This window comes from Notolepis coatsorum, assembly GCF_963971535.1.
Source record: "Notolepis coatsorum genome assembly, chromosome: 6".
Taxonomy (NCBI): Eukaryota; Metazoa; Chordata; class Actinopteri; order Aulopiformes; family Paralepididae; genus Notolepis; species Notolepis coatsorum.
This window is the reverse complement of record NC_140170.1, coordinates 178,907,040-179,051,218: the sequence shown is the minus strand read 5'-3', so window position 1 is coordinate 179,051,218 and position 144,179 is coordinate 178,907,040. Positions and strand designations below refer to the sequence as shown.

The following is a 144,179-nucleotide window of genomic DNA, read 5'->3' as shown; positions in this document are numbered from 1 at the left end:
GACCAGCAGGGTCCTGACCATGACATAAGAGCAAAATGGCCGCCGTGTGAATATGGTCAATGGTTCTTCAGTGCAAGGGTTAATTTATGCTGTGTATGTGACAAATGACCTGACTTGACTTAACCCTGATATGCATCTAGTATACCCCTGCACACTATACTAGTACCCTAAGATATATAATGATGATATAATAATGAATATCCTTCACTTTCTGTTGTTCTTGGACAGCCATGACTTTAAAGGGTTAAGTTCAGAATTCTGGACCCTATTCTTGCCCTATTCTTGCCCTCCACACACACCTTCTACTATGAACTATGAATCACTAAAGACACTTTTAACTGCTGCTATGACCGCCTCCATGGAACGTGCAATGTAACTCACTGTGCCTTGTTGTATTGTATATATATTTTTATCTATTTTTATCTATTTTATCTTATTTTCTAGCATTCGCTTGTATTTAAATATGTTTAAGTTAAGTACTGTGTGATTTTTTTTGTGAAGGGTGGACTAGCAAAGTAAGATTTTCATTGTATGGCAAACTGTCGTTTTAACTGTGCATATGACCGTAAACAATCTTGAATCTTGAATTTCTACGGACCAATGATGTGGCCGATCGGAAGAGTCCTTTCTCAGCACAATTCATGCTGTTTTTTATTCTTCATACCTGCAGCTCCCGCTATGTTTGCCACAGAACTACTGTTAAGCAATGGAGCCATGCTTCAAGGCCTGAGATAAACACTATCTGTGTCACGGTGCATCCTAAGTTTTCAAGTATGATCCAGTGCTTTTTACCAGTTGGTTTTGTGGCTAAGGAGGAGCTGGCCGGCCGGCTATCCAGTAGCACAGCATGGATTGTGCCGAGAAAGGACTCTAGCCATTGACAACATTGTCGGTGAGTATAGTAGGAACTATGGCTAGGGGTAAAGAATTCTGAACTTACCCTTTAATACTGTACATGTCCAACAGATGGCATGAGAGAGTAAGTGGTGGTGGAGTCTCTCTGCCACTCCTCTGATGTCTGACAAATTGTTGCATTCAAACTATGACAAATACTGATTCCCAAAATGTAAATATAAATACTGATTCCCAAAAGAAAACATTTTAGAAGAGGAAAAGAAAATACGGTAACACTTTATAATAACACTCAGTTATAAGACCTGTATACGGTATTTGTAGATAATGAACTGTTCATGTAGATCATGAACAAACCATTTATATACATTCGTAAATTATTATTAAATCATTTATAACTATATTTGTATAACATTTACAAATTAGTTCTACATTATTTATAACTCATTATCAACATTGTTTGTACTTGATTTGTTCATCATTAAATAATGTTGTTTAATGTGTATAGTAACACATTTGTAGATGCTTTGAAAAATGGATATGAAAAAACGACTATACTGTACCTCCATTTATTTGTTCATGTTCAACAAATGATTTGTTAAGACATTCATAAAACATCTATAAATAATTTGCAGATGCTATTGTGTGCCCTAATCTAAAGTGAAGCCTATTCATCATTAACAAATGTCTAATAGTTAGTTTATTTGTGGACTTTTATGAATACACATGAAGCAATTACCAGACTTGTCTTTCCATGTTTAACCAATTATTTGTTAAAGGAAAACTCCAACATTTTGGGAAATTAACTTATTTAACATCTTCCCTGGAGTTAGACAAGAAGATACATACCTTTTTCGTCTCTCTGCATGCATTGGGCTTAGGGAACACCTGGACTGTTAGCCTAGCTTAGCTTCATCACTGGAAGTGGGGCAGACATTTAGCCGAGTTCAGAGATTGCGCTCGTCACCAATGCAAGAGGCTGCGGTCTCGACTCCCGGAGTCAGCATTGCCTGGGCTGCGGCTTGGGCCGATCGTCATACTAACTCGTTTGGCTGAGTTAGCGGGAGGGAAATCGAGGGTGGTAATCTGGCGTTGTGGACGCGTCTATTCGAAGCCTAACCGGTTCATGCTTCCGCGTTCGCGTTTTGCTAATCTGATTGGCCACTGCCATTTCTGGTGCGATCTGATTGGCCACTGATGTTTCTGGTCATGTGACATGTGCGCCCAATCGCGTGACGCGCCCATTTCCGCCTCGACCAGCAGCAAACTACCTAACGCCTAGTTTATCACTGGTTAAGTTTAGGCGACTCTTTCGAAGTTGGTTAAGGTTAGAGTTTGGAATCAGGGCTGGCGTTCTATCGCCCTGCTCTAAGACAAACTCTAACCTTAACCAACTTCGAAAGAGTGCCTAAGCTTAACCGGCGAAAGAACTTGCCGTCACACGATTGATGCGACCAGAAACATCAGTGGGCAATCAGAGCGCAAAACGCGAACGCGGAAGCATGAACCGGTTAGGCTTCGAATAGATGCGTTGTGAACAGCGACGTCTACAGGTCAGGTCTGGGCGCCTGCTCAGCGAAAGGCAGGAAGTGGTGAAGGCAGTGTGACCTCCCACGCGTTACGCTTCACCAATGAGAGTCCTCGCTGCCAGGTGAAAAAAGAGCCACTGGCTGTCTCCACATGTGTCGGGAGGAAGCAGGTGGTAAGCTTCAGGGTTCCCTTGTACCGACCAGTAGGAGGAACATGCGCACAACAACCAGGTTGGGTAGGGGGGGAATTGGCACGACTAAATTGGGATGGGGAGAAAAATAGACAAATCAGGCGGAGAAAAAGAGGATAAAAAAAAAAAGACATTTAGCCTAGTTCACTACAGTCAGGAAATATACTCCAAATACAATCAAAATACAACTCCAAAACGTTCCTGTAAACATGTTGTGACCTGTGTATTTACCACGTCTCCCAGTCACACATGTCACACGAGTCTCCCAGTCACACAAGTCACCCAGTCACACAAGTCTCCAAGTCACAAAAGTATCCAAGTCACCAAGTCACACGAGTCTCCCAGTCACACAAGTCTCCCAGTCACACAAGTCTCCCAGTCACACTGCCTTTTCCATTCTGTCGCGGTGACACTGGGGGAAACCCCAACTATCAAGGAGGGTGGTTGTTACCGCCATCTTCAACACGTTTCCAAGAAAAGTTTGAATGTCCATGGCATCAAAACATCTGAATGTCAAGGTCATTACTGTAAGCAGATACTTTCTTATTTTCTATTTTTTGTGGTAGCGAAGTTTTACTAAAATGGTGAAATGCCTTGTTATTAGTTATAGTTGGGTAGCCTACTCTAGTGATCTAAATATCACTTTTCAACACTACTAAAATGTACATATTGTACAAATGTACATATAGGGACACACTACGTTGTAGGATTTTTGGCACCACAACATCAACGAAACCACTGCCTGACTAAAAATAAATGTCTTTCGAGCCACATAGTAAGTGCCTCACAGACATCAGACAGCATTATTCTTCAACTTGTTTTTTTTTCCTTTTTGAAATTTGAAATCGATGACAATGTAGCCGCCGTCACCTCTGGACCATAACTTCTCTCTGCTCTCTGACAGTCAATTACAGTGACATTCTCTGACAAAGCACATCAATCAACCTGTCAGGTAAGATATATTGGGTATGCTGGAATTCGCCTCCATGTGGGCGCACGCGCACAGGGTTCAGGAGGCCACTGATAGACATTAGACCCCGGGCAGTCACACAAAATAACAACCAAGACTGCCTGCTATGTGACCTTTCATCCAGCCAACATTAATTTGATCCATTACTTGTCAGGAAGGCAAGCGATTGTATTGTCATCCATCAGAATGTGTGCCCACCTGCTCCATTTGGTGAGTGACCAAAACCTTTGGGTATGGGACAGGGCAGGACAGAATGAACTATACCGCCGACATTTATACACGTCATATCTGAACCCAGACGTTGCATTGGTATCAGTGAATAAAGCAAATGAACTCATCCAGAGGGATGTTTCCTCTTCATGTACAGTAAGTAGAGGAATCACATTTTTGTCACCTATCGCTGTATCACTCAAAACAGTTCTCAATAGACAGAGCTAAGATTAACTTAATAAAGGGGCACTTCACCAAAAAATCTATGCTGATTTATTTTGCACATAATCTCACACACGTCCAAAAACCGTTTTACACACATTTGTTTAGTTTAACAGTTATTGCGAGTAAATTAGTTTGAATATGGCCACCAATGATGTCATTGGGGATGTTGAATCGTTGTGTTATGTTAATTATAGCACCGTGAAATTATAAGGTGGCAGTCTTTATAAGACAAGGTGTTGTGAAGGGCCAGATTAAACCGAATATATATATTTATTTATATATATATATTTAATTGTATTTGTATATTCTCTAATATTCCCTGATATCCCTTGTATATTCCTTGTACAATATGCATTGAATATCCATTCTAGCCTACTGAACATCCCATAATAGTCTCCATTCTACTATTGGTCGAGACCTTGGTGCCAGGCTGCCATACCCCTCAGACCCAGTTCAAACGTACCGCTCGACATGTACGAACAAGTCCTAGTTCCGCGTAGGAATTTGGCTACCGCACCACTAATGGGACTATTTGTTCATAGTGCGTATATATACTGCGCTACTAAAGTAGGACTTTCTTTTCAGTCCAGTTTCTTACCCTCCAATAGAGTCACAGACGTAAAGCCTCCCCGCGATGCCACGTGTGGGAGTAAGGCCAAGTTCGGCCTACCATCGGTATTGAGACATCGTGTATATTAATATTTGAATAGTCATATTTGGCACTATATCGTCGAGTTGGACGTAGTCTATTAAGCTAATAATAGTCTGTTAATATATAGTGCTTCGTGCGGTGAGAATACTACCGTAGTCAGTACCCCATCGTTTCGGGCAGAGAACTGGCTGCTTACCCAGGGTGGTTGACCCCATGTGAAGCTGCACCCGAGGAGCCCCAGAGCCGACGAGCGAGTGGACCTGTATACCGGATTATTCTACCGACGACAGCCCGCCTTCCCAGGCACGGATTATGCTTTGGATACTTTGATTATTCTATGGATAAAGACCCCCGACACTACCGTGTGTTGGAACCCCCCCCCCTGGAGAGGACGCGAGGTGAGGAGACGCTCTGCAAGACGAGGTCTCTCCACATCTCTCCCCCGTGGACCGGAGAGAGCCGGCCCACAAAGAGTCCACCTGCTTTCATCTGTGGTCCAAGGATCGCCGGCGCATTGAACGGCACTACAGTGGGTTCTCCTGGGATACCCTTGGCCGGACGAGGCAGCTGGATTCTACCCCCCCCCCCCTCCTACTCCTGTCGGCTTACAAGCGACCGGATTAACCCCCTCTAGTGTATCCAGCCTATAATCATTAAAGTATCATTGCTGTTATTCCTTAACTATTCCAGGTCGTATATTTACCACCTGCGCCTTCAGAGATTGGACATTATCTATTGATATACCGACGAATACTCCTTGCCATAAAAGTGCATACTATTTCAATTCATAAATGTAATTAAGTGCTTATTCTACACACCATCGCTGTGTAGGAAATAAAGACCTGTTTCTAATTCGTACATTTGTGTTGGATCCGTTTCATCTACGTGAGAGTGTTCATGATAATATATTTATGCCGTGTACTGGGTGGCCGAATATTAAGTACAAAGGTAGTGGTAGTAAGTATCATATCTAGTAATACAGTCAGGGAATTGTACCCCTCAGTTACAATTGGTCCTTCGAGCCGGATGGTAATCAGTGTAATATTAATATAGTGTTATTAATATTGAAATGGCCTATGATGAACACTCCACGAAACGATCCTCCTAACCAACGCCCGCAGCGCGAACGACGGCTCCCTCAGTACTTAGAGGCTTACGCTGTCAGTCAACAACCTAGTCTTCTACTAACAGTAAACGCGGTAAAACTAGAAAGTAAAAGTATGTCTAACCCCAACGCCCAGACTACCCCGACCATAGAGGCCCCTACGGGCTCTAATGTAACTGACCAAGTTCACGGTGGGGACCAGTGGGAACCAGACATGACTTCACACCCCGCCAGTACTGAAGAAGTAGTCCCCGATGAGTCCCGGGAGGAATACAACGCTACCGAGAAAGAACTCGGCACGGAAGAAGACGGGGAGAGCACCGTGGAGATAGAGCTCCAAGGCTCCGCAAGGAGTACCCCGAGGGAAGGCTCCCCTATACAACCGCCTTCTCCCAGCGAGGCAGAGAGGACCCTACAACAGGCCTTCCTCATCAGCCTGAACGCCGCTGCTGAACGCGACCGACTGCAGATCCAGCAGCGGAGCGAAGAAGAGCATATACGTCTAGAAATAAGACGCATTCAGATGGAAGAGAATGTGGCCCGAGACCGAGCAGACAGCCAGCGAGCAGCTGCTGGTGCTCTACGGGACGCAGAGCGCGACAGACAGCAAGCGCAACTAATAGAACAGCTGATCAGACGGACAACACCCTCTCCCTCCGCCAGAGGCTCCAGGAACTCGTCTAGACACACCTCCAGGGCGGCATCCCCTAGCCGAGTAAACAACCCTGAACTTGACCAACAGACGAGGTCTATACCCCCCACAGACCACCTCCCCCCACCGGTCCAAGCGAGACCTAGCAACCGGGAAGGAGCAGCATATCCTGTGGAGAGGCTAAACCAGAGACTACAAGCACTGGATGACCTAACTGAAGACGAAGAGGAAGAGGAGGAGAACCACGCCCGAAGACAGCACAGTACTCTACCGGACCAGGAGGTCCGGTACAGCCCAGGCTATACTCCCGCGGAGCTGCGCTACAGACCCCCGACTCTATACACGGGTGAGCACGACGCACGACCCGCACCGAGGAACAGCACCTGGACAAGCGGGCCATGGTACACTGCCGGTACCAGCCCATACCAAGGAGCGGGAGGAGACTCGCCTAGGAGGCCTCTCCCCCAACGCTCGCCGATGTATCCACAGTCAGCGTCATACATTGGCACGCCTATGGTACCCGACTTCACCCAAGAGAACCGGGCCCAGTATACAGAACTCCGCATGTGTCTGGAGACCATGTTGGTGGATGTATTGGATGAACGCCACAAATACGCCATCCTACTGCAGCACTTAAAAGTGCCCGCGCACATAATATAGCGCTCGCCTACGCGACTTCCACCACCCCATACACAGCAGCGCTGGTAGCATTGGACCAGAGGTATGGGCGCATATGGGATTACGTGATCCAGGAGATCCGACACATCGACGCTTACCCCCAGCAATAGACAATCGAGCACTGGACGACCTGTCCATCAGAGTGCAGTCCCTGGTAGGGATGTTGGGAGCGCAAAAAGAGAAGGGGAAGTATGAACTTTACGCCAACTCAAATGTGGAAAGGATCCTGGAGAAGCTGCCGCCCGCTCGTCAGGAGCGCTTTAGGCGGCAGAGGGACCACAGAGACCCGAATGGCCCCGAACCGAACCTCCTCGATCTAGCAGACTTCCTGGCGAGAGAAGTCAGCAGCCTACGGCTAGATACATTCGGACGGAGCACCCCTGGCTCCAGAGAAGGAACCAGACGACTAAATGATGGAAGAAGATCGGTGACTGTGATGCACCAATCGGAGTCAGTACCGAGCAGCAGGAGCCACAGTACCCCCTCCAGAACGGAGAAGTGGAAGATAGTGTGCCCCTACTGTGAGAAAGAACACTGGCTAGCGCAATGTGACTCCTTCCCCAAGCTGAACGCGGAGGAAGCAGGTCAATGGATAAAGTCCAACAAGCGCTGTTTTCGCTGTGCGCGCTCACACATGGCAGCCGAATGCCGCTTAAAGAAAAGGTGCACCAAGTGCGATGGAGCCCATCTGGACATACTTCACGACAGTAACAGACGGCGCCCTTCACCTGCACCATCCAGCCGCAAAGCGAGCGTCATGTACATCGATCCCGCCAGCAGCAGTGGAGCCCGAGTACTCCTAAAAGTAGTGCGTGTGACACTAAGCTACCAGAATAAAGTCCTGGACACTTACGCCCTCGATGACGGGTCAGAGAAGACCCTGCTGCTCGCCTCCGCTGCGGCCCAGCTAGGGCTGCGGGGAAGCGAAACCCAAATGACAATTCGGACAATAAGACGAGATTTGAAGACGATAAAGGGCGAGAATGTCTCATTCTCTATCGCAGCAAGCGGCCAGCCTGAGCGACGGTACCAGATTGCAGACGCTTTCACCAGCCAAGAAATAGGACTGTCGCGGTACACATACCCCGTCGCCAAGCTGATGGAGAAATATGCACATCTGCGCAAGTTACCGATCCCGCTCATAGACAATGCTATGCCGACCCTGTTGATAGGCTCCGACCATGCAGACCTCATTGTCCCGATAGACCGGGTTCATACCGGACCCCGAGGCTGTCCTGCAGCAGTCGAGACCCGTTTGGGATGGACTCTCCAAGGCCCGCTCGCCAAATCTCTCAACCGAAGTACAGCCACTAGATGTCTCCACTCCCGAGTCACAGAGGGAGAAACCGCACTCCTGCAACACGTAGAGCGGCTATGGAGCTTGGAACAAATGCCCTTTAAGAATGGAAAGAAAGACATTCGCTCTAAAGATGACATTTACGCCATTCACCTCCTCGAGACAGGGACCAAGAGAGTCCCGGTCAACGGCGTGTTGAGATACGCCACGCCACTCCTGCGGCGAGAAGGAATGCCTACTTTCCACGCCAAGACAGACGCCATAGAACGGTACCTGCTGAACACGGAGCGGCGCTTAGCCAAGAACCCCGCCCAAGAGAGTGTATACCGCGCTGAGATTGAGAAGCTCATCACAGCGGGACACGTCACAAAGATGGACATTAAAGAGGCTGACCAGACCACTGAATCGTGGTACGTGCCCCACCACAAGGTCCATCACAACGGTAAAGACCGCATAGTATTTAACTGCAGCTACCAGATCGGATCCCAAAATCTGAATAAAGAGTTACTGCCCGGTCCCACACTCGGCCCCTCCCTACTCGGCGTTCTACTCCGCTTCCGCCAGGAAAAGGTGGCCATCAGCGGGGACATTAAAGGAATGTTCCTGCAGGTGAGATTAGTAGAGGCGGACAAGCCCCTGTTACGGTTCCTATGGAGAGAGAAGCCAGGAGATGAGCACCCAGCCATCTACCAATGGGAAGTCCTCCCCTTCGGAACGACGTGCAGCCCCTGCTGTGCGACATTTGCACTACAGAAACATGTAGCAGAGGACCCAGCAGCGGACGAAGAGGTCCGACACAGCGTAAAGAACAGCTTCTACGTAGACAACTGTCTACAAAGCCTTTCAACCCAGGAAGAAGCCGAGGCTCTCCTGATTAAACTCCGCGCCTCATTGATCAAAGGCGGCTTTGATCTCAGGCAGTGGGCCAGCAGCGATCCGCAAGTACTGCGCAGCCTCTCCTCCGAGGACAAGGCAGCCAGCAGCGAGACCTGGATGGCTACAATCCCGGGAGAAGCCCAGGAGATGACCCTGGGATTGGTGTGGCGATTCAAAACAGATTCGCTTCACTACAGACACAAGCCCCTGACTACGGAGCAGGGAAGGCCGGCGGCGGCGCCGACCACCAGACGGAGTGTGTACACAACACTCGCCCGACAATATGACCCGCTAGGATGTATTCTACCGTACACCACCAGGGCAAAAATGATTGTACGAGCATTGTGGGACAAGGACCAGGGCTGGGACGACCCCATTCCCGCACACCTTTCATCCACCTGGAGAGAGTGGGAGATGGAGCTCCACTCACTCCCAGGCGTTAATATGCGCCGAAGCTACTTCCCACCCACGGTGAGGCCAGAGACATGTAAAATGGACTTACACGTCTTCAGTGACGCCTCAGAGGTCGCATACGGATCAGTAGCCTACTTGCGGGCCCAAGACCAGGGGGGAGAGATCTACACAGCATTTGTCCTCGCCCGCTCGAGAATAGCCCCACGCAAGCAACAATCTATCCCACGTCTAGAGCTCTGCGCAGCCCTAGCCGGAGCGCACCTAGCCACGCTCATCCAACGTGAGCTCACCATACCGGTGTCTAGAACAATCCTGTGGTCAGATTCCACGACGGTACTCGCCTGGATCAAATCGGACTCATGCAAGTACAAAGTCTTCGTGGGAGTCAGAGTCACCGAGATTCAAGACTTAACCGAAGAGTTAACCGGAGAAACAGAGTGGCGCTACGTTGATACAAAACAGAACCCAGCTGACGTCATCACCCGGGGGATGCCCCTGGATGACCTCACCCGTCGCAATGTCTACAGTGACGGCCCCGCATTCCTAAGACTCCCGGAAGGACAGTGGCCCATGCCTATCCCGAGGGAAGCAAGTCCAGAGGAGGTGGAAATTAAGAAGTCTGTGTTCTGTGGATTGAGCACCGTAGCCTCCACCGACCCTAACATAAACGATTGCACGTCCATAGAGAGTGCACAACAAAGAACATTCCTGCGGTACCACCCGGAGTGCAAGTCCCCCGCTGATATGTCAGCAGCTAATTACGAGGAAGCAGAATTGCTTCTACTGCAGCGAGCCCAGAGAGACTCGTTCCCCGATGAATTGGCCTGTCTGCAGGGAGGAAAGCCCGTCCCATCCGACAGCAGATTAATTCACCTGGCCCCCGAGAGCGACGCTCACACCCTCATCAGAGTGGGTGGTCGCCTACGCAGAGCCCCCAATCTACCGGATGACATTAAATACCCGATCGTATTGAACAGCCGACACAAGGTCACAGAGCTGATTATAAAGAAATACGATGAGGATGTACATCACGCAGGAGCAGAAAGAGTCTTCGCGGAAATCAGACGTCGTTACTGGATCCTACAAGGAAGAGAGGCGGTACGACGCTTCCAACGAACATGTCTAGACTGCCGCAAGTGGCGCGCGCAGCCCAGCATACCAAGGATGGCTGACCTTCCTCCATGTCGCCTCCGAATCGGTGACAAGCCATTCCACTCAACGGGTATGGACTGCTTTGGCCCGCTGCACATAAAGAAAGGAAGAGGAACCGAGAAGCGGTGGGGTATTGTATTCAAATGCATGACCACCAGAGCGATACACATCGAGCTTCTCCCGACCATGAGCACAGACTCATTCCTTATGGCCTTCCGTAGATTCACATCACGGAAGGGAAGACCGTCTACCCTATTGTCCGATCATGGGACAAACTTCAAAGGCGGCGAAAGAGAGCTGAGAGAGAGCTTCCAAGCTATGGACCCAGAACTTAAGACCCACCTCGCTCCAGCACAGGTTGATTTCCAATTCAACCCCCCAAACGCACCCCACTTCGGTGGCACTTGGGAACGAGAAGTGCGCTCCATAAAGACAGCCCTGTACGCAGTACTTGGGGCCCAGACTGTGGCGGAAGAAGTCCTACTGACAGTCCTCACGGAGATTGAGGGAGTACTTAACTCGAAGCCCCTCGGATATGTCTCCAGTGATGTGGCGGATATCGACCCAGTTACCCCCAACACACTCCTGATGGGGCGGCTAGATCCTGCATTACCCCAGACAATGTACCGGCCTGAAGAAGCGAACGGCCGACGAATGTGGAGGTACAGCCAAGTATTAGCCGACAAGTTTTGGAACAGTTTCCTACTGCACTACCTACCGTCTCTACAGACCCGCCAGAAGTGGGTAAAGGAGAGAGACAATTTGACAGAAGGAACAGTCGTCATGATTATTGATCAATCACTGCCCAGAGCTATGTGGCCGGCCGGCCGCGTAAGCAAAGTGATCACCGGTGCCGACGGCAAGGTCCGAGCAGCTGAAGTGCTCGTCCAGGGTCGCACTTACACCCGTCCCGTGGCAAGGCTCATAGAACTGCCTCGACTCCCAGACACAATCGATGATGACCATGACCCTACAACCCTATGACTTTGTGAAGTTGACTGACCCCTACAGCAAACCCTTATGTATAAATAGACAACGCGATTAATCTGTCTCTGTTTAACTGATTAGGTCTGGGACCTATTCAGGGGGTGGCTGTTGTGAAGGGCCAGATTAAACCGAATATATATATTTATTTATATATATATATTTAATTGTATTTGTATATTCTCTAATATTCCCTGATATCCCTTTGCTGAAGTGCTCCTTTAAATAAATCCCTGACAGAAACCCACACCCAAGGAAGATTGTTTGGGTTTTTTATTGTTGTCTACACATTTTTGCATTCATGCAAAGACCACTAATTTAGAACGTTTTATCGTAATAATTTCCCCAAACTGTTGTGTGCTGCCTTTAACACAAATAAATAAATGGAGCTCAACTAAATACAATCACCAAGTGATACATTTGTATATTTTTCCATACTGAAAATATATATTTTGTGTGTTAAAAGTATATTTCTAATTCTACTCATATGTATTTAGTATATTTGATATTTATTTTTGGTTATGTGCTTTCATGTACTAATTCAAAGCACATGTTTAGTATGATAGTCAATATTAAAAAGAAACTGAGCTGTCTACCAAACACAAGTAATACTTGTAAAAGTTGTAGTTGTAGTAAAAGTGTATACTATTTTATTAGCAAAAGTAACAAAAAATACATCAAAAGTATAATTAGTACATCTTAAAGGATAACTCCACTATTTTGGGAAATTAGCTTATTTAACATCTTCCCTGGAGTTAGACAAGAAGATGCATACCTTTTTTGTCTCTGTGCGTGCATTTTAGCTTTGGGAATAGATGCTCCGTTAGCATAGCTTAGCTTCATCACTGGAAGTGAGGCAGGACAGTAGCCTTACAGTGCCTTACAGTGTATTGCAAGGTCTGACATTGACCAAACTTGATATGCATGACCTTGGTGGGCTCTAGGTCAACTCCTGAAAAGGGGGTCAATGTCAGACCTTGCAATCAAAAGTTAGGGGCGCACTGAAATTATGGCAAGGGTTATTAGCCCCCTAACTTTTGATTGCAAAGTCTGACATTGACCCCCTTTTCAGGAGTTGACCTAGAGCCCACCAAGGTCATGCATATCAAGTTTGGTCAATGTCAGACCTTGCAATACACTGTAAGGCACTGTAAGGCTACTGTCCTGCCTCACTTCCAGTGATGAAGCTAAGCTATGCTAACGGAGCATCTATTCCCAAAGCTAAAATGCACGCACAGAGACAAAAAAGGTATGCATCTTCTTGTCTAACTCCAGGGAAGATGTTAAATAAGCTAATTTCCCAAAATAGTGGAGTTATCCTTTAAGTACAACCTTTAACACACTAAGTACAACATCAGTGGTTTCAGTTTAACAAAACTTTAGATTACTTACTGAATACATAAAAAGTATACTAGTAAAGTACTTTCATAAATATTTTTTTACTTGGGCAGACTTTCTCTTTGCCCTCATTTCTAGGCCTAGGTGAGAAGAACCACCGAGAGAGAGAGCCAGTGCTGTTGTGCAGTTCCTGCTAGCCGCGGGGGGGGGGGGGGCAGTATAACAGAAGGGAGCGCTGGAATTCTGTAGTGCTCCCACTGTCCTGTGGAGGGCGCTCTAGACGTGTAGTCCGCCGGAAATATACAAGAAGAAGAAGAAGAAGAAGAAGAAGAAGAAGAAGAAGAAGAAGAAGAAGAAGAAGAAGAAGAAGAAGAAGAAGAAGAAGAAGAAGAAGAAGAAGAAGAAGAAGAATGCGCATGCGCGTGCACTGCACTCAAGAACGCGCGCTGAACTCGACTCGTCGCGGACTCGCGTGTACCACCTGGCTACCTCGCATAAGCATAACAATAATACAACTGTATACACACTGTATAAGTTAACAGTACAGTTCAACTGCAAGGATGCCACCGTCCAAGAAGAGGAAGACACTCGTTCAAAGCAAACTTAGTTTTGCTAAACCAGCAGTGGACGCCAGGAGCAGGAAGGCAAGTAACAGGCAACAGCGTTTGAACATCTTTTTATTTATTTGTAATATAGGCCTAATGTATTTTGTCCAGATTGACTAAGATAGGCTATTTGCCTGTTTTGTTTCTCTTGAAAATAATCGTGGTTCATGAGACGTGACAAATGTGTTTACAGAGTCCATCAGCAACAATGTGATTCACTGATTAATCTTGTGGTGACAAAAATGCAGATATATTCTTCTGCTGTCATAACAAGTCCAAAGAAAAATGTATTTGCCACGCGATCACATTGGAAGCATAATAATAAAATAGAAATATTATTTCAGTTTGTTTTTGTTTGTAATCTATGCATGTGGATGGAATATAGTGAATCAATGAGAGGGGTGGCCAACCCGCGCGGCTTTTTGCCCGCCAATGTGTGGCTCCTCCCTCCATTAAACAAATAATAATTATTATATATATATATAATTTTTTTTTAATGTTTCATTTGCATGTTCTTGGTATCTGGTTATAGGGACATCTATGGATCTCAGGGAATGTATTCCCAGTGTCAGAAATACTGTGTCTGTTACTAGGCTTGAGTAAATTGTAATGAACCAAAGGAGAATATCAATTAAATTATATATACATTTTTTTTTTATCTTTGACTGTGAATGACACCATGCTCAAATTGACCAGACCTGAAAAATCTAAGCAAAAGGGAAGATGATTAAACGGAAGGTTTTGTAGATACAGTACTGAATTCTGCCATCCAGACACATGCAATTTGAAATATGATTATAGAAAAGGTTGAGAAATGCTGGTATATATGGTGTGGCTCTTTGTAGTACCACATTCATTTTTGCGGCTCTTAGTCTCTGACTGGTTGGCCACCCCTAGACCATTCATGCAAAACCATGAAAGCATGCTTTGACATAGGCCTTGCTGTTCATAATAATCACATGCTGCTTAAATCTGTTGAATTAGCTAAACCAGAAACAAATCATGCAGTAATGACTAATGGGAACCAGGATATGTGTTCTAATATTTTCCCTCTGTTTGTGTTTTTTCCGCAGGGAGATGAACAAACTGCTAGGCCTGTTACACCACTGCCAGACACACAGCAGCTCCCACCACCACTGTATGATAAAAATGGTGATTTGAAGAAACGCAAACAGGCAAGTAACAGTATTGTTAGATTCACAACCTGCCATGAATACAATGCGTTACATTCCATTCCTAGGCGCAGTTAGGCATCTTCTAATATTTTCTCTCTCTTTTTTTGTTTTGTTTATTCAGCAAGGAGATGAAACTGCTATGCCTCCTAAATGTACACGCACACTGCCAGTGGATGCACAGCAGCTGCCACTATCACCACCACTGAATGACAGAAATGATGTAAGTAACAATAATGTCTTAACAAGAATAAGTATTTTACTGTGTAGTGTGGTCTATGCATGAGGTTGGAGAGAGAGGGGGGTCTTGAGTAATGGTTCAGCAGATACAGTTGGACCATTCACACAACCTGCTGTGAATAAACTGTTACATTCCATTCCTAGGGGCAGTTGGGCATCATCTAATGTTTTCTCCCTCTTTTTTTTGTTTTGTTTATTCAGCAAGGAGATGAAACTGCTATGCCTCCTACATGTACACACACACTGCCAGTGGATGCACAGCAGCTGCCCCTATCACCACCACTGAATGACAGAAATGATGTAAGTAACAATAATGTCTTGACAGAATAAGTATTTTACTGTGTAGTGGATGGTTGGATAGGATGGAATAGACACAGAAGCTCCCTGCCCCCTCCCCTCAGGTTTGGTGTGAACGATGGTCTGACTCAGGCAGAGCACCGTTCACACCAAACCTGTGAATGTGATTGCCATGAAATGGGTTGCATGCCATCCCTAGAGGCAATTAGTCTCATTGTCTTTCAAATGCTGGGAATGTGTTTTGATGTGTTTTTCTCTCATTGTTTGTTTTTTCAGCAGGGAGATGGAATTGTTGCACCCGATTCCAGTACATGTTCACCGTTTCCTGACCCTGACACTATGAAAGTAGCAGAACTGATGGCTACACGTAATTTGTTCCATTCTGTGTACTATTTAGTAGAACAGGACATGCCGTTTTCAGATCATTTTGAGCTGCTGCAATTACTAGATGACACTGGGTCTGGCACTGCATGTGTCTCCAGCTTGCATGGAAGAGATATTGCAGCAAAGATCACCAAGCATATAGGTTCAGAAATGTGCAAAAAAATCTGCAAATCAATCCAATCCATAGAAGGTAAAATTTCTATTCTGATTGATGAGTCAACTATCCTTGCAGCTAAAACTACACTGATTGTGTACCTCAAAGCTGAACATGACAAGAACCTGGACCCAGAGTTCTTATTTTTAGATCTGATTGAACTTCCCAACCAAAAAGCAGAAACAATTATGCACCATCTATTGAAATGCCTCAGTGAACATGGCTTTGATGATGCATATTTGAAGAAGCACTTAGTTGCATTTGCAAGTGATGGAGCCAATGCCATGTTGGGACACAAAGCCGGTATAGCTACAAAACTGTCTGAACTGTATCCTAACATATTGACCTGGCATTGCTTAAATCACCGGCTGGAACTTGCTGTAGGTGACACGGTCAATGATATCACAGCTATGAACCATTTCCAGATGTTTATGGATAAATTGTATACTGTGTACATTGGATCAGTACTAAACCAAGATCAACTGAAAGTGTGTTCAGCCAGCCTGGAAAAACACGTGAGGAACATTGGCCTTGTGCCAGACACAAGATGGGTATCCAGTTCTTTCCTCACAGTGTCTGCAGTGTGGGATGGTTTTGACTCACTTTGTGCTCACTTCAGCATGGCAATGACAGACGAGAGACGACAGAGCTCTGATAGGAAAACATATGCAGCTCTATTCAGGCAAATTACTTCATGTCAGTTTTTGCTAGATTTAGCACTACTGTATGACACCCTAAGTGAGTTAAGCATTCTTTCAGAAGCTCTGCAAAACCGCAACATGACACTAACCTCTGCAGACAAACGTATGAGGCGTTGCATTAAATTCATTGATGCAATGGGAGAAAAACAAGGCAACAAAGTCCTTGAAGCTGAAACTGCAGTAAAAGAAGGTCAGTTTGGCACAGTTATTCTGACAGACAGACCAAAAATGGTTTCCATCAACCGGAAACAGTTTCTCAGAAGTCTGAGTGATAATCTAACCAATCAGTTGTTCACCACTGCATCTTTTAAGGGGTCAACATTAGTTGCACAGAAAGAGTCTGAAGCACAGTATGTTCAATTGCTTGCACAACTCCAAGTCCTTGAATGTAAAAGCTGGTGTGGTAAATATTGACGATGAATTTCATAATTAATATGTGTGAATAAATTAGAGAACCATAAATGTAAAGCCAGATGTACCTTTCAATAGCAGAGTGGACTCAGTGGCTAAACAGTCTCAACTGTCAGTTGAGACAGCTGCATCAGATAACAGCTGCAACAGTTATTTCAACCCCCACTCAAGCAATGACTAAATTAGAGAACAAACGACACCTTCTCGAACTGACTATATGTAAATGCTGATCAGAGAAAGCTGGGTTGACCACAGGGCAGACCAGTTTAGACTTGTTGAAGCATGGACACTAACTCACAAACAAAGTAATCGATTAATCAACTGTTTAGTATCAAAAGGTCTCATATGATGTCTGGTATCAGTCTTAGAAAGCACTGACTGTACTTGGATGATATTAGACATCTATAGCCATACCAAAGGGTTAAAGCGATCATGTCACACCCCCCCTCGTGAGACAAGCCAGGTCCCTTCATCTCAGCAAAAGATCACACGGACGTGGGCCACCGATGGGCCCCTTCTGTCCCATCACGTCCCCACAACCCCAGGGGGGGGGGCTGCCAGCGCCCACAAGGACACCCCCCACAAGCAGACGCTGGATTGGACCAGCCATATGTATTATTGGCTAGAAATGATAGGATATAAGGCCCTACATAGGGTTATTCAGGAGCTCTCAGGCCGGAACCACCAACTAGAGGGGTCTGGGGGCTCCCCCACCGCTGAACCACCCAGAAACAACTGTGAGCTGATTGCATTTTACGTGAGTAAAATCATGGGAAACACCAAATGGTTGTTTATAGATTAGAGTAATGTTGTACAGATCCCTGATCTGTAAACCAGATTTACTCATGTATAATGTGTACAGTAAACCATGTATGTTCAAATTATGTTAACCAGGTGACTGTTTGATGTGCAGTATTGAGGTTTGAGATGCAAACCTGATTGTGATATTTCTGTACAACAGACAGCTGTTAAGGTTATCTGATCATCTTTTGTATGTAGAAGTCAACCTTCTATTCACCTTGGACTCCTGGCTCTGATCAAATAAATCAGCTGAGTTGAACTACAATTCTGGTTTGTCTGGCGTACACGTTTTATTCTTCATCTGCATTAAGCCAGATGAGGAGACCAACCATTCTATCAAGTATGAATCTTTCCTCCTCCGTCCAGATAATCAATCTCATTGTATTGTACTACAATAACCACAAATTATTGTAGGAAGTCTGTGGGATTTTACTACAGAAATGGTGCCGTGCTGCCCCACCCTTTGTGTCTCCCCCTGGAAAGGTGCGGTAGGGTCTTGTAATATGTATCATATCTGGATCTTGCTGTGTGTTGGGGACACGGGGCGAAGAGCTGGGGTGTTGCTGCGTTTGAAGTGATTAACGATGGGCTTGTTGTCTGAATGGATGAGGGAGAGGAGCAGGATGGAGGTTGGTTGTGTACGCCACTGTTTGGGGCCCGCGGTGAATATGGCGTCTGCATGCATGGGTTGGGGGTTGCGGTGTCTTAGCCTGTGTGTCCGGAGGTATGACGATCGCGCTTGTTGTGCAGTGAACATGCAAACGTAGGCTTTTTGTGTTTGTGTGTTCATTCAGACACAGGAGGCCGGTCTCGGCCCAGCGGGCCACGGGGGTTAGTTAACTAGTATGGAATGTACTTTATGAACTATACGGGGGAGTTGCACCAAGAAGGGTGGTGGCGCACAGACTATCTGGTCATGTTGTGGAAGATAGCGTCGCATGACGGCAGGTAAAAGGCTTTTCTTGCTAGGAAGCACGGTTATTCTGTTGTATACGACAGGGGCGCGTTCTGAGTATATAATTGCCCTAAAATTATTCTCAGGAAGAGGGCGCAGGTAAGACGAGGAGATTTGACTGTTCTGAAATGGAAGGGGAGCTGGGTCCAAGGTGCATTGTGTCCCTGCTTGTAGTCACAGATAGCGGGACGGGGACCGTGAGTGACGGGTCAGTATGGGCATAATTGCGTCGGGCTAAGGGTTCTGTTACTATTTCAGAACATACGAGTCAAGTATGGTGAAAGGTTGTTAGACCCTGGCATGATCAGCGCAGGGGTCTGTGCGATTGCAGGATTAAAACGTAGTAGTTAATGGAAATGTAGGGTGCCGGCGTGTTCAGGGTGCGTTATCCTTTTTAAGCTTGAGCGAAACCGGCCTGTTGATTAATTACGTTCGCTGTGATACAAAAACGATTCGGTCGAACTGACTGATAAGTACTTAATGGTTTTGTTATGATATTTTAATGACCAACGGACATATTATGTTTGAGGCGAGTCCCTGCTGTTGGTTGGGGCTAGCTGGCTAGCTCTGTGGAAAAGTCCGCGGTGAAGCTGGGGACGTTACGATGGCGTTATGAGAGAATTGATTAAACACTGTGGCGGCGATTACAAGTAAGAGGCGGTTGAGACGCAGGGTGGCAAAATTGTGGCCGTTTTGAGGGTTATTATTAATGCGGTAATGTGGTAAATGATATTAAGGGGTCGCTGCTTGGTGACGTCATAGTGTTGTGGAGAGTATGTAACGTTCGCGGTGCTATGGAGTGAGGCGGAGAAGGTAGGAGAAAGGGTTCGTGTTGAACTATGTGTGCGGCGTTGGTTGGTGTAAATGTTTTAAAAATTATTTTCTGTTAGAGTGGTTGGCTATTTTAGGCTTGTGTGAGTTGTTTATGCTTTGGATGGTACTGAGCGAATTGCGTGGATGAACGGATCTTGAAAGGAACGGCTCCCGTGAGGGCCTTGAACGTCGCATTAGAGCTGGCTAAAGCTAGTTAGCTTGCATGCCGTTGTTTTGTGGCGTTTGGGGGGCGGCATATGTTACGTTTCGAGTTTTGAGAAAGATGTTGGGGAAGGGGTAAAGAAACGTGATAAATGTCGTGACAGTTTATGAATATCGGGGCAGGTTATTATGTTGTCGTGGCAGACCTTGGTTGTCATAGCAACGTTAACAGCCGCTTCGGTTGCCACTGCGCATGCGCGGTACAACGTGGATGGGGTCTCGTGCATTCGGAATGGTTCGCTCAGGGGATAGAAACGGGTAAGAGGGGATTCTGCATTTTGTAATATGGCGGTGTTTGTATATTGTGCATTGTATTTTTGTGTAAGCAGGGGAAGCGGTAACATGTATAGGGATTGATTAGAAATATGTACAGCTCAATACACACAATTGTTGAGGGGATGCAGACCAGAGGAAGACTTTTGTCTTGTTTACATCAGGGTCCCCCAGTTTCAATTCATCAGATAGTCAGTCAGTACTGCTACAACTACATACCAGATTTGCAAATTCAGTCACCCGTGTTAAAATTGAGAGTGGCTATGGGCTGAATTTGGAAAATGGCTCTACACTAGAGTTACATGTTGCTTGCAGTAAAATCAGTTTAGGACTAACCACTATAAATGTTATGCTGAGATGAAACATGCTTACATGTAAAATGTTCTGTAGTTGATAGCGTATTTCCAGTTTTTTAATTTGTGTAACGTGTGCAATGGAAAGCTTGAGGATAATAATGTTGTGTTTTATGTAGCTTGAATTAAGATGCTTGTATAGAATGCATGGATGTTGAAATGTCAGATGTTAATACTTGATATAGCTTTGATGACACCATTGATTTAAATAGGATAATGTTTATATTAGTTGCTAAATGTTTTATAGTGAAATTTGATACAAGCCCGGTTGTGGAGCAGGATAATTTACTGATGCTTGTTATGCCTTGCACTATATAGTATTGTATATTAGTACACTGCGCAGTATTGTATATTGTATGGTAACTACGTTTGGTTTATATGCTATTTTGATGACTGTATGATGGTGTACTACGTTTAGACTCTAGGGGACAGCTGCCCCTGGGGAATGAAATGTGTGAGTGTTACCCTGTTTGGTGTTTACAGGAGGGCCCGAGGGGGGTCGTGCATACAGCGGTTGTTTACAATGGCTGTTTGTTCTTTTATGACAGGATGGAGTGAGATTAGATGCAGCAGGAGAGGGTCAGAGGTGAAGATGAAGGAGACAGTTAGGGAGGGGATTAGGCACCCCGAACCTCTAGCTGTCAACAGGCGGCAGTGGGCTCGCAAGAGTCTGGGCGCACGTTAAACACATTCTATAGTGCTGGGGAGAAACTGAAGGCCCTCGTGCGTAACGAGGTATGAAATAACATACCACTGTGGCACCGCCTAGTCGGCCCAGGAAACGTCGCACATAAATTGGTGTGGGCACTGGGTGGTACGTGGGCGACAGTCCACACCTAGGAGCAGGGCGGTGCACCGGAGGGGGCACAGCTCCTGCCGTGAACAGGCAAGGCTGGCGAAAACGGTCAATATTTCCATGCCCAGAGCAAGCGGGGTGGGGACAAGACCGTCGGTTTCTAAACTGAGTGGCTGATAGGTACTACGGACAGTCAGCTGCTTGGGGTCCTGACTTGATGACGGACTATGAGGTCGCTATCGACTGGGTCGCCAGCCGGTCAGGAGAGCGTTATGACCCCTGCTTATAGTCACAGATAGCGGGACGGGGACCGTGAGTGACTGGACAGTATGGGCATAAATGCACTTGGCTCAATGTACAGTCAGGCCACGGTAACCTTACTAGCCGATACAGGGTTAGTAGGCGAGCTGTGCTTCTGTGATCAGTGTTTTTGAAAAGAAAATGCTGGGAAGCAGAGGGATGAGGGGTGTCAATTCAGAGGAATCTGAATTGTCTCTCCTAAGATTGGAAAGGGACCCAGCCTTAAACTGCACCGGAAAGTAAAATAAGGGGACTTCTTCTGTTCATGTGAGGAGACCTTAGCCTGGAAGTGGAGGCCTGTATCCTTGGTTGGGTGAGAGGGGGTCCAGTGTAGGCGGCAATGCGGCCCTGAAAAAGCCGGTTTCCCCACACGTGGTATCTCCTGATCCTGGAGGGGAGAGGTGCATCTAAGTAGGGCAAGGAGTGCATCCGAACGGGAGGAGGGTACTCTTAACTGGAAGGAGGTTAAAAGGGTCAAAGCGTGGAGCGTGAGATACATTGGATCAGATCAATGGCAGTTAGGGAGGGGATTAGGCACCCCGAACCTCTAGCTGTCAACAGGCGGCAGTGGGCTCGCAAGAGTCTGGGCGCACGTTAAACACATTCTATAGTGCTGGGGAGAAACTGAAGGCCCTCGTGCGTAACGAGGTATGAATTAACATACCACTGTGGTACCGTCTAGTCGGCCCTGATGTCGCATGTAAGGTAAATGTTGGCACGGGGTGGTACGTGGGCGACAGTCCACACCTAGGAGCAGGGCGGTGCACCGTAGGGGGCACAGCTCCTGCCATGAACAGGCAAGGCTGGCGAAAACGGTCAATATTTCCATGCCCAGAGCAAGCGGGGTGGGGACAAGACCGTCGGTTTCTAAACTGAGTGGCTGATAGGTACTACGGACAGTCAGCTGCTTGGGGTCCTGACTTGATGACGGACTATGAGGTCGCTATCGACTGGGTCGCCAGCCGGTCAGGAGAGCGTTATGACCCCTGCTTATAGTCACAGATAGCGGGACGGGGACCGTGAGTGACTGGACAGTATGGGCATAAATGCACTTGGCTCAATGTACAGTCAGGCCACGGTAACCTTACTAGCCGATACAGGGTTAGTAGGCGAGCTGTGCTTCTGTGATCAGTGTTTTTGAAAAGAAAATGCTGGGAAGCAGAGGGATGAGGGGTGTCAATTCAGAGGAATCTGAATTGTCTCTCCTAAGATTGGAAAGGGACCCAGCCTTAAACTGCACCTGAAAGTAAAATAAGGGGACTTCTTCTGTTCATGTGAGGAGACCTTAGCCTGGAAGTGGAGGCCTGTATCCTTGGTTGGGTGAGAGGGGGTCCAGTGTAGGCGGCAATGCGGCCCTGAAAAAGCCGGTTTCCCCACACGTGGTATCTCCTGATCCTGGAGGGGAGAGGTGCATCTAAGTAGGGCAAGGAGTGCATCCGAACGGGAGGAGGGTACTCTTAACTGGAAGGAGGTTAAAAGGGTCAAAGCGTAAGTGGTCCCATTACGTTTTGCATAATGATTAACCATTTGGCGTCTCTTGAGAAATATTTGACATATTGTATAAGGAAAATTTGTTCTGTGTTTTTGTTCCCTTGCAGTTCAGGCGGAGAGGGAGGATGGACCATCACAAGTGGGGGGATCATGGGGAAAATGTGTAGGGATACATTTCATTAGATTATGACACGATGGTGTGACCCGTTCAGTCAGTTCCTGTGGGAGATTGTTGGATTATGAAGAGAGGTCGCTTGGGACTCTACCCCTCCTTCAATATAAGCCCCGAATACAAAGGCCGGAGGTTGAGACATACCTCCAGACTGACGGAGTCGTTCGTCTGTAGATCCATGGAAATACAGTCATGGGACAGAATATGACGAGGTCCAGGCCTAAAAACAGTGGCTTCAGCTGAGGCTGGCCGACATGGGGTGGAGGGGGGGGGGCGAAAACGGTCGGAGACTGTGCAACCAAAGCGTTGAACAAGGGCCTCTGTGTGATTGATTGGTGTGTTGGACGGGAAGTGACTGAACGGTAACAACTGGTATAGATTATGACACAACGCAAGAGTACTAAACTAAACACATACACATAGGTAGAGTAAAAAGTAAGGTGTAGGTTATGGCCGATATGGTGAAATTTTTTTCCCTTGCGTGATGCTCCTCCCTCCCTGTCCGTCTGTGCGCAGAGGTGGTAAGGTTTATGTCCATAGGGATGTTCATAAAAGGGGGGAGAGGTGAGAAGACCAACTGGGTTGATTATGCAAAATGTGATTGGGCTGACTTGGAAAAGGAATTAACAGGAGAGGAGAAGCAAAATGTATGAAAGAATGAAGAATAATCTCTGTGTCTCCACAGATCATGTCAACGGATACCATAATTTTAAAAAATTGTGTTTTACTTTAATGTGTAATGTTTAGATTACATTGTTTTAATTGTTTTCAACAAATAAGCCTCTGGCTGTGAGCCCAGAGGAACAAAGCCTGATGATAGTAGGTGGTAAACACTGTTTCATTAAAGGCAGAATAGTTTAATTGGGGATCTGGATGAAGGGGTCACCAGGATTCCCCGGGAGGGGGCCATAGTCAGGGGAATGTGGGGGAGAAAAGAAGAAGACAAGAAGAAACTAATTGATGATATGTACCAAAGAATAATGAAAAAGAAAAAATATGAGAAAAAAGAAATATTGAGAAATTTGAAGAAAAAAATGATTTTTATTATTATATTGTATGGTTAGTATGTATAGAAAATCAAGTCAATATACAGTATGTGACAATGAGAATTGTCAAAGTGGGGAAATGTGGTAAATATTGACGATGAATTTCATAATTAATATGTGTGAATAAATTAGAGAACCATAAATGTAAAGCCAGATGTACCTTTCAATAGCAGAGTGGACTCAGTGGCTAAACAGTCTCAACTGTCAGTTGAGACAGCTGCATCAGATAACAGCTGCAACAGTTATTTCAACCCCCACTCAAGCAATGACTAAATTAGAGAACAAACGACACCTTCTCGAACTGACTATATGTAAATGCTGATCAGAGAAAGCTGGGTTGACCACAGGGCAGACCAGTTTAGACTTGTTGAAGCATGGACACTAACTCACAAACAAAGTAATCGATTAATCAACTGTTTAGTATCAAAAGGTCTCATATGATGTCTGGTATCAGTCTTAGAAAGCACTGACTGTACTTGGATGATATTAGACATCTATAGCCATACCAAAGGGTTAAAGCGATCATGTCACACCCCCCCTCGTGAGACAAGCCAGGTCCCTTCATCTCAGCAAAAGATCACACGGACGTGGGCCACCGATGGGCCCCTTCTGTCCCATCACGTCCCCACAACCCCAGGGGGGGGGGCTGCCAGCGCCCACAAGGACACCCCCCACAAGCAGACGCTGGATTGGACCAGCCATATGTATTATTGGCTAGAAATGATAGGATATAAGGCCCTACATAGGGTTATTCAGGAGCTCTCAGGCCGGAACCACCAACTAGAGGGGTCTGGGGGCTCCCCCACCGCTGAACCACCCAGAAACAACTGTGAGCTGATTGCATTTTACGTGAGTAAAATCATGGGAAACACCAAATGGTTGTTTATAGATTAGAGTAATGTTGTACAGATCCCTGATCTGTAAACCAGATTTACTCATGTATAATGTGTACAGTAAACCATGTATGTTCAAATTATGTTAACCAGGTGACTGTTTGATGTGCAGTATTGAGGTTTGAGATGCAAACCTGATTGTGATATTTCTGTACAACAGACAGCTGTTAAGGTTATCTGATCATCTTTTGTATGTAGAAGTCAACCTTCTATTCACCTTGGACTCCTGGCTCTGATCAAATAAATCAGCTGAGTTGAACTACAATTCTGGTTTGTCTGGCGTACACGTTTTATTCTTCATCTGCATTAAGCCAGATGAGGAGACCAACCATTCTATCAAGTATGAATCTTTCCTCCTCCGTCCAGATAATCAATCTCATTGTATTGTACTACAATAACCACAAATTATTGTAGGAAGTCTGTGGGATTTTACTACACTGGCCAAAAGAAATGCCACTAGGATTTGGAGAGGTGGAAATAATGCATCTGTGCAAAAGATTCAAGCTGCCCCTTAATAGTACTATTGATGGATTCAGGGACTTCATTGAGAGAAATGGAGAAACAATACCTGATGAGCTTAGGCCTTTATTGAATTGCACAAAAGTAATTCCATCCAACACTGCAGAATGTGAAAGGGGATTCAGCGACATGAATCAAATTATCACAACCCGCACAGGGTTAATGGTTTCACTGGTAGCGTCTTTGATGTTCATTAAGATCAACGGGCCACCTCCAGAGTTCTGGGATCCAACAACATACGTGACAACTTGGCTGAGAGGCCATCGCTCAGCTGAGGACAAGAGAACGAGGATAGCAAAACCAAATCATAGGCCCAGGACCCTATGGTGGGGGCTTGCTTGACTGATTGTATGGTAACTCAGTTACTTCTAGTCTGCATCGAACATTGTACATATGTCTATACTGAACACTGGGACCTCTATTTTTACTTCTTTTTACATGCTACTTTATTTTATTTCATACTTATCTTGTCTAGCACAGTCTCTGGAGCATAACAGTAAGAAGCATTTTGTATAAAAGTATTCTGTACTTCTGTATGACAACTATTAAAGAAACTTGAAACTGTTTTGAAACCACTGTTGTGAAACAAATTACATTGAACAAATTTAAGTGATGTGTACTTTTTCCCCTTCTCAAAATAAAGAACCAAGTAAACACAAGTTGTCTGATTATTTTAAGTTTGCTTTTGTGTTTGTGTGTAAAACAATTTATTTAATTGAATTAACTTTAAAAACTAAAAGTAAATACAAACTAAATTAACAATGTAACTTACATTGTTAATTTAGTTTGTATTTACTTTTCTAGTTTAAGTTGATTCAATTAAAGAAATTGTATCAATACATTTAAAACATTGTTTGTTTTTCAACCATATCTGTTGACAATATAGGCAACATCAACGACTACCGCCCTGTAGCTCTCACCTCCATAGCCATGAAGTGCTTCGAGAAGCTAGTAAAGGGCTACATCTGCTCCTCCCTCCCCATCAACATGGACCCCCTGCAATTTGCATACCGCCCCAACAGGTCCACGGAGGACGCCATATCCCATGTGCTGCACACAGCAGCATCACACCTGGACAAGAGGCAGGGGAACTATGTGAGAATGCTATTCATCGACTACAGCTCGGCATTCAATACCATAGTCCCCTCCATACTCATAGCCAAGCTCAGGGACCTGGGCTTGGGCTATGACCTCTGCCAGTGGGTCTTGGACTTCCTGACTGGCAGACCCCAGGTGGTGAGAGCAGGCAACTGCACCTCCTCATCCATCACCCTCAACATAGGGGCCCCCCAGGGCTGTGTTCTGAGTCCCCTCCTCTACTCCCTGTACACACACGACTGTGTGGCTCAGCGGAGTAGCAATACAATCGTAAAATTTGCTGACGACACAGTGGTGGTGGGCCTGATCTCTGCCAACGACGAGAGGGCCTACCTGGAAGAGGTCAAGGTCCTGGCGGGATGGTGCCAGGAAAACAGCCTCTCCCTGAACGTCAGCAAAACAAAGGAGATGATTGTGGACTTCAGGAGGTCGGGGGTCAAGGACTACAGCCCCCTCAGCATCGACGGGGCACCGGTTGAGAGAGTCAACAGCTTTAAGTACCTCGGAGCCTACATATCCGAGGACTTGACATGGACCACACACATTAACAGTGTTGTGAAGAAGGCACGACAACGCCTCTACTTCCTTAGGCGCCTAAGGAAGTTCCAAGTCAGCCAGAAGATCCTTAAGAACTTCTACTCATGTACAATAGAGAGCATCTTGACCGGCAACATCACCTCCTGGTTTGGGAATAGCACTGCACAAGACCAAAGCAGACTACAAAGAGTGACACGTTCAGCCGAACGCACAATTGGAGGGGGGCTCCCCACCCTCCAGAACATTTACTACAAGCGTTGCAAGGGCAAGGCTAAGAGAATCATTAAAGACTCCAGTCACCCGAACAACTGCCTCTTTGAACTGCTGCGGTCAGGCAAGCGATACAGGAGTCTCAAGGCGAGCACAGAAAGACTCAGAAGAAGCTTCTATCCCCAGGCCATCAGGCTGCTAAACGAACAATGAATGAACACTACACAACAACAACCACCAAACGCACATAGCACACACATCCACACGCACACACTCACTTTAAACAAACACACTGTAGCACCCACTCCACACACTTATAGCACACACCCACTTTAAACAAACACACTGTAGCACCCACTCCCCACACTTTATATTTATGGATGAAGGATTGCACTACAACTCGTACACCTTACTGTAAATTGTACCTCATCCCATTTCTGCTTTGCACTAGATAGTACTGTACATTAGTACACTGCATAGTATTGTGTATTGTATATTATATGGTAACTCAGAACATTGTACATATGTCTATACCGAACACTGACCTCATTTTCTTCTTCTAAATTCATGCTATATTATGTTATTATGTTATTTGATACTATCTTGTCTAGCACAGTCTCTGGAGCGTAACAGTAAGAAGCATTTTGTATGAAAGTATCCTGTACTTCTGTATGACAACTATTAAAGAACTTGAACTTGAACATCCTGCTACCTTTTTCAGCTTCTCTATTTCAAGGCAAAAAAAAAAACTGTGCATGCGCGCGTGGAGCGTTTGACCTACTGTCAATTTGCCACTGCACCACTGGGTTTAAGATAGTCCAAAATGTGTGGAAGAACAACTATCTCCCAAATCCAAAAACGAGAGGGCTAAAAGTCAAACGCCTTTCATCCTAGAATAAAGTCTAAATCTGCTCCACATACAGTGATTGAGAAACAGGGTAAATATGAATTGAGAGCACCCAGCAGAGTATATGGATACTACTGTCATGGGAATATTATCATCTCATTATAGATCTGTGTTGAAATACATATTCTGTCATACATATTGGACTAGTTTAATATAGGTCAACTAGCGGAGCTCAAAGACACTCGGGGGACAGTCTGGCTGATGTTCTTAAAACAACGGATGTGCGCGTTCACTCAAGAACGCGCTGCACTGCGTGATTACGAAACCAAGCCGCATTTCTCGGAGACGCTATCTGATTGGCCGACGCCTGTTTCTACACTGGTTAAGCTTAGGCACTCTTCGAAGTTGGTTATGGTTAGAGTTTGTCTTAGAAGTTGGTTATGGTTAGAGTTTGTCTTAGAGCATGGCGATAGAACGCCAGGTAGTTTGCAGGCTGTTTGGCGTGGAAATGGGCAAAGACAGAGCTCGTCACGGATTGGGCAAACGCGTCAGTGGCCAATCAGAGAGCGTCAGTCAGTGCCAATCAGAGAGCGTCTCCGAGAAATGCGGCTGGCAGTAAGCACGCCGCTGCTGCACTCGACTCTCGGCGTCGTGTTTACCTGCCTCCCGGCGCTACCTCGCATTATCATAACAATAGCCACTCGTTAGGCCGGTGTCTACTACTGTCTTCAACTACGTCCGCACATACAATGTATAAGTTAACAGTATCTACCTGTCTTCTTCATTCATCATCACAACTGAGCAAGGATGCCGCGGCCGCCACCGTTCAAGAAGAGGGAGACGACACTCGTTCAAAGCAAACTTAGTTTTGCTAAACCAGGAGTGGACGCCAGGAGCAGGAAGGCAAGTAACACTAGCAGGCAACAGCATTTGAACAGCTTTTTTTTTTTTTTTTAATATAGGCTTTTGTCCAGATTTACTAAACTAGGTTATTTGCCTGTTTTGTTTCTCTTGAAAATAATCGTGGTTCATGATGAGACATGACAAATGCGTGTTTACAGAGTCCATCAGACATCAACACATAATCATGTTATTATTCAATGTGATTCACTGATTAATCTTGTACTGACAAATGCAGATATATTCTTCTGCTATCATAACAAGGCCAGCCAAAGAAAAATGTATTTGCCACGCGATCACATTGGAATAATAATAATCAAATAAAAAGACTAATTCAGTTTGTTTTTGTTTGTAATCTACTGTGTAGGCTATATGCATGTGGTTGGAATATAGTGAATCAATGATTTAGAGTAGACCATTCATGCAAAACCATGAAAGCATGCTTTGACATAGGCCTTGCTGTTCATAATAATCACATGCTGCTTAAATCTGTTGAATTAGCTAAACCAGAAACAAATCATGCAGTAATGACTAATGGGAACCAGGATATGTGTTCTAATATTTTCCCTCTGTTTGTGTTTTTTTCCGCAGGGAGATGAACAAACTGCTAGGCCTGTTACACCACTGCCAGACACACAGCAGCTCCCACCACCACTGTATGATAAAAATGGTGATTTGAAGAAACGCAAACAGGCAAGTAACAGTATTGTTAGATTCACAACCTGCCATGAATACAATGCGTTACATTACATTCCTAGGCGCAGTTAGGCATCTTCTAATGTTTTCTCTCTTTTTTTTTGTTTTGTTTATTCAGCAAGGAGATGAAACTGCTATGCCTCCTAAATGTACACGCACACTGCCAGTGGATGCACAGCAGCTGCCACTATCACCACCACTGAATGACAGAAATGATGTAAGTAACAATAATGTCTTAACAAGAATAAGTATTTTACTGTGTAGTGTGGTCTATGCATGAGGTTGGAGAGAGGGGGGGTCTTGAGTAATGGTTCAGCAGATACAGTTGGACCATTCACACAACCTGCTGTGAATAAACCGTTACATTCCATTCCTAGGGGCAGTTAGGCATCATCTAATGTTTTCTCCCTCTTTTTTTGTTTTGTTTATTCAGCAAGGAGATGAAACTGCTATGCCTCCTACATGTACACACACACTGCCAGTGGATGCACAGCAGCTGCCACTATCACCACCACTGAATGACAGAAATGATGTAAGTAACAATAATGTCTTGACAGAATAAGTATTTTACTGTGTAGTGGATGGTTGGATAGGATGGAATAGACACAGAAGCTCCCTGCCCCCTCCCCTCAGGTTTGGTGTGAACGATGGTCTGACTCAGGCAGAGCACCGTTCACACCAAACCTGTGAATGTGATTGCCATGAAATGGGTTGCATGCCATCCCTAGAGGCAATTAGTCTCATTGTCTTTCAAATGCTGGGAATGTGTTTTGATGTGTTTTTCTCTCTTTGTTTGTTTTTTCAGCAGGGAGATGGAATTGTTGCACCCGATTCCAGTACATGTTCACCGTTTCCTGACCCTGACACTATGAAAGTAGCAGAACTGATGGCTACACGTAATTTGTTCCATTCTGTGTACTATTTAGTAGAACAGGACATGCCGTTTTCAGATCATTTTGAGCTGCTGCAATTACTAGATGACACTGGGTCTGGCACTGCATGTGTCTCCAGCTTGCATGGAAGAGATATTGCAGCAAAGATCACCAAGCATATAGGTTCAGAAATGTGCAAAAAAATCTGCAAATCAATCCAATCCATAGAAGGTAAAATTTCTATTCTGATTGATGAGTCAACTATCCTTGCAGCTAAAACTACACTGATTGTGTACCTCAAAGCTGAACATGACAAGAACCTGGACCCAGAGTTCTTATTTTTAGATCTGATTGAACTTCCCAACCAAAAAGCAGAAACAATTATGCACCATCTATTGAAATGCCTCAGTGAACATGGCTTTGATGATGCATATTTGAAGAAGCACTTAGTTGCATTTGCAAGTGATGGAGCCAATGCCATGTTGGGACACAAAGCCGGTATAGCTACAAAACTGTCTGAACTGTATCCTAACATATTGACCTGGCATTGCTTAAATCACCGGCTGGAACTTGCTGTAGGTGACACGGTCAATGATATCACAGCTATGAACCATTTCCAGATGTTTATGGATAAATTGTATACTGTGTACATTGGATCAGTACTAAACCAAGATCAACTGAAAGTGTGTTCAGCCAGCCTGGAAAAACACGTGAGGAACATTGGCCTTGTGCCAGACACAAGATGGGTATCCAGTTCTTTCCTCACAGTGTCTGCAGTGTGGGATGGTTTTGACTCACTTTGTGCTCACTTCAGCATGGCAATGACAGACGAGAGACGACAGAGCTCTGATAGGAAAACATATGCAGCTCTATTCAGGCAAATTACTTCATGTCAGTTTTTGCTAGATTTAGCACTACTGTATGACACCCTAAGTGAGGTAAGCATTCTTTCAGAAGCTCTGCAAAACCGCAACATGACACTAACCTCTGCAGACAAACGTATGAGGCGTTGCATTAAATTCATTGATGCAATGGGAGAAAAACAAGGCAACAAAGTCCTTGAAGCTGAAACTGCAGTAAAAGAAGGTCAGTTTGGCACAGTTATTCTGACAGACAGACCAAAAATGGTTTCCATCAACCGGAAACAGTTTCTCAGAAGTCTGAGTGATAATCTAACCAATCAGTTGTTCACCACTGCATCTTTTAAGGGGTCAACATTAGTTGCACAGAAAGAGTCTGAAGCACAGTATGTTCAATTGCTTGCACAACTCCAAGTCCTTGAATGTAAAAGCTGGCCAAAAGAAATGCCACTAGGATTTGGAGAGGTGGAAATAAGGCATCTGTGCAAAAGATTCAAGCTGCCCCTTAATAGTACTATTGATGGATTCAGGGACTTCATTGAGAGAAATGGAGAAACGATACCTGATGAGCTTAGGCCTTTATTGAATTGCACAAAAGTAATTCCATCCAACACTGCAGAATGTGAAAGGGGATTCAGCGACATGAATCAAATTATCACCCCAACATCACCCCCAGGGTTAATGGTTTCACTGGTAGCGTCTTTGATGTTCATTAAGATCAACGGGCCACCTCCAGAGTTCTGGCATCCAACAACATACGTGACAACTTGGCTGAGAGGCCATCGCTCAGCTGAGGACAAGAGAACGAGGATAGCAAAACCAAATCATAGGCCCAGGACCCTATGGTGGGGGCTTGCTTGACTGATTGTATGGTAACTCAGTTACTTCTAGTCTGCATCGAACATTGTACATATGTCTATACTGAACACTGGGACCTCTATTTTTACTTCTTTTTACATGCTACTTTATTTTATTTCATACTTATCTTGTCTAGCACAGTCTCTGGAGCGTAACAGTAAGAAGCATTTTGTATGAAAGTATTCTGTACTTCTGTATGACAACTATTAAAGAAACTTGAAACTGTTTTGAAACCATTGATTGATTGATTGAAAAGTTTATTAACAGATTGCAGAATGGGTACAGTACACTGCAGTACATCTCAATACATACAATTGTTAAGGGGATGCAGACCAGAGAAAGACTTTCGTCTTGTTTCCACCAGGGTCCCCCATTTTCAATTCATCATAACATATATGACATACAGATAGACAGTACTGCTACATCTATACATTTATGACATATCAGATTTGCAAATACAGTACTGTTTGTGATACAAAAGTGTCCAGAAAAGGAGTGTATATACATTTGGCGTAGTAACTGTACATTGGAGGAGGTTGGTGGGGTGGGGTTGGGTGGGTTGGGTGAGGGCTGTACATTGGAGGTGGGGGGGGGGGGGGGGGGGGGTTGGGTAGGGGACACACACACATTTTACACTGTACATTGGAATGTTGACAAAGCCTTACTTGGTCATTTACTGTACAACTAGGTTAGGACATTTGTAGGGGCCAGTTTCGAATTGCAGTCTCACGTAGGTGTTTTTTGAGAGTGTTTTTGAAGGTGGGTAGTGATTCACATTCCTTTACAGCTTTAGGCAGGGCGTTCCACATTGATGTGGCATAATTGCGAAACGTGTTTAGTCCCTTGTTTGAGCCGAATCTGGGTTTTACATGATTTGTGGAGCTCCCTCTGGTGTTGTGATCGTGGTATTCACTGACCTTTGGGAAGTATTTTGACATGTACATGGGTACCTTGGTCGCGTAGTGTATCTTGTAGACCAGGCCCATTGCAAGTTGCTGTACTCTGTCGTCTACTCTAAGCCATCCTAGGTTGTCAAAGTGGGCAGGGGTGAGGTGGGTTCTAGGAGTCAGGTCAAGTAGTAGTCTGACTAGCTTGTTTTGAGATGTTTGTAATTTGTTTTTTAGTGCCTTTGAGGTGCTTTGGTACCATGAGGTGCAAGCATAGTCGTAGTACCCTTGAATGAGTGCTCCTGCTAGATTCTGCCTAGTTCCGAGCTGAGGGCTTTTTCAACCTGTAACTTGTTCTTGTCAGAGACCAGCAGGGCTGAGTCGTCCGCAAACAGGAACAAGTTGCAGTCACAAGCTGACGACATGTCATTTGCATAAATTAGGAATAGTAGCGGTCCTAGTATGCTTCCTTGTGGAACACCACAGCTCACTGTGAGGGGGGGGGATAGGGTACCGTTTACTTCCACCATCTGTTCCCTCCCCTCCAGGTAGGATTGTATCCAGCTCACTGATAAACTATCAAAACCAATTGCTTTTAGCTTGTCAATCAGAATGGTGTGATTGACAGTGTCGAAGGCCTTTTGTAGGTCCAGCATGACCATGCCGCAGTATTTGCCCGCGTCCACCTCTTGTTTGATGTGGTCGTTCAAGTAGAGAAGGCATGTGTCAGTGGAGTGGGATGTTCTGAAGCCAGATTGGAATTCGTAGATTAGATTTTTTTCCGCGAGGTATTTTTCGATCTGTTCGTATACTATTTTTTCCATGACTTTCGAGATGGATGTAAGGATAGAAACAGGGCGGTAGTTACCCGGGTCTAATTTGCTGCCCTTTTTGTGCAGGGGTGTTACTCTCGCAATTTTGAAGTCCTTGGGGACGTGTCCCTGTTTTATGGAGAGGTTTATTATGTGTGTGATGACTGGGGTGATGGCTGCTGCTGAGTCTCTGAGGAATTTGGAGGGGATGTACTGATACCACTGTTGTGAAACAAATTACATTGAACAAATTTAAGTGATGTGTACTTTTTCCCCTTCTCAAAATAAAGAACCAAGTAAACACAAGTTGTCTGATTATTTTAAGTTTGCTTTTGTGTGTAAAACAATTTCTTTAATTGAATTAACTTAAACTAGAAAAGTAAATGGAAACTACTACAATTGCATTTAAAACATTGTTTGTTTTTCCACCATATCGGTTGACAATATAATTTCTTTATATTGAAGGCTACATCCTGTGCGCACGCAAGGGAACATTTATGCGTGCACGAGACGTCTTGTATCTCAATGGGACATTCCTGGATAAATAAAGGATAAATAAAAAATAAAAGAAGCGTGTGCACGCACATGCACGGATGTGCGCGTTCACTCAAGAACGCGCTGCACTGCGTGATTACGAAACCAAGCCGCATTTCTCGGAGACGCTCTCTGATTGGCCGACGCCTGTTTCTACACTGGTTAAGCTTAGGCACTCTTCGAAGTTGGTTAAGGTTAGAGTTTGTCTTAGAGCATGGCGATAGAACGCCAGGTAGTTTGCAGGCTGTTTGGCGTGGAAATGGGCAAAGACACAGCTCGTCACGGATTGGGCAAACGCGTCAGTGGCCAATCAGAGAGCGTCAGTCAGTGCCAATCAGAGAGCGTCTCCGAGAAATGCGGCTTGGTTTCGTAAGCACGCCGCTGCACTCGACTCTCGGCGTCGTGTTGAATGAATGAATGAATGAAAACTTTATTTAACAGATTGCAGAATGGGTACAATACAGTACGGCTCAATACATACAATTGTTAAGGGGATGCAGACCTGAGAAAGGCGTTTGTCTTGTTTCCATCAGGGTCCCCCATTTTCAATTCATATAGACATTTATGACATACATAACATACATGACATTTATGGCATAGGGACATATAGGTATTTAGTACTGATACATTTGTGACATAGGCGGTATTCAAATATACAGTACTGTTACCCCTAGATCCTGACAGAGTATATACATATGATGGGGAGGGGACTGTACATTAGGAGGGGGTGGGTGGGTGGGAGGGGAATATACATACGGCGGGGAGGGAATATATACATGCGGTGGGGAGGAGACTGTCTATTAGGAGGTGGTGGGGGTTTTGGGCATTTACGGTGGCCAGTTTCGAATTGCAGCCTCCCGTAGGTGCTCTTTAAGGGCGGTTTTGAATGTGGGCAGGGATTCACATTCCTTTACAGCTTTGGGTAGGGCGTTCCACATTGTTGTGGCATAATTGCGAAACGTGTTTAGTCCCTTGTTTGAGCCGAATCTGGGTTTAACATGATTTGTTGAGCTTCCTCTGGTGTAGTGGTTGTGGTATTCACTGACCTTTGGGAAGTATTTTGACATGTACATGGGCACCCCGGTCGTATAGTGTATCTTGTAGACCAGGCCCATTGCAAGTTGCTGTACTCTGTCGTCTACTCTAAGCCATCCTAGGTTGGCAAAGTGGGCAGGGGTGAGGTGGGTTCTGGGGTTCAGGTCAAGTAGTAGTCTGACCAGTTTGTTTTGTGATGTTTGTAATTTTGTTTTAAGCGCCTTTGAGGTGCTTTGGTACCATGAGGTGCACGCATAGTCATAGTACCCTTGAATGAGTGCTCCTGCCAGAGTCCTCAGGGTATTCTTGTTTACCAGAGAGGAGATCCGGTACAAGAATCTAGTTCGTTGGTTGACTTTTTTTATTACATTGGATGCCATTTTGTCACAGGAAAGATTTGCCTCTAGGATGGAACCCAGGTAGGTAATTTCGTCTTTCCTTGTGACAATATTGTCACCCACTGTAACTGAGAAGCCGTCGGTCTTGCTGAGTTTGTTATTTGAACCGAAGAGAATGGACTCTGTTTTGCCCATGTGTAATGATAGTTTGTTATCAGCGAGCCATATGCAGATTTTGCCTAGTTCCGTGCTGAGGGTTTTTTCAACCTGCAATTTGTTCTTGTCAGAGACCAGCAGGGCTGAGTCGTCCGCAAACAGGAACAAGTTGCAGTCACAGGCTGACGACATGTCATTTGCATAAATTAGGAAGAGTAGCGGTCCTAGTATGCTTCCTTGTGGAACACCACAGCTCACTGTGAGGGGGGGGGATAGAGTACCGTTTACCTCTACCATCTGTTCTCTCCCCTCCAGGTAGGATTGCATCCAGCTCACTGATAGGCTATCAAAACCAATTGCTTTTAGCTTGTCCATTAGAATGGAGTGATTGACAGTGTCGAAGGCCTTTTGTAGGTCCAGCATGACCATGCCGCAGTATTTGCCAGCGTCCACCTCTTGTTTGATGTGGTCGTTCAAATAGAGGAGGCATGTGTCAGTGGAGTGGGACGTTCTGAAGCCAGATTGGAATTCGTAGATTAAGTTTTTTTCCGCCAGGTACTTTTCGACCTGTTCGTAGACTATTTTCTCCATGACTTTCGAGATGGAGGTAAGAATAGAAACAGGGCGGTAGTTGCCTGGGTCTAATTTGCTGCCCTTTTTGTGTAGAGGGGTCACTCTCGCAATTTTGAAGTCCTTGGGGACGTGCCCCTGTTTTATAGAGAGGTTTATTATGTGTGTGATGACTGGGGTGATGGCGGCTGCTGCGTCTCTGAGGAATTTGGAGGGGATGTTGTCATGGCCAGTGGCCTTGTTAGGTTGGAGGGCGCTCAATTTTTTGAGTACCTCATCGGTTGTTACCATTTCAAGTTTGAAGTCGTCTTTGTGGACCCCTAGGTTTTTGTAGTATGCTACTATGTGTTCTACCCCATAATGCCCTGAGTGGGAGGGTAGTTTGTTTACCAGTGTTGTGGCTATGTTTGTGAAGAAGATGTTTAAGTAATTGGCTACATCCAGCTTGTCTGTGATGAGCGTGTTGTTTACCTGCCTCCCGGCGCTACCTCGCATTATCATAACAATAGCCACTCGTTAGGCCGGTGTCTACTACTGTCTTCAACTACGTCCGCACATACAATGTATAAATTAACAGTATCTACCTGTCTTCTTCATTCATCATCACAACTGAGCAAGGATGCCGCGGCCGCCACCGTTCAAGAAGAGGGAGACGACACTCGTTCAAAGCAAACTTAGTTTTGCTAAACCAGGAGTGGACGCCAGGAGCAGGAAGGCAAGTAACACTAACAGGCAACAGCATTTGAACAGCCTTTTTTTTTTTTAATATAGGCTTTTGTCCAGATTTACTAAACTAGGTTATTTGCCTGTTTTGTTTCTCTTGAAAATAATCGTGGTTCATGATGAGACATGACAAATGCGTGTTTACAGAGTCCATCAGACATCAAGACATAATCATGTTGTTATTCAATGTGATTCACTGATTAATCTTGTACTGACAAAATGCAGATATATTCTTCTGCTATCATAACAAGGCCAGCCAAAGAAAAATGTATTTGCCACGCGATCACATTGGAATAATAATAATCAAATAAAAAGACTAATTCAGTTTGTTTTTGTTTGTAATCTACTGTGTAGGCTATGTGCATGTGGTTGGAATATAGTGAATCAATGATTTAGAGTAGACCATTCATGCAAAACCATGAAAGCATGCTTTGACATAGGCCTTGCTGTTCATAATAATCACATGCTGCTTAAATCTGTTGAATTAGCTAAACCAGAAACAAATCATGCAGTAATGACTAATGGGAACCAGGATATGTGTTCTAATATTTTCCCTCTGTTTGTGTTTTTTTCCGCAGGGAGATGAACAAACTGCTAGGCCTGTTACACCACTGCCAGACACACAGCAGCTCCCACCACCACTGTATGATAAAAATGGTGATTTGAAGAAACGCAAACAGGCAAGTAACAGTATTGTTAGATTCACAACCTGCCATGAATACAATGCGTTACATTCCATTCCTAGGCGCAGTTAGGCATCTTCTAATATTTTCTCTCTCTTTTTTTATTTTGTTTATTCAGCAAGGAGATGAAACTGCTATGCCTCCTAAATGTACACGCACACTGCCAGTGGATGCACAGCAGCTGCCACTATCACCACCACTGAATGACAGAAATGATGTAAGTAACAATAATGTCTTAACAAGAATAAGTAGTAGTGTGGTCTATGCATGAGGTTGGAGAGAGAGGGGGGTCTTGAGTAATGGTTCAGCAGATACAGTTGGACCATTCACACAACCTGCTGTGAATAAACTGTTACATTCCATTCCTAGGGGCAGTTAGGCATCTTCTAATATTTTCTCCCTCTTTTTTTTGTTTTGTTTATTCAGCAAGGAGATGAAACTGCTATGCCTCCTACATGTACACACACACTGCCAGTGGATGCACAGCAGCTGCCACTATCACCACCACTGAATGACAGAAATGATGTAAGTAACAATAATGTCTTGACAGAATAAGTATTTTACTGTGTAGTGGATGGTTGGATAGGATGGAATAGACACAGAAGCTCCCTGCCCCCTCCCCTCAGGTTTGGTGTGAACGATGGTCTGACTCAGGCAGAGCACCGTTCACACCAAACCTGTGAATGTGATTGCCATGAAATGGGTTGCATGCCATCCCTAGAGGCAATTAGTCTCATTGTCTTTCAAATGCTGGGAATGTGTTTTGATGTGTTTTTCTCTCTTTGTTTGTTTTTTCAGCAGGGAGATGGAATTGTTGCACCCGATTCCAGTACATGTTCACCGTTTCCTGACCCTGACACTATGAAAGTAGCAGAACTGATGGCTACACGTAATTTGTTCCATTCTGTGTACTATTTAGTAGAACAGGACAGGCCGTTTTCAGATCATTTTCAGCTGCTGCAATTACTAGATGACACTGGGTCTGGCACTGCATGTGTCTCCAGCTTGCATGGAAGAGATATTGCAGCAAAGATCACCAAGCATATAGGTTCAGAAATGTGCAAAAAAATGTGCAAATCAATCCAATCCATAGAAGGTAAAATTTCTATTCTGATTGATGAGTCAACTATCCTTGCAGATAAAACTACACTGATTGTGTACCTCAAAGCTGAACATGACAAGAACCTGGACCCAGAGTTCTTATTTTTAGATCTGATTGAACTTCCCAACCAAAAAGCAGAAACAATTATGCACCATCTATTGAAATGCCTCAGTGAACATGGCTTTGATGATGCATATTTGAAGAAGCACTTAGTTGCATTTGCAAGTGATGGAGCCAATGCCATGTTGGGACACAAAGCTGGTATAGCTACAAAACTGTCTGAACTGTATCCTAACATATTGACCTGGCATTGCTTAAGTCACCGGCTGGAACTTGCTGTAGGTGACACGGTCAATGATATCACAGCTATGAACCATTTCCAGATGTTTATGGATAAATTGTATACTGTGTACATTGGATCAGTACTAAACGAAGATCAACTGAAAGTGTGTGCAGCCAGCCTGGAAAAACAAGTGAGGAAAATTGGCCTTGTGCTAGACACAAGATGGGTATCCAGTTCTTTCCTCACAGTGTCTGCAGTGTGGGATGGTTTTGACTCACTTTGTGCTCACTTCAGCATGGCAATGACAGACGAGAGACGACAGAGCTATGATAGGAAAACGTTAGGTTATGACTATAACCAAGTTCTGTTAGTTAGGGGCGATGCTTGGCATCGCTACTGCACTATCTCGCGTACGTGCACGCGTACTGAATAAACCACAAATGTACCTCTAATACCAGTATTAGTCTGACCACACCCCTCATCAGCTTACCTTCATAAGCAGGTGTGTGGTCACCTGCTCTCCTCCTTCCCAAGCTTTCACCACAAGGTGAGGACAAGGGCTGCAGCGGCGTCCGATGCCAAGCATCGCCCCTAACTAACAGAACTTGGTTATAGTCATAACCTAACGTTCTGTATCGTTAGTGGCTTAGCTTGGCATCGCTACTGCACAAGGGAGGCCAAGCGGAGCCACTTGGCTGACAAATACACCCCGCTGACAGCCCCCCAAAACCATCAGAACAGGGAGGGCCGAGCCCCCCCGACCCCCCCTAATGGAGGGTAGCCCCCCTATTAGGGACGTCACGGGAGGGCGACGGACCCGACCGTGCGAAGAGGCACTCAAGCAACTCAACGCACAGGGTGAGCAGACCGTGGCCTGACCCCACGACTACACACACGCACAACCCGCATGCCACCCGGGAACGAACGGAGGAACAACCTCGTTACTGCCCCCAGAATCACGGGGTCAAGGGCAAACCCAACCCCGTGGCAAGGCCGTAGCAGCGGAGCACGAAGGAAGACCCAGACCCACCAAAAGGACTGGACTCCCTGGAATGGGGGCCCGGAGAAGTCCATGATGCCAGCATCAAGACCCCACCAGGTGGGCACGTAGTGCCCCGCCCCCCACATCGCCAGCGTATTCGGACAAAGGCCCCTCAGTTACTGCACCTGGTATTCCCAGGCGGAACCAACCAGGCCAGAACCTGCCCAGCTTCCGAGATCGGACGAGACCGGGCGTGTTCAGGTCGGTATGGCCGTAAGCCGAGCGGGCCCCGTCCCCCCAATAGTACACCGCCTGGCACACTGACCCTGCAGAATAGGCAGTCAGCATGGCCGTAAGCACACAAAAAAGGTTAACCAACGGAAGCAGGCAGCGCACCGGGGAAAAACCAGGCAACAGGCTGTTAACCCTAGCCTGGAGACTGCGGACGAGACAGGCGCCAGAGGGGACAGCTGAACACAGCCGCCCCGGCGGAAGGAGCGTAAGCTGGCGGTGTTGCATGACCAAGCCTCCATTTAACAACCCCCACCCAGAGGGGTCGAGGCAGAGAAGGCTGACACGATTGGCAGACGTCATGAACGTGCAGGGGCACCCTCAAACGGTGAACCCGGGAGTTGACACTGCTCCAACACACCAGGGAATCAACCACCTCGGTGTTACCCAATGCGGTGGTTGTTCCTATAACCCCTCAAGAAAAAACTCCAAAACACACCTGCGGGTATACACCGGCTATACCGCAGTACAAGTGTTTCAGTTTCCAAAAAGGGTTAACCCAGGCCTACGGGTCGCAAACATCACTTCGGACCGGGCCTGGCGGTACGGGAAGCACAGGGTCACCAGAGGAGGTCAAAAAACCACCCCCACAGGCCCCTCTTCGCCATGCGTGAGAGAGGAGCGAAAAATAATGGAGAACCAGCCCCTAAGCACACCGTACCTGGTATTCCCCGGCGGTCTCCCAACCAAGTACTAACCAGGACCAACCTGTGTAGCGGCCGAGATCCGACGAGATCGAGCGCGTACAGAATGGCATGGCTGTAAGCCATGACGACAGTGCTGAGTAAAAACATACCCAACCAGGGTCTCCATAGCGCTTAACCCTGTGACACCCAGACCGACCTGGCATTTTTCCCCCTGAAAAAAGCCCAAGTCCCTCAGGGTACCAGAACAGCAGATCTGCATCCCCGGCGGACAACGGGTTCAACTGATCTGGACCAGCGTGACCAGAACCAGTCCCGTGCCCTAACCACGCCGACATGCCTACTCCAGGAGAAGGGCAGATATGCGTGTTGATCTTAACATGAAAAGAAGGCGCCACCCAGACGTTGGGACGAACCGCGCCTGGTGGCCCACCCCAAGGGCGTGAGACCCCACTACATATGTTCAGATCCATCCCGTCATCATCCCCCAGACATGAACGAGAATCCGTCGACAACCCACCCAGGTCATGGGATGTGGTCGCCGGAAGAGGAAAAACCCCCATCTCAGTTGCTTTATAAAAACGCTGTTTCAACCACAAGCAACTAAGGCGTGCCAGTCAATCGCCTGTTTACAGCGAGCTAGCACTATACGTGCGTCGGGACACACCCCCATCAATGAACAGGCTATTTAGACCTGTCATTGAATCCCCAAGGCGCCCAGGGGAACGACAAGAGGGGTGTGACACTCCCTAACTCCAACACTTCTGGAATAGAAAGAAGGAAGCATCAACAGTATGTATCCCAGTCTACACAGCCGGGGTAAAAAATGTTCACATTTTTACATCCCACCACCCTCCCATAGGAAAGAGACGGGGATCCCCAGAGAGACTTCCCACGCGAGCTGTACAGATTGAAAAGAATATATTGCACCTTGAGCCATGTAAAAAACTGGTTTTAGGGCCTCCGGGGAAGAGGCACCGAACCCATACACACTCAATAAACGAATTGAATCGAATATACATACAATAGAAAAGGACCCTTCTAGAGGGTCCACTCACTTTGACAATCTGAGGAGGAAGGCTCTGTACTCTGATGGAGGCTTCCTCACATGGAAGAAGGAGTCCGAACTCACAGAAGGCCTGAGTAGGCGCTTGGTGAGGAGGAGCCCTGACCACCCCCCCTGAAAACAGATCCATCACATGGACCTGAACAGCACACGGAAGTCCTACCAACAGAGACGCGCACGGTGACGTACTCTATGGCGGGGGAATTCCTGCGGTGCACACGCCCAATATACCAGGCCGTGGGACCAGGAACTCCCCCCCCCCCCCCCCCCCCCCCCCGTAACGTGCCGAACCGCCACGTGACGGGAACCTTGAAGGACAGGGGGTGTACCCCTGACCGACAGAACAATGGGGAGAGGAAAGGTTACCAGTTCACCCCTTTACGACCCCACACCCATGATACGACGTAACGACAAAAAGAGAATATGACACAGTCATAGTCAGCTCTATGAAGCGTTTCACAGCTCCACACAGCGCACGAGCTAACCTGCTATCTGATTTTTACTAAGGAAAAACACAGAATAGAGAGGGCTCTAAGAACCCCGGTCCAACATACACATGTGCTTCTGTGGCCAGTACAACCCAGTTGTAGGTCACATGACACACACAACCCATCATCACCTACAAAAAATGGCAAAAACACTCAACAGAGGAACGCCGTTTTTTTCACAATGAGAGAATACATCATTCTTGATTAGTATCGACCACAGGCCTTGCTAAGCACACATGACAGCAACCAAACCAATTTCCCTTTAGGAAATAAGTTTCTCCAGCAGATTTAGCACAACCTCAGCAATCAAGCTGAGAGTTACATCGTATCCCTACCACACAAAAGACACAATTAATGCACAACATGTCTGATAGGAGGTGATAAAGTCCCCAGGGAACCGGGGGGGGAAACACAATCCTCCTATTTTACCCTCAATACGGCCAGTTAAAACAGGAAAACCTGTTAATGTGTGAACTCACTGTTCATTGTCATTACAGTCTGAGAAAGAACATTCTTTTACTCACTCGTCACCAAGCATAGCTTCATAGGTTAGTTGCCTTAGTAGTGAGTACACGGTACACATAAACACCATGATGTTTCTCACACAACAACCAGATCAATACATCACGATCTGCACGGAGAAGCTAACTGCCAGTGACAAAAACAGCTCACACACAACCCGCAACGTATCTCAAATGCATTGCAACAACACACGTTTTGGGAAAAAACACCGTTATTCACAATACATTTAGCAAGGTAAAACCAGAAGACGTGTTATGAGGTCTGGCCAACCCTGTACCTGCCCGGAACGCAGATCAGCGAAGTGCAGTCACAAGCCACCGTAGAACACAACCGTCCCGTGTTGTTCGATCCGGGCAGCGTCGCCGCTCCACCAGTCGCTACAGTCCTCTTTGTTGACGCAATCCCCGTCTAGGCTCAGGCAGGGTCGACGAACATCCCCTGTCAAGGATGACGTCGTGGTCAAGAGTGTAAAACATGTTAAAAATCAAAGCACGTTCAACAGAATAGCATCAAGCTAACGGCTGCTCCAACCGTTCGGGTGCTATTGCTTCCGCTCGCGAGACGCCGATCTACGACGCACGCGATCAGGAGCGAGCTCCCGGCGGCGCGCGAGAAGCCAAGCTACCCCGCGCCAGGCCACCGACCGGCTAACCGTAAGCTATGAACATGTAAACAATGACATAACACTCACCCAGACAGGCCGCCGTTCTGAACCCTCCTCACTTTTTAAGAGAAAAGAGAAAACAAGACGTCAACACCGCTTCACAACGGTGACATTAACACGTCCGGCGGAATCAGCACAGTACCAACTGGCCTGTATAGCTGACTTTGAACATGAATCTGCCGCTATCGCACATTACATGCACATATCCCCTCGTGAAGGAATACTCTCATTTGGATATGAAAGATGGGGTCTTAACACGGTGACAGAGAGAATCCACTCGTCCAGAACACACAGGGATCACCAGTGTCAATGGTCGCGGCCCACTAGTTAAAACTATAATGGTCGCCAGACCAAGGCCTTCTGTCGCCTAGACGGCTAAACAAAGGACCCTAGCCTGGGGCCGGTTTCCATAAACTTTGTCAAGTAGCCCCCATAGCACTAACAGACAAGTGGAGCCCGCCAGCAAACACTACTCACCCAACCTGGAACGCACCGCTCCTCACAACAGCGGCATGTCCGACAGTTCAGCTGTGGCCTGACAGGTTTCACCCCAACAAACACAGCAAGGAACTGCAGTTGAGAAGCATGCAGCGGCGTGCTCCCAATACGAAAACCGGTGGAGGGTTTGTAGAATGATCATCATCTTCTAGACACTCCAGTACGAAGACAATATCGCCGTATTTTCTCGAAAATAGTGAGAGAGAAAATAAAGATATGATGTCAACGTATCCTTGTTTCCCAAGCTGTTCCTAATCCAATTTCTTCCATCATGGTGTCAAGTGTGGGGATCTACCGAGGCACCTCTTCCTTGTGGTGAAAGCGAGAAGGAGGAGAGCAGGTGACCACACACCTGCTTATGAAGGTAAGCTGATGAGGGGTGTGGTCAGACTAATACTGGTATTAGAGGTACATTTGTGGTTTATTCAGTACGCGTGCACGTACGCGAGATAGTGCAGTAGCGATGCCAAGCTAAGCCACTAACGATACAGAACATATGCAGCTCTATTCAGGCAAATGACTTCATGTCAGTTTTTGCTAGATTTAGCACTACTGTATGACACCCTAAGTGAGTTAAGCATTCTTTCAGAAGCTCTGCAAAGCCGCAACATGACACTAACCTCTGCAGACAAACGTATGAGGCGTTGCATTAAATTCATTGATGCAATGGGAGAAAAACAAGGCAACAAAGGCCTTGAAGCTGAAACTGCAGTAAAAGGTCAGTTTGGCACAGTTATTCTGACAGACAGACCAAAAATGGTTTCCATCAACCGGAAACAGTTTCTCAGAAGTCTGAGTGATAATCTAACCAATCAGTTGTTCACCACTGCATCTTTTAAGGGGTCAACATTAGTTGCACAGAAAGAGTCTGAAGCACAGTATGTTCAATTGCTTGCACAACTCCAAGTCCTTGAATGTAAAAGCTGGCCAAAAGAAATGCCACTAGGATTTGGAGAGGTGGAAATAAGGCATCTGTGCAAAAGATTCAAGCTGCCCCTTAATAGTACTATTGATGGATTCAGGGACTTCATTGAGAGAAATGGAGAAACGATACCTGATGAGCTTAGGCCTTTATTGAATTGCACAAAAGTAATTCCATCCAACACTGCAGAATGTGAAAGGGGATTCAGCGCCATGAATCAAATTATCACCCCAACCCGCACAGGGTTAATGGTTTCACTGGTAGCGTCTTTGATGTTCATTAAAATAAACGGGCCACCTCAAAGGTTCTGGGATCCAACAACATACGTGACAACTTGGCTGAGAGCCCATCGCTCAGCTGAGAACAAGAGAATGAAGACGGCAAAACCAAAATACAGGCGCCGTACCCTTTGGTGGGGGTTGGCTTGATGGTTTTGAAACCACTGCACACACATCCACACGCACACACTCACTTTAAATATACACTCACCGTAACACCCACTCTACTCACTTTAACACTACAATTCACCCTAAGTTGTACCTGATCCCATTGCTGCATTGTACCTCACTGTTACTCTTTTTTTACTCTGTATTGTATATATGTATATTGATTGACTGAACACTTTTTGTTTACATACTCTTGACTTTTTCTATTTTATACTTTTTAGCTATTTTATCTAGCACACTCTCAGGAGCTCATACAGAAAAAAGCATTTCATGGAAAAGTATTCTGGATTTTACTATGACAACTATTAAAGAAACTTGAAAACATTTGTGTTTGTGTAATTTGTTTTCTCTTCTCAAAATAAAGAAGTTCAAGTAAACACAAGTTGTCTGATTATTTTAAGTTTGCTTTTGTGTTTGTGTGTAAAACAATTTCTTTAATTGAATTAACTTAAACTAGAAAAGTAAATAGAAACTAAATTAACAATGTAACTACAATTGCATTTAAAACATTGTTTTTCCACCATATCTGTTGACAATATAATTTCTTTATATAGTGAAGGCTACATCCTGTGCGCACCCAAGGGAACATTAATGCGCGCATGTGACGTCAATAAAACGCAGTGCAACCAGCTTTGAAATCACCAACGCACCCCTGGGTATAAGCCAAAGCCATTTATTACCAGCTCTGGGTAGAGCAAGGCACTGCCAGGGTTAGTGGTTCCATATCCTGTGTAGCTCTGTCCTGCTCACATCACCTCAACAACCAGAACCTGCAGATTCTTCCTGAGCAACATCAGAAGGATCCGCCCCGTCCTGACAAAATAACCCACTGAACTCCTGCAATCAACGGTCATGTCTCGCCACGACTACTGCAATGCACTGCTAGCTGTTTTACCGACCACCGCCACCAAGCCTCTTCAACTCATACAGAACGCAGCAGCCCGCCTGATCTCCAATCTACCCAAATCTATCTAAAGCTAGAAGCCATCCTGGAGAACCCCTCCCACCCCCTCTATGAGGAGCTAGCCAGAATGAAGAGCATGTTCAGCCAAAGATTCATCCCCCCCGACACACCACAAACCACCTGGGCCGGTCCTTTATACCGGCAGTCATCAGGCTCTACAACCAAGGGCTCGGACGGCCGGCTCTGCTGCCAGGAGAACTATTGCTGCCAGAACTCAGGACGTGAGAACTCGAGACTCATATCCACGTGCCATCCATCCTCATTGTACTATCTTGAATTTTTTACTTGTATATTGTATTTGTATTTATATTTTATATTGTATAGTATATATAGATACTACTGAACTGTATAGGACTGTGCAGCTCTGTACCCCCCCCCCCCCATGCTGCTTTGACACCTGAATTTCCCCAAGGGGTTTAATAAAGGATCATCTTATCTTAAATCAGCCCATGTTACCCCACTTTTTAGAGGCCTGCACTGGCTTTCCATTGCCGCACGAATCTGCTTCAAGGTTCTTGACCTGGCATACCTTCCGGTCTCTTACTACACACCCTCAAGATCCCTACGTTCTACATCTTCTGGCCGCCTCAGACTCACTCCTATCCGAGCTACTCGGGGGTCATCAAAGTGAAGCAGGCTATTCTCTGTCCTCGTTCCACAATGGTGGAACAAACTTCCCACCACAGTCAGGACAGCCAAAACCCGCCCAACTTTCTGTCGTTGACTAAAAATGCACTTCTTCAATCAATATCTGAAATTAACAAGTACTGTCAAGCGACAGTGGCTCAGGAGGTAGAGCGCTCGTCTGGTAGTTGGTAGGTTCCCAGTTTGATTCCCACTCCTCTCGGGCAGCGTGTCGATGTGTCCTTGAGCAAGACACTTATTAACCCCTAATTGCTCCTGGTTGGCTCCTTGCATGGTTGCCTCCACTGTGAATGGGTGAATGTGAGGAACAAAAATTGTAAAGCGCTTTGGATAAAAGCACTATATAAATGCAACATTTAACTAGTCTTTTATATGCCTATACTACTACGCACTAAAGAACATCTTATTTACAATCTTATTTACTTATTAATTTAGCTGTCAGAGTTGTACCCTTCCTGCTGACTTCTTGTACAGAACTCTTTGGAGTCAGCTAAATTACTAAATGTAAATGTTAATGTGTAGCTCAGTGTGGGTAGAGCCAAAGCCATTATTACCAGCTCTGGGTACTAACACTGCCATGGTTATTACGACTGGGCTATAGCTATACTGAGAGTGGATGTACTCATTGTACTTAAATAAAGTGAAAGCCTCTTCTAAATATCGTGTTTATTAAAAGTCAAACTGGCTACGTGTTTTTCAGGTATTTAAAGTTTACATTTTAAACAGACTTCAGTGATGTTGTATCACTGTTGCCTCAACATGCCCCCATGGAAATAGCGGACTCGACAGGTCGCGTCTATGCCTTCTACAACGCTGTTCGGTTTCCGGGTTCCTCTGATTGGCCACTAAGCCCACGTGACCCTACGCTAGCACGCGGGATTCGAACTTGTCAGCAACGCACCACAGGATCCACAGCAAGGCGGCGAACCAGTTGAGCTAGCCGTCGATGTTGAAAGAGGGGGAATTACGGCTACATAATGCTGCCGCGGCAGAGCTCCGGGCGTGGCTAGACGCAAGTTGGTTGCCTTAAATAATTACGCTGCCGGCGTGGGTACATTCAGGACGCAGTAGTCAGCTGTATAGGTGAGACTGGTGCACCATGCAAACCACAGACACATACTGGACTGGATTCTGGATTCTGGATTCTAGCCTATTGGAGCAAAAAGAAAGTCTTGTGTTTGAGGCTGTAAACAGATGTTTTAGACAAGCAAGGGATTCATATTTTGTTAGTTCTCATCAAGAAAGTCAAAGTAATCAACATAACCTTTACATTTTGCTGTGAAAGTTAATGGGGAACTAGGCCCAATTTCCGAATTCATACATGTTATTCCTCTGGTTTAAGATAGTCCAAAATGTGTGGAAGAACAACTATCTCCCAAATCCAAAAACGAGAGGGCTAAAAGGCAAACGCCTTTCATCCTAGAATAAAGTCTAAATCTGCTCCACATACAGTGATTGAGAAACAGGGTAAATATGAATTGAGAGCACCCAGCAGAGTATATGGATACTACTGTCATGGGAATATTATCATGTCATTATAGATCTGTGTTGAAATACATATTCTGTCATACATATTGGACTAGTTTAATATAGGTCAACTAGCGGAGCTCAAAGACACTCGGGGGACAGTCTGGCTGATGTTCTTAAAACAACCTCAAGGGCCGGGAGGACAGATAGACATTTCCAAGTAAATCACATCTTGTTCTTTTCTTGTTTAATCTCGACTCCAGTTTGTCTCAGGGACGACAAACCCTCAGACCTATCTTCTGTTTTTTATCTTCTCTTCTATTAAATCTATGTTTACCTGTTTGGTCATCTTAATGTACGTCATGACATGTTCAGTGATGTGTTTAATTGTACGTCTCACCAGGGTTCTGTCTCACGTCCTGGTCAGACGCTTGTGTCCACTTGGTCTCTGATTAGTAACGGAGCACTTTCACTGTGATCACAGTGAATAAATCTATGTTCATTTTTTACAACTCGACTCAATCAGAATTACTCAGCTTCAGTTTCTTCTCTTAGAGTAATTGCCATGACAATACATACATGATACCAGATGTGCTTCAATACCGTTGGGTCCTACACTTGCCTCCTGCCTCTTTGAACTGCTGTGGTCAGGCAAGCGATACCGGAGTCTCATGGCAAGCACAGAGAGACTCAGAAGTAGCTTCTATCCTCAGGCCATCACGATGCTATGTTATCACCTTTCTGAGGATGGGATGTGCTGTGAGCAGTGATGCCAGTAACTAGTTACTAAGTAACTAGTTACTCTAATCTGATAACTTTTTTCAGTAAATAGTAATCTAACTTGTTACTTTTTACAAGCCAGTAATCTGATTACAGTTACTTTTCCAAGTGGCTGTGCGTTACTATTTAGTTACTATCTCATAATGCTGATGATAAGAGAGCCAGGGGTACAGTCAGCTAGACCGGAGACACGGCACGCACACAGCCACACACACATGAGAATAACAAACTATAATACCATGTTTTATATTACAATTAACGGTTTTACAATTTCATTTTTAATTAAAATTATATTATATACATTTTCTATTTTATTTAGTTTGGGAACCACTATCCTCGAGTGCCTGAGCGGTGGACAGCTGTGACCTTATATGGCCTGATGGCTGATGACGTCTGAGCAGCCAGTCATGATTTATGACATTATGCACTTTCAATAAAGCATTATAAAAAAAAAAAAAAACTGTTGTCATTCTTATGTTGTGGCAGCAGCAGGGACGACGACGATGACTTCGTAACCTAGTTACTTTGATAATCAAGTAATCAGTAAAGTAACTAGATTACTTTTTAAAGGAGTAATCAGTAATCAGTAATCAGATTATTTTTACAAGTAATCTGTGGCATCACTGGCTGTGAGGGTATGGAGGCTGCCGTAATACACTTAGGGCTAGATCCACAAAGAATGGATTGCACGGAGCAAGTTGCACCCTTACTTACAATTCATTATGAATTGAAAATGGGGGACCCTGATGTAAACAAGACGAAAGTCTTTCTCTGGTCTGCATCCCCTTAACAATTGTGTGTATTGAGCCGTACTGTATTGTACCCATTCTGCAATCTGTTAATACAATTTTCATTAAATCAATCACCTTGCAGATTGATTGATTGAATGAAAGTTTTATTAACAGATTTGTTAATACATGTCTTGTTTACATCAGGGTCCCCCATTTTCAATTCATAATGAATTGCAACTTGCTCCATGCAATCCATTCTTTGTGGATCTAGCCCATGTTACTGCTTTGATTGTATCTTTGAATTGTACATGTTGTAACTAGTGGTGCCAATACCGCTATTTAGAGAGCAGGACGGCTAATGACCGATATTATTTATCTGATAATACAAGTGCGGTAAATACAAACGAATAAAACAAATAGCTATATTAGCTAGCTAACTTAGCTGGTTGATTTGCACTTTACCTAAATAACCATCGAGTTATCTTAAAGGGGAACTATCTTATAAATGGCCTTTTTGAGTGTTTAGCATTGTTTCCTAGCTATGTGAACTTATATTAATATGATCTATGTCTCAAAATTCTCATATTGGCGCATTCTTCCAATTCTCCTCTCACAATATTCACCCTCACTGAACTGAGTCATTTAAAAATGTGCCCTATATGTGATGTCATAAAGACACTGCTGCATGTTAATGTTCAGGAGAACCAGAACGCGCAGTGGTTTAGGAGCCCAGGCTCAAAACAGCTCGAGATCTTGAGGTAGAAAAATGCTGTTTTTGAGGACTTGATTAGAAATACAAAACAATGAATAAAAAAAATATATATATTACAGAGGTGTTCCATAGACTCACAGGAATTGTGTAAAAGTGCCCAAATAGTGAAAGAAATAGTAAAATAGTTCCCCTTTAAATCTAGACAAAACACTCATCCTCTACTGGACTCCTCTCCATCCCCAGCCTCAGCACCATGGGTGCTGCCTCCTCTCATCCTCTACTGGACTCCTCTCCATCCTCAGCACCATGGGTGCTCCCTCCACTCATCCTCTACTGGACTCCTCTCCATCCCCAGCACCATGGGTGCTCCCTCCTCTCATCCTCTACTGGACTCCTCTCCATCTCCATCCTCAGCACCATGGGTGCTGCCTCCACTCATCCTCTACTGGACTCCTCTCCATCCCCAGCCTCAGTACCATGGGTGCTGCCTCCTCTCATCCTCTACTGGACTCCTCTCCATCCTCAGCACCATGGGTGCTCCCTCCACTCATCCTCTACTGGACTCCTCTCCATCCCCAGCCTCAGCACCATGGGTGCTCCCTCCTCTCATCCTCTACTGGACTCCTCTCCATCCCCAGCCTCAGTACCATGGGTGCCCGAGCGTTCAGTTGCTCGGCTCCCAGACTCTGGAACTCCCTGCCCCCACATGTCCGACAGTTTGACTCCCTATCATCATTTAAATCACAACTGAAAACCCATCTGTTTAAACTCGCATATTCACTGTAACCTGTGTCACACTCACTGTCCTATACCCCCTGCTGTTTGTCTGTTTTGTTATTTTAACTTCACTGTTTTATACTTCCTGTTGTTTGTTTTGTTTTTAACCTCGACTTTTAACTGCCTTGCTTTGTTTTCATGATCTGTAAGGTGACCTTGGGTGTCGTGAACGGCGCCACCCAATAAAATGTATTATTATTATTATTATTATTATTATTATTATTATTATTATTATTATTATTATTATTATTATTATTATAGGGAGTGCACACTCTAGCTTTAATCTCTTTGTCAACAGATTCCTCATGATCTCTAGTTTCATATGATACCATACGTTTCGCACTTTCATTTAAATTGAGCCCACAAATGAGGCCTGTGGCAGACTGCCAGTAGACCCTGCCACAGGCCACCTGAGGGGCTTCGAAGGGCTCAGCGAAAGGCAGGAAGTGGTGAAGGCAGCGTGACCTCCGACGCGTTACACTTCACCAATGAGAGTCCTCGCTGCCAGGTGAAAAGAGAGCCACTGGCTGTCTCCGCATGTGTTGGAGGAAGCATGCGGTAGACTTCAGGGTTCCCTTGTACCGACCAGTAGGGGGAACATGCGCACAACGACCAGGTAGGGGAGGGGGGGAATTGGCATAACGACTAAATTGGGATGGGGAGAAAAAGAGAAAAATAAATAAAAAATGTATTAGCACCCTATATCTTATTTACATTTATATGTGTGTGTATACTGCAACGCCCTCTACTCTGGTGTCACAGACAAATACATAAACCGCCTCCAACTCGCCCAGAACGCAGCCGCCAGGCTCGTGACGGCCACCAAGATGAAGGACCACATCTCCCCAGTCCTTGTATCTCTACACTGGCTCCCGGTAAAACAACAAATACATTTCAAAATCCTCATGTTCACATACAAAGCCATAAACGGTCTCGCCCCAGCCTACATAAAAGTACTCCTCGTCCAATCCCCCACACAAGACTGGTGACAAAGGGAAACCGGGCGTTCTCAGTCGCAGCACCAACCCTCTGGAACGAGCTCCTCCCACTCAACCTGAAATCTGCAAGCACCCTACGGACCTTTAAGGCCGCGCTCAGAACCCACCTATTTGCCATAAACAATCCATGTGTTTTCTGTAATAATTTTTTTCTTGCTAGGTGGATAGTTTTGCTATAGTGAAGAATTGTGTTTTTTCTTCTCTGCGATAGTCAATTATGTCAGAACACCTTTGGATTGGTGTCTGGTTTGAAGCGTGTATCTCTCTCTCTCTCCTATGCAAGGCCAGGGCCTTCTTTGTAGGATTAGGGGTCAGGTTGCCCAGGGCGACCTGCGACGTCTCAACATTGATAAGCCTAGAGCCTGGTAGAAAGACAACCTTGACAGATTTACAGGGAATCACATCCAAGGATGGCTTGCGTTCCTTAAGATAACAAATCCACATAAAAGGAGTGTGTTTCCTTTCATCATCACCAGTTATTGCAGCGGAGAGAGAGAACAGAGTGAGGTGAGACCGTATGATTAATTGTCCTACAACTTCTAAGTGACTTTCTATTCGCATTTCATTCTGTTAGAATCCTCTGTTAGTTAATTAATCAAATTTCATTTTCAATTATAATTTTGTCTTCCAACGATTATGAAAACAAGATAATCAATTGTGAAACAATTGTGGAAATCCACTGTTCAAAAGGAAATCCACTGTTCAAAAGGCAAGTTTTGTTTTTCTCTTAATCTTCAATACATGCATGATGTTTCCAAAGTCAATGACTAATCATGTTAAAAATAATCAGCAATCACTGGCTTCATCGTCTGTTGGTACTGTATATGAGTGTGAACCCATATATTTCATGCTGTGTTGTGTGCTGTTTTCAGAGTATGAAGTCTGTTGTGCTGTCAGCTGTGTGCCTGTGGGGAGCGCTGTGCCTCAATTGGCTACCGTCTGTAGGTAAGTCACTGCCTCATTACCCACCATGATACTATCTGAACTGTCCTGAATGATGCTGTAAATCATTTAGTATGAGAATTAAGGATACCCTGTCCCCCCCTATAAAATACAGAAATGCGTCTATGTGGGTCTCAGAGGGTTAGTTAGTAACATTAGCTACTGTCAGAAGTGCACTACACACTAAGTTAAGGTGAAATGCATATTGATTTAATTAGCCTAAATCAAAGTTGGCATTTTGTTCATGTTGAGATGCTCGGGTCTCGTCAGTAGGCTACACAACACTCACACATGCTTGTTTTAACTATGGGGAGTCAGTCACCCAGCCAGCCAGCCAGCCAGCCAGCCAGCCAGCCAGCCACTCACTCACTCACTTACTCACTCACTCACTCACTCACTCACTCACTCACTCACTCACTCACTCACTCACTCACTCCACAGGAGAAACAGATCAAGATGAGTGTCAGTATCTGGACTTACTACATGGTGATCAGGTAACTGTACACAGGGGTGTAGCTCCAGATTCTGGGCCCCATGAAAGAATGTATTTGTAGGCCCCCAGTGAATGCGAGCGCGCGTAAGCGCGCGAGTGGAATTATTTTTGGCCATTTTTTTATTGATGAAAACGCATAATATGGTTTTTACCTATACATTCGGATCAGCAGTTCAGCACCTGCACTGTTGGTGGGTGAGCCTAGTAAAGGATGTCGCATTGCGTTCATCTTCAATGAATGGACCAATGCAATAGTCTACCAAAGCCCCCCCCCCCTCTCTCTATATATCTCACACACACACACACACACACACACACACACACACACACACACACACACACACACACACACACACACACACACACACACTTCAGAAACAAACATAGTATCAATGAGAGCATCAATAATACACCTGAGTGATGTCTAGTAAAAAAAAAAAGAAGAAAAAAAATATCTTTTTTTGCCCCCCCCCCCCCAGTGCTGGGCCCTTGGAATCATCCTAAACTACCCCCCCCCCCCCCCCCCCAGCTACGCCCCTGACTGTACAACCCAAGGTAGTGTAGTAAGTCAGATCAAGTGCCATTTTCAAATGTTTTTGTTAATCAGTGTGCCATCAAACAAAACCTCTGAGCTACAGAGGAAGCCTCCTTAATATATTCTCCGTTAGTGAATTGCTTTATACATTTCACAATGCAGTGAGCAATGTGACAGCTTGTTTGTGTTTGCTTGCTTCCCACACCTGGACATGGCACGTTTGATTGATTCAACCATGTCTGCCTTAAATGTTTTCTTGTGTTTGGTCTCAATATCACGTTTTCAAGACATAAAGTACACACATCACGGTCCTTCTGAAACACAAAGCCCCTCTTCTGTTGACGAGGGCTGGAATGCCTTTAGTTTTCTTAGCTAACGGGCCTGCCATCGTCTACCGAGCCCACTCAGTCAACGTTATTTCTTCCCCACCCCAATTTGGTGAAATTCTGCCCCAACTCTGCTCTCTGATTGGCTCTGACTCTCTTTTTTTGATATATCAATCAAGGTAATTTGGCATGCAGATGAGAGGGCAGTTCAACATTTCCAAAAAAGGTTTTTCTCTTGCACATTTATTGCTAGTGGGCCATTGGTGAAGCTAATGTGTCAATGGTGGCACGCATGCCTAAGCTTGCCAAACTAAACAATATGACGAGAGACAGAGAAATACCTGAACTCACACTTATGGAATGAAATGTTACTTTTCTTTAAATGTTTCCTCTATTCAATGGTATTTATTCATCTATTTATTTATTTATTCATTTCCAAGCAACATCCACTACAGACAGCGTTAATTGGGTTTATATTATATTAGGGATGCCCCGATCGATCGGCCACCAATCGTTATCGGCCGATAACCAGTATAAATATGCGATCTGTGATCAGTGATAATGCTTTATTTTCGCCGATCGTCAAAACCGATCTCACTCGCTGTCGCTGAGTTCTGTCTCACGCCCCGAACTCACTGCTCACGAACGAATTTCACGTGCGGCTCCCTCGCGGGATCGCGCGCCCGGCCTGGCACACTGGACCTACGACTTGAGCGTGCGGAAGCGCACCGAGGAAGGCATATTTACATTGGGACAGCTGTAAATGCCTAGTCTATATGCGAAGTCAGTCATTTTAGAATGATGATCAGTGTGACTGTACTCCTGAAAGAGCAGCGTGTAGCCCCAGCAGCAGCAAGAGCTTATTATTATTATTATTATTATTATTATTATTATTATTATTATGCAACATTGTAATAGTTATAGGTATAAACAAACATACAGACAAACATTCAAGACGTTTATTTGCAGATACAGACACAGCTGGTTGAACAACATCTATATCTGTGGTAATAATGCAGATATTCAATTGTATTTCTGTGACAATGCGCGTGGCGCGCCGCCTCAAATAGGATCGAGGCGAAAAAATAGCTTGCCGCTCGCCAGCCACTCGGGAGGCGCGCTCCCGCTCGCGGCCAGTGTGCCTACTATCGTCCGTTAACATGGGAGCGGAAGTGAAGAGGCAGCCGCCCGTCCGTCCGTCCGTCCGTGTTCGTTCGTGAGCAGTGAGTTCGGGCCGTGACGCGGCGTCTGCTCATTCCTCCAGCCCCTCCCGTACGCATGTAAACACGGGTCTAGTCTAGTGAGACGGGACACGGGAGGACGGCGTCGGCGTCTCCCTGAGCTAACGTTAGCTTAGCTACCGTTACAAAATGACCCAGTCCACTATTCACTTTTAGTTTAATACATGATGAGGCATTGTCTAACCGAACGGTATCTAGCCGGCCAGCTACCTATAGCTCCTGACATAAACAAACGCTCCACAAAGTCTAGTAGAGTGTATGATACCTGTTAGCTGTTAGCTCACGTTAGCGCAAGCTAGTTCACTGTTCAAAACGAAATGTCCCATTGAACTAAATAATTCACTGAGGCGTTGTATTAACGTTATATATCCGGCTAGCAGTAGCTACAGATAGCTCCTGATATCAATGTCTTATAACACTGATTCGATGCGTATTCGAGCTGAGGGCTTGTGAATGTGATTTAACGTTATACCAATACTAGGGTCCAGCTGCAGTGCCGGAGAATCCTTGCTGTAGCTCGAGGCTACCCGAGTATAGGGTCCAGGTGCAGCTCCGGAGAATCCTGGCCGTAGCTGGAGGCTACTAGAGTACACACAGACAGTGGAGCTTGTTGCGTGGTGGCGATGTCTCGCAGATAATACAAGTACAAGTCTAATTATATAATATATATATTTTATAAAAAAAATAAAAAATGTATATAAAATACAGTTTAATTTCTTTTAATCAAAAACGATCGGTATCGGATCGGTATCGGCCGATATGGCTCACGACGATCGGTGATCGGTATCGGTGGCAAAAAACGTGATCGGGGCATACCTATATTATATGCATCATAGTTGAACGTTTAAACTGATGTTAATAGCTGTGTGTTTGTGCATTGACCAATAGTTCAATCAATAATTTCTTTACTGACTGCATGATTTCTTTTACAGTATCAATTCACCAATACCGACTGGTCGATGGGGACTCCTGCGCTGGCAGAGTGGAGGTCTACTATGAGGACCAGTGGGGGACAGTGTGTGATGATGGATGGGACATGGAGGACGCTAAGGTGGTGTGTAGACAGCAGGACTGTGGTGAAGCCCAGTCTGCCCCAGTCAAGGCCCACTTTGGCCAGGGCAGTGGCCCTATCTGGATGGATAATGTTGCCTGTACAGGCGAAGAGTTGTCTTTAGAACAGTGTGGTCATCCAGGGTTTGGCACTCATAACTGTGATCATACTGCAGATGCTGGTGTGGTCTGCACAAGTAAGAATTTGTACTTTTCTTAAAAACCTTCCTCTATACACTGGTATTTATTCATCTATCTTTTAATTTTTGTTCAAAGAACATCCACTACAGTCTGCATTAATTGGGTTTATAGTATATGTCTAACAGGTAATATTTCCTAAACGGTACTTGAAACAGTATTCATTACTGAGTTTGTGCACCATAGTTGAAGGTTTATAGTGATGTTAATATAGCTGTGTTATTTATAAGACAATAGTTAGTTATCAATAATTTATTTACTGACTGCATGATTTCTTTTACATTTCTTTTACAGTACCATATAACATAACATATTACGACATATTACGACTGGTCGATGGGGAGAACTCCTGCACTGGCAGAGTGGAGGTCTACTATGATGGCCAGTGGGGGACAGTGTGTGATGATAACTGGGGCATGGAGCACGCTGAGGTGGTGTGTAGACAGCTGGACTGTGGTGAAGCCCTGTTTGCCCCAGTCAACGCCCACTTTGGCCAGGGCAGTGGCCCTATCTGGATGGATGATGTTGCCTGTACAGGCGAAGAGATGACTATAGAACAGTGTGATCATCCAGGGTTTGGCACTCATAACTGTGATCATAATGCAGATGCTGGTGTGGTCTGCACAAGTAAGAATTTGTACTTTTCTTAAAAACTTTCCTCTATACACTGGTATTTATTCATCTATCTTTTAATTTCTGTTCAAGGAACATCCACTACAGTCTGCATTCATTGGGTTTATATTATATGTCTAACAGGTAATAATTCCTGAACGGTACTTGAAACAGTATTCATTACTGAGACCTGTCTCAAACCCTGCCCCTTTTCTTGATCCTCCAATCACAGCTGTCGCTTACCTCTGACTTCCTCGTACAAACTTTGTTTGTACGAGGAAGTCAGAGGTAAGCGACAGCTGTGATTGGAGGATCAAGAAAAGGGGCAGGGTTTGAGACAGGTCTAATGAGTCAACTAGATATCCCCCTTGGAAGGGTGTGGGCGAAATGACTTTACTTAAACCATAGAAACTATTCGGACTTTATAAGAATGTTCGTTTATTTGGACCTTGATGTCCTGCATCCAATTCATCCCTTGTTACAATAATCACCAGGTGGTCAATTAAACAAGGGGTTAGCTTGTAGCTGATAGTTGGTAGTAGCTTACATCCAAGCATTAGTGGATAATGTTAGTAGAGGTCGATATGGTATCGGTAATGTTCAACCAAGTCGCCTCTGTTGATAGTTCGTTGATAGTTAGGTTGCAATTTAGCAACCGGTTCTGGATAGTGTAGCCAGACATTAGTTGGTCTGCATGTAGTTGGTCTATAGTCAGCATGTACATTCAGTCAGCGTTTAGTCAGTCAGCATACAATCAGACGTTAGTCAGTCTATAGATTATTTACCTATACAAAAGGAAAGGAAAACAAACGGCATTAATTAATAACTAGATATATGAATTAAAGAGAAATGCGGATATTAACGGTGCATATAATGCTACGTAGCGTTGGCCAGTCAAGAGTTCGCCCACAGGGCTTTTCACCTTACAGTCTAGACTGAGAGTGTCACTTAAATAGCGCGACGCGCCGGCGCAGAGACAGCTTACCTGCTCAGAGTTGCAATACGTACTCCAAAGTGCGTCCACTAGGCCAGGGGTTCCCAAACTTTTCAGGCCGGGACCCAGAAAATAAGGCGTCAGAGAGCCGCGGCCCAATGCACATCCTCAGGCTTTTTTTTCTTTTTTCTTTTTTTTGCCAGGCGGCCGATTTTTTAAGCCAAATATCACTTCAATCCTATTAAGTTAGTTCAAGTTAGTTATTCATTTATATGTGCTATTTATGAGAGGGCTAACTTGTTGCAAAATAATAATGATAATAATAATAGCCTCATTAAAATACTATTGTTGCTTCGGTTGTTTTCAGCGTTTTATGTGCATAATCTGTTATTTAGTTTGAAATGTTCGTTGAAATAAGTAGATTTTTCATTTTTGTTTATTTATTAAGTTAATATAAAACCATATAGTCACATTTTAGAATACAATAGAATATAATTTTAGAATACAAATAGAAACACTGCCCTGGCCTGCTTCTAAGTTCAGTGGCCTGAAAAAAAAGAAGAAAAAAAACGTTTTTTTTTTTTTATCTTCTCGCGGCCCTCCCGTGGCTGCTCGCGGCACACCTTTGGGTCGCGACCCCGACTTTGGGAACCACTGCACTACGCGGCACCAGATAATAATTAACTCATGCAATAAATGTATACAATAAATGTTACTCATGATAATAATCAAGGATAATAATGATAAATATATTGGGAAAAACGTCAGATAATTCTCCACTGAGTTTGTGCACCATAGTTGAAGGTTTATAGTGATGTTAATATAGCTGTGTTATTTATAAGACAATAGTTAGTTATCAATCATTTATTTACTGACTGCATGATTTCTTTCATCAGATTACAGATTACGACTGGCCGATGGGAAGAACTCCTGCGCTGGCAGAGTGGAGGTCTACTATGAGAGCCATTGGGGGACAGTGTGTGATGATGGATGGGGCATGGAGCACGCTGAGGTGGTGTGTAGACAGCAGGGATGTGGTGAAGCCCTGTCTGCCCCAGTCAAGGCCCACTTTGGCCAGGGCAGTGGCCCTATCTGGATGGATGATGTTGCCTGTACAGGCGAAGAGATATCTTTAGAACAGTGTGGTCATCCAGGGTTTGGCACTCATAACTGTGGTCACAATGAAGATGCTGGTGTGGTCTGCACAAGTAAGAATTTGTACTTTTCTTAAAAACTTTCCTCTATACACTGGTATTTATTCATCTATCTTTTAATTTTTGTTCAAGGAACATCCACTACAGTCTGCATTAATTGGGTTTATATTATATGTCTAACAGGTAATAATTCCTGAACGGTACTTGAAACAGTATTCATTACTGAGTTTGTGCACCATATAGTTGAAGGGTTATAGTGATGTTAATAGCTGTGTTATTTATAAGACAATAGTTAGTGATCAATAATTTCTTTACTGACTGCATGATTTCTTTCATCAGATGTACGACTGGTCGATGGGGAGAGCTCCTGCTCTGGCAGAGTGGAGGTCTACTATGAGAGCCAATGGGGGACAGTGTGTGATGATAACTGGGACATGGAGGACGCTAAGGTGGTGTGTAGACAGCTGGACTGTGGTGAAGCCCTGTCTGCCCCACGCAGGGCCAGCTTTGGCGAGGGCAGTGGCCCTATCTGGATTGATGAGGTTGCCTGTACAGGCGACGAGTTGTCTTTAGAACAGTGTGGTCATCCAGGGTTTGGCACTCATAACTGTGATCATGGTGAAGATGCTGGTGTGGTCTGCTCAAGTAAGAATTTGTACTTTTCTTAAAAACTTTCCTCTATACACTGGTATTTATTCATCTATCTCTAAAGAAAATTCAAAGAACATCCACTACAGTCTGAATTAATTGGGTTTATATTATATGTCTAACAGGTAATAATTCCTGAATGGTACTTGAAACAGTATTCATTACTGAGTGTGTGCACCATAGTTGAAGGTTTATAGTGATGTTAATAGCTGTGTTATTTATAAGACAATAGTTAGTTATCAATCATTTATTTACTGACTGCATGATTTCTTTCATCAGATTACAGATTACGACTGGCCGGGGTGGAGAACTCCTGCGCTGGCAGAGTGGAGGTCTACTATGAGGACCAGTGGGGGACAGTGTGTGATGATAACTGGGGCATGAAGGACGCTAAGGTGGTGTGTAGACAGCTGGACTGTGGTGAAGCCCTGTTTGCCCCAGACGAGGCCTACTTTGGCGAGGGCAGTGGCCCTATCTGGATGGATGATGTTGCCTGTACAGGCGAAGAGATGACTTTAGAACAGTGTGGTCATCCAGGGTTTGGCACTCATAACTGTGATCATACTGCAGATGCTGGTGTGGTCTGCACAAGTAAGAATTTGTACTTTTCTTAAAAACTTTCCTCTGTACACTGGTATTTATTCATCTATCTTTTAATTTTTGTTCAAGGAACATCCACTACAGTCTGCATTAATTGGCTTTATATTATATGTCTAACAGGTAATAATTCCTGAATGGTACTTGAAACAGTATTCATTACTGAGTGTGTGCACCATAGTTGAAGGTTTATAGTGATGTTAATAGCTGTGTTATTTATAAGACAATAGTTAGTTATCAATCATTTATTTACTGACTGCATGATTTCTTTCATCAGATTACAGATTACGACTTCACCAATACCGACTGGTCGATGGGGAGAACTCCTGCGCTGGCAGAGTGGAGGTCTACTATGAGGACCAGTGGGGGACAGTGTGTGATGATGGATGGGGCATGGAGCACGCTGAGGTGGTGTGTAGACAGCTGGACTGTGGTGAAGCCCTGTCTGCCCCAGTCAAGGCCCACTTTGGCCAGGGCAGTGGCCCTATCTGGATGGATGATGTTGCCTGTATAGGCGAAGAGATGTCTTTAGAACAGTGTGATCATCCAGGGTTTGGCACTCATAACTGTGATCATACTGCAGATGCTGGTGTGGTCTGCTCAAGTAAGAATTTGTACTTTTCTTAAAAACTTTCCTCTATACACTGGTATTTATTCATCTATCTTTTAATTTTTGTTCAAGGAACATCCACTACAGTCTGCATTAATTGGGTTTATAGTATATGTCTAACAGGTAATATTTCCTAAACGGTACTTGAAACAGTATTCATTACTGAGTTTGTGCACCATAGTTGAAGGGTTATAGTGATGTTAATAGCTGTGTTATTTATAAGACAATAGTTAGTTATCAATCATTTATTTACTGACTGCATGATTTCTTTTACACTGTCAGCCATCCAATACCGACTGGTCGATGGGGAGAACTCCTGCGCTGGCAGAGTGGAGGTCTACCATGAGAGCCAATGGGGGACAGTGTGTGATGATAACTGGGACATGGAGGACGCTAAGGTGGTGTGTAGACAGCTGGACTGTGGTGAAGCCCTGTCTGCCCCAGCCAAGGCCCACTTTGGCGAGGGCAGTGGCCCTATCTGGATGGATGATGTTGCCTGTATAGGCGAAGAGATGTCTTTAAAACAGTGTGATCATCCAGGGTTTGACACTCATAACTGTGATCATGGTGAAGATGCTGGTGTGGTCTGCACAAGTAAGAATTTGTACTTTTCTTAAAAACTTTCCTTATCTTTAAAAGAAAATGTACGGAACATCCACTACAGTCTGCATTAATTGGGTTTATATTATATGTCTAACAGGTAATAATTCCTGAATGGTACCTGAAACAGTATTCATTACTGAGTTTGTGCACCATAGTTGAAGGTTTATAGTGATGTTAATAGCTGTGTTATAACACAATAGTTATCAATCATTTCTTTACTGACTGCATGATTTCTTTTACACTGTCAGATATCGACTTGGAGAGTCTGCATTCTTAAGTAACTTTACAAAAAAAAAATTATACAACAAGCTGCGATACATTTTTCTCCAGGAGAAGCACCCATACTCTTTCTTTCTGGTTTGGTATGTTTCAACAACATGGGTAGCCTTATCTTTATGCAAATCTATGTTAATTTACTTTATTGTGAATTATGAAATACATATTATGGCCACATGGTTGCTTCTGATGGATTTGCAAAAATAAATTAAATGCGTTTCTTGACATTTCGACATAGGTATAAATGTATAATTTCTACAATGATTGGAGCAATGGTTGTGGAGTATTGTGTAGTTATATTTCGTATTGGCATCGCGTCCCGCTCTTAAGCCATACCGAGATACCTCATCTCATGTACCTATTGTACTCCATCAACGAATAAAACCAAAATACACCCACCACCTGCCAGGCCCCGCCCCTTTAGTGGCGTACTATAAAGTACTAGGCGTGGTCACCACTCACTCTTCCTCTATTTTGGTTTCCATTCATCCACCTCCTTGTATTCGTATTTGTGACGTTTGTTTTTTACTACCTAAATGTTTACCGTTTACTCTGAGCGCTCTGTAGTGCTGAGTGTCCCTCGGGATAAATAAAGGATTTCTATTCTGTTCTATTAATCCTTTTGTTCTTTCCTCTCTAGGGTGAATCTGGTCTACAGGACTGACCGTCTGCTAGATACCGGATCTGCTCAGTTCATTATGCAGATCCAGAGCTTCATCAGGAGACTCAGGAAACCCCATCTGTTTCCTGGTGGGAACTTTTACAGTCTCTCTCTCTCTCTCTCTCTCTCTCTCTCTCTCTCTCTCTCTCCCTCTTTCTCTCTCTCTCTCTTTCTCTATACATCTCCCTCTCAAATTCAACTTCAAATTATGTTTATTGGCATGACAGATGAAAAACACATGTTGCCAAAACAGTACATAAAATGATTAACATTGACAAATCTTGGGACAATCAAGGACAGGGATTTATGTTTATTCAAATATATTCACCTCTTGCTATGTTTATTGGACAATGTTATCTGTAATGTAGCCTATTCATTTTTGTAGACGCTTATTGGTTGATTTTTTATGCTACGTCATGTTCCTTTCCTATAAAACGTCTGTACCATCATTGTGAGCCAATCTTTTGTTGGCCTGTAACTAAGTGCTTCCCAGATCTGGTAAATAAACAGTTCTCACTTCATGACAGAATCCTGGATTATAAGGTGTCTTTCCTGTCTCAACTCACCTTAACTATACTCACTATAAGGGCAAACTACCTTACATGTTTTATGTTTTCTAATACAAGTTCAAACAAGCACTGCATTGTCAGAATCAGATGCTATAGGTAGCATGACATCAAAAGCATAAAATATCAGGAATCTTTACACAATGATGAACCACAAATAAAATGATATCTTAGTTGCAGTTTTTTCCTCTTCATCTTCTTCCTCCTCTTGATGAACTGATGAATTCTGAGGACATCCTGGTCACAATTTTATGTCTGCACTTTCTACATTGCTCTTGATCTGACAATTCCATGAGCCGGGGAAGTTCAACCAATATTTGTGAACACGAGCTCGTCTCCAATGTGTGACGTCACTAAGTATAACGTTTGGAGCTGCTCCATAGACAATGGATGGGAGACTGACTTTGTAGACATTATATGGCTATTTTGAACACATCTATGAATTGGTTTTCAACTTTTAATGTACACATGATAACATTTCAAGAAATGTGAGAGGATGTAAATAGTTGTTAATCAGGGACATTAGATTACATTAGATTTGATTAAATTCAAATGTATTTTCATCATACAGCACAAGTAGGCTACAGTACGACAAAAAGAGGTTGGCATCTAACCTGAGTGCATGGCTATCATACAGTGTTATGTGTAGACTATAGGCAGATAGTTATGAATACAGTGTAAAGCAGCTGTAGGCAGTGAAGGCAGTAAATAGGTATAAACTAAGTATAGGCAACAGAGTTTGTACAGTAGGCTATGGGCAACAGAACCTAGAGTATAATTAATGGGGTTCAGTGTTTATATGGTATGGAGGTGGGGCTGTCACTGCATAAATTGGCAAATAAGAAGCACCACAAATCAGTGCATTCTTCATCACAGGACTTTTACCTGTTATTGCTGTATTTCATATCTTAAATTATTTATTATTTTAGTGTACCGTTGTGTTTATATTAGTAATACAATTTCCCTTCTGAATTACAATATCGTTCAAAATCCAATTGGTCAACTCTTCGATCTAGTATAACAAACCAAATGGTGGTGCCCCTATATTTTATATCACCTATATCAACAGTCTATCCATAACCGTTGCTGATTACAGTAAGTACAGCTTGTTACCTGCAGCACAAGGGAAGTTGTATTCTGTCTCAGCCTGGGCGTCTGAGTAGAACAAAAGACCCAATGGAATGTGCTTCACTGGAATGTTATTATTTGTGAAATATTGTATTCAATGCGATCATCATTAACCTGAGAGATCACCTGCAGACAGTAGATCTTTATCTTAGCACATTCATACCTACCTTTACTGTTTATTCTATTTATATATTATACATAATATGTAAGTTAAATTACACTGCACTTTACTGGTCTTACTGGTATTGTAAGAGCTCTTAGTTAGTTATAATACATCCATGGTTACAGTATGAAATGTAAATCATGGACACTCCCAGGGAAGCCGACGCACATGTGGTGATTTATACTAACCACTAGATGGCCCCAGAACAGAGCCTTGCCCGCCCTCCCTCCCTCCCTCCCTCCCTCCCTCCCTCCCTCCCTCCCTCCCTCCCTCCCTCCCTCCCTCCCTCCTTCCCTCATTTAATCATTTATCATTTAAAAGGCATACATTGTTGTCATACAGAAGTACAGAATACTTTTATCCAAAATGCTTCTTACTGTTACACTGTTAGAGACTGTGCTAGACAAATGAATGACTAATTCGGTCAGAAATAACGTAACTAATAACGTTAGTAAGCACTGCTTATATGCTTATTATGTCTGCGGGGTACAGTAAACGTTTTTCTCCCGGTACATTCTGAAGAGCACACCGCTGTATGTTGGAGAACCAGCGGTCTTCCGCTCCTCCTCACTCGAGTGAGAGCGGCATAAGCCCCAATAAGACCCAGAGCTCAGCGATGCCGCTCGCGTGAGCATATTCTCCCCGCTGGTGATCGCAGCACGGAGGGTCGCGGACCAGCCTGGCAGCATAGCTATAAAGACCAGGCATGCGTTGTTCATGGGACGGGGTAGCACGGTGTGCTACCTCACTGAGTATTAAAGATTTTAGCAGAAGCACGTGCACGCACATGCACGCGCTCGCGAGAACGCGCTGCCCTCGACTCGGCTCGTTGTGTTTACCTGCCTCCCGGCCCCGGCGCTACCTCGCATTATCATAACAATAGCCGCTATAGGCTGGTGTCTTCAACCAGTCTGGGACTCTTTGTGATGTAAATATGGAACGTCCCAAGTTGCCGCTGCCCACAGAGTGCACCGCCGTCCAAAGGTGAACGACGGCGAACGAAGGGCCAAATCAAAACAGCCGTCAATTCCGAATTGACAACTGTTTTGATTCAACCCCCCACCCACCACCACTCACCCCCGGACAACAACACACTCTGCAAACAGCAGCAACCCGGGACATTCCATATCTACATCACAAACTTCGGGACTGAGTAGATAATTAATTAATCTTCTCTTTATTTTTATTATTTATATTAAAACTGAATCAAACCATAAACAAGGTTGCCTGTTGGGATGTTAGATCCTAATGTGAAAAACTGATTTTATATGTCTGCACTTTATGTGCTCATTTTATGCCTGTCTTAATTCTGTTGTGAAGCACTTTGAGCTGCAGTTTCTGTATGAAAGGCTATACAAACAAAGTGTATTATTGTGCGCAAGGGAACATATGCGCATGCGCGCGGGGCCGCGCGTGCGTGTGCGTGCGCGCGGCGTCATTATCCTGCGTGCCGGCTCAGTCCATAATTAATAACAACGCAACACTGATAAAGACATATTCATAATCCAACATATGTGTAAAGAAACAACATATTCCGATTGGAAGGACTCCCATCTCCTCCTCGCGTCTCACACAGGGCTGAGCTGTGCACGGCTTTGCTCTCACTCGAGTGAGGAGGAGCGGAAGACCGCTGGTTCTCCAACATACAGCGGTGTGCTCTTCAGAATGTACCGGGAGAAACGTTTACTGTACCCCGCAGACATACGTTACGTTATTTCCTACCGAATTAGTCATTCATTTGTCTAGCACAGTCTCTAACCAGCGTTGCGTTGTTATTATGGGCTGAGCCGCCACGCAGGATAATGACGCCGCGCGCACGCGCGCGCGCACACGCACGCGCGGCCCCGCGCGCATGCGCATATGTTCCCTCGCGCACAATAATACACTTTGTTTGTATAGCCTTTCATACAGAAACTGCAGCTCAAAGTGCTTCACAACAGAATTAAGACAGGCATAAAATGAGCACATAAAGTGCAGACATATAAAATCAGTTTTTCACATTAGGATCTAACATCCCAACAGGCAACCTTGTTTATGGTTTGATTCAGTTTTAATATAAATAATAAAAATAAAGAGAAGATTAATTAATTATCTACTCAGTCCCGAAGTTTGTGATGTAGATATGGAATGTCCCGGGTTGCTGCTGTTTGCAGAGTGTGTTGTTGTCCGGGGGTGAGTGGTGGTGGGTGGGGGGTTGAACAAAGAGTCCCAGACTGGTTGAAGACACCAGCCTATAGCGGCTATTGTTATGATAATGCGAGGTAGCGCCGCAGGTAAACACAACGATCCGAGCCGAGCGCAGCGCGTTCTCGCGAGCGCGTGCATGTGCGTGCACGCGCTTCTGCTCAAATCTTTAATACTCAGTGAGGTACCACTGAGTGGTACCCCGTGCCATGAACAACGCATGCCTGTCTCTAACAGTGTAACAGTAAGAAGCATTTTGGATAAAAGTATTCTGTACTTCTGTATGACAACAATGTATGCCTTTCAAATGTTAAATGATAAATGATTAAATGATACACAGCGAAATCTACGCTCTCGCCTCATCCTGCTTTCGCCAACGGCAGCGATGTGAAAGGCGAGGCGAACTCCAGCAGTAGCGCGCTTGCTGCCGCGGGGGCGTGCCACGCGCGTCACGTGGCCGTCTCGGCCAATCAGGCCTACCCCGGAAATTGAAACGGTTGCGGAACTGATACAGGCAGCCGGCCAGAAGCCGAGTGAGAGGTACTGTGGAGCCTCGCTCTGAAGGCTGTGCGTGGCTCGCTCCCGCGAGAGTTCCGCGCCTCGCCTCGTCAGATTTTCAGAGCAAGTCGGACAACATTCTAACCGTCATGCAACGCGCTTGGCGAGGCCGTAGTAAAACCTGCGCAGATCTGCGTCCGCCTATCCCATCTCGAACACGCCTATTGTTGTGCTAACAACATCCATGAATGCCCGATGTAGAAGGCATAGACGCAGGTCGCTTGTTGGCCGGCATGAGTGCCCGATTTGGGGTGGTTCTCTCCTCTCCTCAAAGGCGCTTAAAACAAAATTACAAACATCACAAAACAAACTGGTCAGACTACTACTTGACCTGAACCCCAGAACCCACCTCACCCCTGCCCACTTTGACAACCTAGGATGGCTTAGAGTAGACGACAGAGTACAGCAACTTGCAATGGGCCTGGTCTACAAGATACACTACACGACCAAGGTACCCATGTACATGTCAAAATACTTCCCAAAGGTCAGTGAATACCACAACCACAACACCAGAGGGAGCTCCACAAATCATGTAAAACCCAGATTCGGCTCAAACAAGGGACTAAACACGTTTCGCAATTATGCCACAACAATGTGGAACGCCCTACCCAAAGCTGTAAAGGAATGTGAATCACTACCCACCTTCAAAAACAATCTCAAAGAACACCTACGGGAGACTGCAACTCAAAACTGGCCCCTACAAATGTCCTAACCCAGTTGTACAATAAAGACCAAGCATGGCTTTGTCAGTATTCCAATGTACAGCCCCACCCAACCCCACCCCACCTACCCAACCTCCTCCAATGTACAGTTTCTATGTCAAATGTATGTCAGTATTCCAATGTACAGTGTGTCCCCCCCCCTACCCACCCCCCCCCCCCCCCCCCCCCACCCACCTCCAATGTACAGCCCCACCCCACCTACCCAACCTCCCCCAATGCACAGTTTCTATGTCAAATGTATACTCTTTTTCTGGAGTTTTTGTTAGTATCACAAACAGTACTGTATTTGAAAATCTGGTATGTCATAAATGTATAGATGTAGCAGTACTGTCTATCTGTATGTCGTGTGTGTCATATGATGAATTTAAAATGGGGGACCCTGATGGAAACAAGACGAAAGTCTTTCTCAGGTCTGCATCCTCTTAACAATTGTATGTATTGAGCTGTACTGTACCCATTTTGCAATCTGTTAATAAACTTTTCAATCAATCAATCAATCAATCAAATTCAATCAATCAATCAATTCAATTCAATTCAATCAATCAAACTCGTAAGCGGGGCAAGGGGGGCGTGCCAGCGTAGGGTCACGTGGGCTTAGTGGCCAATCAGGCCAACCCCGGAAATCAAATCCGTTGCGGGCAGCTGGAGGCTACTCAAAACTCTGTTTACACTGCTAATAATAAAGAGGTTACGTTCTGTGTCGAAGTGGTATCCTTCCCTTCCCTTTCAGATAGTTTACTTTTTTAGCTGGATAAACATTTAGCTAAACGTTGTATCGAACATCTTGTCGTCATCACGACTAGTGTCACTATCTATCATTGCTCTGCTGACGACACATTGACGGGGAAGAAGAGACATTTCCGCGTAACTCCCGTGGTGTTAGCCAGCTAGCCGTGTTAGCCGCTGCGGGTCGCCTGGTCCCGAGTGTAGTCGACCGGTCTGAAATGGGAGCCCATCGCAGTGAGGGCCGCAGGGAATGGCTTCAGCAGGACGCCGTAGAGCAGCCGAGCCAGACCACGGTGAGACGAGCTAACGGAAGCAGCTAACCGCTAGCTAGCTTAGCCTGGCTTTTAGCACTAGACACAGTAGCATAGAGAGTGATGATATCCACAGTATCCTATTGATTGGAAACTGTATTAACAGGTTGCAGAATTGGGTACAATACAGTACGGATCATGTCTGTCTCAACCACGGTCCACCGAGCGTACTATTATTAAACGGGCATTTGCAAATCTGGTATGTCATTAATGTATGTAGCAGTACTGTCTCTGTATGTTGTGTGTGTCATATGTTATGATGAATTGAAAATGGGGGACCCTGATGTAAACAAGACGAAAGTCTTTCTCTGGTCTGCGTCCCCTTAACAATTGTGTGTTGAGCTGTATTGTACACTGTACCCATTCTGCAATCTGGTAATAAAATGTTCAATCAATCAATTTGATTTAACATTAGTTAGTTAATCAAAGTTGTTTTGAATTGGCCAGGTATATAAGTTAACAAGGCAATGGTGTTGACATTAAAGGCATCTCTACTTTGGGTATAGATACACTAGAGGTATATTATACATAGTAGACCTAGGATGGCTTAGAGTAGACGACAGTACAGCAACTTGCAATGGGCCTGGTCTACAAGATACACTACACGACCAAGGTACCCATGTACATGTCAAAATACTTCCCAAAGGTCAGTGAATACCACGATCACAACACCAGAGGGAGCTCCACAAATCATGTTAAACCCAGATTCGGCTCAAACAAGGGACTAAACACGTTTCGCAATTATGCCACATCAATGTGGAACGCCCTAAAGGAATGTGAATCACTACCCACTTTCAAAAACACTCTCAAAAAACACCTAAGGGAGACTGCAACTCGAAACTGGCCCCTGTAAATGTCCGAACACAACCCCCTCCAATGTACAGTAAATTACCAAGTATGGTCTTGTCAATAATCCAATGTACAGTTTTGTTTGTACAGTTGTACAGTGTCCCCCACCCACCCCTCCTACCCAACCCCCCCCCCCCCCCCACCCACCCAACCACCTACAATGTACAGTCCCCCACCTACCCAATCCAATGTACAGTTTCTACATCAAATGTATATACTCTTTTTTTCTGGACTCTTTTTGTATCACAAACAGTACTGTAATTGCAAATCTGGTATGTCATAAATGTATAGATGTAGCAGTACTGTCTATCTGTATGTCATGTATGTCATATATGTTACGATGAATTGAAAATGGGGGACCCTGATGTAAACAAGACGAAAGTCTTTCTCTGGTCTGCATCCCCTTAACAATTGTATGTATTGAGCTGTACTGTACTGTACCCATTCTGCAATCTGTTAATAAAGTTTTCAATCAATCAATCAATCCCTAGACTCGGTATTGATCTCTCTAGTATACACACTAGGGCAGGGGTTCCCAAACTTCCATCGTGGGACCCAAAAGATACATTGGTGTCTCCCTGCTGGGACCCAAACATACAAAAATAGCCTACATAATGCGTTGTCATTGCTATCCATCTATAGTAAACTATTTATAAAGACACATCACTCAAAAAAACGATATACAATTAAATATATTGCGACCCATAGTTTGGGAAACACTGCACTAGACTCGTATAGATACTATATCTCTCTCTCTCTCTCTCTCTCAACACGCTAATACGACTCTATTTAACGTTGGATGACATCAGCACATCATAGACTACATACAGGCTACTCTAACTCTACACGTAAAACTGTCTGAAACTCATGTCTACAGTACAGTCACCCCGTCTTTGTTTGCAACATCTGGGATTATAGTAGTAGTGTGAACAGGTGGAGACAGATGTTGTGAAAATGATGACACGCAGACCCACACTCTCACTTCCCAAACAAAATCCACCACTAGAAAATATTGTTGCATCTTCTGACATGACAATGGAGGAGCCAAGTAAACACTACACATTGCCCACAAAATGATGGGACTTATAATTGATCAAACTTATTTCACCTCACAGCACAAACGCCCACTAGCTGTGGGGCTTACAGTGATGTGCTATGGCATCAATCATCCATCAACGTCAACACTATACTCTGTTACTACTCTGCAATATAAAGCGTGCATAACATTTAGTTAATTTGTCCGAAATAGCCCACAAAACAGCCATGGAGCCATCGGCCTCTTTCTGCTTCATAACGTCATTCCCGGGGTCTTTCTTGGGCAGCAGCATCGTGTGTCCTTTGATAATCTCCAGCCTGTTGATTCCTCTGACTCTCGTCTGCTAATTTCTGACTCATTTGAAAAGCTCAACAAATTATTATTATTACATTTTTTTTTTTTTACATTTCACCAGTTTTCCACAGTGTTATTTCACACACTTTTACAGTAGGCTACTTCACGTGACACACGGGCACGCGCTGTTCAGAACTCGACACACATTTTAATTTTTTACAGTTTCTCCCTATAAAATGATAATTTAATTTAAAAACGACTGGCTAACTGAATATACTTGGACATCCCTGGTATACTATACACTATGCTTTGGAACATTTAACTGTATTTTCATCAGACGAGACGCTTTGGAAAATTTTAATTGCCACAAATGAAATGTTTAAATCAATTATCTTTTTGTAATTTATTTATTTGATTCATCAGTCGAATTAATCATGTCAAAAACCTGATTTTGTTGTAGAACCCTTGGAACCTGATGATCAAACACAGACAGGTCCAGCGCCGAGGACGGAGATCACACATGACTGTCAGGTCAGTCTGCCGTCTGGATCACTGACTGGGCCTTTAAAGACCCCATCCACTCAAAAACATGTGTTTTGACGGTACCTCCTCTTGGAGCCATGCCTTTGACTATACAGATTGTTATTTGTGCAGAACTTGTCACCAGAGCTCCCTTTTCACATTCCATTGATATATCTGTGTGTAGTTACACAGAATCCAGTGATATATCTATGTACTGTACAATCACATAGGGATGGGTACCTCGATACCGGTACCCAACGGTACCTTTTTTCGGTACTTTAGTCTCAAGAAATTTAATTTACCTACCTCAGTCGTAAAAAAAAAACCCAAACTTCAAATAACTACAATTTCGACAGTTTTCGGCTTGTCATTGCTCCGACTGCTTTGTTGTTGAATCAAGTAAAATCCTAGGTAAGCATATATTGTGCGTGTGAACGTTGATATGAAAAGAAAAAAGTAAAAGAAAAAAAAAAAAAATCGGTTTCTCACTTGATTCGATACTCGGTAGTACCGACGTGTTTCGGTTCGGTGCCTCAAAAGTACCGAATTCGGTACCCATCCCTAACTGTACAGTTACACAGAATCCAGTGATATATCTATGTACTGTACAGTTACACAGAATCCAGTGACATATCTATGTACTGTACAGTTACACAGAATCCAGTGATATATCTATGTACTGTACAGTTACACAGAATCCAGTGATATATCTATGTACTGTACAGTTACACAGAATCCAGTGATATATCTATGTACTGTACAGTTACACAGAATCCAGTGATATATCTATGTACTGTACAGTTACACAGAATCCAGTGATATATCTATGTACTGTACAGTTACACAGAATCCAGTGATATATCTATGTACTGTACAGTTACACAGAATCCAGTGATATATCTATGTACTGTACAGTTACACAGAATCCAGTGATATATCTATGTACTGTACAGTTACACAGAATCCAGTGATATATCTATGTACTGTACAGTTACACAGAATCCAGTGATATATCTATGTACTGTACAGTTACACAGATCCAGTGATATATCTATGTACTGTACAGTTACACAGAATCCAGTGATATATCTATGTACTGTACAGTCAGTTACACAGATCCAGTGATATATCTATGTACTGTACAGTTACACAGAATCCAGTGATATATCTATGTACTGTACAGTTACACAGAATCCAGTGATATATCTATGTACTGTACAGTTACACAGATCCGGCGATCTCCATGGACCTGTTGAGAGCGGTGCTACAGCCCACCCTTAACGATGACATCATGGCTGTCTTCAGGAAGTATATGAAGGTGAACGCTTGTGAGAATCTCTTGAGTTGATGATAATCAACTCCATTTTCTCATTGGCCTTTTCTACTACCTACTATGCTACTATGTTTGTACCACTATGCACTCTTGAGTGTTAACACTGCTAGACGAACAACACCACTTATCCTTAGCTGCCAGAGGGGAACCTCTCCTGCTGACTTGTTGTACACATCTTGTAAGTTGCTTTGGATAAACGTGTCAGTTAAATGACTAAAATGTAAATGGTGCTGTTGTATTGTCCAGTTCTTTGAGAAGGGAGCGGAGAACGTGAAGGAGAACGTTGGGGAAGATGTGCAGACGGAGCAGCTCATCAGAGAAGTCTGTAGGAACAGTCTGGAACACGTAAGAAACCCTATAACACCACTAACTTTAGTGTACATGTTTGACGAGAGAGAGAGAGAGAGAGAGGGAGACCTAAGATGCCGTAGGTGATGATGTCACACCAGGATTGTCAACACACAGAGTTGGAAACGGGAGCAGCCCGATGGATAAAGTGATATAAAGGAATAAATAGCCAAATTGAAATGCCAAAACTATATGACAAGGTCCGTGAGCAAGTGGAGAAAAACTCAGTACAATTAAACACTATGCAACGACCACTGCAAACGTCGAGTGAATCGTCAAGTAACATTAATGTCATTGCTACTGCTGTGACTAGCTGCTCTGGTCTAGTCTACCGGTCACAAGGTATAGTCAAAATCCATACCGTAGCGCAAATTCATACCGTTTATACCGTATACCGTTTATACCGTCCACCCCTACCTAGTCTAAACACAACCCTAGTCCTAAACACAACCTTAATTGTGAAAAAAAAGCATGCACTGTAAACGTCAAATCACGTTCCATTTGTACTGCAATATGGTGAATAAAGTAATCTGAATCTGCACTCCCTTTGAGACTCTGTGTATGTGGCTGTGTGTCGATGAAATTCCTCCGGGCGGACTTTTCTAGTAGCCTGGACCGAGGGCTTTACCCGATCGCATCGAATAGTTTTCGGGACCCCCGATTCATTATGCTGTGGTGGGTTATGTTGTGGCCCAAATGGACATACGATCTAGCAGATGGCAATCAAATAATTGGAATATTCTTTTTGGAATCTCACCGGCCACAGGTAAGAGCAATTTAACGTCAATTTCAGCTGGATTGTGCCTTGTTTTCATAGCCATCGCCCTGATCAGCGTATGCTGTTGTACTAGCGAATGCCGTTATTGACAATCAATTAATCAGAAACGACCCCCCCCCCTTTCATGCATTCATGAGTATAATATGTGTCACAGCCTATTACTAGCCTCCCAGGAATTACCCTAAACCGCTCTAAAACCATACTTATATTCACCACGGTATAAAACGGGAATGTATGGATGGAAAAATTATTTCTTTTTCACATCTTGAACGATAGATACTCAATGCCAAATGGGCCATAGTATTGCATCCATAGCTATAATATATATGTATATATATATATAGTTATAGCCCTGCAAACAAGGTGAGCGACTCCATAGATACAGCGTGGCAGCACATAGTCATATCCCGTTCCCAGCGTGGCGATCAATGAGTTAAACACAACCCTAAGTTATGTATCACCACGATTTCTGTTCTGTCTTCAGGCCAAGCAGCTGTTTCCAGAAGCAGAGACGGTCAGAGCTGCTCCAGAGATCAACATCAAGAAAGAGAAGAAAGAGATCAACATCAAGGTGTGTCCTGTCACCATGTATACATGTACACCGTACACCTGGACATTATATATACATGTTAGGGGTGGGGGGGGGGGGGGGGGGGGGGGAATCGATACGTAGTAGTATCGCGATACTTTGCGTGGCGATACTGTATCGATACAGGGACGCCAAGTATCGATATTTAATTATTCATAAAAATAATCATTTTTTTTTATTTAATTTTTTTTATACGGAAGTTGCATTGTTCATTTCAATACCTGTAATAGTACAGTAGTCCACACACACACATGTGCATTCAGTTAAGTTGGAATATGACTGTAATACAAACAGTTCAGTTTGTCAGGTACATGCAACACAGATCACAGTGTTTACATCTGTCTACTTGAGAAAATACCATGTTCTGCAATAAAAATTATTGAAGTGAGATGAACAGACTGAACTTTATTTGATTAGATAAAACATGTTGACAAAGTTTTACTTTGCAGTTGAAAAAAGGTAATAAATTAAATTTGATTAAATTTTTTTTGTTATACTCAGCGTATCGCAATATATTTTGTATCGCGATACTATCGTATCGTGGCGCAAGTATCGCGATAGTATCGTATCGTGAGGTCTCTGGCGATTCCCACCCCTAATACATGTACACCATATACCTGTACACTATATATACCTGTACACCATATACCTGTACACTATATATACCTGTACACCATATACCTGTACATTATATATACCTGTACACCATATACCTGTACACTATATATACCTGTACACCATATACCTGTACATTATATATACCTGTACACCATATACCTGTACACCATATACCTGTACATTATATATACCTGTACACCATATACCTGTACATTATATATACCTGTACACCATATACCTGTACATTATATATACCTGTACACCATATACCTGTACACCATATACCTGTACATTATATATACCTGTACACCATATACCTGTACATTATATATACATGTACACCATATACCTGTACATTATATATACCTGGACATTATATATACCTGTACACCATATACCTGTACATTATATATACCTGTACACCATATACCTGTACATTATATATACCTGTACACCATATACCTGTACACCTTATACCTGTACATTATATATACCTGTACACCATATACCTGTACATTATATATACCTGTACACCATATACCTGTACATTATATATACCTGTACACCATATACCTGTACATTATATATACATGTACACCATATACCTGGACATTATATATACATGTACACCATATACCTGGACATTATATATACCTGTACACCATATACCTTGACATTATATATACATGTACACCATATACCTGGACATTATATATACCTGTACACCATATACCTGTACATTATATATACCTGTACACCATATACCTGTACACCATATACCTGGACATTATATATACCTGTACACCATATACCTGGACATTATATATACCTGTACACCATATACCTGGACATTATATATACCTGTACACCATATACCTGTACATTATATATACCTGTACACATATACCTGTACATTATATATACCTGTACACCATATACCTGTACATTATATATACATGTACACCATATACCTGTACATTATATATACCTGTACACCCTATACCTGTACATTATATACCTGTACACCATATACCTGTACATTATATATACATGTACACCATATACCTGGACATTATATATACCTGTACACCATATACCTGGACATTATATATACATGTACACCATATACCTGGACATTATATATACATGTACACATATACCTGGACATTATATATACATGTACACCATATACCTGGACATTATATATACCTGTACACCATATACCTGTACATTATATATACATGTACACCATATACCTGGACATTATATATACCTGTACACCATATACTTGTACATTATATATACATGTACACCATATACCTGGACATTATATATACCTGTACACCATATACCTGTACATTATATATACATGTACACCATATACCTGTACATTATATATACCTGTACATTATATACCTGGACATTATATATACCTGTACACCATATACCTGTACATTATATATACCTGTACACCATATACCTGTACACCATATATACCTGTACACCATATACCTGTACATTATATATACATGTACACCATATGCCTGTACATTATATATACCTGTACACCATATACCTGTACATTATATACCTGTACACCATATACCTGTACATTATATATACCTGTACACCATATACCTGTACATTATATATACATGTACACCATATACCTGTACATTATATACCTGTACACCATATACCTGTACATTATATATACCTGTACACCATATACCTGTACATTATATATACATGTACACCATATACCTGTACATTATATATACATGTACACCATATACCTGTACATTATATATACATGTACACCATATACCTGTACATTATATATACCTGTACACCATATACCTGTACATTATATATACATGTACACCATATACCTGTACATTATATATACCTGTACATTATATACCTGGACATTATATATACCTGTACAACATATACCTGTACATTATATATACATGTACACCATATACCTGTACATTATATATACCTGTACATTATATACCTGGACATTATATATACCTGTACACCATATACCTGTACATTATATATACCTGTACACCATATACCTGTACATTATATATACCTGTACATTATATACCTGGACATTATATATACCTGTACACCATATACCTGTACATTATATATACCTGTACACCATATACCTGTACATTATATATACCTGTACACCTTATACCTGTACATTATATACCTGGACATTATATATACCTGTACACCATATACCTGTACATTATATATACCTGTACACCATATACCTGTACATTATATATACATGTACACCATATACCTGTACATTATATATACATGTACACCATATACCTGTACATTATATATACCTGTACACCATATACCTGTACATTATATATACCTGTACACCATATACCTGTACATTATATATACATGTACACCATATACCTGTACATTATATATACATGTACACCATATACCTGTACATTATATATACCTGTACACCATATACCTGTACATTATATACCTGTACACCATATACCTGTACACCTTATACCTGTACATTATATATACCTGTACACCATATACCTGTACATTATATATACCTGTACATTATATACCTGTACATTATATATACCTGTACACCATATACCTGTATATTATATATACATGTACACCATATACCTGGACATTATATATACCTGTACACCATATACCTGGACATTATATATACCTGTACACCATATACCTGGACATTATATATACCTGTACACCATATACCTGTACATTATATATACATGTACACCATATACCTGTACATTATATATACATGTACACCATATACCTGTACCTGTACATTATATATACATGTACACCATATACCTGGACATTATATATACATGTACACCATATACCTGGACATTATATATACATGTACACCATATACCTGCTGTACACCTTATATACCTGCTGTACACCTTATATACCTGCTGTACACCTTATATACCTGCACTTATATACCTGCTGAAGACTGTATAGCAGCTGTATACAATATACATCCTATCATCCTCTCTCTCTCTCTCTCTCTCTCCTCTCCTCTCCTCTCCTCTCCTCTCCTCTCCTCTAGAGGTCAAGGCAGACAGATGATGACTCCAGCCAGAGAGGAAGTCCAGTTCTAAAGAAGGTGCTCTATTACATACATATGACTTATATGAATGTATGTTTTAAACAGGACAGTGGGTGATTACATTAACACCATATTCTAACTAACTTACTCTCAATAGCTGTCAAACTAAATGAAAGTGTGCAAAACCGAGTTTTGGGATATATGTGAGATTATGTGCAAAATAAATCGGTATCTTTTTTTGGGGTGAAGGTGCCCCTTTAATACAGTAATATACACTGTAACATAGTACAATAATGCTCTGTTTAAACATTTTAAAATGAATAGATAAATAAATCAAATGTTTTTTTCAGAGGAAAGGTCGTCCAACCGGTCCAACTTCCTCCTACGACAGACCAGCCACCTTCAGTAACCCGTAAGAATCCAACCCTTACCTTACTCACTAATATCCATTCATTTTCATCCATCCAGCCTGATTGGAATGGGTCTGAGCTCGCAAAAGGGCAAATTACACCGCCTACGCCATGACACCAGTCATAGCATGCTACATGAAGCGCATGTATACCTGTTGTACATGTGCGAACCTGCCACCTGAATTTTTACACCTTTACCCTAAAGGAAGAAACCAACACAGACCAAGAAAGGGGCCAAGGGCCCTGGTACAAGAGCTTACACAATGTAACTTCTGTAGGCCAACACCTAACCCAGTTGTGGATCTTAAACGTGAAAACGATACACACAACCCTCCATCACAACAAAAAAAGGGCAAAAGTACACTCTCACTACTGTAAGAGGAACGCCGTTTTTTATGATGAGAGAAGACATAAGTCCTCGATTAAGTACTGGTCACAGGCCTTGCTAACCAAACAATTTTTAGAAAAAATTGCCTCTCTCTAAGCAAGAGCACAACCCCAGCAGAAGCTGAGGGATTACACCGTATCCCCAAAAACATAGTGAATCAACACACATTTTGTAAACAAAATCATATTTGAGGGGAGGGGGGGGGGGGCCCAGGGGAAAACCCACCCCTCACCACCTTACCCCTGATACGACGCCAAATGTGTAGAGTAGGGCTGACCTTCGAATTTTTTTTGGCAATCGAAGCTTCGGGGCCGAGCTTCGATTTTTATTAATTTTTTGTATCTTATGTTGTGGGACATGTACAGCACTTTGGTAAACGTTGTTGTTTTTAAATGTGCTCTATAAATAAAGTGGATTGGATTAATGAATTAAGTAGCCCCTTTCGTGACTGTGACGCAGCCAACACGGCTGTGTGATTTAATTCAAGGTGGATCGCTGTTGTCGTTTGAACAACTTCAGATTTCATGGGAACTACCAATCCCCCAAATCAAGAATGTTTAAGATGAATGAAGTAAGATTTTGATTATTTGAAATATGGCCTGTGTAGACTAAACTATGCACAGAATTATGTCAGTCTACAAGATCCGGATTCTACATGGTCCGGCAATGTAGACCTTGTAGACTCCACTACAGACCAATTATCAGTGAATGTTCATGCATTTTTAAGAAGGGCTACTTCCACAAAAAAACAAAGAACTCACCAAAACATCTCAGTAGCACCTTATCTAAATGTTCTATTTCATATATGGAGATTCATATTTATTTATGTATTGCATGCATTTCTACATTTTATTTCCTATTTTGTTTATTCATCCCAGTATCTTTCTTTCTTTTTTTTTTTTAATCTTTGACCAGTCAGCTGGTTCTTTTAGCGTTTATCGCTTTTTCATCGCATTCATACTTGGTCAAGTTCGACCGACAGAAGCAGGCTGAAAGGGTTCAGATGGGGGGGAAGACACTCTGGGAAAGGCACGGCTGCCGTCCGGGATTCGAACGCGCTCAGCCCCAGATCCGTGACGAGCACGGTTGTCCACAGCGCTGAAATAGCACTCGCGGTACGTGGTGAGCTACTGGAGCTCCCCCGTATCTTTCTTTCTTATGTGTGGAATTCTACAAGGCATTTACATTCACATTTACATTTAGTCATTTAGCTGACGCTTTTATCCAAAGCGACTTACAAGTTCTGTACGACAGGTCATCAGGAAGGATACAACTCTATCAGCTGAGTAACAATATTCATCAAAGTGTTGCGTGTTACAGTGTAGGTTAGTTTATTAGGACAAGTGCATGACAGTAAGGTTAGTTAGGGTTAGATTTTTTTTATTTTATTTTTTAAATTTTATTTCAGATAATGGTTGAAGAAGTGCGTCTTTAGTCAACGGCGAAAGATTGGACGGGATTCGGCTGTCCTAACTGGGGTGGGTAGTTCATTCCACCATTGTGGGGCAAGGACTGAGAATAGGCGTGTAGGTGGTGTATATGTGTTTGAGGATGATATCCTTCAAACAGGCAATAGTGATATAATTTGGGCAGTGCTGAGCTGGGTTCCTTTCCTCCAGTGTATTTGTCCCCCGGCCCCACCCAATGGCCCCATGCACGCACACACACACACACACACACACGCACACCGAAGTGAAACTAAAAAAAAATAAAAATTAAAGGTTTTTTGAAAAAAAAATCAATATTTTTTTATTTATTTTTTTAAACTTCCGATTTTTTTTTAATGTTCGAAGCTTGTGCCATCGAACGAAGCTTCGAAGCTTCGAAGTATTTAAGACAGCCCTAGTGTAGAGTAAGCTTTACATCATGCACGCCAGCACAGCCGAAGACCTTGTTTGGACAGGCACAGCCCTGCTTATGTGTGAAAAAAACTTGCCACTTGTTATTGTCATCATTACCCTCAAGTAAGAATAACAAGCTGAGAGAGGGACTCATCCCTCGATCACATGCCACTATGCACAGTATTGTATGGTAACCCAGCCAGTTGTGGGCTCAGCCACGTTGTCTAACGTTACATGAACACACAACTTCTCATCATACAACAAAAACCCAGTTAATTTTTACTCACATAAAAAACAACGCTGTTCCTAGGTAGAGAGAAAGGCACAAGCCTTGGCCAACGCTACCCAAGCTAAACAAAGCGACCAAGACAATTCACACACAGCACATGTCGTATCTCCAAATGTAGTGAAGTAACATGTGTTTTGGAGACAAAGACATCGTTATTAACAAAACATTCGGGAGGGGAAGGAAGGTAGGAAGAGTGGGGTAATGTCCAATGGACATCTTACCTGCACCAAGGAACGCAGGGCGAAAGGCCGCAACACAGGTTGGTCTCCACGTTGACGAAGGCCTCTCGCTGGCGGGCAAAAAGAAGCTATGGCCGGAGCCTCGCTCTGGCGAGACGCCCCCCTCCTGCAGCCGGTCATGGTGCAGGCCCGACTACATCTTCTGTCAAAGATGATGTTGTAGTCAGAGTGCCAGGGCCTGCTATTCTCACGGCTAATGCCAATGGTTGTAGCACAAGCTAACAGCTAACTCTAGGCTGACTGATAGCATCAAGCTAACGTTCCCAGCCGAGTGAAAGCGGGTAGCTAACGTTGTAGCTAAACAGCTAACTGGCTAACAGTTAGCTCAACCCGGCTATCGCTAACCACTAGCTAACGCAGAAGCAAGCTAAGAGGCTACCACTGAAAACTGCACAACGTGAGAAAAACAATACAGGCTAACACTTTAGACAGCCGCTGTCTTTTCCTCTTCTCATCCGAAGAAAGAAGGGGAAATAAGGCAACACACATCCCTCTTCAGAACGGTGTTTACCAGACACAGTGGTGCCGGCAACAAGTCCCTCGCGGACTATAGCCCACTTGAGTATGGAGATATTCTCATAATGAAACACCAAGCTCACCTCCCTCGCACCGGGTGCTTTTCATCTTTGAAAATCGGGGCCAGTACGGCGACAGTGGGTATCCGTTTGTCCAGAGACCCGGGGAATTGAACCGCAGATTCGGAATCACGGTCCCAGGAAAACAAAGCTCTTACTCGATGAGGAGCTAATGTTAACGTGGGCATCAAACCAGAACCCCCTCCACGCCGCTAAGTGGCAGCGGAAAAGGATACCAGCCTGGAGCCGGCCTTCGTAAGCTGTGTAGTTGTTCCCCCCACAACTGACACACCTGGCGCCTGCGTTGCAAAAACATCACCCGCCCCAGAGAGGCCGTCAGCCCCCACACGGCCGAGCGCCTCCCAAGCAAAGTGTCCAACTGCAGAGCCGGAGGTAATGCCGGCGGGCATTGCTCAGCAACGCGAGCCCCTAATACGAAGCGCCGGTGGAAGTCAGAATGATCATCATCTTCTAGACACTCCGGTGGCGAAGACATTATCGCTGTATTTCCTCTAAAATAGTGAGAGAGAAAACAAAGATATAATGTCAACGCAGCTCCTTCTCTTCAACGTAGCTCCTTTCCAACTATTTCGGCACTAAACTCAAGTGGTGTATACAGACACTTGTCGGTGGTGAAAATAAGGAAGGAGCTGTTAGTATGGCCACATCCCGCTTATGTAGAGGAGCGGATGGGGGTGTGGCCAGGCGGATGGGTGTGTACATGTGAAAAAATTTATTCAGTATTAGACTGGATATGGATATGTTCCACTTGAGCGCAGAGCGTAAGCTATACGCTATATAACTTAACACCACTACCCTAACCCTTACCATACCTACTAATAACTTAACACCACTACCCTAACCATATATACTAATAATTTAACACCACTACCATAACCCTTACCATACCTACTAATAACTTAACACCACTACCCTAACCCTTACCATACCTACTAATAACTTAACACCACTACCCTAACTGAACTGAACTGTATACTCTCTGCTCTTCCTCAGACCAAAGCCCAAGACTTCAGAACCAGTGAAGAGAGAAGGCCCCAAGGTTGGTCTGCTCATTCTGGTTTACCCATTCTATCTGCTGGAGGTTACAGGGTCTGGGTTAGGGTTAGAGGAGCTGAGATTACAGGGTCTAAAGGTTAGAGGAGCTGAGATTACAGTGTCTAAAGCAGTGGTGCCCAACCAGTCGATCGCGATCGACAGGTAGATCGCGGGCTGATTTCAAGTAGATCTTGATTAATAAAATGTGATTATTAAAATTTTTTTTTTTTTTTTTTTTTTTGCTAATTCAACTCTTCCTCTCCTTGTTAACTACAACAAGCAATGCTGTTTGTTATTTAAGATGAGGTCGGACTCGGCACTGACAGATTTGTGTTCATTATGCTGCTTTTATAAAGCCTCAAATGACGGCTTACAATATACAATTTTGGCTGGTAGCTCTCGGGCTAGGTGGTAAATAAAAAAGTAGATCTTGGTTCAAAAAAGGTTGGCCACCCCTGGTCTAAAGGTTAGAGGAGCTGAGATTACAGTGTCTAAAGGTTAGAGGAGCTGAGATTACAGGGTCTGGTCTAAACGTTAGAGGAGCTGAGATTACAGTGTCTAAAGGTTAGAGGAGCTGAGATTACAGGGTCTGGTCTAAAGCTTAGAGGAGCTGAGATTACAGGGTCTGGTCTAAAGGTTAGATGAGCTGAGATTACAGGGTCTAAAGGTTAGAGGAGCTGATATTACAGGGTCTAAAGGTTAGAGGATCTGAGATTACAGGGTCTGGTCTAAAGGTTAGAGGAGATGAGATTACAGGGTCTAAATGTTAGAGGATTTTAGATTACAGGGTCTAAAGGTTAGAGGAACTGAGATTACAGGGTCTAAAGGTTAGAGGAGATGAGATTACAGGGTCTGGTCTAAAGGTTTGAGGAGTTGAGATTACAGGGTCTAAAGGTTAGAGGAGCTGAGATGACAGGGTCTAAGGCCATGGTTACACTGGTGTAAAACAGCAACGTTCTATTTTCGAATGATTACGTTTGCATGTCCAAGTTAAAAAGAAACACAGTTTTGGCAGGAAAACGCGTTTTTCTAGCGGCAATGCTGAAAGGGTGTTTTCGTTTTGGAAACTCACCGAAACTCGCCGACAATGGTGCCATGTAATTTGCGCGAGCCGGATACAGAGCCGTTCTGCCCAATGCCCATGCGCAGTAGAGACCCGCACGGTTATTTCCAGTGTTTACAGCAGAGCTGTCACAAGTAGCTGCGGCTACCAAATCAAATCAAATCAAATTTATTTGTAAGGCCCGACAACACACGTTAATGTCCCCATGGGCCGGACACATCTTCTTTAAACAAGTCAAGAAGAAACATCACAATAAGTCAAGAAACAAAACAAGAACACCATAAGGTCCAACCAATTTAAAATAAATGCAAAATAAATGAATGCAATGCAAACACTCCCAGACATACCCCACGCGAAGGTAAGGAAAAACCTAGCAATAGGAAAAAATGCACCACAGGCAATGTGGAGGAGAGAAACCTTAGAAGGGCCAATTCAAGGGGGGATCTCCTTTCTTAGATGTCGGTGATAGTAGTGTTACAGACGGACAGTTGGTAAGCATGCACTCATGTGTGTAGTGAAACACAGATGAGTGCATGCAATAGCAACTGAACATTTTGAAAGATTAAAGATAGAGCTGACAACGTGTTGTCAAGTTATTGTTATAAGGAACCCAGTACTCCAAACTACAACAGTCTGCATTCCCTTAACAATTGTTTGTATTGAGCCGTATTGTATTGTACCCATTCTGCAATCTGTTAAATAAAGTTTTCATCCATTTCTACTAGCGTTAACGTTACTACGTTAATAGCCTCGATGCTAACTATATACATGGAGAATGCCATTCACATTAGCATGTAGCTAACAACATCAGAGATCTTTTTGTGAGACTAAACTATCCGCTCTTGGTGGTAAATTGTTGGTTTTGTTTTATCAACAAATGAGAGGCAGAACACACAGTGAATGTATCAGTTTTGTTTATTGCACTTTCTTTGCTGAAAAATAAATGCTACGTTGGCTAAATGGCTCACGCGAGGTATTTAAAGATGGTGGATTGTTGTTTTTTAGCCGGAAGTGTGGTGGCACGTTCAACCTTTCTGATTGGTTGAAAATGGCCTTCATGTTTGAACTACATCGCCACCTACTGCTTTAGCATTGTACTACATGTATATACATCACTGTGCTCAGGAGGAAAAACGATGTCTAACTTGCCTGCCATTACGTAGCGTTCTGAAAAACGAAACTGAAAACGAAACTGGCCCTAGTGTAACCGCAGCCTAAAGGTTAGAGGAACTGAGATTACAGGGTCTGGTCTAAAAGTGAGATTACAGGGTCTGTTCTAAAGGTTAGAGGATCTGATATTACAGGGTCTGGTTTAAATGTTAGATGAGCTGAGATTACAGGGTCTAAAGGTTAGAGGAGCTGAGATTACAGGGTCTAAGGTTAGATGAGCTGAGATTCCAGGGTCTAAAGGTTAGAGGAGCTGAGATTACAGGGTCTGGTCTAAAGGTTAGAGGAGCTGAGATTACAGGGTCTGGTCTAAAGGTTAGAGGAGCTGAGATTATAGGGTCTAAAGGTTAGAGGAGCTGAGATTACAGGGTCTGGTCTAAAAGTGAGATTACAGGGTCTGGTCTAAAGGTTAGAGGGGCTGAGATTACAGGGTCTGGTCTAAAGGTTAGAGGAGCTGAGATTATAGGGTCTAAAGGTTAGAGGAGCTGAGATTACAGGGTCTGGTCTAAAGGTTAGAGGAGCTGGCTTTTGACGGGAAGGTCACAGATTCTATCCCCCAGACCGGCAGGGAGGATCTGGACTGCTCTGTGGCCAACAGTTTGCGACAACTGTCTGTTGTCGTACTGGGCAACTGTTTCCAACTGTCTGTTGTCATACTGGGCAACTGTTTCCAACTGTCTGTGGTCATACTGAGCAACTCCTAGTGGCCAACAGTGTACAACAACTGTGGTCGTACTGAGAAGCTCCCTAAAATAGTAAATTACTGAAATGTTAAACTTTCCTCTGGTGAGACATAATAAAATCGGTAGCGTGTGTGAGACTCATATCTCGTTATTGCTGCTGCGACACTCTTTAAGATGACTTCCTGCTGCATTAAACATGGTCCACGGCATTAGTAATAATAATGTTTGTAATACTGTTGCTCTGTGTCTTGCTGCATAGTGGGACCCCTCCAGACTGAACGAAGGAAGCACCTTTGTCCTCGGCTCAAGAGCCAACAAGTAAGAACCTCATTATAAATAGCTCATTAGTTATTGGACTAGTAGTAACGTAGTCATCATGTTATCTTGTTCTGTGAAAGAAAACGTGGACTGTCCCTTTAACACATCCTGTGCCGTTCACGGAGTTCTAAGCGCCGCTCTAAACCACATTTCATGGGTGCATGAGGAGACATCATAACGATAATCTAGAGTTGATTTCAGGAAGATTAGATAATCAGGCGAAAAATGACAACGTGATAAGTGGATTTCACTAAAGCGCTATTTTCGCGTGTTTTTCCTGTGATTACTCAGAAGCACCCAAACTATATTCATATTCACCACGGTATAAAACGGAAATGTACGGATGAAAAAATTATCTGTTTTTTGCATGTTGACCAGAAGCAACTCACTGACAATCAACAGTGTTATTAGATCCATAGCTATAATATAAAATATAGGTTTAGCTCTACAAACAAGGTGAGCGCTTACATGGGGTTAATGGGCGGCAAGGCCAGATGCACTTCCCGGAAGGGGCGTGGCACTCAATGTGTTAAAGTGTCCCTTTAAAGTGTCCTTTAAGTTGTAATGTCTCTCTGCAGGGCGTTGGGGATGGGAGGCACCAGAGGACGGATCTACATCAAACATGCTGACCTGTTCAAGGTACAACACACAATACTTAACCTTAAATACTTAACCTGAACCTTAAATACTTAATCTGAACCTTAAATACTTAAACTGAACATGAAATACTTAACCTGAACAGTAAATACTTAACCTGAACATTAAATACATTATTGTATATCATACATTAGTTTATATTGTATATCATACATTATCATATATTGTATAGCAGACATTATCGTATATTGTATAGTATACAGTATGTATATCATACATTATCGTATATTGTATATCATACATTATGCAGTATATCATGCAGTATTGTATATCATACATTATTTTATATTCATACATTATCATATATTGTATATCATACATTATCATATATTTTATATCATACATTATCGTATATTGTATATCATACATTATCGTATATTGTATAGCATACAGTATGTATATCATACATTATCGTATATCATACATTATTGTATCATACATTATCGTATATATTATACAAGTAGGTCCGACCACGCATTGTGATTGGTCGAGAGCGTTCTAAGCCGTGAGTATATTCATGATACACTCACGGTTAAATCACCATGAATATACCACTGCGCTGGCTTTAGAATGTTGTAGAAAGTTTCAACTGCCAACTGCCTGGTTGATAGCCTACTCCATTTGAAATTCCATAGCAAAAATACATCTTTAGGAAAAAAATTTCTACGCCAAGTTCACTGAAATTGATATAAAAGACCCTAGAATTGTCTGTATGCATCCTATATTTTTCCCTACGGTGCAACTTGCTGTATAAAAGCAATAATACACTAGGACCAGTGGAATATCAGGAATATTGCCACTCTGTGATGCCTACGCCCCTCGAGCTTCACTCTCGTGGCTGCGGGCGCATCACCGCCGTGGCAATATTCATGATATTCCACTGGTTCTCGTGTATTATTGCTTAATTGTATATCATACAGTATTGTATATCATACAGTATTGTGTATCATCTGCTAGTCCGTATCTACAGTACTCACCATCTAGCCTCATACACTTAATAATCAGGCTCAGTGGTGCAGATGAGTGAGTGTGTACTTGTGTGTCTCCAGTACGCAGCGGATGCCCAGGACAAGCACTGGCTGGCAGAGAGGCAGCACATGAGAGCCACCGGAGGAAAGATGGTGAGAAACACTGAGACGTGGACCTGTCTCTGTGCTGTAGGATCTGTTCTGGGATCTGTTTCCTTCTGAAACACTGAGACGTGGACCTTTCTGTGCTGTAGGATCTGTTCTGGGATCTGTTTCCTTCTGAAACACTGAGACGTGGACCTTTCTGTGCTGTAGGATCTGTTCTGGGATCTGTTTCCTTCTGAAACACTGAGACGTGGACCTTTCTGTGCTGTAGGATCTTTTTCCTTCTGAAACCGCGTCTATCTGTCATCTCCTCACAGGCCTATCTGCTTATAGAAGAGGACATTCAAGACCTTTCTCGCAGCGATGAGTACAAGTAAGTCATGGTTAATACAAGTAAGTCATGGTTAATACAAGTAAGTCATGGTTAATGCAAGTAAATCCTGGTTAATGCAAGTAAGTCATGGTTAATGCAAGTAAGTTGTGATTAATACAAGTAAGTCATGATTATTACAGTAAGTCATGGTTAATGCAAGTAAGTCATGGTTAATGCAAGTAAGTCATGGTTAATGCAAGTAAGTTGTGATTAATACAAGTAAGTCATGATTAGTACAGTAAGTCATGGTTAATACAAGTAAGTCATGGTTAATGCAAGTAAATCCTGGTTAATACAAGTAAGTCATGGTTAATACAAGTAAGTTGTGATTAATACAAGTAAGTCATGATTATTACAGTAAGTCATGATCAATACAAGTCCACAACACTGTCAATCACTCATCTAAAGACTTGAAATTGACTAGTTCTTCCTCTGCTGAGGTTGTCATGGTAACCGGCTGTCTGTCTCCAGAGACTGTCCAGAGCTGAGGATGGACGAGCTGAAGCCGTTCGGTGTTCCTGGATGGATGGTGGAGAAGATGCAGAAAGCCATGGAAGCCCAGAGGTCAGAGAGACTGCCTGACCTCTGAAACCCTCAGCGTGACCCTGGAGCCTGACCTCTGAAACCCTCAGCGTGACCCTGGAGCCTGACCTCTGAATCTTAGGCGTGACCCCGGAGCCTGACCTCTGAACCTTCAGCGTGACCCCGGAGCCTGACCTCTGAAACCCTCAGCGTGACCCTGGAGCCTGACCTCTGAACCTTCAGCGTGACCCCGGAGCCTGACCTCTGAACCCTCAGTGTGACCCCGGAGAACTTGACTTCTGAACCCTCAGTGTGACCTCTGAACCTGACCCATCAGTGCGACCCCAGAGTCTTGACATTTCACCCATCAGCTTGACCCTGGAACCTGGCACTGATATCTCAGCATGACCCCAGAACCAGTCAGCGTTTGGTTCAGGACCGGTGGTCACATCATGTCTGATGGATGGTGGAGGAGGTTCTTCAGATCATATAGAGAAACACTGTGACCTGCTCCCTCAGACCAGAGAAACTAATACTATACGCCATTTTGTTTCTGTTCTTCCTTCCCTGCTGTTGGCTGATTGGTCAGGTGACATGTCAGTCTGCCAGATGAACAGGATTGTATATGGTATTTCTATGACAGGGATGCAAACTTGACACATTTCGTGCACAAATCGCAGTTTGATTCCAAAATAGGTGATTTGTGTAGTTTTTCAAATAAGTCTTTGTGACTATTTGTGTTCTCAAATTTTGGACCACCGTACGTTCTGGACTTCTACCTCATGTTAATACTTTCTCGAGCCAAAAGATCCTGGCTGTGAGACTATTGTTGTGATTAATATCATTAACACTTTCAGTGCCACCAGGGGGCGCACGACTTAGTGCTTGAATGCCACCATCGGCGCCAATATTAACGTTAATATCGCCTAATCTATGTTTTAAATTATGGCTATGTGTCTAATCTGCCCGTCACTTATCAAAGAATCATTTTCCAGTCAGTGTTGTCAAGGCAGATTGGTTTTTTATCGCTTCATTTCCGTTTGAGAGCATTTTGAAAAGCACTCGTTTTCAGGTGAAAAACAGCCCATTCTGTGATAATCGCATTTTACTGGAATATTCCAGAACGTTGATATTTGTCTGCCTATTTATGAATCGTTTTCAAATAAACGCTAGATGATCAATAGTATACGTGCACGCACGTTCGAGGCGTGCGCACGTTCGAGGCGCGCGCGGATAATGGCTGCTTTCATTTCCTCATGGATTTTACAGTGAAACAGCTGGAGCACATATCACAAAAAAGCTTATCTTCATGAAAACGAGTCTGATTATCCTAACACTGATAACATAGATTCCTTACCTGACATCAGATGGTATCCAACTGGTATATTCCAATTCCTGATCACCATTCGAAAAAATCGATAAGTGTATAGATCTAACGTGTATACAGTAGAACTCATGATCCGCGGGGCTCAGAGCCCCCTGAATGAACTCTGGTACTCCGGCTGCATGGGTGAGAAGTGAAATGTGGACTGGAATATTTTTTTTTTTTCCCCATCCATTTTCATTGAGTCCACTCCAAAAGGGTGATTTACCATCTGGGAGACGATAGGGGGCGCTTTTTTCACATCTGATCGCCGGCGGCCCTTGGGTAGGCTTGGGTAGGCTAGAGTAGGCTCGCGTGATGCAATATGATTTCAGATCGCTAAAAAAAAAAAAAATCAGAGAAATCTCGTGAGTGGCTTTCAACGTAACTATCGTAAACACGAGATTAGCCGTGAGTGGCTCTCAAAGTGTTAAGGACCAATCATATCATTGTTTCACGTTAATAAACATTATTTGGACAAATGTTCTTTAACTCAACCGGTTATTGTATTGGCCTTAAATTTTATTAAACCGTTGCATCAAAAGGTCTTAATGATACTTGTAGACACCCTGGTGTGTGTGTGGGGGGGGGTAAGAGAGGAAGCCTGCTGAGAGTTACCTGGTTCAGCCCTGTTACCTCGTTCAGCCCTGTTACCTCGTTCAGCCCTGTTGAGTTTGCATCCTTGTCTGCAGCTGTAACGTCAGTAGTGAATGGGTTTCATGCTCTTTCCTCTGTTGCCGTGCATTTCATGGATTATGTTTTTGAGGCTGTAATACTGTTGCCATCGTTACGGAGTGAAAAAGTCCACACCTACCCAGAGCCATCTCTACGCCTGTACGTCAGTCTGCTGAATGCCTCTGCCCAAGACAGCAAACAGTTGTACCTACTCAGAACATCAAGTTAGTTTGACAGAAAATGCAGCTATAATGTTGAATTGGGTGGATAGGAAGCTTGTCTGAACATTTATGAGTTATGCAGTAGTTATCGGTGAAGTAAACAGACTATCTTTACGTAAGGAAACCAGACCTTTACGGCTGCGTTAATCTTTTCCATGGACACAGTGAATAAACAAGGCTACACAGGCGCCGTGAAATGTAATTATTTAACTTTTTTCAAAAAAAGAATCTGTTCTTATTTATAAAAGAGACTAAATATATGGGGGGTAGATGAAAGACAAAAGATATCGGGCTAAAGGATCATAGTAAAGGAAGCACCGGTTAGTTTACTTCCTCTTTTGGGCAGAGCTGTTTGACAGTGGAACATCATCCAACTCTCTGCGTATAGGAGAATGGAAAAGGTTCAGACTTTGGTTATTATTCAGAATTATTTCAACTTTTCTACGGTTATCACTTCTACAAAGTATAGACCTGAATGGCATCTCTGTGCTGAGCGGTGTGGTGTGCTCTCTAGAGAACCTCCCAGACATCTGTGCTGAGCGGTGTGATGTGCTCTCTAGAGAACCTCCCAGACATCTGTGCTGAGCGGTGTGGTCTCTAGAGAACCTGCCAGACATCTCTGTGCTGAGCGATGTGCTCTCTAGAGAACCTCCCAGACATCTGTGCTGAACGGTGTGGTGTGCTCTCTAGAGAACCTGCCAGACATCTGTGCTGAACGGTGTGGTGTGCTCTCTAGAGAACCTCCCAGACATCTGTGCTGAACGGTGTGGTGTGCTCTCTAGAGAACCTGCCAGACATCTCTGTGCTGAGCGATGTGCTCTCTAGAGAACCTCCCAGACATCTGTGCTGAACCGTGTGGTGTGCTCTCTAGAGAACCTCCCAGACATCTGTGCTGAGCGGTGTGCTCTCTAGAGAACCTCCCAGAAACACTGGTGAACAAAATCAACACTTGGTCCACTAATGGAGCTTTTATGGTGAAATGTTTTCTATACCTGATGGCTATTCATATCCATTTCATTTGATGTACCAGATATTTTATACGGTTAACAAAACCTTTTTACTAGAAAACTATCTTCTAAAAGAAAGTAAATTAAATAAATAAACTATAGTAAAGCAGTTCCTCATTCTTTGTTCATCATGTACTACAGTGGGTCTCAACATGGGGTCCGGGGACCAGCAGGGGTCAGCTGTAAAATAGGGAATAGTTTAATTTCACTGTTTTATTCACTACATTAAAGGGGCCTTTCACCAAAGAACAATGCTGATTTATTTTGCACATAATCTCATATTCATTTAGTTGTGGGTAAATGGGTTTGAATATGGCCACCAGTGATGTCATCAGGGACATTGAATCAGTGTTACAGCTCAGTGAAATAATAAAGTAACAGTCCCTATAATATAAGGTATTGCATTTTTTTCATCTACATCATTCATCTTGAGCGTAATTAACGCAACAGAACGATTCAATGATTTGATTCAATAATTTACTCTCCATAACTGTCTAAACTAAATGAATGTGTACAAAACGGTTTAGACTTTTGGGATGCGTGCGATTATGTGCAAAATAAATCGGCATTGTTTTTTGGTGAAGCGCACCTTTAAGCCCAATATATGTATAAGAATGACTTCTGATCATAGGTTCCTCTCTGTCACTATCTCTGCACCTGTACAAACTTCTGTATCATATGGAACAACAAATCTACTCTGATGGAGACTAATCACATGGTTCTACAGATCAATGATCGCTGATCTAGTATGTACAACACAATATATATATATTTAAAATGTTTAATACAAGACCGCTGTCATCCAGATCATGTTTGTGTATACAGGTGCATCTCAAAATAGAATATTGAGTAAATATATATTGGTTGCCTCCGTGCCACACCACATTGATTCATGCAAAAGGAGCCCTGACCAATTATTGAGAGTATATACTTTTCAGTAGGCCGACATTTCTGAAATATATATATATAATTTTATTGGTCTTATGTATATTCTAATTCTCATACAGAATCTTGGGTTTTCATTAGCCATAATCATCAACATTTAAAGAAGGCTTGAAGTATTTCACTCCAATGAATTAGATTTTCACTTTTTGATTTAAATTACTAAAATAAATTCTAATTAATTGAGATGCACCTGTATATGTGTGTGCAGTATATATATAATGTAAAGCAGGAGTCTGGAGGAAGAGCCATCACTTATCATGATTTATTGACATAGAAAATAACATAAAAAGATGTGTTAATTCCACTTCCTTCTTCCAGGGAGTGGAGCAGTCAGTCCCGTAATCAGTATGACGAACTCTTGACTCAAACATAAAAGGTCCACTTTAAAGAACATTTCTGAGCCGTAGACAGTTGGGCCATTGCGGTTTTAGCGGCAGCCATGTTTGTGACACAACTGTGCTCCGTGGTTGTCGCTGAGCAACCGGCGACTCCATAGCGGCTGGTGTTGGCCGTGTCTCCCTCATGCTGTTGCAGAGGACACCAGGAGATTAAAGTTTGTGATCAGACTGGACCCAGCAACTGTTGCTATGCTACCATGGAAACCCCAGCCAAGAGGGTCATGTTGACATTGAACCAAGCTAACCGTAGGCCGTCTTGAACCAACTCACTCAAGTGCGAGAGCTGATGTTAGTTCTGTGAAGCCACATGGTTGCATGGAGGGAGGCGAGGCGGGGCAGCAGGTCCAGATGTCTTTATTCAATCCCCTCCTGCTTGTCTTTGATAGCGACTCTGAATCGCTCCTCCAGCAGCGACAGCTCACTGATCAGATCAGTGATGGCGTTGGTGAAGGCCTCCTGGAGAGGGGGAAAACCAACATTCAGCATTCAGTTTCAGTTTATTTAAAAAAAGGACACAGTACACAACTACACATTAATAAACATTTCTGTAAATGTGTCAGTTTTAGCCAGCTGGCTAATTCGCAACTGTAGTCCTTTTGGCAAGATGTTATAAGACCGACAATACACCTAGAACAGAAGCATTAAAAGTAAAACACAGTATTTACAACACAATCCAACATAATAGTAAAAGCAATAAAATACACAATGAACTGATTAAAAGTGATTACATGTTTGATTGGTTAATAGGTCTAATAATAGGTCTTAAGTTTTTTTTTGTAAAGGTGTGGTAGGTAGCACTGTGTCTTATTTCAGTTGGTAGGATGTTCCAGAACTGAGTGGCTCTGACTGCAAAACAGGACTGACTGAAGGAGCTGGATCTAAACGGCACAGTACAGTCCCCTCTCCGGGTAGATCTTGTGGACCTATTATGAGATGTTTTTTGTTTGACAAAAGTACTGAGAGGTGGAGGGGCCTTGCCATTTAAGATCTTGAACAGTAGGCAGGCATCAGTGTATTTTGTCAGATTTTCCCAGCTGAGGATTCTACTGAAGTCATAAATAAATACAACATGTAGCCATACTAAATACTTAGTACTAGTAAAAGTACTTCATTCCTTTGCAGCGGTACCTGAGGACTGTAGTCGGGAGTTGTCTGGACACGGATGACTATCTTGTGCTCCAGAGGATGAGGGACCTTATAGCCAGCAAACAACACCTGGGGATCCTTCAGCAGCTGCCTGCAACCAGAGAAAAACCATGGTCACAAGGATAGCCAGTCATTTCAATTAACCAGTAATTTACAGTGTAGGTTGTAGGTAGGTATAAATTGAGTATATTGGCAAGCAAGAGTTTAAAAGTCGTACAGTATAGGTAACAGAGCCTAGAGTGTAGGCAATGGAGTCGGGTCATAATAGTAGGTGGTAGTAGTATAGAGAACCCCAGAACCCACCTCACCCCTGCCCACTTTGCCAACCTAGGATGGCTTAGAGTAGACGACAGAGTACAGCAACTTGCAATGGGCCTGGTCTACAAGATACACTATACGACCGGGGTGCCCATGTACATGTCAAAATACTTCCCAAAGGTCAGTGAACACCACAACCACTACACCAGAGGAAGCTCAACAAATCATGTTAAACCCAGATTCGGCTCAAACAAGGGACTAAACACGTTTCGCAATTATGCCACAACAATGTGGAACGCCCTACCCAAAGCTGTAAAGGAATGTGAATCCCTGCCCACATTCAAAACCGCTCTTAAAGAGCACCTACGGGAGGCTGCAATTCGAAACTGGCCACCGTAAATGCCCAAAACCCCCACCACCTCCTAATAGACAGTCTCCTCCCCACCGCATGTATATATTCCCTCCCCGCCGTATGTATATTTCCCTCCCACCCACCCACCCCCTCCTAATGTACAGTCCCCTCCCCATCATATGTATATACTCTGTCAGGATCTTGGGGTAACAGTACTGTATATTTGAATACCGCCTATGTCACAAATGTATCAGTACTAAATACCTATATGTCCCTATGCCATAAATGTCATGTATGTTGTGTATGTCATAAATGTCTATGAATTGAAAATGGGGGACCCTGATGGAAACAAGACAAACGTCTTTCTCAGGTCTGCATCCCCTTAACAATTGTATGTATTGAGCCGTACTGTATTGTACCCATTCTGCAATCTGTTAAATAAAGTTTTCATTCATTCATTCATTCATTCATTCAGAGAGACATTAGCATGGCAAGTAGTGTTATAGTAGGGCTGGCATGGAAGCAATATTCTCAAATCGGGGTCCATGGACCCACAGCAAAACATGTAATAATTAGATTTCACTATTCAATTTACTGGCTGATGTTAGCACAATGTGGGTATGTATGACAGCTAGGTTTCAACTCCAGCTAACATGCTGAACGAGCCGTCAGATCATCAGGGTGTCTTACGAGCGAATGATGTTTCCCAGCGTGTGGTCCTCCTTGTTGAGTGTGAACAGACAGGCGTTAGGGACCTTCGTATCTTTGATTATAGTGATTTTCTTTTCTCCTTCAAACAACAGGAACGACTCGAAGGCCGGCGGTGCGTTCATCTTACAGACGGTTAGTTGGCGTTAAGATACTTGTTGTTAATAGAAATAACCATACGGCGCAGTCAGAACTATAATGAAAAACAGTCAGACCGCCATATTTCTTTCTTGTTTACGTCGTTTCCTGGTTTCACTTTACGGCAGGAAAGCCAAAACCTGCAATCCGGGGGGGGGGTCTTTATTCGAGTTTAATATTTTGTATGAAATATCTAATACGATTTGTAATATATTGAGTTTGTATAAATATGTTTGGGGGGGTATTTGATTGAATAAATCATTTCGGCGAGGTCTTCTAATCTAAACCAATCATCTTCACGCGCATTCCAAATTCTCGAAGTGAACTTCCTGTCTGTCTAACTTTGGAAACATGCACTTTTAGAATCACCAGAAAGGCTTTCGAAATAGTGAAATGCCATGCTGGCCTCAATATTTTCATACCAATTGATATGAAAAGGTTATGAAATGAACAAGAATGTGATCAAATATGTAATAAAAACGGAGCTCAACGCATACATTTGATGGTAGAAATCCGTTTCCCCCAATACCAAGATGGCGGCGGTCTCGTGACGTCAGAGTGTCTTCGAGAATTCCAAATGTAGTTGCTAGGCCGTTGCTTTGTTATTGAGTCCTGCGTGTTGATTGGCTGTGTGACTGAATGCAGAATGTTGGTTGGCCACGTGGCTGGACAGAAGGTAGCGTTTATTGGCTGTCTAAACTGACAGCTAATTTAAAAACCGGGGGGGCGGGACGAGCTGCAGTTTGATTGGCTGTGTCTAAACTGACAGTTAGTTTAAAAACCGGGGGGGCGGGACGAGCTGCAGTTTGATTGGCTGTGTCTAAACTGACAGCTAGTTTAAACCGGGGGGCGGGACAAGCTGCAGTTTGAATCTGAGCTGCGGACTGAGAGACAGAAGACGGAGCAGCTCCCCTGATCAAATCTAAAACACAGGTAAGTAATGATATTACTGTGGCGATTCTTATCTCTGTTATGTTATTTATGTTGGTGTAACGTGAAATTATTAGGTGGAAATGGTTCCGCTTGTAAATCAACGTCATCTTCATCATGTAACCTAGTGTTATATTGGATAGTTTAGCAGTGCTAGCTGGCCCTAGCTAACGGTAACGTGAGAAGAAGCAGAACAAGCTTGGCGTCACTGAATGGATGACTTATTATTATCTTCAGCTAACACAAGTCTGCCAACCAGCGAAGTGGGAAACGTACACAAATAGTTTCCTGTCCGACTAGTTTAAACACTAAAGTGAGAAACGTTGCAGATCCGTTAGAAACGTTGTGACAAGCTTGCGTTAATTAGGCAGCCGTCGCGTCAACGTCGCTGCCCCCCGGCAGTGTTACTACCCACTGCTTCATATCACAGCTGTATTTCTACCCTCTGCTTCATATCACAGCTGTATTTCTACCATCTGCTTCATATCACAGCTGTATTTCTACCCTCTGCTTCATATCATAGCTGTATTTCTACCCTCTGCTTCATATCGCAACTGTATTTCTACCCTCTGCTTCATATCATAGCTGTATTTCTACCCTCTGCTTCATATCACAACTGTATTTCTACCCTCTGCTTCATATCACAGCTGTATTTCTACCCTCTGCTTCATATCACAGCTGTATTTCTCCCCCTACCCTCTGCTTCATATCACAACTGTATTTCTACCCTCTGCTTCATATCACAGCTGTATTTCTCCCCCTACCCTCTGCTTCACATCACAGCCTCTGCTTCATATCACAGCTTTATTTCTACCCTCTGCTTCATATCACAGCTGTATTTATACCCCTACACTCTGCTTCATATCACAGCCTGGGAAATTAACATAAGACTGAAACTAGACTTTCGATTCTCAGGTGACTGTACGTCATGCACTTTTATTTTGCCTAATGGGTAACTTAAGTGTTTGACAGTCTCTCAGGAGGTAGAGCAGGTCGTCTGGTTAATAAGGTTCCCGATACATTTTTCCATTTCATTTCAAACCTTTATTTCAACTCGTAAGACACAAGAGTTTACCTTAATTTACAGCGGCGACGAGATTACAAAACAAGACCGTTTATAAGCAATGTTGTTATAAATTGACACACAGTGGTCGGAGATCATAATTTGATATGCAGCAAAAGATGGAAGAGCCTTCACCTTCAGTCAGTTGGAGGGCATTAGTTGTTGGAAGCATCAAAGGGAAAAGCGGAACCCTAAGGACGAAGTTAGATTCCGACTCCTCGGCCCTTGAGCAAGACGCCTCTAACTTCTGAAGATGAGCAGGTTGGCACCTTGCATGGTCGCCTCACCTTGGATCTGAGGCATAGTTGTAAAGCTTTTTGGATAAAAAGCTGTTATATAAATGCAGTCCACTTACCAAATAAGTGGCACTGATTTAATCTATATAAAATACTTCTGATTATGTAAAAAAATAAAATTACATGATTTATGTTCGCCCCTGGAGATCAAAAGTTAGTTTCAGTCTGTTAATTTGCCCGGCTGCCAATTGAAATGTATTTTCTCCGTACAGAATAAGTACAGTGCAACAAAAAAAAGTTTTGTCATCTGACCAGAGGGCAAAGGCTGGTACATGTACAGCCGGGAACCAGCTCTGTATGTTAAGTTACTGTCAACTGATGTGATGAACGATGATTGACTTGAGTTTAACCTTAAGCTTTATCTGGCTGCTAAGCCTTATAGTCTTAACTTTGCTAGGAATTAAAAAAAACTCTGTCATTTCTCCACAGTGTTGATAGTAACCAGCTATGGCCTCTCAGAACATAAACCCAGCAGCAGCCTCTTCCACGGCCGCTCTGAAGGGCAACGAGACTGGAGGCAGTGCAGCCAAAGGCTCCGTCACCAAGAGGTTGGTGAGCAGTTATGGTGTCTTAGTTTGAGCCACTTTAATTAAAGCCACTCGATAAAAGTTGTTTTCCTGGTATCCCTCCGCAGCGCTGCACCCCCCCCCCCCCCCCTGGCTGAAGCTAGTTTTTACAAAAATCAAGCGACTGAATTAACAGTGATGCATTAATAATTGTTTTCCATTTACAGACTGCAGCAGGAGCTGATGACCCTGATGGTAAGAACATAATATAATTTAATATTCATGTTGGAAGATTTAGTAATTATTTAGTATATTTATTTTTAGAAATGAGTGACATGACTGCTGTTCCTCAGGGATCAAGTCACTTTCAGTTCCATAAGATTATTTTCCCTCCCTCTGAAAATGTCAAATGTTTTGCTATGTAAAAGTAAATGCATATTCCATCATTATTACATGAATCATGGTTTCAGTTTTTATTATAACTTAATTTAACTAAATTCAACCCAGCCAGTTGTCAGTCAGCCATAGGGGGCTACAGTTGGGAATGTCCTGAATCCTGATCACATGTTTTTGCTCCCAATCCCAGTCATTTAATATTGAACATCAAAAGGATTGGAATTTGATCTGGCTTAATATAGCAGATACCGTTCAATTAAAACATGCTGCGATCGGGAATATAGTACATGTATTTGAAGGGTAATGCTTGTGTGGGTAATGCTTGTGTTCTGTGTCTAGATGTATTTGAAGGGTAATGCTTGTGTTCTGTGTCTAGATGTATTTGAAGGGTAATGCTTGTGTTCTGTGTCTAGATGTATTTGAAGGGTAATGCTTGTGTTCTGTGTCTAGATGTATTTGAAGGGTAATGCTTGTGTTCTGTGTCTAGATGTCGGGGGACAAGGGTATCTCTGCATTCCCAGAGTCTGACAATCTGTTCAAGTGGATCGGAACCATCGATGGAGCTCAGGGAACGGTATGTTATGATTTATGTCATTCCTGTCTGGGAGGGGCTTATGGGGTATGTTATCTTTCCTGTCTGTTAGGAGGTATGTTATGATGTCTTTCCTGCCTGGGACCAGATCCACCCAAAGCTGGTATAAAACGATAACTAAAATGTTGTCTTATCCCTTTACTTAAACAGGCTTTTCCACTACCATACTGGAATCCCTGCTTCCGCTTTGCTGTGCTTTATCAATGGAAATCGTTACAATCGTTTCTCTTCACATGTATTATTTCTTGTTTTTTCTACTGATGTTTTTTTAAAATGCTGTGAAGCACTCTGTGCACTGCACTCATGCTGAGAAGGGCACTATACAAATAAAGTTTAACTTCCTTACTTTAATATAGAATTATCAGTACTCAAACTAACAATGGAGCTCAAGGCCAACACGGTACAGGACGGTAGGCTAGCTGTCTGCTGTGGTGGAGATGTATACAATTACAGGCAACACGGTACAGGACGGTAGGCTATCTGTGGTGGTGATTAAGGCTGAGATGATATGCCATTTGGAAGAATCGATAAATCGGGACAAAATTATCGATAAATATCTATTTTTTTGCATGCGTGTTAAAAAAAAACGTATAAAATAAATTTCTTTAAAAAAGAACTACTTAACGTTAGTTTGTGTGTCACGTGCACTCACTGTAGTTTTTGCAATGCTGTGGTTTGCCCACGACACACACAAACTAATGTTAAATTATTATTATTATATCCAATACAAGTGGGGCCTCAGACCCTGGAGGTGGTTGGGACCTGTGCAGCAGTCCCTCTTGGGGTTGGATGTTTTAACAGACGTTTATCACAATCCTTCTCCTGTCTGAATGAGGACCATACATATTCTTTACAAATTGAAAGTGGAACCATGATGTTTTTTTTAAATGCAATGTGAACATGTCATCCTGTCCAGGTGTATGAGGGTCTGAGGTACAAGTTGTCTCTGGAGTTCCCCAGTGGTTACCCCTACAAAGCCCCCCGTGTCAAGTTCATCACCCCCTGTTACCACCCGAACGTGGACCACCAAGGCTACATCTGCCTGGACATTCTGAAAGACAAGTGGTCCGCCCTCTACGACGTCAGATCCATCCTGCTCTCAATACAGTCTCTACTAGGAGGTACACAAACTAGTTTAACTACCGTCAGCCCACACTTAACATTAAAGACGAGTTAGATCCACTCTGCTCTCCATATTGTCTCTACTAGGAGGTATGCTAACTAGTTTAACCACCATCAGCTAGGGGAGTAACGGTACAAAAACCACGGCTCGGTGCGTACCTCGGTTTTGAAGTCGCAGATCGGTATGGGTTTTCGGTAGCCCCTTTCGTGACTGTGATACACCGAGTGAATCCCACAGTCACTTCCATAGCAAACCAATGTATGTTGACCATGAAGGACTGGTTCTGCCCGAACCGGTCGTTATACGAGAAATTTCAAAGGTACTCTGTTGCACGAGGGTTTTGGACAAAAATATGCGATGGTTTGAAAGCTCGGCGTTGCTAATAAACGTTTTAAATATTTTTTATAAACTAGTCAACACTGCATTATTTACGGCGTTGGGTGCATGATGCGCATGCGCTGTGATCACAGCACAGGTGTAACAGGCAGCCAAATACGGAAATAAAGCTTTTTTTTAATATATATATAAAAAAAAAGCTTTATTTCCGTATTTGGCTGCCTGTTAATAAACGAAAAGGATGTGTTTGAAGCCAAAGGCTTATAGAGCAACCTACCCCTAATTCAAAAGTTAGTTTTCAAAATATAACAAACAAAAAAAATCGACAAATCAACAAAACCGACCCCGAAAAGAACAAAAAGTTAAAGTTTGCAAGATAAAACAAACCAACAAACAAAAAAAATCGACAACAAACCGTTCCCGAAAAGAACATAAGCCAACATAGGAAAATCTAAACTTAATCTGCAATACCCAAGTTTCATGGTAGAGAAAAACAGATTCTACATGTACACTGTAAGAAAAAAAAACTGCAAGAAAAGGGTAAATGTCTGCCATCAATGGGTGCCAAATACTTACTGTTAAATTACAGTAAAATCAAATACATTTACAGATTATAACCCTTACAAATTTAACTAATATTTTAGAACCCTGTTTTCAAACGTCTTTTTAAACTTAAAAATACTCCTGCTGTTTTTTTTTTTATTTCATCCGGTATATTGTTCCAGAGTTTCACTCCTTTAACTGACACAGACATACTAAGTGTGGTTCGAGCTCTAGGCTGTTTCAAATTGAGTTATTCTGAAATTATAAGTCGCCTCTCGTTCTTTAAACAAAATTTGTAAGTTACATGGCAGTAAACTTCTAGCTTTAAAAACTATCTCTGCTGTTTTTAAGGTCAACTAAGTCAAGGAACTTTAATGCACTTAGTTAAAAAAAACTGTTTGTAGGATGGAGATAGCGAACATTGTTCACACCCCTTATTGCCTTTTTCTGTAAGGTAATAATAGGATTCAGATTAGTTTGGTATGTGTTTCTATACAGTAAGTTAGATATGGTAATAAAAGAGTACAATAAATTGTGTATAATGATCTCAAATTTAATGTGTCTGGTTTTTCTTAAGATACCTAAGCTACGCGCTGTTTTTTTCTTTACATAGTTAATATGAGTTTTCCAGCTGATGTTTTAGTCTATCACGACACCCAAAAAAGTATATTCATTTACTGTTTCAAGATGAACATTATCTATGCATATCTCTACTAGAGTATCCGGATGTATTTTTTTTTATTGGCAAACAAAATAAATTTAGACTTACTTATATTTAAGGAGAGTTTGTTAGTATCAAGCCAACATTTCAGCTTCCCCAGTTCACCTGTAATATTTGTTAGCACCTGAACAAACATTTTTAGTATCATCTGCAAAAATGACAAATTTAAGTTTATCAGAAACATCAATGATATCATTAATATACAATATAAATAATTTCGGTCCTAAAATGGATCCTTGCGATACCCCACATGTTATCACTTTGCAGGATGATCTGGTTTCCCCCATCTGCAGACATTGTTTCCTATTTTCTATGTAACTTTTTATCCAACTGAGCCCAACCCCTCTAATTCCATACTTTTCAAGTTTTCTGAGTAAAATATCATGATCAATGGTATCGAAAGCTTTTTTCAGATCAATAAAAACTCCAACTGCATACTGTTTATTATCGATTGAATTTGTTAACTCTTCTGCTACCTGCATGAGAGCCATTGATGTGGATCTGTTAGTTCTGAATCCATACTGGCTATCAATCAATATCTCATTCTTATCAATAAAACTGCTGTCTTGTTCTTTCCTCCAGAGCCCAACAATGACAGTCCACTGAACGTTGCTGCTGCCTCGCTTTGGGACAACCAAGAAGGTAGGAACACAACACTGACCTGGGGTCCGTTTTGTACCTTGGCACTCCGTCTGTTTTTATGCAAATGTATATGGGTGGGGGGGAAAAGGGGGGGTACCAGAGTTGGCATTCCTCTTTATTGCATTGGTCTGCTAACTGCAAGCTTATGAGTTAGCCTGTGGTGAACAGAACCTGTTTCAGTCAAAACAGCCTTACCAAGTTTTACCTGACTTGGTAATGCTGTGCTAGAAGATGCATGATGTTTTTATTTGAACTAATCATGCATTTATGTAAAGCTGCACTGGGTGGTTTTGGTTGGGGGAAGGGGGACTCTCTTCTAAAAACGAAGTATCGGATGCCTTTTAATATTGAATGCATGAGGTGTCGAGAGAAACTGGGAATGACCCTCCTAACACCTGTACCGTACAAAGAAGCCTCTAAGAGCAATGTTGGTTCACTTTGTTTCAAAAGGGGGGGGTTTTCTTTTTGCCATAATCGATATTCAATCATTTGGAAAATTGTAGATGTTTTTCCACGGTGCAGAGTTAAAGAAATGTTTTTTTCTTCTCTTTCAGCCTTCAAAGCCCATTTGCACGCCACATTCGAGAAGTGACCTCCCTGTATTTAATTGGTTTTGACTTGTGTTGTCTCTATTCTGTGTCTCTGTCTTCTGAATTACAGTACGTATGTCTCGTTTGTTGCAGGGTTTTGTGTTTGTACAGTATTTTTATGTTATGACAGACTTTTGTTAATAAAGATCTTAATTGCTTCTAGAATATTGTGTTCTTTGCTCAGCGTTGTGCCCTATTTCTGTTATGGTCACAGTACAGCTGATTTTTAGATGGGACACGACAGACTTCCTTATCTTATTTATTCACCTTACGTTTCTAGGCAACTAGGATGCCAGTTTGTTTTACCTACTGCGTACATGTGATGCGTATCTAGAAAGGGATATATTGACTTTTGTAGATTTTTAACTAGAAAATGCCCCACGTTTGTCTTCTCAAATGTTTTAGCAGTTTTGTGCATGTATAAATTAGTTTGGGAATATTTATACAATAACTGATGGAAGAAGATATAAGTCTCTGGGTCATTCCTAGATTGGTGTGCCATTTTAGTCGCCAAGACAAATACTTGTAGGTTTGATCTTGAATCGGAAAAACAAATATATTTAGTAAAGTGTTCATAATTTAATATTCTAATTGTTCATTAAATGTTTTCCAAAAAAATAATTATTTTAGCAGTGATTTGGACCAACAATAATACATTTAATGTGTCACCTGTTTTTTCCCATGGTGTACATTAGATATCTTCATCTGTTCCACATGGTGTTCTTGTACATTAGATATCCATCTGTTCCACATGGTGTTCTTGTACATTAGATATCTTCATCTCTGTTCCACATGGTGTTCTTGTACATTAGATATCTTCATCTCTGTTCCACATGGTGTTCTTGTACATTAGATATCTTCATCTCTGTTCCACATGGTGTTCTTGTACATTGGATTTGGCAGTGGATCCAGACACGGCTCCTACCAAGGCCACATCACAGAAAACATGAATTCCACTTTATTTTAATTTTTTAGTACTCTTTCCCTCTTGCAGCTCTGCTGCTCGTTGTCCCTCTAAGTTGGTGCATTTAACCCTTATGTGGTGTTGGGGTCTCCAGCGACCCGTTATAATATGTATATTTTATTAGAACAAGGCTTTATGATATCCTCCAACATATAAGCACAGCAAAATTGTTTCACCATTTTGAACATTCTACAAAAGGGTACGACTGTGGTGTTAGGGTCATTCTTGACCCGGCAAGGTAAAACTATACTATACAAATACTAGATATACATAAACTTTTTTTCAGAAGTTATTAGTCAGAAAACATCTATGGGTTTCACATTTAGTATATTATGATTGAACAACCTCATTTTCATCTTAAAAATAAGGGACATGATGTGTCTCGAGGGCCATAAAATCAAATTACAATGGGATTATATGGTTATGAATGCATATAATGTTAGTTAGGATGTAGTATTAACTATTGAGTGGTACTCCTTTCTTTTTAGTAGTCAGGACTGAGTTAGACCCCGGGTCAACATTGACCCGCTAACAACGGTCAGTGGTGCCAATTCCTGACACAACATGAGGGTTAAGAACCTCCTCAATGATGTCACTGATGAACATATCCCAGGCATCTTTTGAACTGGCTTCTTGATCTTCCCTGAGTGGTGGGGATGCTCATCAAATACCCTGTTTTAGTCTCAGCGGTTCTCAAAGTTGGGTCGTGGGTAACTCATTGGCAAGTCAAATGTTCTGGCAACATATTTTGGCTAAATATGCCTTGTTTTATAAATGTCTTGATAACAGTGCTGTAATAAAATGTTCCAATAATTATTGATGATCAAATTCAACGTGTGCTTTTATTTTGATGAAATTTCCATGTTGAAATTACGTGATACATTAATTGTGGATTTGTGGGGTTGCCAAAAAAGATCCTAAATAAAATGCTTGTGGTATAAAAGTTTGACAACCCCTGCTCTATTAGGCTGGCTCTGAGTTTCCTCTTCAGAGGACTCGTCACACAAGTCTTCTGTATCATCAAAGGAGAGCTGGGAGCTGCGTCTTGAGACGCACAACTCCAGCTTCACCCCGTGGCTCATAGTCTAGGTCGTCAGCATCAGAGGTTTCAGAGTCGGGACCAAGGCTTGCCTCATCTTCCTCAGCCTGTTTTTCATGCAGCATATCTATGACAATTTCAGCAGTAACTCTTGACTACTGGGACCAGCCATACTAACACCCTGGATCATCTAAAAAAGTATATTTTCAACAATATTGTTATTAAAGTTTTATTTTGTTGACCTAGCTAATGTTAGCTAGCTATACTAGAAAATGTCAACTATACATGCGGAGTGAGTACTTACTTATACTATACACATTGACTATGTACCAAATGCACAGAGTACTTGTATGGGGTCCTACTAATCACCGCAAAGTACCAGAAAATATCCCAAAGTATACCCTAATATACCACAAAGTATCACGAAATACCCCAAAGTATACCAATACCTCAATGTACCACAAAATACTAATAGCACAACTAATGATCATATGGTCAGTGGTTTTGAATCCCAACTCTTTCTGTTCACATGCCGAAATGTCCTTGGGCAAGACACTGAACCCCAAATTGCTCAAATATACACTAAGTATTAGCCTATAATGTACTGTAAACACTGAGTACAGTTAGATTTATACTAGAAGTTAGCCACGCCGCTTTCATCTGAGACAATGCAGCGGACCTCAAATGTCTTAGGTAAAACAAATGGTAAAATAATACTTACATCAGATGTGTGTGTGATGATCAAAAACAAGTTAATTGAGGAATACTGTATCATATAATTAATCTATTGCAAAGATATAGAAAATACAAACTCACTTGGGTCACTCCCCCCCCCCCCCCCCCCCATCTCATCAATCTATGAGAAGCGGTGCTCACGGAGAGCACGGAACATCATCAGAGACGCTTCTCACCCCAACCATGGACTGTTCACCCGCCTGCGGGGTACTCGCTCTGGGGCACGCTACCGCAGCCTCCCAGGCAGAACCAACAGGACCACAAATAGTTTCTTCCCCTCAGCTGTCAAGACTTCTGAATCAAAACTCTACTTAGCCCACTGCACCTCACTGTATACCTGTGTATATGACCCATAGCTTATGTAGACTTTATTTTAATTATACTTTTTTTTCTCACCAGTGCACATTGTGCTAACCATTGCACTTTACTGTACAGTTTTATTTATGTGTCTTATTGCAACTGACTGTTGATTGTCACATCCTGGTTGGGCGTACACAATCTCGTTGCACTGTCTTGTACTGTGTAATGACAATAAAGTTAATCTAATCTAATGTTGCGCATCACAGGCTTAAGAAGTAGGCCTATATGGATTTGGTCTAAAATTAACTGTCATTTAGGCTTGTCCGATTGCCCAGCCAAAGGCTCTAGGTCAAAGGTCAAAATGGACATTGCAGCAAAGGCTCATGACCCAAGCAGTTTTTCAAATCGTTAAAAAGCAGCCTCACATTCTGGTGGCCATCTAACCTTTGCAGGACTGGACTTACGAGTCAAATCACTGAGAACTGCTGACTGGGAAGAGCAGTTGGATAAATCGGCAATACCTGCCAGCCAACCCCAGGAACGACCGTACGTTTATTTTTGTTGTTGGAGGTGGACATGCTTCAACGGCTTCCACCTTCTCCACCTGGGGGCGGATGACGCCACCTCCAATGACATGTCCAAGTTATTGGACCTCTGTCTTGGCAATGTGGCACTTCTTGGCGTTGATGCCCAGCCCGGCACTCTGGATGCGATGCAGAACATCAGAGAAGTGCTGAACACGCTCTTATGCAGAACATCATAGAAGTGCTGAACATGCTCTTCCCACGTCTCTCTGAAGATCACAACATCATCACTCTACGATGCCGCAGTGTCGTCCTCTGCTCCTCTCAGCACTTCATCAACCAGCCTCATGAAAGACCGCTGGGGCTCCATGCGATCCAGAAGGCATCGTCCAGAACCGGTACAATCCACTCGGCACCCTGAAAGTTGTGACTCCGTCAAAGGGCACCTGCCAATATCCCTTACAGAGGTCAAGGGTTGTCAGGTGGATTCCATTTTGAGAAGTGTCACAAGGCACCAGGGGGGAAATTACTTGTACTCCTTGCCATTTGGGAAGGGTTTGAAGTGTTCATATCGACGAGCCTAATCAAGCTTATTTTTTATATATATATATCTTTATTATACACAATTCAATACAAAAAGTATTCAAGTATATATATACATCTTTATTATACACAATTCAATACAAAAACTATTCAAGTATATATATATATATATATATATATATATATATTTTTTTTTTTTTTTTTTATATTATACACAATTCAATCCAAAAAGTATTCAAGTGACATCAATCACTATAATACAAACTCAAAATAAAATGCCAGGGGACAGTATACACACCATACAAAGCCCGAATAATGTCTTGATAGCCTTGTTTTTGGAGGAGAAATAGTTTTCATGTATTGCTTGTTTTCATTTTAAAATATAAGGATTTGAAGTTTCAATTTGGACTTTGCTAAAATAATGTTTAGTTATTTTATATTGTATTGCCATTATATTTGATTGAAACCAAACAACTTTATATAGGCATAATATAGGCATAAAGTCAATATTATCAATAATAAATCTACTCAACTCCTTCCATAGCCTTTTAGTATGAGTACAGTGCCCAAACAAAATAAGTGTTTCACACAAAATTAACTATTTACATTGATTGTTTTCAACTTGACAAGATAGTGATTTGCTGGGTGATATCTGTGCACCTTTGAAGTGTACCTAGTAGTCAATAAATAATAATAATAATAATTACTTTATTTGTATAGCACTTGTCATACAGAAATTGCAGTTCAAAGTGCTTCACAGCAGTAAAAAAAAATGCAGGCATAAGTTCAGCATAAAGTGCAGACATATAAAACATCACATTGCAGGTTATCGTGATCACACTAACATATTGTTTCTGGAGTCAAAGACATTGAAGTTAAATGATCTTGTGGAATTTAAAACGGCACAATTAATGTATAAAGCAAAAAGTCATGCACTTCCAAGAAACATTCAAGAATTGTTCTTTGATAGGGAGGGGGGTTATAATTTGAGGGGAGAACACAATTTAAAGGTGCTAAACGTACGCACTACCATGAGAAAACACTGCATCTCAATATGTGGAGTGAAACTGTGGAACAGTCTTAATGTGGTGCTAAAGCAATGTCCAAACATGAGACAATTCAAACTGATGTATAAGGAAATTATGTTCACAAGGTACAGGGATGAAGAAGGGACTTGATATTCACGGGTGTTTACATTTTTATTTTGTTTCTATTTTATTTTATTTTATACATATATAGTTTTTGTTTTTTGTTTTGCATTTATATATATATATATATATATATATTTTTTTTTTTTTTTCTTTTTTATGTTTAAAATAGTACACTCATTTGAGTAGTGGAAAAGGGGTAGGATTAAATAAGTGTATACTTCTTCCTACTCCTTTTCGAACATGCAGATTGAGTTGTTTTTCTTTTTTGTTATTGTTTGTTGTATTCATTGCATGTTCGAAATAAAGACTTCAAATCAAATCAAATCAAATCATTGGTTACAGACATAAAGCGAGCATAAAAAAGATTAAAAGAAAATAAAAGTAGTAAGGTAAGGCAAATAAAAAAAAATCACATTAGGATCTAACATCCCAATAGGCCTCTCTTACCCAACAAATAAATACCAAATATCTTTCCAATGAAGGTGTTTTGTAAAGCTACATATACCTCTGTTGTTATTTCTAGTAGACAAAAAACACATCTCACCCAGAGGAGTATCAACCGGATTCAGAACCGGTAACACGTTAGCCTAGCTTAGCACAATGAATGGAAGCGGACAGTGCTGGTTAGCCTTCGGGAGAGGTGTTAGTTGGACAATGCTTAGGCTAACCGGCACTGTCCGCTTCCATTCATTGTGCTAAGCTAGGCTAACATGCAGCCAGATAGCTTTCTACTGAACGCACAGAGAGGAAACTGGTATCTATCTTCTTGTCTCTCTCTGGAGAAGACAATACGCTAATTTCCCAAAATGTTGGTGTGTTTCTTTAAGAGCATTAGGACCCCAAAAGGGATTGCATCTATGGCTACAGCATATTAATTTGGCGTTACAGGTATACCAAACTGAGTAAGGAATTCTGAGTAGCTAAGCAATAGTCCATCATCATTAAATAATCATCAAGATAACATTATTTAAGAACCATTTCTCATGAAACAGGAATTTGTTTTTTTTTGTGTTTCTATTATTCCAAATAAAACATTTGTGAGGTGAGAAGTTATGTCTATGAATGAGGGACCAAGCGAGCAGCATTTGTTGATGGAAATCGAAATTTTTTCAAACGTATGATTACAGACTAAACTCAATTTAAAACCACGAGAATGTGTAATGGGGTATGAAGTTCAAAAGTGTATAATCCAATTGACTTGGTATTAATAAGGGCGGTGAAGTCAAGGAATTGAAGTCCGCCTGATTCATAAGTATTCATAATAACAGATTTGTTTCAACATAGCGAGAGCCTAATCAAGCTATTCAGAATTGCTTCCCCTCGATGATGTCACAATGTTCATCTACTTTTTCTAGTTATTCTAGTGAACAACACATCATACCATCTACTTTGTATGATTTTGTAATGTTGTTTCCATTACAAAATTTTAGTTTGATTTAAGCACAACATGTCTTCCCTGTTAGGCTCATAAACCTTATCTTTTCTACCTAAAGTTGAACCTAAGATGTTTTTGACAAGATTTTTTGTGGTAAGTTTGATATGATATTGCTGGATCTTGAGTCATATTTAATCTGCAATGCCTAGTTTGACAGTTTGATCTGAATTTCGTTTGATTGTTCATGCACAGTTCTGGGGCGACAGTGGTTTGGGAGGTAGTGCTGTCGTCTGGAAATCTGGAGGTTCCCGATTTGATTCTCGCTCCTCCCGGGCAGCATGTCGAAGTGTCCTTGAGCAAGACACTTAACCCCTAACACAACCCCCCTCCTGGCAAGCAGGTTGGCAGCTTGCCTGGTCGCCTCCGCCGTCGGTGTGTGAATGTGTGAGTGAATGGGTCAAATGTGAGGAACAAATTGTAAAGGGCTTTGGATAAAAGCGCTATATAAATGCAACCATTTACCATTCTGGTGTGCGGTGTTGGGGAGTGGGAGCAACTAATTTGCATTTCAGATACAGAAACAGAGAACAGAGGGGTATTAGAGTGGTATTTTCAGCATAATCAATTATATTGGCTAGTTGAGCGGACAGTATGTTTACCCATTGGCTAGTTATTGGTGGTGTCATTCTTTTTTTTTTAGCTTTTTTCCCAGCCCTTTTTTGAGGGCACTCCATCCACCCCCCCCCCCCTCTTCGGGGGACAACTTTATTATTTATTATACGTTTTAATTATTTACAGTACAAAATTAAATAAAAAGTGTAGTAAAATAAGAAAAATATTAAAAAATATATATTTCATTGCCCTATCGGAGGGGGGGGGAACTCAGACTAGATATTGACAAACAAATTACAACTAAGGACAATGAAGGACAACAACGAATACACATGACAAGGGAAAGGGGGGGGGGGGGGGCAGAGAGGGGAGTAAGTAAAGTAGAGGGGGATTGAGAGAAGGGTGGGTTATGGAGTGGATGGCTCACAGGTCAATCTCCTATGATTGGGAGCCTAGATTATCCACAAGCAATTTCCAGATGTTATTAAATTGTGAGACTTCGATGTGATCCACGGTTGAGATTGTTTCCTGTGATATGTAATTTGAGAGAAGGCCTAACCATTGGCCAGTATTCACCTTTTTTCTTGTCTTCCAGTTTAAGAGGATAGTTTTCTTGGCAACAGCTAGAGAAACGAGTAGGGGTTTGGTGTTCTGGACTAATAAATTGATAGCAGTAGTATCCCCAAGTAGGCAGAGGGAGGGGGAGAGAGGAATGCTGCAGCTCATGACCCGGGATAGTGTATTGATGACGGAATTCCAGAAGTCTAGAACAGGTGGGCAGAGCCAGGTGGCATGGAAATAGTTGTCTGGGGTGTTGAGGGTGCAATGGGAGCATACATCTGTGCTTGCAAATCCCATTTGAAACATCCTGTGCTGTGTGATATGTACTCTGTGTAACACCTTATATTGGATTAATTGAAGGTTAGTGTTGTTAGTCATTGTGAATGTGTTGGTGCAAATTTGTTCCCAGGATACGGCATTGGGAGAGAAAGCCAAGTCCTGTTCCCATTTTGTGAAGGGGAGATGGAATGTAGTGTCTGCGCTTGCCAGTATTTTGTATATTTTTGAAAATATTTTCCTCTGTGATGTTAATTTATTCATTGCTAATATAATTGGAGGTGGTTCAAGATCATTCTGTGTAGTGTTAATTTTTTATTTCAAAATTGATTTCAGCTGTAGAAATTGGAAGTGTTGGTTTGTCCCAATGCCGTATCCTTCAGTCAAATCTTGATAAGTGATTAGGCTGTTGTCTGTGAAGATGTGGTGAAGATGAGTAATGCCTTTTTGTTTCCAAGCTGGGAAGTATATGGGTGATTTGCCGAGTTGAAAGTCAGGGTTGTGCCAGATTGGTGTGTATTTACAGGGGGTTAGTGTGTTACCAGTGATTTTGTTGGCTTTCCACCAGGCTGTCAGAGTTGTGGAAATGACTGTATTCCTAAAACAAGAGTGATGTTTTATGCTTGTGCTAAAGAATGGCAGATCTTGTGGTGAGATTTCCATGCACATGTCCTTCTCAATGTCATCTCAGGGGTTGTATTGTTGGGTAGGGTGAATCCATTTGTAGATGTATATTAATTGGTTGGCCAGATAATAGTTGAGAAAGTTAGGTGCTTCAAGTCCTCCTTGTTTTTTGTTTTTTTGAAGGGTGGTTAACTTAATTCTTGCTTTTTTATTCTTCCAGTAAAACTTAGTAATGGTGGAGTCCAGGAGTTGAACCAATTGGTGGTAGGCTGGGTTGGGATCATAGTGAATAGATAATTTATTTTTGGGAGAATTGACATTTTGACAGTTGATATTCTACCTATTAGTGAGAGTGGTAAGTTTAGCCATCTTTGTGTGTCGTCTTCTATTGTTTTTAACAGTGGGATGAAATTGAGTTGAAATAACTCTGACAGTCTGGGTGAAATGTTGATTCCTAGATATCTGATATTCCCTGAGGGGAAGGGGAAGGATGGGCTCTGAGCTGCAGGACTCCTATCACCCCCCCACAATGGCAAGATGATTGACTTTGACCAATTTATAGCATAGTCTGATATTTTAGAGAAGGAGTCTATGAGTTTGGTAGTTGCTTGTAGTGAATTGGTTGGTTCCTGTAGGTATAACAACACATCGTCTGCATAGAGGCTGATCTTATGGTGAGTATTGTGTGTAATGATTCCTTTGATATCATCATTTTGTCTGATTGCTGCTGCGAGAGGTTCAATAAAAAGGGCAAAAAGAGAGGGGGAGAGTGGACATCCCTGCCTGGTTCCCCTGTGAAGTGTGAAGCTTTGTGATGTTAGTCCGTTAGTAGTAACAGTGGCCCTGGGTGACGTGTATAGTGTTTTAATCCAATGAATAAACGACTCTCCGAAACCAAATTTTTGTAATGTCCGGAATAAAAATGACCAGTTTACTCTATCAAAAGCTTTTTCTGCATCTAGTGAGGTGATTATTACATCAAGGTTTTGTTGTTTGATTATATTCATTAGATGGAATAATCTGCGCATGTTATTTGACCCGAGGCGTCCTTTAATAAATCCTGTTTGGTCGGGGTGAATTAGGGTGGATATGACTGTTTCCAGTCTGGTGGTTAGCGCTTTAGTTATTATTTTAATATCTGTGTTGATCAGTGAGAGGGGGCGGTAGCTAGAGGGTAGGGTTGGGTCTTTGTCCGGCTTGAGCAGTAGTGAGATGAGTGCTGTGTTCATGTGTGGGGGGATTGGTGGTGTCATTCTACAGCCATTTACCATTTAGTTGAGTCCGGTATAAATATGTTAGATAGCTGAGTCCAGTATATCATTCTGTTAGCTAGTTGAGTCCAGTATATCATTCTGTTAGCTTGTCTAGTAGCCTATCATTATGTTAGCTAGTTGAGTCTATTAGCCTATATCATTATGTTGGCTAGTTGAGTCCGGTATATCATTATGTTAGCTAGTTTAGTCCAGTGTATCATACTGTTAGCTAGCTGAGTCCAGTATATCATTCTGTTATCTAATTGAATCTAGTATATCATTCTGTTAGCTAGTTTAATATAGTTCCGTTAGCTAGTTGAGTCCAGTATATCATTATGTTAGCTAGTTGAGTCTGGTATATCATTATGTTAGCTAGTTGAGTCTGGTATATCATTATGTTAGCTAGTTGAGTCCAGTATATCATTATGTTAGCTAGTTGAGTCTGGTATATCATTATGTTAGCTAGTTGAGTCCAGTATATCATTATGTTAGCTAGGAGAGCAGACAGAGCATGCAGCCCAGCCTGCAGCAGGTTGGGTGGCAGCAGGCAGCCATCTTGTTGTCATGGGAGACTACCTCCACCACCTCCATGAGGTCTTCCAGGGTCTCCTCCTGGTCCTGCGTGTCTGTCAGAGAAGCAGCCTCCGCCCACGCCTGCTGGGTGGCCTCCACTGACCAGATGGGGACTGAAACCTACACAGAGGGAACTCACAGAGAACGTTTTCCAAACCCTGTGGTCAGGAGGACCTCCATGTCGGGTGCCTGTGGATTCTGTGTGGGAATGTATTTAGCACTCTCTCATATGTGAAAGACATAAAACATGATATCATCAAGTCCCATTCATTGTCTATGGAGCAGCCCCAGATCTTACATCCCAGTTACAGATTGGAGGGTTCTCTCTTTGATTTCTAGCTTTAGGAGAGAGTGTGCATGTTCACATGGACTGAACTGTCCTGGGGCACAGGAAGAACATACTGACTGAACTGTCCTGGGGCACAGGAAGAACATACTGACTCAACTGTCCTGGGGCACAGGAAGAACATACTGACTCAACTGTCCTGGGGCACAGGAAGAACATACTGACTGAACTGTCCTGGGGCACAGGAAGAACATACTGACTGAACTGTCCTGGGGCACAGGAAGAACATACTGACTGAACTGTCCTGGAGCACAGGAAGAACATACTGACTCAACTGTCCTGGGGCACAGGAAGAACATACTGACTCAACTGTCCTGGGGCACAGGAAGAACATACTGACTCAACTGTCCTGGGGCACAGGAAGAACATACTGACTGAACTGTCCTGGGGCACAGGAAGAACATACTGACTGAACTGTCCTGGGGCACAGGAAGAACATACTGACTGAACTGTCCTGGGGCACAGGAAGAACATACTGACTCAACTGTCCTGGGGCACAGGAAGAACATACTGACTCAACTGTCCTGGGGCACAGGAAGAACATACTGACTCAACTGTCCTGGGGAACAGGAAGAACATACTGACTCAACTGATGGGGCACAGGAAGAACATACTGACTCAACTGATGGGGCACAGGAAGAACATGTGAGTTATTAAATTGGTGGCATTCTCAGTCACAAACTGAATGATCTGATTCCTCTGGTCTATAATGTTGACATGCTACGTAATTAAAATGTTCTGTATGTCTTGCACAAATAGAAATGTTTTTTTTTTTTTTAATCCTCTCTTTCTCCGATTTTTCTCTGTTTTCTCCCCGTCCCAATTCAGTCGTTGTGCCAATTCCCCCCCCCCCTACCTGTTTGTTCTGCGCATGTTCTCCTACTGGTCGGTACAAGGGAACCCTGAAGTCGTCCGCACGCTTCCTCCGACACAGCCAGTGACTCTTTTTTCACCTGGCAGCGAGGACTCTCATTGGTGAAGTGTAACGCGTGGGAGGTCACGCTGCCTTCATCAAGTCCTGCCTCCGCTGAGCAAGCGCCCAGAGCTGACCTGTAGGCGTCGCTGTCCACAACACCAGATTCCCACCCATGACTTGCCCTCCCCCTAACCCAGCCAAACGGGTTAGTATAGCGATCAGCCCAAGCCCCAAGCAATGCTGACCCCAGGAGTCGAGACCACAGCCTCTTGCATTGGTGACGAGCGCAATCTCCGCTACGCCACCTGACCGCCCCCTCACAAATAGAAAACTGACAATAAAGTTGACTTTGACCTTGACTTTGATGTTCTATCATCCTCAGTGTGAAGCTGCAGAGGTGATGTTTCGTCCAAATGCAGATTTCTGATCTTTGCCATATCGTCACCTTCTTAAAATAATGGTTTTCAAGGTTTTCAAAGTGTTCAGAAAAACAGAATAAACAGAACCAAATATAGAATATAATGTGATATCTATTAATGAACTCGGTAGGAACAGCATGATCTTTTCAATTAAGGATGTTAATTGGGTGGTAGTGAAAGGGTTAAACCAAGAGCGTTCTGACCTCAGAGTCTTTACACCATCAAATAAATAAGATCAGCACAAGCCTGTTACACATGGTTTACTATACAACGTGTTCTGCTGGTGTTTCTGTCATAATCACAGCACGGGCATACTTCACTCCCCCTCCTTTTCCCCTCACGTCCTTCACACGCTCCTCTTCATCCCCCTCTCCATCCACTGCACACTCCTCCTCATCCTCTCCTTCTCCATCCACCCCTCCCTTTACCCTCATACGCCCAGCTGTACTCCATCCCCCTAATTCGCACGCGGTCAGGCACCCCACTCTCCACAGCTGCACTCAATCCTTCCCTGATGGGGGGACTACTTCTACCCCTCGACGCTGACCAGAAGCTGTCGTGGTATTGATTACCACTACCCAGGTACGACGTCTCTGCCTGAAGCTCTGCTGGATTCCAACCTTGTATTTGCCTACTCTAACCTGTTCTCTCCTGTGCCCCAAAGGACCGCCGTCCCTGCCTGGACGTCTCCTGTCCCCGAAGAGGAACACTTGTTCTCCCGCTGCAGCCCAGCAGCTTCCAAGACAAGCACAAGGACCGCTTGCTCGCTCGCTGCCGCCGCGGCAGCCACAAGACAGAACATAACCCCGTTCTATTCCCCCCAATTCCCGTGTTGCTCATTTGACAATTAAACACCCTTGAAACCGCTCCTTTCTCCTCTCGTGTGTTCAGCAATTGGGCTGTGCTCCAGACCCCAGTGCTCACAGTTTCTGATGAATTGAGAACAAAATGGTGTTTTCAGACCTAAGTTTGTTTGAAATTATTCCAATTTTAAGTTAAATAGATGTTTTTTTATTGGTTCAGTCATGGTTCACATTGCCAGTGACAACAAACCAAACCTTCTAAACAAAGCCTGTGATCACGCAGGTCAGCCTTTTATTGGATCTAATATCTAACAGGGCAGTCGCTACACTATGAATTGAAAATGGGGGACCCTGATGTAAACAAGACAAACGTATTTCTCTGGTCTGCATCCCCTTAACAATTGTATGTATTGAGCCGTACTGTACCCATTCTGCAATCTGTTAAATAAAGTTTTCATTCATTCATTCATTCAGTCTGGGGCTGTGAGTGTCCTGCCGAAAGGCTCTCACACAGTCCAGCGCTCCTCACTGTGTGGACGGACACTCTGCAGTCCTTTCAACTGAGAATGTCATTCAGTGGATCTTTGTTCAAAAGGATTTTTGTTATATTTTGGGTGCATCCTAATGACGTATCTCACGATTTACAAAGCACAAGGTTTTAACGATTTGGAAAATAACGAATTTAGAAAAATATTTTATTTGTAATTGACGTTCCTGATATTTAAGCAGTTGATTGCTATTCAGCACAAGTCAGTTTCTCTAATCGCCTCGGACATCGCCTCCCATAAGTGTTCCCGCCTGTCTTCCCTCTTCCCACTGTGTATCCAGCCTCTCTCCGTGATATGCCAGGAAGTGTCCTGTCCTGTAGTTCACCTCTATGGCTCTCACCTTCTGCTGCATCTCGCTCAGCATGGTCTTCAGTCCCGCGATGTGATTGGTCAGATCCGGGCTCTGCCGCTCCTCCAGGGTCAGCCAGGGTGTCTGGACCGACGCAGCGCGGGCCGCCACTCCTGACACACTGTCCCCGGAACCTGGGGTTGGATTAGGATAGACCTTAACACTTTGAGTGCCAGCGACGTGTATTGTCGTCTTATCATGCCCCCCGTTGAGTGCCGACGACGCTAATTGTTGTTTGATTTTTTTATTAGCGATCTGAATTCATATTTCATCAACCGAGTCTCCCGTTGGTACAGCAGACCCTAGGAGCTCAGATGGGAAAATACCGCCCCCTATCGTCTATCCCTGTGTAACTGCAGGCCATTCGATGATACTGCTGGATCCCTGTGGGGGGAGCCTACTGGCTCCATTATGCTGGCGAGCCGTCTGATGATGAGGGAAGTGATCGCGAGTTGGAAAGCAGCGTGGAATATATATTTACAGCAGCCAATAATCAATCAATAAACGCAATCGATATTTGGAATGGCGATCAGGAATTGGAATAATCTTTTTGGAGAACATCTGATCTAAGGTAAGGAGTCTATGTTACCAGTTTTAGGATAATCAGAGCTGTATTCACTGAGATATCAGCATGTGCCGTGTGTGTATGTGTGTGTGTGTGTGTGTGTGTGTGTGTGTGATGTTGAGGAAATGAGAGAATAGATTTTTCAGCCCGCTTCTATATCGTGCATAAGTACACATATACTATCGATAATCTAGCGTTTATTTGAAAACGATTCATAAATAGGCCGACAAATGACAACGTGTCTAGTGTATTCGAGAATATTCCAATAAATGCAGTTCATGGGGGAATCTTTCTATTTTCCGGAAATTTTCGAGAGAACGATAGCTTTTTCGAAATGCTATAAAAAGGATATGAACCGATTAAAAAAACAATCCGTTTCGACAATGTTGACTGCAAACAAGTCATTGATAAGCGACGGGCAGATTAGACACATAGCCATAATTTAAAACATAGATTATGCGTTTTTAACGCTAACATTGAAGTGGATGATGGCATTCAAGGGGGTAAAAAGGAAAACACGGCCGGCACAGATCTAGCAGAATCTGTAATGCCAACATGAGGGACCACATGTCTCCAGTCTCCTTACATCCCTACACTGGCTCCCTGTGAAACAGAGAGTGCATTTAAAAATGCTCACACGTTCGCCTACAAAGCCTTGAACGGTCTCGCCCCCCAGTTTACATCAAGGAACTCCTGCTGCGATCATCCAGCTCCAAATCCCTGAGATCCAACGGCCAAATCTGCCTTAACCCTTTCACTACCACACTACAGAAGGTTAACCCTTTCACTACCACACTACATAAGGTTAACCCTTTCACTACCACACTACATAAGGTTAACCCTTTCACTACCACACTATACCGGAGGTTAATAACCCTTTCACTACCACACTACAGAAGGTTAATAACCCTTTCACTACCACACTACAGAAGGTTAACCCTTTCACTACCACACTACAGAAGGTTAATAACCCTTTCACTACCACACTACAGAAGGTTAACCCTTTCACTACCACACTACAGAAGGTTAATAACCCTTTCACTACCACACTACAGAAGGTTAATAACCCTTTCACTACCACACTACAGAAGGTTAATAACCCTTTCACTACCACACTACAGAAGGTTAATAACCCTTTCACTACCACACTACAGAAGGTTAATAACCCTTAACCCTTTCACTACCACACTACAGAAGGTTAATAACCCGTTCACTACCACACTACAGAAGGTTAATAACCCTTTCACTACCACACTACAGAAGGTTAATAACCCTTTCACTACCACACTACAGAAGATTAACCCTTTCACTGCCACACGACAAAGGGTTAACCCTTTCACAACCACACTACATAAGGTTAACCCTTTCACTACCACACTACAGACGGTAGTGAAAGGTTAACCTTCTGTAGTGTGGTAGTGAAAGGGTTAAGATCCCACAATCAAAACAAAGGGAAACCGAGCTTTCACAGTTGCAGCTCCGCAACTCTGGAACAAGCTCCCGCTAACCATTAAATCTGCACTAACACTCTACGGACTTTTAAGGCCTTGCTCAAAATTCACCTTTTCTCCGTAACAATCCTTGAGCTAGTTCTGTGTTGTAGTGTGACAGGTGTATTTATGTCTGTTGTCTACTTGGTTGGCCCGTATGTATTTTTGTCTGTTTTTCGTATTGGTTCTTGTCTTTTTGTTTTCATCTTTCCCGGGCTGCACCCGGGCTGGGGCGTATAAATACAAATGTATCAAAACATATCATATCATATCAAGGCCAACCTCTAGACAGAAGAGCAGTGACCTCTAGACAAAAGAGCAGCGACCTCTAGGAGAAAGAGCAGCGACCTCTAGACAGAAGAGCAGCGACCTCTAGGAGAAAGAGCAGTGACCTCTAGACAAAAGAGCAGCGACCTCTAGGAGAAAGAGCAGCGACCTCTAGACAAAAGAGCAGCGACCTCTAGGAGAAAGAGCAGCGACCTCTAGACAAAAGAGCAGTGACCTCTAGGAGAAAGAGCAGTGACCTCTAGGAGAAAGAGCAGTGACCTCTAGGAGAAAGAGCAGTGACCTCTAGGAGAAAGAGCAGCGACCTCTAGGAGAAAGAGCAGCGACCTCTAGGAGAAAGAGCAGTGACCTCTAGGAGAAAGAGCAGCGACCTCTAGGAGAAAGAGCAGCGACCTCTAGACAAAAGAGCAGTGACCTCTAGACAAAAGAGCAGTGACCTCTAGACAAAAGAGCAGCGACCTCTAGGAGAAAGAGCAGTGACCTCTAGACAAAAGAGCAGCGACCTCTAGGAGAAAGAGCAGCGACCTCTAGGAGAAAGAGCAGCGACCTCTAGGAGAAAGAGCAGTGACCTCTAGACAGAAAGAGCAGCGACCTCTAGACAGAAGAGCAGCGACCTCTAGACAGAAGAGCAGCGACCTCTAGACAGAAGAGCAGCGACCTCTAGACAGAAGAGCAGTGACCTCTAGACAGAAGAGCAGTGACCTCTAGACAGAAGAGCAGTGACCTCTAGACAGAAGAGCAGTGACCTCTAGACAGAAGAGCAGTGACCTCTAGGAGAAAGAGCAGCGACCTCTAGACAGAAGAGCAGCGACCTCTAGACAAAAGAGCAGCGACCTCTAGACAAAAGAGCAGCGACCTCTAGACAAAAGAGCAGCGACCTCTAGACAAAAGAGCAGCGACCTCTAGACAAAAGAGCAGCGACCTCTAGACAGAAGAGCAGCGACCTCTAGGAGAAAGAGCAGCGACCTCTAGACAGAAGAGCAGCGACCTCTAGACAAAAGAGCAGCGACCTCTAGACAAAAGAGCAGCGACCTCTAGACAAAAGAGCAGCGACCTCTAGACAGAAGAGCAGTGACCTCTAGGAGAAAGAGCAGCGACCTCTAGACAGAAGAGCAGCGACCTCTAGACAAAAGAGCAGCGACCTCTAGACAAAAGAGCAGCGACCTCTAGACAAAAGAGCAGCGACCTCTAGACAAAAGAGCAGCGACCTCTAGACAGAAGAGCAGCGACCTCTAGGAGAAAGAGCAGCGACCTCTAGACAAAAGAGCAGCGACCTCTAGACAAAAGAGCAGCGACCTCTAGGAGAAAGAGCAGCGACCTCTAGACAGAAGAGCAGCGACCTCTAGACAAAAGAGCAGCGACCTCTAGGAGAAAGAGCAGCGACCTCTAGACAGAAGAGCAGCGACCTCTAGACAAAAGAGCAGCGACCTCTAGACAGAAGAGCAGTGACCTCTAGGAGAAAGAGCAGTGACCTCTAGGAGAAAGAGCAGTGACCTCTAGGAGAAAGAGTAGTGACCTCTAGACAGAAGAGCAGCGACCTCTAGACAAAAGAGCAGCGACCTCTAGACAGAAGAGCAGTGACCTCTAGACAGAAGAGCAGCGACCTCTAGACAAAAGAGCAGCGACCTCTAGACAGAAGAGCAGTGACCTCTAGACAGAAGAGCAGCGACCTCTAGACAAAAGAGCAGCGACCTCTAGACAGAAGAGCAGCGACCTCTAGACAAAAGAGCAGTGACCTCTAGACAAAAGAGCAGTGACCTCTAGACAGAAGAGCAGTGACCTCTAGACAAAAGAGCAGTGACCTCTAGACAGAAGAGCAGCGACCTCTAGACAAAAGAGCAGCGACCTCTAGGAGAAAGAGCAGCGACCTCTAGGAGAAAGAGCAGTGACCTCTAGACAGAAGAGCAGTGACCTCTAGGAGAAAGAGTAGCGACCTCTAGACAAAAGAGCAGTGACCTCTAGGAGAAAGAGCAGCGACCTCTAGGAAAAAGAGCAGTGACCTCTAGGAGAAAGAGCAGCGACCTCTAGGAAAAAGAGCAGTGACCTCTAGGAGAAAGAGCAGTGACCTCTAGGAGAAAGAGCAGTGACCTCTAGACAAAAGAGCAGCGACCTCTAGACAGAAGAGCAGTGACCTCTAGGAGAAAGAGCAGCGACCTCTAGACAAAAGAGCAGTGACCTCTAGACAAAAGAGCAGTGACCTCTAGACAAAAGAGCAGTGACCTCTAGACAGAAGAGCAGTGACCTCTAGACAAAAGAGCAGTGACCTCTAGACAGAAGAGCAGCGACCTCTAGACAAAAGAGCAGTGACCTCTAGGAGAAAGAGTAGTGACCTCTAGGAAAAAGAGCAGCGACCTCTAGGAGAAAGAGCAGCGACCTCTAGACAAAAGAGCAGCGACCTCTAGGAGAAAGAGCAGTGACCTCTAGACAAAAGAGCAGTGACCTCTAGGAGAAAGAGCAGCGACCTCTAGACAAAAGAGCAGCGACCTCTAGGAGAAAGAGCAGCGACCTATCTTTACACATGTACATTGTACATATATTTTTATTTTGTTATTGCTGACCTGTGTTGACCAATGAGCGGCGGTCGTTGCGTTGTGTCAGCGGGAACTGTCCAATCAGATCACTGGCCTTTAGGAGATCCTGAAGGAAGGTCTCCAGCGCGGACAGGAAGAGAACCCAGAGGCGCGCAGCGCTGCCTCGCTCCTCCTGAGCCGACTGACTGGAATCACCATCTGACAGCAGACACACCAAGCGTCGGGACAGGCCTACATACATACACACATAAAGGGTTAAAGAGATAGTTTGGACTTTTTGACATACAATGGTATGAAATACTTGCCAGTAGTGCAATCAATGCATAGCAATTAGCTGACTTACCTGCAGGTTGATGTTCTGTGGTATTAGCTGACTTACAGAGACCTGTGGTTGATGTTGTGTGGTATTAGCTGACTTACAGAGACCTGTGGTTGATGTTGTGTGGTATTAGCTGACTTACAGAGACCTGTGGTTGATGTTCTGTGGTATTAGCTGACTTACAGAGACCTGTGGTTGATGTTGTGTGGTATTAGCTGACTTACAGAGACCCGTGGTTGATGTTCTGGTATTAGCTGACTTACAGAGACCTGTGGTTGATGTTCTGTGGTATTAGCTGACTTACAGAGACCCGTGGTTGATGTTCTATGGTATTAGCTGACTTACAGAGACCTGTGGTTGATGTTCTGGTATTAGCTGACTTACAGAGACCTGTGGTTGATGTTCTGGTATTAGCTGACTTACAGAGACCTGTGGTTGATGTTGTGTGGTATTAGCTGACTTACAGAGACCTGTGGTTGATGTTCTGTGGTATTAGCTGACTTACAGAGACCTGTGGTTGATGTTCTGTGGTATTAGCTGACTTACAGAGACCTGTGGTTGATGTTCTGTGGTATTAGCTGACTTACAGAGACCTGTGGTTGATGTTCTGTGGTATTAGCTGACTTACAGAGACCTGTGGTTGATGTTCTGTGGTATTAGCTGACTTACAGAGACCTGTGGTTGATGTTGTGTGGTATTAGCTGACTTACAGAGACCTGTGGTTGATGTTGTGTGGTATTAGCTGACTTACAGAGACCTGTGGTTGATGTTCTGTGGTATTAGCTGACTTACAGAGACCCGTGGTTGATGTTCTGTGGTATTAGCTGACTTACAGAGACCTGTGGTTGATGTTCTGTGGTATTAGCTGACTTACAGAGACCTGTGGTTGATGTTCTGTGGTATTAGCTGACTTACAGAGACCCGTGGTTGATGTTCTGTGGTATTAGCTGACTTACAGAGACCCGTGGTTGATGTTCTGTGGTATTAGCTGACTTACAGAGACCCGTGGTTGATGTTGTGTGGTATTAGCTGACTTACAGAGACCCGTGGTTGATGTTCTGTGGTATTAGCTGACTTACAGAGACCTGTGGTTGATGGGCTGGTCGTGTTCCAAGCACGCCGGGCAGCTTCCAAGGATCCAATAACAAACAAGTTTTGATCCATACCACAACATGCAAACATTCTGTTTTGGATGGTTAAATTTTTTTTTTTTGTGCATGTTGTGGTGTGGATTACATCTATTTTGTCTCCAGATCCTGTGTGCTGCCTGGCTCACTAGGAACACGGACAGAACCTGGACTACAGGGCCCTCATGCATCAACGTGGACGTAGAACTTGACCTACTTCCACACGTAAGCACGGAATGTAGAACTAGCGTACGCACAGGGAAGTCGGCATTCATCACACGTGCGTACGCAGGCTCTATGCCCTGCCGTGTTGATGAATACCACTTTGTTCTACCGTCAATGCTCGTGCATGATTATCCATATATGGTCATGAAAATGAGGAAACACCCCCCATGGGATGTGAAATAATGGACCGACCCGAGCGGGACTCTGCGGAGAATTCACTGCTGTCGAACCAAGAAGACACTATCGCGTATTATGATTTATGGGATAAATAAAAGGCGGACTTGTAAACGGTGATGTCAGATATCAACGGCTCCCTAAGACCATTGCTGCAATTCTGCCTGGACAGCTCAAAATACTAATAAAGACCGTTCGTTGACCACTGTTTGGCGTTGGTTGTGTGTCATTATAACCGTGCTGTAATATGAATGCCTTTATTAGTTGTGTTCGATTGGCTATATGATTTTTAGAGGCATCTATTTTGTTGTCGGCTAATAAAGACCGCGCTGGAATATGACTGCCTTTTCCCGTGTTGTTTGATTAATACCCACGGATTAAAGTTCTCCTCAATTCTATTCCAAATCGCGATGGATCTCCCGTAAATTTTCTACCTGCTGCATATGATTTCTAGAGGCATACTACAATCTATTTTGATGTCAGTATTGGGTAGCCTATATAAACAATATAATACGAGAGCATATACAAGAACAATGAATCTCACTGCATGTATGATGTATCCTGCCTTTCAATACATGAACTTGAATTCCATCATGTTTGTGTGCGGGACTCAAGGCTGCTGTCACAATGGGTGGTACCGCCGTACAGTAATAATAACAGTCCACACAATATCACGATCCATGCCATAGCCTATGTTCCATTAGGACATGATCTGTGACGACAAATGTTCTAGAATGTTTGATTAAGATATCATACTCTGACTCTGACAGCATGCCTATGAGCAACAAAAACGCGAACTTGAATCCCATCATATAGTCTGTCCACTATCTGCATGGTGTCATTGCAATGCGTTTTCTATTCTTTCTTGTACAGTAAAAAGGGGGAAGAACACTATATTCATATGACTTATTCTGCTTACAGCTTCGAAATTCCACTTGTTTCGTTTAACGTAAAGCCTTTTAAATATAATCAAAACGTTCCCGTGTTTCTGTGGTCTGTGCGCAAAATAATAACGAGTTGAGCTTTATGATTTATGATGAATTGAAAATGGGGGACCCTGATGTAAACAGGACGAAAGTTGGTCTGCATCCCCAATTAACAATTGTATGTACTGAGCTGTACTGTACTGTACCCATTCTGCAATCTGTTAATAAACTTTTCAATCAATCAATCAATCAAGCTACGCGGAGCGCAGTCAGTCAGTAGCCTACACCCCGTATATTCCGATAACGCTATATAAACCATGCTGCATTCATTCTGAGAGAAAGATCTATTATTCCAAATGCTATTTATAGGGTTTTGACCATAATTACACTACTGTTGCTATCTTACAATGAACTATAATGAACTACGGTTCATACAGAACATCCAGTGTTATTATGCACAGAAGCTCATTTCCTTGTTGTAATAATATATTCTACCACTGGGAGCTAGGTACGCCAGGTCTGACCTGTGCGTAGATGTACGCACGAAGTCAAGTTCAAGTTCAAATTGATGAATCCCACTCTTTGCTTAGAAATGATCGTACGCACGGGTTACGCACAGATCTGTGCGTAGAACACGTTGATGCATGAGGGCCCTGGTCTTACTCGGGTAAGTCAGCTAATGGCTTAGCATCGATTACACTACTGGCAAGTATTTCAACCTACTGTACTTTATGTCAAATTGTCAATCTGAACTATCCATTCTATACAGGCCTAGATACACACATTCAGAGTTAACACCCTGTGTAGACGTTAGTCTGCCTGTACAGTTCTAGATAGATACACACATTAAGAGTTAAGACCTTGTGTAGACTTTAAGGTGAGGTGGTTAGGTTAGGTATTACGGTAAATATTTGGGTAATATGCCTGTATCTTGCAATACCAATCTTCATCTTGACAAATAATTTCATCTTGCATTGATGTAAAAAAAATTAATTTATAGCATTTCTCTTGAAGCAAGCCAAACAATCTGCTAATAGGTTGAGATCATGTTGATTTCTTCAGTCCAAATGAACAAGTGAAATCAATTTGGCAGACTTTTTAAAGGGTTATTTCTAGGGATGTCCGATATTATCGGCCTAGCGATATTATCGGCCGATATCGGCATTAAAATGTGATATCGGAAAATATCGGTATCGGTTTTCAAATTTTTTTATTTTTTATTTATTTCTTTTACATTTTTTTTTTTTTTTTTTTTTATTATTGCAAAACAAAAATTATTAAAAGTCAGTACTCAACACATAATGCATAATGAAATTAACAGTCAAGGTGGTTAAAATTACATGCAAGTACAGAAACAAGACACACAAAAAAAGTCTATAATAACATTTTAGCCGTATACAGTGTATATCCAGAGAAATTAACAATTATATAAATGTTTATATAGGACATACCCCTAATACCTATTTTCTAAAACCCTACACACATATGCTCTAGCTCGAACCCCCCCCTCCCGGACCCCTCCTTGGATAGTACCTCCATTATCCCTCACTCCTAACCAGACACTACCATTATAAGCTAGCTTTTATTCTCTCCACCACTTCTACCCACATTGACATTTTGGATTCGTTGAGACCCAGAATTCTTGCTGTAGATATTTCTTGATATATCACATCGAGATATGTAAGAGACGAAACTTTCCGGCACATTTTTTCCGGTTGAAACCAGCGTGATGCGATCAGTTTTTTAGCTACTGTGATACCCGATAAGACCAATCTCTTTAGCTGTGGATTTACTGCAAACTCAAAAACATCATTTAAAAGCAATACAGAGGGGTGTACTGGTATATTCCAAGATACGAGTTTTGATAATTGATGGGTCACATCTTTCCAGAATGCCTTAACTGGTGGGCAGTCCCAATACATGTGCATAAATGTCCCTTCGTCTCCATTTGTACATTGGGAGCATTTTGAGTCCTGTTTCAGGCCCATTCTGTTCAGTCTTATAGGAGTCAAGTATGTCCTGTGAATATAGTTAAGATTGATTTGTTGATGGTCCGGGTTCCTTGATGTAAGACGGACATTTGCCCATACTTCTTGCCAATCAAAGTCACTTTCCAGGTCTGGAATATCCCTCCTCCAGACAGTGTCTAGTTGAAGGGTTTCATACGAGGACGTTAGTAATTGATAATAAAAACCTGATACAAAACCTCCCAATGTTTCTCTTTCATAGAAAAATTTGTGGTATCTGTGGTGTTCAACTGGTATGTGTAATGGAACACTGTGAGACCTCAAACATAGGCGTAACTGTATGTAAAAAAGCCATGTGGACTCGGTGAGGTTAAACTTTGTGCATATTTCTCCATAACTACAGAAGCCCTGGTTATTAAAAATATCCCCTAATGAGTGTATGCCTTGCTCTTCCCATATAGGGAATCTTATAGGACGTTTTCCCATTAAGAGTGCATTATTATTGAATATGGGAGTGTGATTATGCCATTTTTGAGGGTTATGATATTTTTTTTGTGTTTCCCGCCATGTTCTGATTGCATGGGTAATTATGGGGCCAAATTTCCGCTCACAGTGCTTGATTGGAAGTTTAGTGTGTGCTATGTCCTTCAGTCTCTGTGGGGCTACTATGTTTTCTTCCAATTCTCTCCAAGATACCAAAGCCTGGGGATCAAACCATATTGTCAATGGTCTTAATGTGAAAGCCTTAAAATATTGTAAAAAATCTGGAATTGCCATGCCACCGTCTGCTTTATTTCTCTGTGCGGTGGATCTTTTTATGCGAGGTGGTTTGTTATTCCAAATAAATTTGTATGTGGAGGAGTGTAATCTTTTCCAGTAGCCCTCTGGAGGGGGTAACGGTAGCATTGAGCTGATGAAGTTGATTCTTGGTAATACATCCATCTTAACTATTGATACCCTTGCCTGTACTGAGTTTTTAAGTTTTGCCCACCTGTCCAGGTCGTCTTTGATTTTGTTCTGTATTTTTGTGTAATTGTGCTTCACCGTTTGTCTTATGGTGGAAATATTTCCACACCCAAGCATCTAAAATGTTTTACCATGGGTATCGCACCTGGGAGGGTTGTGTCTTTTTTTGCATGGATGTTAAGTGGAAGGAAAGCCGACTTCGGCCAATTTATTTTAAATCCCGATAAATCACCAAAGTTCTCTATCAGCTTGAGTAGATGCGGCAATGTGGTGTTGGGGTTTTGCATGAACAATATTACGTCGTCCGCATATAAACTAATTTTATGTTGTGTGCCCTTGATTACGATTGGTTCTATGTATTGGGATTGTCTTATATATTGTGCTAAAGGCTCTAATGATAGATCGAATAGTCCGGGACTAAGAGGGCAACCCTGTCTGGCTGAGCGTGATACCGGAAAGATTTCGGAGATGAATGTGCCTGTTGTAATCATGGCCGATGGGTCCTTGTATAATACTTTAATCATATCAATGAATCCTTTTCCTAACCCCATCCTTTCTAATACTGCCCATAGAAACGACCATTCCAGCCTGTCAAATGCTTTCATAGCATCCAGGGATAGCATCGCCTTAGGTGTGGTGTCCTCTTTGTCTGCATCTAGTACGTGCAGTATTCGTCTTATGTTATCATTGATCAGGCGACCTTTTATGAAGCCAGTTTGGTCCGGATGAACTAAAGACGTCATATGTTTTTGCAATCTGATGGCTAATACCTTAGAGTACAGTTTGACATCGGTTCCGAGGAGGCTTAAAGGTCTGTAACTACCGCACTCGGTGGGGTCTTTGTCTTTTTTGAGAAGTACTGAAATGAGTGCGATATTGTGGTGTTTGTGGAAGCTCCCCTCCTTGACTGAGTATAAGATCATATTTAGTAATAAGGGTCCAAATATGTCCCAACAAGAAAGGTACATTTCTGATGGGATACCGTCTCTTCCCGGAGCCTTACCATTTTTCATTCCGGATATGGCCTTCTTGAGTTCTTCTAATGTGATCGGTGCTTCTAACTGTTTAGCGTCGTCCTCCGAAAGTTTAGGGAGAATAATTTGATTGAGATATGTGTCCAATTTGTTTTGATCAAAGGTCGTTTCTGAATTATACAAGTCGGAGTAGAATTCTTTGAATGTATCGTTTATTATTTTGGGGTCTGTTACAAGTACTTGTTGTTTTCTAATGGCAGTTATATCTGCACATTTTGCATTAATTCTTTTCTTCTTTTACATTTCTATAACCTTTATTTACCCAGGCAAGCAAGTAAGAACAAATTCTGATTTTATTTATTGTCAAAAGTATGCATAATGTTGTGTTAATTCCACAACAAGAGATATGTAATGTTAATTACCTGAAATTATTCAATTTTTTGGGGGGAGAAACCCTGCATATATCGGTATCGGTTGATATCAGTTGATATTGGTATCGGAAATTAAGAGTTGGACAATATCGGTATATCGGTATCGGTAAAAAAGCCAATATCGAGCATAGTTATTTCACTTTAATAGAACTTGTCGGATTAAATTCTGAATTAAAGGTATGTGTTTGTTTTGGCTCTACAGATCCATTACCTTTGAAAAAACAAACGCATATACGGTCAATTTGTTATAAGTTTGAGTGTGCTGTATATCTTTGCCCTGCATATAATGTTTAGGGAGTGGTTACCATGGTTACCTGCTGCCTTGCGGAAGCTGTTAACACTAGGGGTTAAAGGTCACAAGTTACCAAACAACTGCCTCTTTGCACTGCTGCGGTCAGGCAAGCACTACCGGAGTCTCATGGCCAGCACAGAGAGACTCAGAAGGAGCTTCTATCCCCAGGCAAGCGCTACTGGAGTCTCATGGCCAGTACAGAGAGACTCAGAAGGAGCTTCTATCCGCAGGCCATCAGGATGCTCAATGACTATGTAACACTAACCCATCCATTCTACATTCATTGCACACACATCCACATGCACACACTCACTTTAAACAACCACTCACATTTAACATTAACATTGAAAATGGGGGACCCTGATGGAAACAAGACAAACGTCTTTCTCAGGTCTGCATCCCCTTAACAATTGTATGTATTGAGCCGTACTGTATTGTACCCATTCTGCAATCTGTTAAATAAAGTTTTCATTCATTCATTCATTCATTCATTCATTCATTCATTCATTCATTCATTCATTCATTTCATTCAACACACATTTTAGACACTTTGAACACGTTAACACTACACCATATTTTATCTATTTATTACAAAAGGATATGCACTACAACCATACCTAATTTTAGCATTTTGCATTTCTTTATTTATTTTTTAAATATGTTTTTGTAGATTTGTATTGGTTTGTACTACCGGGCAGTCCCCATTTTCTATTTTTCTCCCATCCCAATTTCGTATTTCCAATTCTCCCCTCCCCTGTCTTAAACGTTGCTAGACTATGCCTCCCACTGGTCGGCTGTAGTGAGGATAGAAGCCTTGCATCACGTGTCCCCTCCGGTACACGAGGAGGCAGCCTGTCACATATTTTCACCGCAACAGCTCGAACTCTGTGGCGAGGAGTAACGCGTGCGAGGCTCACGCTGCCCCCGATACTTCCTGTTTCCGCCGTACCGGCTCGCTGATAACAAACTATCATTACACATGGGCAAAACAGAGTCCATTCTCTTCGGTTCAAATAACAAACTCAGCAAGACCGACGGCTTCTCAGTTACAGTGGGTGACAATATTGTCACAAGGAAAGAAGATATTACCTACCCTGGGTTCCATCCTAGAGGCAAATCTTTCCTGTGACAAAATGGCAGCCAATGTAATAAAAAAAGTCAACCAACGAACTCGATTCTTGTACCGGATCTCCTCTCTGGTAAACAAGAATACCCTGAAGACTCTGGCAGGAGCACTCATTAAAGGGTACTACGACTATGCTTGCACCTCATGGTACCAAAGCACCTCAAAGGCGCTAAAAACAAAATTACAAACATCTCAAAACAAACTGGTCAGACTACTGCTTGACCTTACTCCTAGAACCCATCTCACCCCTGCCCACTTTGACAACCTAGGATGGCTTAGAGTAGACGACAGAGTACAGCAACTTGCAATGGGCCTGGTCTACAAGATACACTACACGACCAAGGTACCCATGTACATGTCAAAATACTTCCAAAAGGTCAGTGAATACCACGATCACAACACCAGAGGGAGCTCCACAAATCATGTTAAACCCAGATTCGGCTCAAACAAGGGACTAAACACGTTTCGCAATTATGCCACATCAATGTGGAACGCCCTACCTAAAGCTGTAAAAGAATGTGAATCACTACCCACTTTCAAAAACACTCTAAAAAAACACCTACGGGAGACTGCAATTCGAAACTGGCCCCTGTAAATGTCCTAACACAACCCCCTCCAATGTACAGTAATTTACCAAGTATGGTCTTGTCAATATTCCAATGTACAGTTTTGCTTGTACAGTTGTACAGTGTCCCCCACCCACCCCTCCTACCCAACCTCCCGCCCCCCCCCCCCCCCCCCACCTACCCACCTCCTCCAATGTACAGTTTCTACGTCAAATGTATATACTCTCTTTTCTGGACTCTTTTCGTATCACAAACAGTACTGTATTTGCAAATCTGGTATGTCATAAATGTATAGATGTAGCAGTACTGTCTATCTGTATGTCATGTATGTCATATATGTTATGATGAATTGAAAATGGGGGACCCTGATGTAAACAAGACGAAAGTCTTTCTCTGGTCTGCATCCCCTTAACAATTGTATGTATTGAGCTGTACTGTACTGTACCCATTCTGCAATCTGTTAATAAAGTTTTCAATCGGGTGCTCCAGTAGCACACCATGTTACCGCGCTGCGTCGCGGGACTCCGTGCTGCGTCACGGATCTGGTTGACTCCGAGTTCGATTCCCGGACTCGCCGTCATTTGCCGAATGTCTCCCCCTGCTCTCTCTCCCATTTCACCCTACAACTGTCGGTCATGCTTGACCAGAAAAGCGATAAACGCTAAAAAATAAAGTTAAAAAAAAAAAAGAAAATTTCAATCAATCAATCAAACCCAACTGACCTGTAGGAGTCGCTGTCCACAACGTCCAATCCCCACCCACCGGCTTTCCCACCCTCTAACACTGCCAATTGTGTTAGTATGATGGCCGGCCAAGCCGGTAGCAACGGCGAGAGCTGGGCTCGATACCAGCATCTCCTGCGTTAGTGGCGAGCGCCTTGCCCACTCAGCCGCCTAAATAAAACAAAACTTGAACTTACCTTTGAAAAATAAAATTTGCTATATGTTTTGAGTGTGCTGTATATCTTTGCCCTCCATAGAATGTTTAGGGAGTGGTTACCATGGTTACCTGCTGCCTTGCTGGAAGCTTTTAACACGAGGGGTTAAAGGGGTATAGTGGCCTTTCTCAAAAGAACAAATTACAGGTTGCACAGAACAACGTCATTAGATACATGCTAAATGCTCCTCCCAGGACTCATATCGGTCCCACAGAAAGGAAAATAGTATGGCTATTACCAGTCGAGGATAGAGTCAAGCAACTAAAACTAAACCACATGTTTGATATAGTTAATGGTAGAGCCCCAGAGTGCATGTCCTCAAATGTAGATATGGTAAGAAACAAACACCACCGTAACACAAGAGCCAGCATTATGTCCTGCTGTGTTCCTGGTGTAAAGAGTAAGATGGCCAGAAAGAATTTTTTTACACTGGTATCTCCTTATGGAACAGCCTGCCTATGCACATCAAGCAAAGCCAGACTAAAGCGTTTAAAAAAAAGTAAAGGTGCTTCTTTGGGAAGAAGTGTAGGATTGGAGATTATAAAAATGTTCCATCTTCTCTTAGTGTAGTGCAGGGTACGAAATGTATTTTATGTCTTGTTGTATTGTGTTGTTTTTATTGTGTTTGTTTGTATTGTTTTATGTTTTTATTGTTGTTGTGTTTTTATCGTGTTTCTATTGTGTTTTTAATATGTTTTCCATCGAGGACCACATTGGTAATAAGTGTTTTAAGTAATGCTTTTAAGTGCAATCCTCTGGAGTACAGGGTCATGATACTTCAATGTTATGTATGATACTTGTAATTTTCCTAATCAAATCAAATCAAATCAAAAAGGTCACGAGTTACCTGTACAGATCCTGTGGGCCAGCGCCCGGGTCTCGTTCAGCTCCTCTCTGAGGAAGCTGCCGTCTGAGTTACTGCCGAGTGACAAGGCCAGCTGCTGGAAACAGGAAGTGACCTTGCTGAGCGCCTCCTGAGCGCGCTCACACTCCCACAGCTGTCGCCTCCTGGCCTGCAGCTCGTCCACTGAGCGGCGCCAGCGATTCATCACCTGACGTCTGACCTCTGACCCTGGAGGAGGGCACATTTATAATATAATTTGTGTCATCGTAATTTAAACCTTTTGAATCGGGGACACAAATGACATGTTCTCATTGTGGGACCCAGGCTCATTGAATCATATCACATATTACTACTGTTGTCATGTGACCCAGGCTCATTGAATCATATCACATATTACTACTGTTGTCATGTGACCCAGGCTCATTGAAACACATCATACACATATTACTACTGTTGTCATGTGACCCAGGCTCATTGAAACACATCATACACATATTACTACTGTTGTCATGTGACCCAGGCTCATTGAAACACATCATACACATATTACTACTGTTGTCATGTGACCCAGGCTCATTGAATCATATCACAGACATATTACTACTGTTGTCATGTGACCCAGGCTCATTGAAACACATCACATATTACTACTGTTGTCATGTGACCCATGCTCATTGAAACACATCATACACATATTACTACTGTTGTCATGTGACCCAGGCTCATTGAAACACATCATACACATATTACTACTGTTGTCATGTGACCCAGGCTCATTGAAACACATCACATATTACTACTGTTGTCATGTGACCCATGCTCATTGAATCATATCACACACATGTTACTACTGTTGTCATGTGACCCAGGCTCATTGAATCATATCACATATTACTACTGTTGTCATGTGACCCAGGCTCATTGAAACACATCATACACATATTACTACTGTTGTCATGTGACCCAGGCTCATTGAATCATATCACAAACATATTACTACTGTTGATGTGACCCAGGCTCATTGAAACACATCACATATTACTACTGTTGTCATGTGACCCAGGCTCATTGAATCATATCACAGACATGTTACTACTGTTGTGTTGTCATGTGATCCAGCTGATTGAAACACATCACATATTACTACTGTTGTCATGTGACCCAGGCTCATTGAAACACATCACATATTACTACTGTTGTCATGTGACCCAGGCTCATTGAATCATATCACAGACATATTACTACTGTAAAAACAGGATTTATATCCTACCAGAGTTGTACCCTTCCTGCTGACTTGATGTACAGAATTGTAAGTCACGCTGGAAAAAAGCACAAGCTGTCCCCTATGAGGGAACAGTTGTGCCTCTAGTCAGTCCTCTAGTCAGTTTCTAGTCAGTCTCTAGTCAGTCTTTCAGTTGTATTGGCCACCTTCATAATACATTAAATGTATCCTTCAAGTAGGATAGACTACCTATAGTAAACCACAGCAGTGTTAGTCTCTAATATGTAGACTACCCATAGTAAACAGTGTTAGTCTATACGTAGACTACCCATAGTAAACAGTGTTAGTCTATACGTAGACTACCCATAGTAAACAGTGTTCGTCTATATACGTAGACTACCCATAGTAAACAGTGTTACTCTATACGTAGACTACCCATAGTAAACAGTGTTAGTCTATACGTAGACTACCCTTAGTAAACAGTGTTAGTCTCTATGTAGACTTGTCATGCTTCCCACTCACAAAGCAGGCAGCTCCTTGGATCTCATATTCTACCGTAACTCCAGCATCATTAACTCCACTGTAACTCCTTCTCACTAACTCTTATGATTAACCCCAAACCATCCATCCCAACCCAAACCGTCTCAGTCAGACGCAACTTGCACTCCCTATCCCCTTCCAAACTACTCCTACGACATCCTATCTACTCTACCTTTGGCGGCACAGTGGTGTAGTGGTTAACACTGTTGCCTCACAGCTAGAAGGGTTCGATTCCCGCTTGGGGACCAGGTTTCCACGTTGTCAGGTACCCAGGTGGGGTATCTCCCAGGCCTTTCTGTGTGGAGTTTGCATGTTCTCCCCATGCTCTCAAGGGTTTCCCCCCGATAAGAGAAACCCAATGGAAAAACATGCACAACAGGTCCCTGACAAAGACGGACAGGAGCACTTGGATTGGTCCCCGGGGCGCGGCTCAATCGCATCGGCGACCCAACTAACTGCATGTGTGTGTGTTCCTGTGTGCCCATCGCATGTGTGTCTGCCTGCATGCCAAATAAAGACTTCTCCAAAGTCCAGTTATTATTATTATTTGAGTGAGACTTTCTCTGCTCACGTAGGGATGCTCGATATTGGCTTTTTTACCGATACCGATATACCGATATTGTCCAACTCTTAATTTCCTATACCGATATCAACCGATACCAACCGATACCGATATATGCAGGGTCCCCCCCCCCCCCCCCCCCAAAAAAACTGAATAATTTCAGGTAATTAACATTACTTATTACATGGCGTTTTAACATTCGCCGAAATGCTTGATTGTGAGCAATAATGACCGCTGACACACACTACATCTAAGCGGGGAGCAATCAAGCATTTAGATCACAGTCATGAAAGCTGCTCAACATATGCACAGCTGCACTCAGTCATCAGTGCAATCAGACCACAGACCTGCCGGCTGCGAGCGACAGAACAGAACTGCGTCTGCATTTGATCTCGTCTTGTCGATGGTGTAAAATGAATTAGGTATATTGTTAGTAAGTTAGCCATGTAATAAGCGGGATAATGTATAGCCTATACTCGGTCATTGTCGCAAAATAATTGACCTTCACTACATTTAAAACACCTCGGCGAGGCGCCTCTGTATTTTAAACTCTGTGTCGGCCAATTATTTTGCGACAATGACCTCGTAGCTATACATTATCCCTTACATATCTCTTGTCATGGAATTAACACAACATTATGCATACTTTTGACAATAAATAAAATCAGAATTTGTTCTTACTTGCTTGCCTGGGTAAATAAAGGTTACAGAAATGTAAACAACACCTCTAATTACACACCCTCAAGGCCCCTCTGCTCTACATCTTCTGGCCGCCTCAGACCCACTCCTATCCGAGCTCCGGGAGAGTCATCAAAGAGAAGCCGCCTATTCCTTGTCCTCGCTCCACAATGGTGGAACAAACTTCCCACCACAGTTAGGACAGCCCAAACCCGACCAAAAATGTTATTAAAAAAAAACATACGAATATGTCTTTACTCCTATGCACTCAACACTGTAGCACCCACGTTTCAACACTGTTTGATGAACATTGTTACTCAGCTGAAAGACTTATAGCCTACCCTTCCTGCTGACTTGTTGTACAGAACTTGTAAGTCGCTTTGGATAAAAGCGTCAGCTAAATGACTAAATGTAAATGTGAATATAGACTACCCATAGTAAACCACAGTAGTGTTAGTCACTGTGTAGACTATCCATAGTAAACAAGAGCAGTGTTGGTCTCTGTGTAGACTACCTATAGTAAACCACAGCAATGCTAGTCTCTATGTAGACTACCTATAGTAAACCACAGCAATGCTAGTCTCTATGTAGACTACCTATAGTAAACCATGTTAGTATCTATGTAGACTACCTATAGTAAACAGTGTTAGTCTCTATGTAGACTACCCATAAACCACAGCAGTGTTTGTCTCTATGTAGACTACCTATAGTAAATAGTGTTAGTATCTATGTAGACTACCTATAGTAAACAGTGTTAGTCTCTATGTAGACTACCTATAGTAAACAGTGTTAGTCTCTATGTAGACTACCTATAGTAAACAGTGTTAGTATCTATGTAGACTACCTATAGTAAACAGTGTTAGTCTCTATGTAGACTACCTATAGTAAACAGTGTTAGTATCTATGTAGACTACCTATAGTAAACAGTGTTAGTCTCTATGTAGATTACCTATAGTAAACAGTGTTAGTCTCTATGTAGACAACCTGTAGTAAACAGTGTTAGTCTCTATGTAGATTACCTATAGTAAACAGTGTTAGTCTCTATGTAGATTACCTATAGTAAACAGTGTTAGTCTCTATGTAGACTACCTATAGTAAACAGTGTTAGTCTCTATGTAGACTACCTATAGTAAACAGTGTTAGTCTCTATGTAGACTACCTATAGTAAACAGTGTTAGTATCTATGTAGACTACCTATAGTAAACAGTGTTAGTCTCTATGTAGATTACCTATAGTAAACAGTGTTAGTCTCTATGTAGACTACCTATAGTAAACAGTGTTAGTCTCTATGTAGATTACCTATAGTAAACAGTGTTAGTCTCTATGTAGATTACCTATAGTAAACAGTGTTAGTCTCAATGTAGACTACCCATAGTAAACAGTGTTAGTCTCTATGTAGATTACCTATAGTAAACAGTGTTAGTCTCTATGTAGACTACCTATAGTAAACAGTGTTAGTCTCTATGTAGACTACCTATAGTAAACAGTGTTAGTATCTATGTAGACTACCTATAGTAAACAGTGTTAGTCTCTATGTAGACTACCTATAGTAAACAGTGTTAGTATCTATGTAGACTACCTATAGTAAACAGTGTTAGTCTCTATGTAGACTACCTATAGTAAACAGTGTTAGTTTCTATGTAGACTACCTATAGTAAACAGTGTTAGTCTCTATGTAGATTACCTATAGTAAACAGTGTTAGTCTCAATGTAGACTACCTATAGTAAACAGTGTTAGTCTCTATGTAGACAACCTGTAGTGAACCACAGCAGTGTCTCCTACCCAGGGGTGTTAAATGTACCCAGAAATTATACTTAAGTGAAAATATGGGTACCGTCTCAAAATTGTACTCGAGTAAAAGCCAGAGTATCTGGCTAAAAACACACTTGAGTAAAAGTAAAAAGGTTTCTACTTTTAAATGTACTTTTACTAAAAAGTAAAAACTTTTTTTTATTCCGGGGCAATAAAATGTTCCGTTTCGTCCTCTTCATCACTCGTACTATCGTTTGTGGCCATCTTCTGTAGCTTGTCACTCTGACTGTCTATTCTTCTGATAGCAGGAGTTTAATCAAAGATCCCCGCTATATCTAGTCTTGCACAAAGACCAATCAGCATGGATATGGGTGGGTTAATTTTCCATTGATGGGGATTTGATTGGTTGTTTTTAAATAAAGTGTGGCCGCAGTATTAATAACGTTAACGTTAGTTTGGCCAGATAACCAAATATACTAATTAAAATAGTTGGACCTGCAAGATTTGTACTTTGTACTTTGTAGGTCTGCATTTTAGATGTAAGGAGTACATTTCTCTGAAATGTAATTGAGTAAAAGTACAAGTATACAAACCTAATAATACTCGAGTAAAGTAAAGTACAAATCCCCAAAAACAGTACTTAAGTATTGTAACAAGGTAAAGTACTTTACACCCCTGCTCCTACCTCCTGTGCTCTGCCTCACAGACTCTGCTCCTGTCAGAATGTGAAGCTCAGCTGTGAAGAGCAGTCCAGTGTCAGGACTCCAGAGGAAGGTGTGTTTCTCCGCTGGAAACAGGGGTTACTAACACGGAGACATCCTATCCTCTCTGCTCCTCTCCACCTCCTCTCCTCTCCCCTTTGCTCCTCTTCTTTCTTTACTCCTCTCTCCTCCACTACAAAGAATGAAGAGCTATATAGCAACAGTTTGTATCTTGTATTTTAGACCTACCAACAGCACCTTGTTTTCAAGCTTGTAATCAACTAAACCAACTAAAAAACACACTACTTCAATAAATATCTGAAATTATTATTATTTAAATTATATTATACTTTTTTTTAAAGAAATTAAGAAAAACTACTAACCATCATATTGTATTTTACTATTATGCACTTTGCTACTAAGTAGTCTACTGTGACTATATTACTACCTACCTACTATGCTAATATGTCTATACTGTACTACTATGCACTCAAGGCTGTAGCATTCAAGTTCAACACTGTTTGACGAACAATCTTACTTACCCTTAGCTGCCAGAGTTGTACGCTTACTGCTGACTTGTTGTACAGAACTGTTAAATCACTTTGGATAAACGCGTCAGCTTAAATGACTAAATGTAAATGTAAGCTTGTCATCTCTTGCAGTGCCCTCCCCTTCTCTTCCTCCTCCTCCCCTCCCCTTCTCTTCTTCTTCCTCCTCCCCTTCTCTTCCTCCTCCTCCTCCTCCCCTTCTCTTCCTCCTCCTCCTCTTCATCCTCCTCCTCCTCTTCCCCTCCCCTCCCCTCCCCTCCCCTCCCCTTCTCTTCCTCCTCCTCCTCCTCCCCCTCCTCCTCCTCCCCCTCCCCTCCCCTCCCCCCTCCTCCTCCTCCTCCTCCTCCTCCTCCTCCTCCTCCTCCTCCTCCTCCTCCCCTTCTCTTCCTCCTCCTCCTCTTCCCCTCCCCTTCTCTTCCTCCTCCTCCTCCTCCCCTTCTCTTCCTCCTCCTCCTCCTCCTCCTCCTCCTCCTCCCCTCCCCTTCTCTTCCTCCTCCTCCTCCTCTTTCCCTCCCCTTCTCTTCCTCCTCCTCCCCTCCCCCCTCCTCCTCCTCCTCCCCTCCTCCTCCCCCTCCTCCTCCCCCTCCCCCTCCTCCTCCTCCTCCTCCTCTTCCCCTCCCCTCCCCTTCTCTTCCTCCTCCTCCTCTTCCCCTCCCCTTCTCCTTCTCCTTCTCCTCCTCCTCCTCCTCCTCCTCCTCCTCCTCCTCCTCCTCCCCTCCCCTCCTCCTCCCCTGAGGAGCGGGTTTCCTTGTTGGTCTCTTTCCAGGAGCTAGCCTGGCTACGACAACACCAGCTCCTGTGTGAAGGTTCCCTGTCGAGGTGCCCATGTCAGCCAGGCAGCGTGGAGCTGCTCCTCTCTGGGGAGGTGTTTTAATTAAAGCCACCTGCTGCTCCTGGAGCTGCTGACTCTGGAGCTGTTTAACAACAACCTGCCTCAACACACTTAAAACACTTCACTTCACTTCACTTCACTTCAGTTGACATCGTTTGGCAATTGAAGATAAAACAGTAAGAGATAATGACACATCAATATGAATGTGGAAATTGAACTGCATCAATCTGTAGAATTGTTCATCAGTATTCATCAAAATGTATAGAAAATGTACGTGTTCATCTATTTAATTGATTTATTAAAATTGTATTTAACCTTTATTTAACCAGATAAAAAAACTCATTGAGATTAAAATCTCTTACAAGAGTGACCTGGCCAAGAAGGACAGCGAAAACACATTCGTTTCAGACAAAAACTAACATTAAAACATTCAGACAAGCTCATGGTTTTAGACAAACAGTTCCAAGGAAAGAAAATACACTCTGTCAATTAAGACATTTACAGTTTCCTATGGTCTCAGATTCCATTTGATTGAGTGAGCCATGATATAAATGTTGCTGTTCGTTGTGATAATGGAGGGAAGGGTGTCTCTGTGTTTATACTCAATTGGGTCTCATTCCCCAAAATTTTCCAAAGAGTTCTCTTGGAACACTTATCTTGGAACCGACTGAGACAGAATCAATGACAAGTTCACTCTGAGTCCCCAACGTGCTGGTAATATGTCTTAAGTGGCTCAAACGGTCGCACCTGTGATATGATCTGATATCTGCTTGGGGAATGGCATTATGTCTCAAACGCGAAAGCGCGTCCCCGTTCAGGTCATTTGCATACAAAACAACACCTCCAGAGCTCCTTATAAGGCAAAGTAATGACGCAGCTGTGTGGAAATGGATGCGGAAGTGCCTTGCAAGTCTTGCGCGACCCATCGAAATGTGTGTGTGCAGCGCGCGCGCACACACACACACACACACACGCAGTATACTGTTGCCTACGGCATAATGAATGAACGCAGTATAGGCTTATTATTCCATTAATGCCTACGGCGTAATGAATGAACGCAGTATAGGCTTATTATTCCATTAATGACTTGTTGCATTAGGATTTAGTAGATACTATATGCTCTGCCCTACGTACAGTATAGGTACAGTCTGTACTTATACTGTACGTAGGGCAGAGGCAGAGCATATATATAGTATCTACTAAATCCTAATGAAACAAGTAACTATAATATATTAAGCCTATACTGTTCATTAGACACGTAAGCCATACTGGCAGACACAAGACTTGTTATGGAATATTAATGCAGTCTATTTCCATGCAATTAGCTTTAGTTCTTATTTATTTATTTATCCACTGTCATTTCAGTGTTGGTGTATATAGGCTATAGTGTATTTGAATATAAGTTTAATTGATTAATGATATATTCGAAGGAATGCAGGTTTATAGCTATATCAAACAAAGGTCTGTCCCATTGTATACCAATCAATGGGATATATTGCATGTTGACCTGCATTCTTTCAAATGTATATAATCAATCATTAAAACAGATGTGTAACAAATAAGAAATACAAATTCCACAGAAGGCATTAAATAATTATTATTTTCAATCATTTCACAATAATTGCATAATTGTGTTTGAATATCTGAGTAATTAAAGTAATTATACATTTGTCCAAAATAGCTGGTTCAGATATGGTTAATCTAGCTGCCCTGTGATCAGATGAATCCATATTATTTATTTTTCCGACATCAAATGCGTAATTTCTTATCGTACAAATATTGTCATATTTATTTTAATTATGATTAAGTAATTAATTCCAAGGAGGCCTGTAGCGTTAACATGAAGGAATCACTATGAGAACACAGTCTGTCAAGTTAATACAATTTTCAATTAGTCAATCAATCATAAGTGTGCTCCTCAGCACTCTTAAATCTGCTCTCAGCCACGCTCAAATCTGATCTCAGGAAAATTTGGGGAATCGCGCTACCAGCCCTAATATGTCCTAAATGGGCAGAAATCTGCCTAAG

At 43.0% G+C, this 144,179-nt stretch overlaps 6 protein-coding genes and 3 long non-coding RNA genes across 9 annotated transcripts in view; 6 read left to right on the top strand and 3 right to left on the bottom strand.

Annotated features, from left to right (window-relative positions):
* Nucleotides 1-29,287, bottom strand: part of LOC311229790 (inactive pancreatic lipase-related protein 1-like) — a gene marked incomplete at its 3' end in the record, with an annotated part of 53,189 nt that extends 23,902 nt beyond the window's left edge. Inside the window, exon 1 of the mRNA XM_084315864.1 lies at nt 29,188-29,287. Coding sequence (XP_084171990.1) covers nt 29,188-29,200 — 13 coding nt within the window. The 5' untranslated portion in view covers nt 29,201-29,287. The remainder of the gene's footprint in view (nt 1-29,187) is intronic.
* Nucleotides 15,024-17,085, top strand: LOC311230184. The gene is made up of 3 exons (XR_014619777.1): nt 15,024-15,125; nt 15,344-15,442; nt 15,716-17,085. It is a non-coding gene; the product is annotated as an uncharacterized lncRNA (long non-coding RNA).
* Nucleotides 29,288-30,126: 839 nt separating the features above from the next.
* LOC311230141 lies at nt 30,127-31,722 on the top strand. The gene is made up of 3 exons (XR_014619775.1): nt 30,127-30,228; nt 30,445-30,543; nt 30,817-31,722. It is a non-coding gene; the product is annotated as an uncharacterized lncRNA (long non-coding RNA).
* A 6,732-nt stretch (nt 31,723-38,454) lies between these two features.
* LOC311230099 lies at nt 38,455-39,267 on the top strand. The gene is made up of 3 exons (XR_014619774.1): nt 38,455-38,556; nt 38,766-38,864; nt 39,138-39,267. It is a non-coding gene; the product is annotated as an uncharacterized lncRNA (long non-coding RNA).
* Nucleotides 39,268-57,894: 18,627 nt separating this feature from the next.
* Nucleotides 57,895-64,185, top strand: LOC311229789 (scavenger receptor cysteine-rich domain-containing protein DMBT1-like; the record flags this gene model as incomplete). Its single annotated transcript, XM_084315863.1, has 8 exons — nt 57,895-58,105; nt 58,401-58,733; nt 60,549-60,860; nt 61,146-61,451; nt 61,734-62,045; nt 62,329-62,655; nt 62,944-63,255; nt 64,181-64,185. 8 exons carry the CDS (start codon nt 57,895-57,897, stop codon nt 64,183-64,185), a joined length of 2,118 nt encoding a protein of 705 aa, XP_084171989.1.
* Nucleotides 64,186-70,203: 6,018 nt separating this feature from the next.
* Nucleotides 70,204-94,124, top strand: LOC311230503 (deoxynucleotidyltransferase terminal-interacting protein 1-like). Its single transcript, XM_084316796.1, has 13 exons — nt 70,204-70,541; nt 73,199-73,269; nt 74,482-74,578; nt 74,840-74,938; nt 76,204-76,290; nt 80,057-80,113; nt 80,407-80,468; nt 84,813-84,858; nt 88,027-88,085; nt 88,664-88,724; nt 89,792-89,863; nt 90,133-90,188; nt 90,660-94,124. Exons 1-13 carry the CDS (start codon nt 70,467-70,469, stop codon nt 90,775-90,777), a joined length of 960 nt encoding a protein of 319 aa, XP_084172922.1. The 5' UTR covers nt 70,204-70,466; the 3' UTR covers nt 90,778-94,124.
* Nucleotides 94,125-95,167: 1,043 nt separating this feature from the next.
* polr2j (RNA polymerase II subunit J) lies at nt 95,168-98,006 on the bottom strand. The gene is made up of 3 exons (XM_084316625.1): nt 97,766-98,006; nt 96,448-96,556; nt 95,168-95,775 (listed from the first exon to the last, which is right to left on the bottom strand). The coding sequence occupies exons 1-3, from the start codon at nt 97,906-97,908 to the stop codon at nt 95,674-95,676; spliced, it is 354 nt and encodes a 117-aa protein (XP_084172751.1). The 5' UTR covers nt 97,909-98,006; the 3' UTR covers nt 95,168-95,673.
* A 757-nt stretch (nt 98,007-98,763) lies between these two features.
* Nucleotides 98,764-105,817, top strand: LOC311230179 (ubiquitin-conjugating enzyme E2 C-like). Its single transcript, XM_084316379.1, has 7 exons — nt 98,764-98,854; nt 100,640-100,758; nt 100,944-100,971; nt 101,600-101,686; nt 102,621-102,825; nt 105,010-105,069; nt 105,624-105,817. The coding sequence occupies exons 2-7, from the start codon at nt 100,658-100,660 to the stop codon at nt 105,659-105,661; spliced, it is 519 nt and encodes a 172-aa protein (XP_084172505.1). The 5' UTR covers nt 98,764-98,854; nt 100,640-100,657; the 3' UTR covers nt 105,662-105,817.
* Nucleotides 105,818-116,108: 10,291 nt separating this feature from the next.
* LOC311229787 (regulator of G-protein signaling 9-binding protein) lies at nt 116,109-135,520 on the bottom strand (the record flags this gene model as incomplete). Its single annotated transcript, XM_084315861.1, has 4 exons — nt 116,109-116,309; nt 119,562-119,704; nt 124,469-124,672; nt 135,319-135,520. 4 exons carry the CDS (start codon nt 135,518-135,520, stop codon nt 116,109-116,111), a joined length of 750 nt encoding a protein of 249 aa, XP_084171987.1.
* Nucleotides 135,521-144,179: the final 8,659 nt, after the last annotated feature.

What these genes read in the sequence shown, in the direction of transcription:
- LOC311230179 (XM_084316379.1), top strand. Translation starts at nt 100,658, where the DNA reads ATGGCCTCTCAGAACATAAACCCAGCAGCAGCCTCTTCCACGGCCGCT. An exon ending in TCGATGGAGCTCAGGGAACG is followed by an intron (nt 101,687 to 102,620) that starts GTATGTTATGAT and finishes CATCCTGTCCAG; the next exon opens with GTGTATGAGGGTCTGAGGTA. An exon ending in GCTTTGGGACAACCAAGAAG is followed by an intron (nt 105,070 to 105,623) that starts GTAGGAACACAA and finishes CTTCTCTTTCAG; the next exon opens with CCTTCAAAGCCCATTTGCAC.
- polr2j (XM_084316625.1), bottom strand. Translation starts at nt 97,908, where the DNA reads ATGAACGCACCGCCGGCCTTCGAGTCGTTCCTGTTGTTTGAAGGAGAA. An exon ending in CTGGGAAACATCATTCGCTC is followed by an intron (nt 96,557 to 97,765) that starts GTAAGACACCCT and finishes CTCTGGTTGCAG; the next exon opens with GCAGCTGCTGAAGGATCCCC. An exon ending in CTCCCGACTACAGTCCTCAG is followed by an intron (nt 95,776 to 96,447) that starts GTACCGCTGCAA and finishes CCCCCTCTCCAG; the next exon opens with GAGGCCTTCACCAACGCCAT.
- LOC311230503 (XM_084316796.1), top strand. Translation starts at nt 70,467, where the DNA reads ATGGGAGCCCATCGCAGTGAGGGCCGCAGGGAATGGCTTCAGCAGGAC. An exon ending in AGCAGCCGAGCCAGACCACG is followed by an intron (nt 70,542 to 73,198) that starts GTGAGACGAGCT and finishes ATTTTGTTGTAG; the next exon opens with AACCCTTGGAACCTGATGAT. An exon ending in AACATGCTGACCTGTTCAAG is followed by an intron (nt 88,725 to 89,791) that starts GTACAACACACA and finishes GTGTGTCTCCAG; the next exon opens with TACGCAGCGGATGCCCAGGA.